The 144179-nt window shown below is 43.3% G+C and overlaps 3 protein-coding genes across 10 annotated transcripts; 1 reads left to right on the forward strand and 2 right to left on the reverse strand.

The window, feature by feature from the left end:
* Positions 1-3476: 3476 nt before the first annotated feature.
* MAP6D1 (MAP6 domain containing 1) lies at positions 3477-8853 on the forward strand (the record flags this gene model as incomplete). The annotated part of the gene is made up of 3 exons (XM_080918719.1): positions 3477-3856; positions 8028-8145; positions 8735-8853. The coding sequence occupies 3 exons, from the start codon at positions 3477-3479 to the stop codon at positions 8810-8812; spliced, it is 576 nt and encodes a 191-aa protein (XP_080774845.1). The 3' UTR covers positions 8813-8853.
* Positions 8854-12386: 3533 nt separating this feature from the next.
* Positions 12387-93247, reverse strand: YEATS2 (YEATS domain containing 2). 3 transcript variants are annotated; one of them, XM_080919020.1, is made up of 31 exons: positions 93120-93247; positions 82949-83067; positions 80560-80657; positions 79389-79481; positions 76570-76815; positions 74776-74891; positions 70292-70453; positions 63628-63739; positions 61024-61072; positions 56846-57016; positions 53505-53744; positions 51354-51509; positions 50340-50443; positions 47810-47917; positions 47324-47506; positions 37770-38031; positions 35528-35689; positions 34307-34482; positions 33495-33653; positions 30280-30456; positions 27523-27703; positions 26437-26565; positions 25451-25549; positions 22547-22649; positions 21195-21268; positions 19246-19325; positions 18045-18246; positions 16528-16754; positions 15726-15800; positions 14943-15016; positions 12387-13775 (listed from the first exon to the last, which is right to left on the reverse strand). In XM_080919020.1, the coding sequence occupies exons 2-31, from the start codon at positions 83046-83048 to the stop codon at positions 13667-13669; spliced, it is 4227 nt and encodes a 1408-aa protein (XP_080775146.1). In that variant the 5' UTR covers positions 83049-83067; positions 93120-93247; the 3' UTR covers positions 12387-13666. The 3 variants fall into 3 exon arrangements, with proteins under 3 accessions (XP_080775146.1, XP_080775145.1, XP_080775144.1); XM_080919019.1 differs by lacking the exons at positions 82949-83067; positions 93120-93247 and having other exon boundaries at positions 47810-47914; positions 80560-80650; XM_080919018.1 differs by lacking the exons at positions 82949-83067; positions 93120-93247 and having other exon boundaries at positions 80560-80650.
* Positions 93248-100964: 7717 nt separating this feature from the next.
* Positions 100965-135222, reverse strand: KLHL24 (kelch like family member 24). 6 transcript variants are annotated; one of them, XM_080919297.1, is made up of 9 exons: positions 135132-135222; positions 130242-130304; positions 126043-126190; positions 124884-125864; positions 113675-113859; positions 112525-112643; positions 110761-110949; positions 109477-109665; positions 100965-107035 (listed from the first exon to the last, which is right to left on the reverse strand). In XM_080919297.1, exons 4-9 carry the CDS (start codon positions 125801-125803, stop codon positions 106835-106837), a joined length of 1803 nt encoding a protein of 600 aa, XP_080775423.1. In that variant the 5' UTR covers positions 125804-125864; positions 126043-126190; positions 130242-130304; positions 135132-135222; the 3' UTR covers positions 100965-106834. The 6 variants fall into 6 exon arrangements, with proteins under 6 accessions (XP_080775423.1, XP_080775422.1, XP_080775421.1 ...); XM_080919296.1 differs by having other exon boundaries at positions 126017-126190; XM_080919295.1 differs by lacking the exon at positions 126043-126190.
* Between the last annotated feature and the right edge of the window lie 8957 nt (positions 135223-144179).

Genomic DNA, 144179 nt, shown 5'->3' on the forward strand with positions numbered 1-144179 from the left:
CTCCCACCCAGATTTCCAGTATAAAACAACACACACACATGCACACACATACACACATACACACACACACAAACACACACACACATACATACATACATACATACATACATACACACATACACACACATACACACGTATACACACATACATACATATGTACACACACATACATACACACACATACACACACACAGACAGCAGTCAATCTTAAAATGCCTTTGCTAAGTCAATGACTATGCCCTTCTGAAACCTCCCCTGCCACCCCAGGCATAATCGGATAGAGTGGCCAAAATCTCAAGTGGCTGGTTGACTTAATCTTCTGCTGCTCCTGCCTCCCTCTTCTTCCCCCATTCCCTGATTCTCCCTGCATCCTCCCACACATCTCTAAATGCCCCATGCCATCCTCAGTCATTGGTCACTGGTTTCTTTATTGATTGAGCAAGAACCAATTGTGGAACAGGACCTTAGCATCACAAACCACCCTCTACACAAATGGGGGTCAGGAGAGAATTTGGTTCTCTCCTTTCACCACGTGGGCCTGGGGCTTGAACTCTGGCTATCAGGCTTGGTTGCAAGTGTCTAACTCTGTAGCATCTTTCCATCCTGGGTTTCCCTGCCTTGCTTCTCAATCCTAGAGCCCAGCCCTTCCTCTCCACCCTTTGTGCTAATGCCCTAGTGCAGTCCCTCATCTCTCTAGTCTTGGACTGGCAGTAGAATGTCATTTTAATCCATATGACTGATAGAGTGTCAGAATACAAGCTATTCTGTCACCTAGGAAGAATTTAACTCCTTGTGTGTCCATGGAAGTGAAGTACCGCTCTGCCCCTCACTGTGTTGGCTGACCCTGCAATCCTTTCCTGACTCCTCGGCAGGCCTAGCCCCCCTCCCTTGGATGAGTGGGCCCAGCCTTATTTTCCCTATTTCTGGCCTAACATTTCATGGATCCAGAACACTAACTCTTGAGGGAACCCAGTATCAGCTCTAGTATGAAGTAAGTTTGATGAATGAACAAGTAAAGGTGTGTGGAGCTGAGCCAGGGATGTACAAAGTCTTGGGTTCAATCTCCGACACTACAAAACATGAGGTAACAGATTTGCTTTTTTTTTTTTTCTGTTCGCTGTTTTTTTGTGGGCTTTTAACTTCCTTCTGATCCCCAGTCTTCCCCGGCTGGGGTTACCGACATTCACCACTAACTCCCAGTGTTTTCTGTAGGCTTAGATGTTTCAAAACCCACTTCAACCTCCCTTACAGCCCAGTGACCAAAGGTAGGGGAGGGAGGTGGCTAACAGGACAAGGGGAAAGTGGGCCTGTTCAGAAGTAGTTCCAGTTTTTATTGTCAGCAGTCCAGTCCGCTAGCAAAATACCAAACATAAATCAGCAGCAGTGGCTGAATCCAGATGATACCTCGAGGCTCCACCTATCAGCATGAGTCTACAGAAAGAGCAGCAGGGACACCACCAGAAGTTCTTTGGTGCAGTTCTAAGCACTCACAACCAGTGAAGATCAGAGGAGAAAGCAAGGCAAACCAATGCCGGAGCATCGTCCACTGTCTCTGGGTTATACTCACACTTTCCCCAACATCGAGTGTCCTCTCACCAGGCTGCTTCCAGGAATATACTGCATGTCTGTTCTCAGCAAAACATCCTCTCCTAAGACAGCTTCCAGAAAAAACAAAAAACAAAACAAAAAAACCAAAAAACAAACAAACAAACAAACAAAAAAAAAACCCAGAAAAAATCACAGCACACAACTGAGTCTCCAACGAAACCAGAAATTCCCACTTCAGTTATCTTTGCTGTGAAAGTATTTATTTAGAATTTTCAATCTAAAATATTTGTACAGGGCTTGAAGGATGGCCCTTTGGTTAAGAGCACTGCCGCCCTGGCAGAGGACCCTGATTTAGTCCCAACCATCACACCGTCTATAGGTCCAGTCTGGGGGAATCTGGCTTCCTCTCTGGCCTCTGCATATATAATGGACTCATACACATAAAACAAGCACATCTTTAAAATATTTCACTGTACTTTGTCCTGTGTATGTAAGTGCATGTGTCACCCTGCGCTCAGAGGCGACAGGACAATGTCCTTCCACCATTTGGTTCCCTGGGATTGAACTTAGGATGCCAGGCTTGGTGACAAGTGCCTTCACCCACTGTGTCATCTCGCTGGCCATGAAAAAGAATTTTGACTAAAATTGCCTAAAAGTTAGGTTACCCTGACACTACACTCTTCCTTCTGGACTCTTAGTTTGTAAACAATATTTTGTTTTCTGAAAAAGAAAAGGAGAAGAGGAGGAGGAGGGGAAAAAGAAAAAGAAAAAAAATTCTCTTTCCCTAGTGGGAAAGTATTTTGGATGTATACAAAAGGTTCGTCCAGAAAAACAACCTTGTATGATTAAAAGGTTGCTCCTTTCCTTCTGTAAAACAATCGCCCCCTCCACCCCAGAGAAAAACCTGCTCACCTTGCATCTTGTATGTGATTTCTGCCCTTTGACTCAAAGCCCCAACCCTGCAGTGCTTCCATTCCAAGAGCCCATCTGTTGCACTGGTCCCCTCTCCATCACCAGCTAGTCAAAGGACTTGCTAGACCCTTAATTGTCATAGAAAGAGTGGTGATCTGTGACTTTCTGCCCTGAATTATTTCATAACCACTGACCTTCATCTACTGAGTTGACTAACCCAAAGCCCCATTCCAGTACAACTTCCAGCTAATGTAGTTGAAGGAGAAGAGCTGACCAACTGGCCCAGACTGGGGGGTCCTCTGAGGCACAGACTGGAAACTTCCCAGGTTCAGCCTGGTAGTTCAGTGTAACTACCACCACTTCTCTGGGTGCAGGTCTGAACGCATGCAGGATATACTTGGGAAGCCTTTGGCCGGCAGCTGGATGCTGTCTCTGTGTTTAACTGACCTTCCCTTGCCATGAAACAAACACACGTGCGCATCAGGGCAAGGGAAGCAGGGAAAGGATCGGGAGCTTGACAGTTGTTAAGGAAAACTGGATTGTTTGTCACCCATTTAAAACAGCACAGTAAATGGCAAATGGAGACTCACTGACTTAAACATGTTTTTCGAGAAACATGGCCCTAAGTCCTCACTTGCATCTCTCCCTTTGTTGACCCACTTTTACTCTGGGTGACTGCAGAGTCCGCTCGGCACAGCTTAACTCTATTATGCAGCCACCCGTGTCCCAAGCCCCAACAGAGTCCTCTGGCCATGCCATCGGAGCCTTCTTGATGGATTGTTCCTTTAAAAAAAAAATGCAGGCAGAGTGACGGCGAGGAAAAGCCTCCCTCCGACCTCGCCCTCTGTGAAGCCCAGGTCTGATTTCTGAGCAAACATTCGGGGAATTCTGGGTTCAACCAGAGAAGGCCCCAGCAAGTTTAGGGCTGCCGGCAGCCCGTCCTTGCGGGGCGCAGGGCTGCGCGGGGGCAACGGGGTAGCGCGCGCGCTCGCGGCGCAGGCGCGCGGCCGAGCGGCATGGCGTGGCCCTGCATCAGCCGGCTGTGCTGCCTGGCCCGGCGCTGGAACCAGCTGGACCGCTCGGACGTCGCGGTGCCGCTGACTCTGCACGGTTACCCGGACCCGGGGAGCGAGGAGCCGGGCACGGACTGCAGCGTCTCGCGCGGGAGCCCGTCGGTCGTAGGCGCGCGGGAGCCCAGCCGCGCCGTGCCGCTCACCCAGTACCAGCGCGATTTCGGTGTGCGAACCGCGCGCGCGGGGTCCCGGGATGCGGCTCAAGAGCGCGCACCGGGGCCGGGCGGCCGCAGGGGCCAGTCCTCGGCGCCCCCCACCCGGACGGTCTACGTGTTGCCGGTCGGGGACGCGGACGCAGCTGTCGTAGCGACCACGTCTTATAGGTGGGTAGCTGGCTACGATTCGAATGTCGACCTGCGGTGGGAGGAAACTGAGTCCCTAAGCGGGGTGGGGGCGGGGAGAGCACGAAGCCTGAATACCACAGGATCTGTAGAATGGCAGGGGAGCCTCAGGGTCTTTGGTCTCCAGACACTGCAGGCATCCCTTTACGTTCCCGACTGCTCCCTACCCTGGGATCCAGGATGAGCGCACCTCACAAGGGAGCACCCCAACCTTGGTTCCTCCTCCTTCGCTCTCAGATTGTTCTCTTTTAACTTCTGTGGGGTGAGCACAGAGGGCGGTGCACAGCCCCCATCCCACGGCCCACGCCGTGCCCAGGGCCAGTGCCTGCTCTGTTCAAGATCCCATCGAATGAAGATCCTTTGTTCCCTTAGCAGCTCAGCTTTGGGCAACTGAGGACTTCCTACCTCCTCTTTCTACGTAGAAGAGATGAATGCTCATGATGGGGGGGATTAGAAATACAAATAACAAATATTTCCTTGACACCCTCACGTTCACCCCCCCCCCCCCCCGCCAAACAGATGGGGCTTCCTAAATCTTAGTATACAATGGATGCGTACACATTCGGTTTCCTCCATGATCCTATTCTTGCTGTCGTGATGTTTTAAAGTATTTAATGTATATTGGTGTGGAGGGGGTGAGGAGCTGAGCAGGTCGGAGGACCACGTTAGAAAGCCACTCCTCTTCCCCTTCTGCCTTGGGTTCTAGGGATACAACTTAGGGTGTCAGGCTTGTGCCAGGGGGTGGTCGTCCTCGGAGCCGTCTGTGGCACACATTATAACTACATTACGTTTCTCTTTTTTTTAACCTAATGTAATCTTTGACCATAGATAGATGTTCTGAATGTTAATAACTGTACTGTGTGTTAGCTCTAAGGCATAAGCCACGTACGTCTCATTTGTGATCCCCAGTTTGGGACTATTTAAAACACTACCACACATTTGTTACAGGTGTTTAAATACTTTGGGAATTTTGCCGTTTAGATTCCTTGAAGGTGGGATGGAAGGTCAGGACTAAAAGGTACAGGGGGCTGGAGCGGTGGCTCAGTGGTTAGCAGAGTACGCTGCTCTTGCACGGGATGGGAGTTCGGTTCCAGCACTCGGATCAGGCATCTCACACTTGACTGCAACTCCAGCTTCAGGATGTGACATCTGGCCTTTGGGGCATCCATTGCTCACCACACATACCTACACTCAGAGGGATCCACACATACCAATAATTAAAATGAAACTTAAAACATAATAAAATGGCACATGGGGACATTTGTCACAGACCTGCTGTCCTGATATTGGGGATGCACTAGTTATGGGTCTGTCATAGGATGGGGGACTGTGAAGCCCTGCAGGTAAACATGGTGAATCTCAAACATACACGTCAGAGAAGCAAGCAGTCAAACAATCAGTTGGACTTTCAAGGAAGAAAGGAAGCCGCCTTTCATAACCAATTATGAGCTTGGAGATGTTGGTGCAAACCCCTCTTCATGGAGGAGATTCCAGAGCATCATGGCCGGTTATGAGAAGCTGTTTTACCCACATGGAGCATGTGGTCTGCTGAATGTCCTGTAGGGACCTCCAAGCCCTATGATGGTAAGGTGCTAGCTATTGCTCTTCACTTAACACGATGTCTCCACTTTCCATGGCCTGTTATTTCTGTGCCTCTACAAATGAGGAATTGAGCCGGTAGTTCAAAACATGGCTCTGAACAGCACAGAAGGGAGTGGGACTCAGGCACCCATTTTGTAGTCCTCACAGGCTCTCCTTCCCTACCATGGGTTATACAGCTGGTCTTTGGCCACCTCCTTGGAGACAGTTTCTCAAACTGAGTCTCGAAGCCAGCAGTGGAAAAGCACTGACAGATGGGGCTTGCCTTTCCAAGTGCAAATCTGCCTTTGGAGCATTTTCCTTCCCTGGAGAATTGGAACAGTAAGAGCCTGACTGGCCAGTCCTCGCTCACCCCAGTGCCAGTTCAGGAGCACTACTGCCCTTCCTTGGCACAAAACTCTCTGGCCTCTGGACCCCAGAGGCTGGCGTAATCCCATCCTGCCTTCCTCCCATATTGTAAGATGTACTTCACCCAAGTGAACTGCTGTAACATTCAGCAAAGTTTAGAGACCCTAAAGTAACAAACAAGGTTTGTGGTCACTCCTGACCACAGTCTTTAAGTGCCATGGGTCCCCTAGGCCTCCGTCTCTCCCTGCTAACAGGTCTTGCTTCACTGGTTCCGGTCGTCATGGAAGGAGTGAACTGCATTATTGTCTGGCCAGATAGGCATAGCAGCCTTAAACAGCTGCCTTCCTAATTTCTTTGAGGCTGGTCAGGTCCATGAAGGATGTGGGGGAGAAAAGTACCTGGGTATGGTGGTCCACATCTTTAATCCCAGCACTGAGAGGCAGAGGCAGGTGGATCTCTAGGAATATAAGGCCAGGTCTGGTTTGCATATCAAGTTCCAGGCAGCCTACATATTGAACCCTTGATGCTTTTAAAGGAGCACAGTGAGGCACAGTTTTTCATTTATCTTGGCATAAGCTGTAGTCCGCCTTACTCACGGTCCTCCATGAGTAGCCAGGGTTCTGGTAATTCCACCTCTGATGTAGCTTCTCTATTCCATCACAAGTCCTCTTGGCTGGTATACCTCCTGCAACACCCCAGGGGCTGCTGTAGGTTCTTCCTGCTTTGAGTCCCCTGCTGTCTCCTCAGAACAGCTGGCTTAAGCTGCCTGGAGTACAGCTTAGAGATAGTTGGGGACAGAAGGGCATACCAAGGGGAGTCCCTGCCTTCCCAGGAGAAAGAGAACAGCAAATGGTGTAGACAGCTGGTCTTTAGAACATTGAAGCTTCAGAAGCAAAAATTATGACAGGCCCTGGCTCAGCTTTTCCTTACTCCTCAAAACTCCCGAGTTGACCACAGCAGACAACAGCTCCCTTGCCCATGCCATCTGCCTGCCCAGTGAGGGTCAGCTCCGATGCTGCCAAGAAAAGGCTCCCTTGTTGTTTTCAGGGCATAATGTGGGTCAGTGTGAGGGAAGGGCTTAGCACAGGCAGGCACTGGCCCTGGTTAGCTGAGCCCTGCCCCTGTGGTCGTGGGGGGATGGGTAAGGATGGCACAACTCAACGGCTTTCCTGAGTTTACCATTTAGTAGGGACAGTGACAAGACTAAGGGGTCTCCAGGAGTAGAAAAATTGAGCCTTTTCAGTGAGAGACTGTCTGCTAGCCTGTCCTTTCTCTCCAGAGAAGTGGCTCATGGGAGCTTGGACGGCAGACCAGCTTGGAGGTTTTTGTTTTGAGATGGCTACTGTAACTCTTTTCAAAAAAGCATTTTAAAAGAGATCTTGTTTTACTTTTAACAGTCATGTGTGTTTGTGCATGTGAGGGCAGGTTCCTGACAGGCCAGAAGAGAGCATCAGGTCCCCTGAAGCTGGAGTTCCGAGAGCCAGTGAAGATTGAGATGTGGGTGCTGGGCACTCAACCACAGCCCTTTGCAAGAATAGTACACACATAGCTAAGTCATCAATCAAGTCCCGTGCTTCACTGGAGTTCTTGTCTTACATTTGTTGTGCCTGTGTTTGTACATGCATGTCATGTGCACATATCACAACACATATGTGGAGGTCAGAAGACCCTTGGGACTTGGTTCTTTCCTTCCAGCATGTGAGTCCACTGGGTATGGGTAAGCCTTCTTCTTCTTCTTCTAAGCTGTAAGCAGAAGCACCGCTGCTGTGCTGAGCGTTGTCTGTAGACGTTTCTCTTGTACCTAGGTGGGGGTGAAGGTGAAAGCCTTCACTGGTGTGGGACTCCCTCCTGAGTGGCCTGCAATCCAGAAGGGCAGTGTCAGGTCTCAGGAGGGCTGTAAGCACTGGGGTTCGTCTGTCTCTAAGTCAGGTGTGTGCCAGGTGGTGCCTGATGTTCACCTGCACGAGGGTTTTCTGCCAGTTTTCCTAAGCTTGAGTGGCTGAGGCTTCTTGGCGGAGCATTCAGACCGTAAGAGCATCTCTTCCTAAGGTGGCCCAACTGGTGCATCTGGTCCTGGCTTATGTAGGAGGAGGAAGAATCGTTAGGAACTGAAGCAGACCAGCAGTGAACAGCGCTTCTAAAGAAGCTAGGGTGCAGGAAGTGAATGGCTGACCCTGTGCAAGGTTGCTATTACATTCTGTTGCAGACAGGAATTCCAAGCTTGGACTGGAGTGAAGCCCTCAAGATCCACAAAGGCAAGAACACCTAGAGTCATCACAACTCACAGCTCCGGATGGGACCCCAGCCCTGGGGCCAGCTTCCAGGTCAGCCTGAGGGTGGGAAGACAGATACCGGTTCTCCAGAGTAGGGGTTATGGGTCAGATTTTGATGTCATAATGGTTAAGAACAGGAATATCCAACAAAATGTACCTAAGAACAGGAAAACTCCTCTGCCCTTGGCTAGGTGGCATCTGTGGGCTCCCTAGTGAGCAGTGTCTGTCCTAAGCTCAGGCTGTGCCCTGACTACTAGGGCTAGAGACCTTCAAGGGTGGGAGTGTAGCTCAGTGGTAGACTGCACACACAGGCTCTCACTTCTATCCTCAGTAGAGCCCCGGTTCCTGTGAAAATACTAACACCAAACCGACTCAAGCATTGCTCTGACTCAAGCAAGGGCATGTCATGTGTGAGGCTCTGGGTTCCTTCCCAGCACTGCAGGACTACTTAGCATCTTCATCCCAACTAAGAGCAGGGGAGCAGAACAGGTTCATGTCCCCCGTGACCCACCACAGTAGTGACATAGCTCACTCCCCTAACTTCCACTGTGAACTGTGCAAGGGACAAGGATTCCCTTTTTAGAGCCAGAGATTGGGTTGAGGAAAAAGCCCACTGACATTGCCACACTTCCTTTTTCAGGTTCCAGAGGTGAGGAAATTCACACCCAATCCCTCAGCCATCTTTCAGACGTCAGCTCCTCAGACTCTCAATGTGTGACCAGTGGAAACCATGGTTGGGAAAGCTGAGCACAGCCAGAGTACCAGGTAGAGTCCTGGCCTGGTCCTCTGCTTATAGGAGCAGCCTGGCTGCTGGCTCTGGGCATGGTGTGGTGTGGAGGCAGAAGAACAGGACACCACCAGCTGCACTCAGCCTCCCTAACTGTCCTCCAGCAGTGGCAGGGAAGGGACACATTCTTATCTTCTAAGTGGCCATTTGACATCCTTAAGTTTTTAAATCTGATGATCAATTCAGCTGTGACCTGAACTGCTCCAGACTAAGAAATGTGCACACTATCAAGTCCTTGGTAGGCCAGTTTCACACTTTGGATGGTTTTCCCCCAAGATGCATTTTACACACACACACACACACACACACACACACACACACACACACACACACACACACACATTTTGATGACTTATGGTAGTCCCAGATAGTATCCTCATCTTTTTGCAGTGGTCCACATGCTTACAATTAAGAAATTTAGCCCAGCAGTGGTGGCACACGCCTTTAATCCCGTTGAAGGGAGACAAAGGCTGATTTCTGAGTCTGAGGCCAGCTTGGTCTACAGAGCAAGTGACAGGACAGCCAGAGTTTCACAGAGAAACCCTGCTGGAAAACCAATGAGGGGGGAAGTCAATCTTAGGTGGCCAGAAGTAACACCTTTAACCCCAGCACTCTAGAGGCAGACAGAAGGCTCTCTGAACCCAATGCCTTCCTGGTCTACATAACACGTCCCAGGATAACCAGGGATACACACCCTGTTTCAAAACAACAATCTGTAAGAGTCTGTGTGCATGTGTGTGTGTGTTTTAATAGATAATCACTTGCACACAACTCTCATGGTAGTGATATGTATCCAGGGAGATCATCCATGTCTTCAATCTCAAACATGTAATTTCTTTATAGCCAAGATGATCATGTTTCAAGGACAATTCCTGGGATAAGTGGAATGTTGAAAGCATGAATGGCATCACCCCATGTTTCTAGAGGCTGCACCCCGTTTTACTAATTTGCCTCCTCTCAACACAGGACTAGGAGTACCCTGCCCACTCATGAGGAGCTTGCATGTCTGGAGAACATCTCCTTTAGAACTTTAGGCTCCCCAACTCTGGTTAGCTACTCACTACCCTGCTGAGGGGACAACTTATCCTGTATTTGGAAAACCCAGCATGTCTGTGTGAAACAAGCCCGTTCGTTCCCCTTTACACAACCCTCCAAACATTGGTAAAACTCTAAGGATTTCCTTGTGGTTCCCTTTTCTTCCTAGACTCTCCCTATGGGAGAATCAAGTTCTGGTGGTGGAGCTCCTATCTCAAAGCCATGGCTGAGAAAGTCGCTCAGACCTCCCACACAGCATCCCCTCAGAGGTGCTAGCAGGCCCAGCCTTCCTCTTACCAGCCCAGGAAATGATGCTGACTGTTTCTAAAGGGAAAATTGAAACCATATGTATACACCAAGGATCCTGTTACTCTAGATTTGTCAGCTTATGCTCTGTGTTCCTAAGAGGGAAAAGATTGTCTACTGGACAGATTAACAGTTTACTGGAATGCAAAAATGTGCTGCAGCAGCTTGTTATAAGCACAGGCATATTCTTTCCCAAACCCGTGGCCTCTCGATAATGTCATAATGTAGTATCAAAATAATGACCATAACATGGCTAATACCTTGAAGCAAACCCTTCTTGCTCAGGGCTGCAGATGCCTCCAGCATTGTGGGTGTCACCTTCTTTCCACATCAGCTCTCCTGCATCCTTAAGGTGGTTAGAGGGGCATCTGTGCCACTGCTTCCTCATTAGCAGGGAGAGCGGGTACGTCCACTTCTGCACTTGAAAGTGAGGCTGCTACACCTACACCCTGCTGGCTTGCTAGGAACATCCACAGTAGCCAGTCAAGCATGGCTCCTCAGTTGTCCTTTCCTGCTTAACTCTTCTAGGTATCTATTGGTCCTACTGTGGCCACTGGCAAGCCCCAGCTAAAAGCCTCCGGCTGTACTCTGCCAGTGACCACACCACAGGCCCAGCAACCCCCAGCCCCTGCATTCACTCTTGGGATGCATGACCCTGCTGCAACTGGACAGCAAAAAGCACGCCAGTCAGTCCCTTCCTGGGCTGACCTCTGCTAGGTCACAGGTTGTCTAGGATCTCTGCAGTGGCCACATAGTTCTTACCAGTCCTCATTAAAAATGAAAACCTGCTCATAGAAAGACCCTCCTCATTACAGATCTGAGTATGGCCACATTGTTCCTTGAGCAGACCAAGAAGCAACCAAGACCAATGTCAGCCTTGTACTTAGTCCTGAGTCCACTTTACACACAATGTGCACAATGACCAGAATACACTGGAGGAGGGGCAGAGCTCATCTCTGAGAAGGGAGTGTGTGTGTAGGAACATATGTGTGTATTCCTGTATGTATGAGGATGTGTATTCATGTGTAGAGGGCAGATGACAGCTCAAAACTATTCTTCAAGTACCCTTCACTTTTCTCATTGGCCCAGAGCTCGCCAAGTAGGTTAGGCTGGCTGTACAGCAAGCCTCAAGTGATCTGCCCATCTCTGCCTCTCCAGTGCTCAGATTTTAAGTGTGCACCACCAGGCCTGCCTTTTTTATGTGGGTTCTGGTGACTGAACTCAGGTACTGCATGTACTTCAACTGAGCCATCTCCAGCCCAAATTTTTAAAAATACTTTATCCTACCTGCTAAGATTCCTATAAAATTTAATAACTTTTATATTCTGTACGTTTTGAAAAATAAAGAGTTTAATCTGTCAATTTGAGAAGAGTATTCAATATTATTCCATAAGCACAGTGACTAGTGTGGGAGCTTCCTCAATCAGGTGTGTGTACACTATGAAGCCAACTAATCAGAAAGTCCATTTCCATCTGGAGGAAGGTCTAACTTCCTCATGCTTCGAGGGACAGAACTCAGGACTATTGGCCTCTACTGCATAGGGTATGTCACCCGAGGCCCATGGAGCTGTTGGGACCCACACTGACCTATGCCCCCTGCTAGCCTTCCTCTCCAGGGCTCTACTTTTTTGCTGGCTGGTCAAGTTGCTTCCCGGGCAGCTACCTCCATGGACTGTATCCCAAAGCCTCTTCACAGATCTCAGAGCCTGCTGGAGTGTCTGCACTATTATGCATTTTCTTTTTAAATAAGGATTGCATCCCAGTGATTCAGACCTAAGCACAGACCAACTTTATCTCACCAGATAAACTAGCTTGTTAGACAGTCTGCTTTTTTGAGAAACGGAACCCATTTATGCATTTTCCTTTACCCCAGATTGCTTGTATGAAATAATGATGCCCATGGTCACCAAGTAAAGTGTCTTCTATTTTTGTAAGCTACCTGAATGTAACTATGATTCTTTCATATTGCAAGGAAGGGAAGACATCAATTTAAACTTACCAAGACCTATACCATGGCCACATTTCAATGAGCTCATCTAAGTATGGTGCTTCCAGCTCACAAAAACCACCGCAAATACTAAACATTTTATTGTAGACAAAATGATACACAATTATTACACATTATGATTTAAAAAACACTTGAAACTTTGACATACACAGAAACTGTTAAACCAATTTTTTAAGCAAAAAAGTAATTCCTTTAGGTTTTCTTCCCAACATATGAATCTGCTCTCATCGGGACAGTCTGCTATGTAGGTCTCTGTCCATTTCTGGGCCAATCTGTGTGCCACACTATTAATCTGCTATATGGTCTTAAGCCTTATACTCCCAACTACGCCAGTGAGCTGTGCTCGCCCAGTCCCCGCACGGTAGACTCCCTGCAGCTGTACCTGCAGCTCCCAGTGCAGAATTAAAGGGGATTTTACTCTTCCTGACTCACACATCTACGTACAGGGCCTGAGAGAACAGGCTTTATGTTGCTTAGGAAGTTTGACTTTTACTCAGATATTTCAAGTTTCCTTTGACAGAGAAAGAGCAGGGTTACAATGAGACTAAGGTCTTTCCTGTGCCCCCTCCAGTGTCTGCACCTCTCACTGAGGGGCTCTGCTCCTGAGCATTGATTGACACACTGGGTTAGAGCAGTTCTCTTTCATGGTAAGGCACTCACAGGTGTTTTAACCCTTTTCATCTGGTAAAACTCTTTGGCAGAGAAGGACAGGACTCCAGTCCACCAAGAGGACAATCCTAGTAAGGTTTGCACTGGGGCTGCCTCCCTCCCCTTGACATGAGGCAGTAGCAGGAGCTTCTGAAGGACCTGAACAGAAGGACCACACACGGCTCAAGTGCCTCTTTGAGGTTGATACCTACATTAACACTTGTAGTTCCTGGGTTACATGGGCACAAACCTGATGCCTTCTGAACTCTTCTGGGACACAGGCCGTCACAACACTAGTGTCATGGTTCTGTGAAAGAGTCTCAGTGCAGCCTCCTTGGCCTCGGTTTCCCACATGGTATATTACCCTCTCTGTAGCTGACTCATGCCGGCCAAGAGTGCAGCCAGCCCTTCTATGCTGAGGAAAGGTGGGAGAAGGTACTTGCTTGCTCTGTTCTTCTTTAGAGTTCCCCAGGCTTATTTTTGCCTTCTGTAAAAACAGGCCTCAGGTGAGCCCAAGCTCACTCCTGTGTATGGGCCTTGTCTCACACCAAGACCCTGCAGAGCCCTGCTGGAGTAAAGAAACGCAAACCGACATAGCTGTGTCTGTTCAGCTTCCCTCCAGCTGGGAAACAACTCTGTCGTAAAAGGGGTGCCCTTGTGTAACACGCAGTTAGATGGCAGCCAGGGCATTCTGGCACACAGAATCCCAGCTTTACATTACACAAGGGTCACAGTTTGCACACTGCAGACCAGCTTTCATCTGGCTTTTCGGGATCTCTTCACTGTATTCACTGATCCTCATTCAGTCTCCCCATGTGTTTGTTTGTGAGAAAATCCAGGAAAGGAATGTTGCAAATGGCCTGATGAATATTACTCACTGTAATTTCTTTGGGAATCCTAAAACAAAGAACAAAAAAACAAAACCCAAAAGTATAATTAGGTCTAATTTGTCAAATGCATTCAGGAATAATTCAGTCGGTTAATACACTGAAGGAACCATTCTCCTATAGAAGGACACGATGGCTTGAGGCCAGTCTCTCTCACACTTTGCATGAATTCTCCACCTATACATAGTCCTACCCAGGACTCAAATCTTACTTTCTGGTCACGGGAATGAGGCTGTCATGCTGGCCAAGTGATTAGCTGACAGAAAAAAAGAGAAAGAAAGAGGATGTGGACAGAAGAGAAAGGTGTGTATCTAAGTCTTGGCAGACTGGTTTGTTTCAAAGCACCATAAAAATATAGACCTGTCCTTATCTCAGAGGGTGGGAGACAGAGTCCTGGCCAGCCAAGTGTGACGTTACACACTCTTATTCAAACCAGTATGCCATATCTCCAGTCAGAAACACAGAGAACATGACTCCTCCTGCTTTTCAAGCAGGGTGAAAATATTTATCCCAACGTTTTCAACTGCTGCTGCTGCTGCCACCTCTTCCCCTCCCTGTCCTCTTCCCGCTTACTCAAGACCTCTACGTTATCTATGCAAGTCTGGCCTAATATCCTTATTCAGGCCCCATGACCTGAGGCACTGCACTGCAGTGTCAGGGTGGCCTTCCACACAACAGGAAGAATAATACTGTTTTGAGGAGGGATAAAGGATGTGAACCACAACATTTAAGGCCGGGCACTGTGCATGCCACTCAGCTGAACACTTAGGAGCTGGGAAAGGAGTCTGACTATGGGGCCTGCGGTCTGGGGCCGTGGACACAACTCCCTGTCAGAGCTGAGGTTCCCAGCTTCTTAGAGGAAGAGTGTGTCAGCAGTAGCACATGCTTAGGCTTAGGTAGTATTTATCAATCTCGACCGTAGACTCTGCCACATGAACAGTTACTGTCTTTAATGTGGGAGCCTGCTGCCTGCTCTCCCGTGATACAACAGACCTGCATGTCTATGAAGTAATGGGCTTCCAAGCCCAGACACTCTGTCAGAACTACAGAACAGATCCTCAAGGTCTGCCAGGGTCTAAAGGCCCACGCACTCTTTCTCTTACTGTGCTGAACTGTGGGTAAAACAAACATCTTCAGTAGCAACTGACCCGCTCAGCCTCACTATGAGCACCAGTACCTGTTGGGAGATGCTGTCTGGTATCCAACTGCCAGTGCCTGTCTCAGGATGTCACTCACCAGCTGCTCCGTGGCCTAGAAGAGAAGAGCCGCCTGCTCACTAGGGGGAGAGCTGCAGCTGACCTCACTCTTTACCCAAACTTTTGAAATAACTGCCAACTGAACACTACAAAGTTCTCAAGGAAAACTGAACTTTGTTTAGAGGTCATGATGTAGGGAAATTAGAAATTGGACTAAGTGGTTTTATTAACTGGACAGTTTCCTAAGGACAACAGGACGTTGTGTGAGGCTGCTGCTGAAGCCTCCCTTCTGGAGGGCTGCAGACAGGAAAAGGACTGCTGAGGTAAGGGCCAGGTCAGGCATGGAGACTGCATCTTTCCTAATGCTGCCCAGGGCCAGGATAGCTGTGGCTGTCTCTCTGCTGTGAGAGGCAAGGAAACCCAAGGCTCTGTTCTACCATAAGAGCACAGATATTTCTTAATAAACATAAGAATCAGCACTAAGAAGATGTTGATAGCTGTGGGAGCCAGGGGATCCACGGCAGACCATCTGCATGACATGTATAAAACCCTGGGATCTATCCTCAACACAACAAACCCTCAATTCTTAGACAGAGCACAACCTCGCTTACTTTAACCAGAAGGAAAGCAGAAGAGAAAGGAAACAAACCCTAAGTAAGACGAGGGATTTCAAAGTCATCCTCTCTCTTCACCTTCTGTCCCTTACTCACAGCTCCTAGACTCCAAACTGGCCAGCCTTGGTCACAGTGCTATCCGGTACCTACCTTTAAGATCATGTCCTCTACTACTGAGGCATACATGTTCCTATGCAATGCCACAGGCTGCAAGGTGATCCCGATCTGGAAGAACAGAAGGCCATTTGTTCCAGAAACCATAGAAACAACCTTTTCCCCAAGCAACTGAACTTCCCTGGTACACACAGGCCCCTGGCTGGCAAAAGGGCTCTCTAAACACTCTGGACAACATGTAATCATGACTTTACCCCCAAATATCTTATCATGAAACAACAGAATCTCCAAAGAATTCATAACAGTGCAAGCAATACTTTGGAAGGTCTAAAATCAAGACTCCAGAGCCATTTTTACAGGAAGCAAAGAAAAGCCCTTGGGAACCTTGCCATTCCGCTCCCCAGTGTGTACGCTGTGGTGTGGGTGGGTCCGGAGTAGCTGGCAGAGGCAGGTGCTAAAGTAGATATTATCGGGTTTGATAGCTCTCTCCCGAGTAACAAGGTAACACAGGCCTTGGGGTGTAGGAGGAGGGGACTGACAGGAGGGACGGACGGGGACTGCACATACAAGTATGACCTGGAAACGTTATAATATGCCTCATGATGGAGAAGTACTTCTGAAGTAGATGAGAAAAACACCCAGGAGCAAAGCTTCTGTGACCACCCTCCTCTGCACTGTAGCCATGTTCAACACACAACCTTTTTACACGGGAGAGTAACAACACGCCTAAGTTATGGGCAAAAGCCAATCACATGTCAACTGGGAAGACTGGTGTCTAAGCTCTTGGGGTAGAATGTCTGGTCTGTGATCAGACAGTACCACAGCCTTAGCCTCCCACCTTCTGTGTAATGTCACCAACAAATCCCGAGCCTGGGGTTGGCGGCAGGTAGAATCTCATCTCTTCCTGCTTTTCTTCCTGTTCCTTTTTAATGTCTGCCTTCAGAGGCTCTGACAGGCTGAGGATGTCCACTTCTTCCTCATTCTCAGGTTCCCTTTTCTGAAACCGCTGCAGGTCCTCCAGCTTCCGGCAGAGGTCATCGGCAGTGGAGAAGGATGACAGGCACTCTAGACAAGAGGGACAGTCTGTGACAGCCCAGTCTGAGGAAGGCAGAGCGGGCAGGGAGCTAACCTTTCATTATATGGCTCTCTCATGAGAGCCAGCGCCTCTGAACGCAGAGAAGCAGACAGGTGTCCTATTCCAAATGTACCTATCTGCCATTAAGACCAAAGACACAGCGTATAAGCCACTCCAGCCCCGGGAATCTATGGCACTGGCCCACTTTCTGAATCATTACATTAATTCTTTTTTAAGAGATGAAAAACTTAAGAATGTACAGTGAAGAATGAAGCGACTCCTACCCAAGCTTCCAGGAGTGAGAGTTTGCCAAGCATGGAGAGGCCCTGGGACCAGGAAGCCTTGGGCTTGGTTACCAGCACTACATCAACTAGGTGTGGCACTCAGGGAGGCTGAGGCAGGAGGATCAGATGTACAAGTTCATGTGCAACTACACAGTGAGCTTTGGGGAAGCCTGGGCTACCTGACACTTCTTACTTCAAACAAACAAACAAACAAACAAAAACACCCAAAAAACCGTTCCTGCCTCACTGTTGCCATGGTAATGCACACAGCCTTCAATGGGTCAGGACAATAAAGCCATGTCCATACGCTTTTACAAAGGACATGAAACCCAGGCCAGGTAAGGTAGGCTCCTATGAGCAACAGGACGGTGGTGGCTCAGCAGCTCCTGGCTGCTCCTCTGCCTGTGTTTCAGAGCTGTGACCTGCTCTGTGCAGAGCACCAGTGAAACCTGGAGGTCACCTCTGCCCACCAAGGACATAGATGCAGAAGCCAACATCCTGCTCAGCAAAGGGAAAAAAGACCACTGAGCACCAGGCTCCCAGAAAGCTTTCTGCAGAAAACAAGACTTACCTAGATGGGGTGGGAGATTCTGACTTCTAAGTGAATGTGGCTGAACCCTTATTACTCTTTAAGGCACAGCCAGATGCTGCCATGCCCCTAATTTTATTCTTTTTTTAAAAAAAGATTTATTTATTTTATGTATATGAGTACACTGTAGCTATCTTCAGACACACCAGAAGAGGGCATCCGATCTCATTACAGATGACTGTGAGCCACCATGTGGTTGCTGAGAGTTGAACTCGGACCTCTGGAAGAGCAGCCAGTGCTCTAACCACTGAGACATCTCTCCAGCCCCCTAATTTTATTCTTTAGGGTCTTGTCATCTAACAGCGCTCTCTCTCCCTAACTGAAGGGAGGAACATTAAAGCTAAGTGTGCTGAAGGAGTTGAAGGAGGCAAACATGCTCAACCCCGGGGCAAGCTACGAAGGCTCACCTGGTTCACTGTCAATCTGAGTCAGCACATCCTCAATGGAGTCTCCATCATGTCTCAGGCTCTCAGGGTCTGGTGGGGTGTAACCGTGGCAACGGCACCAGTGGGCAATGTGCTTGGTTTTGAGGGGTGTCAGGTGGTGGAGTCTTGGGTTCTTCTCCAGGATCTCTTGTAACACTTTTCGTACGGTCATTGCTCTCTGCCACTTAAAGAGGATTTGATCCAAAATTAAACCCTCGAACTTAAAATCAATAGTTCTGTGCACTGAAATAAACCAAGCAACTAAAAAATCAGATTCTATTATTCTCTAGCAACAAGGGAGGAAATACGAAAGAGCTTCTTCCGGCACCAGAAGTGGCTCAGAGGGTGAGATGCTGGCCACTGAGCCAAATGAGCTGATTCGCAGGAATCTCACGGCAGGAAAGAACTGATTCCTCATGTCCTTCAGCCTTCACAAGTGTGCAGTGAGATGCATGTGAGAATGCACATATATCCACATGCATACATACACAATAAGAATTTTCCATGTAATAAAAAGAGTTATTATTGGTCTGAATGTTAACAAAATAAAACAGAAACTTCTAGGTTTGCATCTAAAGCTTTTCACCAGGCCATGAACCAACTTTTTATTTTCCCCAAACTAAATTCAATGATCCGACTTCCACTATGGCCTAGCTGCACTGACACACTGTCTTCTCTGATGATTCAACTGCATCTGGCAACGCTGTTGCAAGTACTCTGTAAACATCTGGATTCAGTATTACTTTGAAAATTACAAATTTTAAAAAGTTAATATTGTCTATGTGTGTAAAGCACTTGTATGCCTCAGTGTCAGAAGTGGCCAGAAGAGGGCAGTGGGTCACTGGAATTTCAGACTGTTGTGAACTGTTGTTCAGGTGCTGGGAAATGACCCTGAGTCCTCTGCGATAGCAGCCATCTTGCTGCTGAGCCAACTCCTCAACCCCAAAATATAAACTTATCAAAGAAAATGTAAGGTGCTTTTACTGGTACAGGAGATCAAGCCTTTCAAAAGACATTTGAGATCCAGAAAATGAAGCTTCTGACTGAGAAATGGTCTACCACTTAAATAAATACACTGCAAGTCTGCCTCCTTTTCTCCATACAAGAAGAACACACAAATGTCTGCCTCCGCTGTGCTGTCTGACTTTCAGTAGTGGGCTGCAGATCCAGCCAGCAGCTTTACCTCAGCAGCTCTCCTTTTCCCAATGTTCCAACCATAATACTGCTCCAAGGACTTTGCAGAGAAACAGCTGGCATCGTCCCCTAGAACAGAGAACTGCAAACTCTGAATAAAAGTTATTGTTTAGACCAAATGGTGTTCATTGTTACAATTTCCAAGTTCCTTGTTTCCTTTTATAAAATAATAAATTATTACTCTACATGTGTGATATGTGTGCAAGTGAGGGTCCCTGCATGCCATATGGAAGTAAGACAACAATTCCTGAGGGTTGGTTCTCTTTGTCCACTTACTGAGACTCAGAGTTAATGCCCATTTCTGCTAAGTTGTGGGATCTAGGCTGGCTGACCACAAGTTTCTGGCCAATTCTCTTGTGGCTGCCTCTCATCTCATGGTAAAGATGAACCAGCATCAGAGATGCATGTGCTACTGTAATCTGAGTTCTTTCTAGTTATAGCCTGGTTAGTTTTTATATTTTGGGATTTTTTGAGACAGGATTCATTAGTAGTCAAGATCCGCCTGCCTATGCTTCCTGAATGCTGGTATTAAAGGGATGCACCAACGTGCTTGGCTCTGCAATCTGGCTTTTTAAGGTTTCCTGTAGATCAAGAGCTTTTACCCACTGAGACATCTCACTGGCCCATTTTCTTTGTTTGATATATTTCTCACTGAATAGCACATCTCCACAATGGATAAAGGCAACAGATTAAAAACGGCAATGGAGGTGAACTAGGGGCTTGGCTTTGCACCTGCTCACGAGGTAGCCCTGGGTTACCATAGCGACACTCTGGGCTTCAGTGCTCTTTCCTGGAAACTGTAACAGATGGCACTGAATTGCCCAGTTTTAGCTTTAATATTCTGAATTTTTATGTAAGTGGACAGAGATGGAGGGACACACACACACACACACACACACACACACACACAGAGTAAGTAGGGCAGGTGTTGAGACACATCTTTTCCACTAAGATGAGAAACCATCAATGCAAGAATATTTTTAACTACCTCAACATGATTCCAAAAATGAGAAAAGGAGATAGTATTTTATTTTAGGAGTCGATGTTAGAGATCTACCCAGGACCCTCCATGTGCTAGATAAGTGTTCTGCTCTTGAGTTTTATCCCAAACCCTCTTTTTTATATTTTTAAAAACTTGAGACACACTAAATTGCCTGGGCAGACCTTGAACTCAAGAAAGTTTCTCCATGATCCTCCCAAAGAGCTGGGATTACAAGCTTGTACCATCAGGCTCAGCAATTTCCCTGCTGCTCTAGGTGGAAAAAATCAGCATGGTGGTCAGTCTCTCATTTTATGCCCACATGACGCACATGGCAGACTGCTACACCACCACCCCTGTGCCTCTCATGGTAATCCTGCCCATGAGCAAATCTCCCTTAGTAAGGCTGTCCGTTCATCCTTTACTGTCAGAACAACTCAGATAAGGCATCAGCTGTTTTATCCCACCATCAGGAGCACAGCACAGCAGATGCTGTTTGAGGGGCTTGGAAACTGCATCTTTCCGAACAGTATGTCATCTTAGAAAAATGGTGTTACAGGGTTGGATGGCTGCCTTGTCACCCAGTGCTGTGTGAATTAGTTACCCTGGGGTCACTGCCATGCCTTCTGTGAGACACTACCACATACACCAGACCATGTAAGTAAAGCACCTACAGCAGACAATGGGGGAGGGGCTCACTGTGTCAAGAGCTGGACATTTACATAAAAACACAAAGTGATTAAGACTAAGGGAGGGGTGGGGCTAATGGAAGCATCTTCTTAGCATACAAAGGGTTCTTGGCTTTGTTGCCAGCACTGCCATACCCTAAGTCTAATTGGATGTCAACCAAAATACAGTGAATCCAAGACCCCTGCAAAAGTCTGGCTACAAGTCACAATCACGGTAACACCCCAAGTGATTTATGGCTTAACACAATACACATGAGGGCACTGTCTTACCTTTTGCAGTAATTAATGGGATCTTCTTCACTACTGCTGTCAAGAGCTGCTGGATAGTCTCCAAATGGTCTACACTGGGAAGAGTAAACAGACAATTTTGCAAGTTTGTCACATGATCTCTCTCTCTCTCTTCCTCTCTCTCTCTCTCTCTCTCTCTCTCTGTCTCCCACCTCTCTCAGACATCACCCCTGATCACAACCACACACACACCATTAGCTCAAGGGCACGAGTGAACACACACACACACACACACACACACACACACACACACACACACACACACACACTTTCTCCCTCTCCACTAACAATTTCCACTTTCTTTCTTCCTTCTGTTTTTTTAAAGACAGGGTCTCATGTAACCCCAGCTGGCCTCAGATTTGCAGATGATCTTGAATTCCTATTCCTCCTACCTCTACTCACTCAGGCTGGGACTATGGGCACACACCACATTTGTGGTTATAGATCCCCTTTGGGAAAGCATTTTATGCTTTAAAAACAAAAAATCAAGAACAAAGATATTTTGGGTAATTATACAACTATCCCAGACATTTTATCTACTTTTGAAAATTAGTAGCAGGATGTATTTGTAAGGTGATTGCTATTATACAAATGCCTGTCTAGGCTGACTGACTGACGCCTCTATGTGTCATTTAAGGGACACCATGTTTCCACTGTCTCTAGAAGCTCCCAGCAATTCAAAGTGCAAGATCAGGAGGTTCCGAGTTTGAAAAGGAGAAAATGTTAGAGAAAGCAAGAGAAGTGCACAGCTATGCAGAGACAGCTGCAGAGACACCTGTGCAGAGACAGTCACAGAGATAGCTGTAGAGATAGCTGTAGAGACAGCTGCAGAGGCACCTGCGCAGCAGCCAGGGTGTGTTAATTCCCAGACTCAAGAACTGCAAACAGCAGGGTGACCGCACCGAGGGTGCCATCTCTACTCCACGGCCGACTGCACATCAGAGGCTCAGGGAAGTTTGGAGGCCTCCATGGCTGCGGTTAAGCTGTGTCACTGGCTGACCTCTCCAGGAAGGATGGCTCAGTGTTTAATTAAGAGCACCAGCACTGGCTCTTCCAAAGACCCAAGCTCAATTCCCAGCACTGAAATGGTGCTTCACAACCATCTGAAACTCTAGTCCCAGGACATCTGCCACCTTCTTCTGGCCTCATTGGACATCAGCGCACAAGTGGTGTACAGACATACATGCTGACAAAATACACACACACATAAATAAACTCTTCAGCTCTGCAGGACCACACCCCACCATGCTAACCTCACTGCCCGCACACACTGAGCTATACAATGATTGTTAAAAGCATCACAAAGACACCAAAGAAGACACTAGAATACTCACTTAATTACATAGTTGCTTAGCTCAGAGCTCTCTTCTGTCTTCACTGCTATCTGGTTCTCCTGTGCAACGCAGTTTGGCCCAGGAGTTTCGGGTTCAGTCTTCACTGCAAAGGAAGATCCACCAAGAGAACTGTCAAGGGCCAGTGGTGGAGACCCCGAGCTCTCTGAACAGCTGAACCTACCTGAGGGCTCTGCTGCCTAAGGCGAAGAGGCAAAGTAGGAGGCTCAAATGGCTCTAGGGGGACTGCCCACCACACCACACTGCTCTGCATCTCACAGCCCACCCAGGACAGATATTAGCACACAACAGCAACCGTTCTAGCTCTGAATGTGTCCATCTGGAATCATCTTTCCAGATGAGCTTACTAAGCTGTAGTGTATTATTCTAGTATTCTGAGACACAACACAGAAAGCAAGAAGCAGATTTGTTACACTTGGCAATTATATCTGGCTTTCAGTACCACAGGCCACAACTCAAAGATGTTTGAATACCGGCATGCTACTTCACAGCTGAAACCATTCAGGTATATGAAACTATTAGTACTATGTTATTTTTGGTATTTTGAGACAAGGTCTCATTAGCCCAGGATGGCCTAGAATTTCCTCTGTGGTCCAGTTGGCCTGGAATTCATGAAAATCTTCTTGCTTCAGCATCTGAAGTACTGTAATTTAGGTATGAACCACTACAAGCAGCTGCATTGCATACAAAATTAATTTTAAATAATATATAAAATTATCTTCAGGTACATGAAGGATAAACACATCTCTTGTTTACATTTGAGTTCATCCCCCCTTTTAAAATTAGATATTCTCTGTATTTACAATTCAGATGTTATCCCTTCTCCAAGAATATCCCACCTCCCCCTCCCACTGCCTCCATGAAGGTGCTCCCTCTCCCAACCAGAGTTCATTCCCAAGATATTACATGTGTGTATGTGTGAAAATACTGTAAAATTTCAAAAACACTTCTTTCTGTCCTTGACAGGAAATAGTCAAGCCGCATGAACTCTGCTGATGTATACAGTAATTTCTCTGAGGAGATTCCTTTAGAAAAACTATGCTGACATAGTTATTGTTTCTGCACAGTTCCCCTGCCACTACTCTCCAAGTCTTTACTGACCTGTGCATGTCTGTGTGTGGTATGTATGCCCCATAGTGGCTAACCCAGGCCCTGGTCTGCCTCTGTATTGGATAAACTTGAAGTCTTGGTGATCCTGTTTCACTGCTAGGGTTTTAATTTACATTTCTTTTTATAACCAATAAAGTTGAGTAATTCTCTAGGCTTTGAGCTATTTGGATGTCCTCTTCTGAGAAGTGTTCGTTAGTGTTTTTCACGCTGATCTTGAGTGGTATCTATACATTCAAGATGTGATTCTTTTGTTCTAAATATTCTGGAGGATGTCTTAGAGTCTGTAGCTTGACTTTTTGCTGTTAATGTTCTCTGATAAAGCAAGGTTCTCATAATTAAATCCACTTTTCCAATATCCTATGTCTCATATTTTCTTCCAGAAAAATTTTTTAGATCTTTCATATTCAAGTTTATATTCTAACTTCCCCCTGCTTGTCCAAAAACCACCTCTCTCCAACTGACTATATCATGGGCATTGTTTTCTGTTTCATGAGTCTTTGTAACCTTTGACTACTTCAAAGGCTGAGTCTCCTTAGCATCTGTCTGCTGTCCTGTCTGATTCCTGTTCAAGGTTGTACTGCTATAAAGAAACTAGTCACTGGTGAGGTGGCTCAGTGACCAAAGGAATCCTGACGCCCTGATTTAGGTCCTGGTAATTCACATGATGGAAACAGAGAACCAATTCCTGAAAACTGCCCTTAAACTTCTAGCTGTGTGGCATGGTATGTGTGAGCCAACATGCACACACATAGTGAATGTAATAAAAAAAAACCCAAAACCAAAGATGCTCTGTCCTGGTTCAAGAGTAAGTGCATCGGTCTGGTGCAGAGTGGAATTAATGCCCTCACAGCAAATTCTGCTCAAGGGCAAACAAATGCTCCCTATCCAGAAACACCGGACACTCTGTGGGTCATAGGGTCTCTGCAGGAACCAAACTCTGGGGAGTGTGGAAAGTAATATGAAGAGGAATGGGAGTAGCTGTATGCCAAGAAAGCTTTACTAACAAATCCTGGTCCTGGACCCATTAGCCATACTCAGCTTTAAATGAGCATTTATCAAATTACAAATCCACCTCCCAAAGATGATGTAATCCCAGAATGCCTGAACAGCAGCCTAGCACAAGTTTCAGTGGCACCGCTTCCTGTACGTGGGAGGTGTGACAGCTGACTGAGGACTGAACTAAGAATTACTGGCCGAGTTGTATACACAGAGCAGCAGGTACTGGGGACTGATACACTAGAGGAGCCTGCCATTGCTCGGTCGGTGTCACAGATGATCCACTGCACCCACTTCTATTAATCCTTTACAGCCAGGGATGATGCTACCTAGGCTCATGCTGCTCCCACTGAAACTCCCTCTTCACAACTATGCTGCCTAAGTGCATCCCTAACGGCTCAAGTCCCACAGTAAGCCCTTCAAGTTTTGTCTTTATTGTTCCCTTAAACCAGCATACCCACTGACCTCCCTACAGCTGGAGGGCTCTCTAATCTTTACAATTCTGGTTTATACAAGTCCTGTCCCTGAGAACCCTGGACATCAATCCTGGCCTGCACTATGTCAGTAATCACTCTCCGGACTACCACAGTTTGCTGCTTAGGCAACTTTCTTGAACCAAGTTATAAACTGAAGGGCAAACATGATGCCGATGCCCTAAAATGTCTACTTCTCTTAGACCGTGGCACAGTGCTTAGCATGTATTTGTCAGGGGTTAACTGACAGATGCTGAAATTCAAAGCAAGAAACTTTGGAACAAAGGTACGGCGAGGTTCTCCATACCTTTTGCAATTGTTACTGGAGCGGAGCTGGGGGCAGCTGGGCTTGGAACACTCACGGGCACAATGGTGGGCAATTTGCTGGCAGAAAACGACTGAACCACTAAGTCACAGGCAGAAGAGGGTATAAGAGTGTGAGAAATGTAACCTTCAGCCACTTTCTATACGCATACATTCACTCGTTCACACGGTCCCCACCAGCTCCCCTGTCTCCCAGAAGCTGCTCCCACTGCCTTTTTGTTCTGAGACTGAATTTTAACCAGCACTGCACACATGGGCCTTGGTGTGGAGCTGTGAATTCATCAGGGGCTAAACCACTGACAACGACACCTCCCCCTCTCTCAGTAACCATCAGCTGCCAACAGTGCCCCGTGGGGGGCTGGGCTTGTAAGGCCCTCTCCCATCCACAACAGAGCTGACAGGCCCAGCCCTGTGCAAGCCCTGGGTAGGTGACCACAGTGGCTACTGCATTCCAGAGTGCAATGGCCATGCTATGTCCAGAAATCAAATGGCCCTATCCCCATCCTACGGCATTTACATTCTTTCCTGTTTTCCTCGAGAGACAGAAATTACTTTTATCACAAATGACCTAACTCCCATGTGAGAACCCGTTTTAATTGTACACCCTAATCTTAAACTGTACTGCTGGCTAGTGGCAGGATAACTGAGTTACAACCTTCACTGTGAACATGGGGGCACGTTAGCAAACTAAAAAATAAAAATAAAATAAACCCAACTCTCACAAGTGCTCAGTGTTCCTTTTGGACATCTTTAGAAATGGGCATCTAGAGGCAGCCACATTGCTCAGGGGACAAAGGTGCTAACCACCAGGCATCATAACTGCCTGAGTTGAATCCCTGGGACCCACACTGTGGAAGGAGAATTAACTCTCAGGTTGTCCTCTAACCTCATACACTTGCATGCACCCACTCATGCACGTAAAACATAAAAGTCAAATGACACCTCCGTCAGGGCAAGGGTGAGACGCACCTTTATTTACAGGCATCAGGACAGTCTGCACGCCACCAGAGGTGTTGATGCTTAGAGGCTTGAGTTGACTGGGAATTGTCAGGACGGCCTGCTGAGGACTGGACTGACTGGAATGAATCTTTAATAATCCTGAATCGGGAAGACAGTGCCAGGTAAAGGTCAGACGTTCCCCTCAAGCTCATGCGCTCATGCCCCCGGCACTGTTTCTCCCACAAGGAAGTTCCCAGGACAATCACCCTTTACTAAATAAACAATTGGATGCAGGAGGCAAAGGACGGTGGAAAGTTCACAATAAAACTTTGGTATGATAATTTATTTTTCAAGCGTCCTTGTCCTAAACAAATGTAACAACAACAACAAAACACAAAACAAAACAAAACAAAAACAACAACAAAAGGCAGGGCAGGAATGTCTGCAAATACAGCATAACAGAAAGATACACAGGGAGGCAAAGCAGCAACCGCTGTGGGCGCATCTTTTGGAGTAAGACAACGATCAGCGTTTTGTTCTTTTCAAGTTGCCTATTTTTAATGAAGATAAGTGGTTGAAAAGCAGTAAAAGGACAAAGGTTCTGACTATACACTAACCTGGGTGTCACCCGAAGTCCTGCCAATGCTTGCAAACCTCTTTATTTCCCTCAAAGATTTTTTTGTTTCTCATCACTTCAGAGTTTTTGTAAGAGAATGCACACACTGCACGCCCGGCCCTTAATGGTACCCACGCTATAGAAAAAAACTTGTTTTTCTTTTTTTCCTTTTTGAGTCAGGATATGGGAGGAAGAGAAAAAGAATGTAGCTTAAAAGGCTTGTCTCAATGATGGTGATATGGTGCACACTTTTAATCCCAGCACTCATGAGGCAGAGGCAGGAGCTTGGGCCAACCCGTACATATAGAGTTCCAGGACTACAAAGAGTCAGGGCACTTGCTGTCAAGCTTGGTGCCCAAGAACCAACTCTACAGCTGTAGTACTCCACACTAAATTCGGTTTAAAACACTTCTGGATTATTTAATGATGTACAAAATATAAACACCTTCCAAACATATCCTGGTCTAATGAGAGTCAGCGAGGAATGCCCTGGTACTTACCCGACACTGTGGCTTTCCCAGAGATGGAGCCTGGTGCAGACACCAGGGATGTGGCAGTGACGGCGGCAGGAGCTGCCCCCTTGCAGGTTGCCATGGTGGCCTGGCTTACACACACTTGTGGCTGCCCAGGAGTTTTGATTATAGACCCGACAGAGGATGACACAGGGGCTGATCCTTCAGGCTGTTCAACCAGAGCAAAAAAGGGAAGTTAGGAACATACACGGGGACTTCCGCAACACAACAGTGCACAGCACACCAGCAGATGGGAGGTCTTGGTCACTACTACCCATGAAATGTCACGGTTACATATGCAAGCATGTGAAGACAACGTGTAAGGGGTCAGCTCTTTTTTCCTGCCATGTGGGTACTGAGAATTAAACTCAGGTTGCCAGGCTAGGTGGTAGACACCTACGTAAGCTAAGCCATCACCTAGTCCATGACATGCAATTTCAAAAAATTAGTCCCTTTAAAATTAAAAAAAAAGATTTATACACACACACACACACATTTATTTATTTGTGTGTGTGTGTGTGTGTGTGTGTGTGTGTGTGTGTGTACACATGTGTGTCATGTAAGGGCAGCAGATCCTGAGCTAGACCTACAGGAGGCTGTGAGCAGCCTTCCTTGGGTACTGGGAACTGAACTCAAGTCATCTAGAAGAGCGACAGTATTCTTAACGACTGAACCGTCTTTTCAGGCCCTAAAAGGATGGTTTCTTGGGGTTAAGAGTGTAGTTCAGTTGGTGGGACACTAACTGTGCACAAAGCCCTCGTTCTGACTACCAACATGGCATAAACTGTTTGGTACACACTTACAACCTCACATTCGCACACAAATAGGATGGTTTCTCTAATTTAGTAGTCCTGTATTTTTATATTTCATAGGCCAGAAAAATTAGCTTTGCAGTTACTTATTAAATGGAAAAAGGTTTACTGGATATACTTTTCTTTTAATGTTCTACAGGCTTGCCAACAGCCCAATCTTTTTTTTTTAAAAGACTTATTTATTTATTTATTTATTTATTTAATGTATGAATACACTGTCACTGTCTCCAGACACACCAGAAGAGGGCATCAGATCCCATTACAAATAGTTGTGAGCCATCATGTGGGTGCTGGGAATTGAACTCAGGACCTCTGGAAGAGCAGTCAGTGCTCTAACCGCTGAGCCATCTCTCCGCTCCATGGATATACCTTTTTTAATGATAATGTGTTATTAGTGCTCAGGTGTGTGAGCGTGTGTGAGCTGTTTCTTTCCTTTACCTGGGGATCCAACTCAGGCTTCCAGCCTTGCTCACCCACACCTTTGCCCGTGAGCCATCCGCCAGCATTCTATCACTTTATGAAAGGATAATCAATACCAAAATGCAGGGCGAGTTTTCAGGTTATATAAGTAGAATGACACAAGCTTTATTAAAGCAAGTGTGAGAAAAGGGACAGTACCACAGAAAGCTCTGCCAGAACAACTGCCGGGCCCTTCAGGAGCCGCAGCAGGCAAAGGACTTGGCATCTGAGACACAGTGGCTTTGATGACTGTGGCACACAAGGGCTCCAAGGTTCAGCAGCACAACCATCAGACAGAAACCATCAGACAGACACAAGACAGGCTGCTGCCACAGACTTGACAAAGAGACAGTTTAAAGGGAAAACAACACTTTCCAACAAATGATGTTGGATCAGCTAGGTATTTACACAGAGTGAAGCCTGGTTCTGAATGAAACCTGATACCATAAACTAGAGTCTACTCAAGACAGAGTAAATTGGGCTGGAGAGATGGCTCAGCGGTTAAGAGCACTGACTGCTCTTCCAGAGGTCCTGAGTTCAGTTCCCAGCAACCACATGGTGGCTCACAACCATCTGTAATGAGACTTGATGCCCTCTTCTGTGAGTCTGAAGATAGCTACAGGGTACTCACATATACAAAATAAATAAATCTTAAAAAGACGGAGTAAATTAAAAGAGAAGAACTGTGGAAGAGCAACAGATTCTTAGATATGGTATCAAAGGAACAATGAAAACAAAACAGAGCCAGTCATGGTGGCACAGGCCTTACTTGGGAGGCAGAAGCAGATGGATCTGTGAGTTCGAGGTCAGCCTGGTCTACAAAGTGATTTCTAGGACAGCCAGGGCTTCACAGAGAGAACCTGTCTCAAAACTCCAAAAACAAAAAACAAACCCCCAAAAGTCAAATAAATATAAAAATAAATTTAAAAAAAGAAAAGAAAGAGAAAATAAAACAGGTAAATAGCAAACTTTATCAAAATAAATACTATTTATTGTTCACAGGATGCTACCAAAGCAATGTAGAATCCTGAGATAATCTGGTGGATAAAGGCGCTGATGATCTGAGTTCAATTCCAAGCAGAGCACCCACAGTCAAGATGGCTCCTGAGTGACAATCAGAGTTTAATGCCATGAGCAGAGGGAAAGAAAGAACTCCTGCAAGGAGCCTCTGACCTCCACACCCACACCTACCTAGACAGAAACAGAGGAGGGTGAATGGTCTGCATAGGACAGAGCTGGAAGAAGGGGCTGCTGATTGTATGGAATCGCCATGAGAATGAGCTAGCCAACACTATAACTAGACTAAAACCCACCAGCTACATATTACAAATAGTCCATTTCATGTTATGTGAATTCTAGTCTTCAGTTTTACAAAGGCCTCACATCCCAAAGGTTTTCAAAAGTCCCACTTGTGCCTGCAGGTGTCCTGCTCAGCCAGGCTCGTGTTCATAGTGCCCTTCTGCTTTTCTCTCACCTGGTGTACAGCACCATTTGCTGAGAAGGCCACAGCAGGGGAGGGGGCAGCTGTGATCACCCCCCCTGCCACTCGCAGCATTGTGGTCCCAGGCTTGGCGAGCTGTGGCGCTGCTGGCACAGACTTCAGGGTGTTGTCAGGTAACTTCAGCAGCGATGCCGGCCCAGCAGCGGCTGCCTGCAGCAATCAGAAGGTCGAATAACAACATTGCACAACTTCCTCATTCAATCACATTTAACAAAGTCTTGCCAATGAGGACTGTGTGGCGAATGCATGAACCTCCCCAACACGTTGAATTCTACAACCTCTGAGGTTCCCTTACACTAAAAGGGAGCAAACGAATGAGTGTGTTACTACTTGTAATTAGTATCTTCGAAGATGCCAGGCTCTTTGTCAAAATAGCAGAGTCAGTTTTTTTAAATTTCACGGAGTATTTTTGTGTGTGATGTAATGTATGTGCATGTATGTGACTGTACATATATGGAGACCAAAGGAGGACCTGAAGTGTTTTGCTTTACTAGTCGCTGCCTTTTTTCCTGGAGACAGGGTCTCTCACTGAACGTGGAGCTAGACTAGTGGCCAGTTCCCAGTGATCCTCTAGTGTCTCCCCAACAGCACTAGGGTTATGTGTGCATGGACACACTAAATGTAAAACAGAACTTTTTAATTACTGCTATTTTGGGTGGGGGCAGCTGTGCACATGCTATGATCTGTGGAGTTGGTTCTTCTCACCTGAACTGCAGGGAATGAACAGGTTGCTATACTAAATACCTCTCTCTACCTTTTTACATGGGTGCTGGGAACTTGAATTTAGGTCCTTGCTTAGGTGTTTCTAAGAAAGGCTTTAAAGATATCAAAGTGATCTATCCATCCATCCATCCATCCATCCATCCATCCATCCATCCATCCATCCATCCATCCATCTATCTATCTATCAATCAATCAACAGGGATTTCTTCTCTGTATATAACCTTGGTTGGCTTCAAATTCACAAAGACCTGCCTGCCTGCGTCTCCTTGTCTGGCCCCCTAACTCCTTACTTGAAAGTGGGACTGAAAATATGGCATGCCATTGCAACAACACTTCCTTTTCAGAGAAAAGATCTCTATGTATCCAGGTTAGTCTTGAGCTCACAATCCTCTTGCTTAACCTCCAAAGTGCTAGCATTGCAGGCATTCAACAGCACACCTAGCTCAGTTACTCAGTAAGTACTACTACTATCAATACTGTTACTGTTACTATTTGGTTTGATGCTGAGAACTAAACTCAGGACCTCAGACATGCTGGAAAGAACTCTACCCCAGTATCATACATAACCTCAATCCCTCAAACTCTGTATAATATTTATCCAACAGATCAGCTGAGTTCTCAGACATCTTTAAAGTTTCTCCCAAACTAGGCTTGATAGCACATGCCTTTAACCCCAGGTACCAGGAAGCAGAGGCAGGAGGATCTCTGTAAGTTTGAGTTCAGCCTGTTTGCACTCTATAATTCTAAGTTCCCTTTATTAAAGATGTTTTTATTGTTTATGTCTGAGCACTGCCCGCATGTGTTTCTGTACCACATGTGTATAGTGCCACAGAAGAGGGCAGCTGATCCCCTGAATGGGGTTAGAGATCTATCAGTTGTGGGGAACAAAACCCAGGTCCACTGGAAGAACAGCCAGAGCTCTTAACTGCTGAGCCCGCTCTCCAGACCCTTTAATTCCCTTATATGGCATTACTGGTCTTTATATGGAACTACTAGTCATTGTGCATTATATATTTTTGCCATTATACAGTTTGATGAATGTTCATGCCATTCAATATTCATTGTGGATCTTTGATTTATAAGAAGTTTGTTTCATAACGTGGTCAGTCTTGATTGTCAACATGATGGGATTTAGTTAACATAAATTTGTGATAACATCTCATGGTCTGGGAACCAGGCTGCACAAAAGGAAGGAAGTGGTGTGAATACCAACATTACTCATCTTTCTCTTTCTTGACTTGAGATGTAGCAAGACCAGCTGCCTCCTGTTCTGGCTGCCATAATGTCCTACCAACATGGACTGTACTCTAGAACTGTGAGCTAAAATAAACCCTCTCCCTCAAGCTGTGAAAAAGTACACAGTTGAGAATAATGAACTAAACACTGACTACCATTTTCTCCCTAGTATAAAATAATAATAATAATAAATAATAATAATAATAATGATAATAATAGAAAAACAGTCAACTGACTGTGTTCAAAAGCTAGTTGATGATCCCAACAGTGGATAAGTAATTATAAAAAAAAAAAAAAAAAAAAAAGAGCAAAATGAACCCCAAAACATCAAGAAGCAACCAGAATGGACACTTTTATCTAGTAATTAAACTCGTAGTTAAGCAAACTAGACAGATAATAACCACTGTTCAATGTCTCCTGAAAAATGCCAAACAAACTAAACTAAGCCTCACAAATACACAAGAAAACCAAGTGTGGTTTGCTCCAAAAATTACACAAATGGACCATTAATAAAGAACAATATGACAAATCTAAAAAGCTAAAAGCCTTATGATTAGCACAAAAGACAGAAAGTGTGTCTGACAAAACAAGAACCCAAGGAGGCTCCAGTGCCCAGGTTCGGGGACAGGCGTCTCCATACGTTCTCCTGTCACTGATGATCTTCCCAGGGAAGACACTGGAGTCCTGCAGTCAGACCCTGACACTGTTTCCTTGGTTTATATTAAAGAATTCTGTAGAAATGTGCCACTGTGTCTCCACAGAAGTGAATGGCCATCCTCTTCCAGTGTGGCCTCTGTAGCTAAGCTCCCCTATGGCCGCTCCCCCAAAAATCACACTCTGAGCTATTTTGTTTAGTTTCTTATGTAACCTTAGCTTCATTTGGATTCTCTAAAGTTTACATAAAGAAAAACAGAATAAATGGCATAATTCCCATGTGCTAACTGGAACGGAGGCTTACCCTGACTCTGTTGCCTCTGTGGATCCTGTCCCCCTAACAGAACTGTCTTGGCTAGCCTCCAGAGAGAAAGAATTTACCTAGGCCTGCAGAGATTTGAGGGGTCAGGGTGGGCCGGTACCCAGGAGGAATTTCAACCTCTTAGAGATGAAGTGGAGGGTGGGGTCAGGAGAAAGGCCATCTGAGGGAGACTAGGAAGAGTGGGGGCTTAGTGACTAAACTACTTATGGAAAAAATTCCCATGTGTTAGGCATGCAGATGGGTATGCATTTACCTGTGTAAACAAAGTGGTTTTCTGTCCAGAGATGACTTTCAATGTCTGTTGTCCCTGTGCAGACGATGAGCTGACTCCCAGTGTTCCTTGAACAACTGATGCAGTAGTGAGTTGTTTTCCAGGTGTTTGGGGTGATGGTTGGCCAACTAAAAATGTACCCTAATGTTGGAGGAAAAGAATTCACTGAAGTACATTAACCTCTGATCGCCAAACTACAGGCTGTAATGCCTCAGCTGCATTCTACAACTCAAGGAACCTGGAGTTCAACTAAGTGTCACCAGGAAGCCAACCCTACTCCACTGTATCACAGTTGCAGAACAGGTTTAAAATCAGCAACTGGGTTTCTACCCTCTCAATGAGAACATCTGGACCAAGTCTGAATACAGCCTTGAGGAGGATAAAGACTTCAGCAACAAGGAAAAAGGATGAAGCTTTTCCTTACTGAATCCAACCAGAATACCACAACCTTATGTTGCCTCTAGTTTTCCCTTGGTAAGAGCAAAGTCTCAATTGTACATCAATACTGCTTGTACCTAGTGGATGGGGTAGGAAGCAATTAGCATAGCATGTTTCTTCTTTGGGGCAGAAAGATGCAGGGCTCAAATACAAACTCTACCACTAGCTTAGCAGGAATGTCTTACATCAATTATTTAAATCTTTCTGAATCTATCTTTTTAACCTCTCAAAACAAAACAAGCTCAAAAATAATACAAATTTATAACCCTGCTAAGATGGTAAAGGGAAATCAACATAATTAAAGGCACTTATCACTAGTTAAATAGTTTACAAGACCAGGTATACTCTTCCCAGACCTGGGGGGTTTGCTTGAGGATGTAGGATGTGTAAGTCAGGTGCTGGGGCCCCCCTCCTGGGCCAGAGGTGCTTGTGGTTCCTCCTGTTCCGCTGCCACCGCTACCTCCACTGCCTCCCCCTGCACCACCACTGCTGCCGCCACTGCCACCAGCAGCAGCCGAGCCAGACTGGAGGTCTGTAAGCAAAATGTGTGACAGGAACATCACAGGAAGTAGCTCAAAGAAAAGACAGACAAACATAGATGCTTTGCCCACACGACCATTCCTCTATACCCTGCTTGTCTGTGAGTGAGGAAGACTCCCCCAGAGATTAAAGACCGAGACTAGATCTGCTTACACCTTCACCATGGGTAGTCTGGAATTCAAAAAACTTTGGATACTGATGTAACACTCAAAGTTCTAGATTTTTGATTTTTGGGACTATACTTGATAAAGTCTCTATAAATATTCCAAACTCTTAAAAAAACTGCAATCAGAGTCTGGCCCCAAGCATTCTAGATAAGAGGACACTTGTACTTTTAAGAGACCGGCAGCTGACTACCCCTCCACTGGGAGTACATTAGAGAATTTATTTCTGAAAGTATTTTGACTTAAGATGAAAATCAGATGTTAATATTATCTAAACAACATTTTAAAATCAAATTAGCCATCTCTGGCTCCAGGTTTCCAATTCTTTTTCAGATTTCACTTCAAAGTCTTTTTCCCCCTTTTCCTTCCATGTTGGTAAGCTACCTACAAACTTCCCCACCTTGATTACAAGGACCATCCTTCAACGGTCTCTGGCTGAGGAAAGTGGAGACCACAGGTGCTGTCTGCTTTCACACCGAGTGTGGAGGCCGGCCCTTCCTTACTAATCTTTTTGACACTGTACTGTTCAGGTGCGAGGAAAATACAGCAGCGTAAGTGGCAACAACCCAGTGTAGACATGGCAAGTGGCTTAACAATGCACTGGGCAAGAGCCCGTCATCTTTCCATCTAAGCACTGCTCACTTCAACCCCACATCTAGTAATACAACCAAACACTGCACGCACACCGACCCTTCCCAGAAAACCCCACTTTCTAGTTAAAATCTGCATAAAATCCACTTGGGCAAATTCCTCCATTACACAATCAAGCAGAATTACAGAAACACTTGCTGGCTCAGGAAAGGACAGCCTGCCGCTGGACAAGACGGACCCAGGCAGAGACCCAGGGACTGAACAACGGAACGGTGCACTAACTGGCATTGTTGGTAGCTCGAAGGATGGCTCCTTGAGGAATCAGCAGCAGCTTCCCTTTTCCTGAGGGGTTCTTGCTGTTCGTGGTAAGGTACAGTTTAGTGCCTGGAGGCAAGTTTGCCAAGTTGGCCAAATTAGTGGCTGGTAGCTGCAAGGTTGCCATTACTAAAATGACAAGAGGGGTAGAAAACAAGAAGATAACCAACTATGGATAACATTTTAAAAGTTAAATCACAGAGCAATAACATACCTATTTAATGAAGACTAAAAACCTAGTTCTTTTCCTAGACGTATGAAACTAAATAATTTATATCCTAATGCTGTACATAAACAAGCTGAGCCCATATCTTAAATTTTTCATGGCGATGAGCCCATCTTCCCAGCCCAAACTATTTCTTTTTCTTTTCTCTGTGTAGCTCTGGAACTCACTCTTACGGAGGTTGGCCTCTAACTCAGATTTACCTGCCCCTGCCTCCCGAGTGCTGGGATTAAAGGTGTGTCCTTCCCTGCCTGGCATTTCTTCTCTTTGCCTCCTCCCCTGCTTTTAAAAGCTGGAGAGATGGCTCAGAAGCTAAGAGCACTGAGAGCTCTTCCAGAGGTCCTGGCTCATAACCATCTAGAATGACATCTGCTGCCCTCTTCTCGCCTGCAGGCATATGCGGTACATGTAAGTAATATATCTTTTTAAATGGGGGGTCATTGTCTCATTACAGAGATCAATCTGGATTAAAACTCAAGACTCCCCCACATACTGGAGTTATGAGCATGAACCACCAAGCCAGGTCCTTATGCACCTATTTTTTTCAAGTCTTATTTTAGGGCCTGGAGAAATGCATAGGTAGTCAAAGAAGACTGACTGCTTTTCATGATTGCCTGGGTTCTATTCCCAGTACCCAAACTGTGGCTCACAACTATCTCTAACTCCTGGTCCTATAAATTTGACTCCCTCTTCTGGCCTCTATGGAGTCTTCATGCACATGGTATAGATACTTACATAGGCAAAATACCCATACACATAAAATAAAAATAAACAACCCCCAATTGTCTTTTAACAGAAAGCAACAGGTTTATTGGAGAGATTTTTATTAAGAGTAGACAAAACCCTTTTCTCTGTCACTATGGTACTGTGAATGGCTCCTCTCTGAGCAGTGAAAGGAACCAGCAGAAAGCAACTAACCAGCTGATCCAGCAGAGACAGGCAGAAGACTCCTTTGGAGGCGTTACGTAACAAATACTTACTGAAGCTAACTTTCACTAGGTGCTGTGGCAATGTAAGAAAAATAAGGTTTCCTTATTGACTGTTCAAAGCATTTGAACAGCAATGGTTTTTCCTAAAGATTTATTATTTAATTGTGCATATGCAGGTGTATATGTTTGGACACATGCACATATATAGGCACCTAAACAGGCTAGGAGAGAGTTGTGGACTCCACGGGGTAAAAGTAACAGGAGCTGAGTCATCCAGATTAGGTGCTAGAGCTGAGCTCTTGGAAGAGCAGCAAGCACCTTTAATGGCTGAGTCACCTCTCTAGCCCCTTTTATGATTATTTTAAACACTACAACACCAACTCCCTAGTTTGGATATTCCTAACCACCTCTCTTCTCAATTCCAATTCATTAGCATCATCAAGATTTCCAAAAAGGACTGGCAAGATGGCTTAGCAAGTAAGAGCACTTGCTGCTCTTGCAGAGGACCTAGGTTTTATTCCCAGCACTCTGCCTGTAACTCTAATTATAGGCAATCTAATATCTCCATTTGGCCTCCATGGCCACCAGGTACACATACCATGAACATTTTATATATATGTTTTGCATTCAAGCAAAACATCCTCACACATAAAATATAAATAAATAAATCTCAAAAACAAAAGACCTCTAAAGTAAACATGTAATATCTTCAGCCTTTTGCTTTTATGCTCTCAGAAGCATCAAGGGCTAAAGCTTCTTCAAGATGTTCAAACATCTGCTTGGTAGAGTTCACTAGTTACACATTTCCATGTTGCTGACAGCCACGCCTGAAGCACACCTCAGGCGGGGCAGGAACAGGTGAGAATGACTTCATACCTTTGATCTTGGTTTTTGTTTGTTCAGATATCTATAGTACATCTAAGAAATAAAGCTACCCCATGAGAATGAACTGGCAGCATCACTGACGTCATTTTCCTCATCAGAAGCCAATAGCAAATCAAATAATTGCAATTCTGCACAGTGGTGCAGCTGAAAGGCCCTTAAGTGAGACAGTTACCTGAGCCCTGGGAGCCACTCTTCGGAGGCCCAGCAGCTGTGACCTGAGTCTTGGTTAAGGTCTGTACTGGCTGGGCAACAATGGTTGCTCCTCCACCTCCGCTCACGATTGCTTTGGCAACTCCTTGGGTCACAACTTGTTTTGGACCAACAGCTTTGGTGACAGAAGAGCTGGCCTTGGCGACAAGGATTTGGCCACTGCTGATTGCCACAGCCTGCTTCACTGTGGAAGGTAAGGCAGAGCCAATGGGCACACCAACAACCTGTTCAAGACAGAAAACAGTCAATAGTGTTACTTCGCACGGGGCTGGTGAGTTCTCCACTCCAGCAAGAACAATGCAAAGGTTGGAGGACAGAAGTGTCACACAAAGTTTAACTGTCCCAAACAAGGTGCCTCAGCATGTGAGAAAAACTTGTCTTACAGTATTGCCACAAAATAAAAGCTTAGTTGAGTGACAGCTGCTTTTCAAAGCTTCCATAACAGGATGGCTTTATACCTACATAGACCTAAACAAAATCCAACTCTCACACAGAAATAAAATATTTCTAATGTACTTACTTCCAATTCCTTTTAATGCCTACTTTAATCAAAACACCCTCAGGTAACAGGCTTTCCCCAGGACTGTATTTATAAACCGTTTTCAGTGAGCAGTATTTCTGCTGCTGGCTAGGCAGGCGCTTTCAAACGTCACGTTAGGAAATGCAGTGTGCTTCCTCGTGAATTCAAACTGCAGCTTCCCATCTGAGATTACTCTCCTGTCTGCAGTCTGCCCAGATGATGGGATTCTTCCCTCACCATGTGAGAGCAGCCTACCTTTCCCTCCTTGAAGACAAACATTTAGTAAAAAAGGAAACGTTTAAACAGAGATATTTAACGGAAAGTAATTTATTTTAGACAGGGTTCCACGTATGCCAGGTTGGCCTCGGACTTCAGTGTGACCTGGACATTCTGATCCTCTTGTTCTACTTCCTGTATGCTGGGACTGAGGGACGGTGGGCCACCATGTCACATTTATCTAGTGCTGGGCATTGGACCATGGTCTTGTCAAACCCTCTGTCACATAAACTACATCTCCAACCTTATTAATAAAAAACTCCAGCACTACGTAAATTGTTATAACTCGTTTCTAAAAGTAAAGTCATGTTCGCTGCAAATTAAGCAGTTTGTTCTAACAGAATAAGCAGAAGAATGTTAAATTAAGAGATGACTCAGGGGGTAAGGCACTTGCCTCATAACCCTAAGAACCTGAGTTTGCTTCCTGGAGCCCATACAGTAGGAAGCAGGGGACTAACTCTAGAGTTGTTCTACACAACTAATGTGCTATGTGTGTGTGCTCATATTCTCCCTCTCTCACACACAAATAATAATTAAAAGAAACAATAATAAATGAGTATTTTTACAAAGTCGCAATATGTGAAGCCACCTGGATTCATTTCTTAATTTTCTGTTTATGTGTAATTTGGTGTCTGTGCATGTGTCTGGACATATGGAGGTCACAGGACAGGAAGACAACTTGTGGGACCTAAGTTCAGTTCTCTCTCCATCATGTGTGTGATAGTTTCTATATGCTTGGCCCAGGGAAGTGGCACTATCTGGAGACATGGCCTTGATGGAGTAGGTGTGTCACAGTGGGTGTGTGTGAGCTTTAAGAACCTAGTCCTAGCTGCCTGGAAGTCAGTGTTCAACTAGCAGCCTTCAGATGAAGATGTAGAACTTTCAGCTCTGCCTGTACCATGCCTGCCTGGATGCTGCCATATTACTGTCTTGATGAATCTGGACTGAACCTCTGAACCCATAAGCCAGCCCCAACTGTTGTCCTTATAAGATTTGTCTTAGTTATGGTGTCTGTTCACAGCAGTAAAACCCTAACTGAGACGATGTGGGTGGTGTCCTAGTTACCCACGGATAACAATGGCCTCTGCTTCCTAAGGCAAAAACAGAATAGCAGCTCTTTCCACCCAGCAGAGGTTTACAAGCAGGGTTATAGGTTGCCAACACATTTGGTCATCTAGAATTCTAACACTTGGGATGTGAAAACAGAATTGGAAGTTGGAGGTCAGCCTGAGCTACATGAGAACCTATCTTAAAAATCAGAGAAAGGACAGATGACCCAGAGGTTGGGAGTGTCTGCTGCTCTTCTAGAGGACCTAAGTTCAGTTCTCAGCACCCACTTTGGGGCAGCTCACAATCACTTCTAACTTTAAGAGATGCGACTCCTTCTTCTGGTCAACAGGTATCTGGCATATACTTACTCAGACACAGTCTCTCTGCCTTTCCATCTCCCTGTCTCTGTCTTTCTGTCCGTCTGTCTGTCCCTCCCCCCCCCTTCAAGAAAATAGGAATGGTAATGGTGAGCACTGTCAAGAGTGGCTGAGCAGTCTAAAGCACCAGAATAATTATCCAGGGAATGGAGCTAGAACACATGCATAAATGGTTAGAGAATGGACCAGGAAGAGTTAAACTGGGATGGGAGCTGTAAGCGTGGGGCAGAGAAAGAACTATGGGGAGGGCAGCAAACACTAAAGGCCTTCTTAAAATGCTCATGGACACGCTACTGTAGAAGCTTCATAAAGAGGCTTAAGGGACTTACCATACAATAGGGGCACAATATCCCAATGAGAGACCTCTTACTAGCTAATCAATCACCCAGTAGAGGTATTGGTTAGCATTTTTGAATTGCTAGCCAATGGGTTCCCACTCCCAAGGCTAGGTGGGCAACACAAACTGGACTTGGTGGTGGCGAGGACAACACCCCACTCTGAAATGGGTGGTGTGGAGGCTTGAAAGAGAAGAGCAGTCACAGACTCACAGATTTGACTACACGGTTCTCACTCAGATTTTACTACCTGTTCTCAGTTGTTAAACTCTTTGGGAGGTGTGGCCTGTGTGTCACTGGGTGTGGGCTTTCTGTCTCAAAAGCCAACTCTATTCCCAGTTAGCTTTCTCTGCCTTACGCTCTCAGCTACCGCTCCAGAGTGCTCCCCACCATGGAGTAACAAACTAAGACGAGGAGTGTGATCATAAAAGGGGTTGACAAGTCTAATGAAATTCTTAAGAACGTAAAGGTTTTGTTTCACGTGCAGACATTTAGCCTCCATCTGTGCGCACACGGCGTGCATGCCTGGTTCCCGAGGAGCCCAGAAGACGGCACTGAATCCGCTGGCACTAGCTGCTTTATGAATGCCTGGAATTAAATGTGGGTCCTCTAGAAGAACAGCAAGTACTCTGACCTGCTGAGTCACCTCTCAGGTCCCCACCCCCACCACACACAAGCGTTTAAAGAGCAGTGGCACCAGCTACAATCTCGGTGCAGATATAGTAGAACCTTGTCCCCAGAAGGGGGACAACAGTCACTCGAATAAAATGAGCAACAGACAAATAAGCTTTGTTTTTTTTTTTTTTTTAAATTTCATTAAAATCTACTAACCCACTTGTTTCTTTTCAAAGACTGTGATATAAAAATACATTTATCATGAGCTTGGGCGTTATGGGTAATGTGAAGACTACAGTCCTCTGAGGTTAAGTACAGAGCAACCAGACAGACTTGTTTTCCTAGTTTAGTTCCAAGTAGGCAGCTGGATAAATTACTTAACTTCCTTGGACTTTAAAATTAGCTTATGCATTGGCAATATTTACGTCACAGAATCATAACATGAGAATAAATTTATAAAATGCCTGGCTAGCATGAACTGATTTCTATCAAGTGAAGAATGGCAATCATGAGGTGCTGTGGAAACAAGAGGAGAGCCAAAGAGCAAACCCTTCTTCTGTTTTGTTCTGCTGCGGTTGTTTAGACAGGGCCTCAATGTGCAGCCCTGGCTGGTCCGGACTTCACTATGTACACCAGGCTGGCCTCTCAGAAGCTCACCTGCCTTTGTTTCTCCAGTGTTGGGACTAGGTGTGTACTACCACGCTGCTCTTAAACCAAAACTTCGGGCCAACAGGATTCTGGGACCATTCTCTCCCCTAACCTGAAACAATAAACCACACCAATATGCAGAGCCAGACAGATGGTCAGCTGAGTTGAGGGGGTGGCCAAAAAGTAGCCCAGGCTAGAAGCCAAGTGAAAACGAAACTCACAAACAAACGATAAGTCTGAGCCGTCTCCGCAAATCATTGCTGGTTGTGTACTTTTTTTATAATATCGAGAAGATAATGGGATAGTGAATCATGGGAGGCTGCCTCTGTCTTAGGTGCCAGTCTACACTCTATAGACTGGGCTGGTTTTATTTCCTACAACATAAAGCACACTGAATGGCAATCTGAAGTCTTAGTCATCTGTTCACTATGTCTTGAGTATTTTAATAATACTTCTAGTATCTTTATCTTAGTTGATTATTAGTTTCCCTTTGGAAACTAAAATCCAGTCACTCCTTGGATTGACGTGGTGATTCACACCCTTAATCCCAGCATGGAGGAGGCAGAGGAAGGAGGATTGCTGGGAGTGTGTGGCCAGTCCAGTCTACACAGTAAGTTCCAGGCTCTTGGTCAGTGCTCTGTCCAAACGGTGTACCCCCTGTAACACTCCAGTTTTCTAGCAATCTAGATAATGTGCGGTGAAAGACTGAAGGCCAGAGTACCCCGTGCGTGGTATTCAAGAGTGAATCGGTAGGAGCCGAGGTTTCATGACACTGGTACTGACAGCCTTGTAAGGAGAGTTGGCTGCCAGGTTTGAAAGTAAACATTACTAAAATAACTATTTATAAAGAAATACTACAAAGAGGCTCCTAAGACTTTGAGCACCGTTAAGAACTATGCAAGGCCAGACATGCAGGTGCAGGCTTTTACTCTCAGTTCTTGACAGTCAGAGGCTGGCTCATCTCTGAACTGGAGGCCCTGGGCGACAACACAGCTCTAGAGCAGCCAAGACTACATAGTAAGACCCTATCTCAAAAACCCAACCAACAGAACAAAAACCAACCAACCAACCAAAAAAAGGATTCTGCACAAACTGAAAATCCACGTACTGGACCTCAATCAATAAAATATCAATTATAAAATTAAGAAAAAAAGAGAAATTCAGGACTAATGAGATTGCTCAGTGGCTAGAGGTGCTTGCCACCAAGCCTGAGAACTTGAGTTCATTCCTTGTGACCTCCAAGGGACATACACAAACACATAAAATAAATGTAATTTTAAAAAGACCCATCTGAATTCAATTACTTAAGCAGAAAGGAATTTGCAGGGAAATTACGTTAACTGGAATTCCCTTTAAACCGTTCTCAGAGGGATGTGAGTGTGTGGTTGTGAGCATGAACCTGTGTGTGGCCATCTGTCAAGCACCTTTTCCTAATGGGTTATCTATCGTACTGGCCCCAGTCAAAAACTTCCATAAAACAAATTCTAATTCATAAAAATCTGGAGAAGGGGATACAGTCAGAGTTTTTGAGTCTTAATATTTAATAGCCACTGCCCTTTTGTGAGACAGGCCTTACTATGTCTCTACTGGTCTGAAATTTGTTATGTAACACAGACGTTTAGAGGATGGGCTCAATGGGTGGCTGGGGAAAGCAAGTTCCGCCCTAATTGGCCTCTAGGCTGCATTCTGTGAATGAACTGCTGTATTTCAACTGGAATTAGTTCCTTGCTAATGTAATTAATGAAATCTTAACTAGAGCAGTCAGAAAAAGGGGAAAATAATGAAAGGGATACAGTAAAAAAGAGACCAAACATCCCATTTATATAAACACCACATTATAAAGACCCTCAAAACACCATATGAGAACTCTTAGATCTGTAAAATACTCTACTCAAAGTAGCAGCTTTTCTGCATAACAAAGCAACCTGCTGAATTTTAGCAAAACAACAAAAACTCCCAAAAGAGGGCTGGAAGCTCATTTACAATAACTTAAAAAAAAAAAAAAATGGAAGCAGGAAGCCTCTACAATGAAAGCTTCAAGACAGAGGAGCTGACTAGCGATGGCTTTAATGCCTAGAGTACATGCTGTTGTTGCAGGAGGCCAAGCTAGGCTCTCAGCAACCAAATATATATATGCGATTCCACCTTTGGGGAACCCAACAAACACTGTATTATTAAGTCATGATACTGCACAAGACCGGGTTCCTCAGTGTCCTACTGAGTCACAAAGGTCCACTCCTCACTGAGGATCGACAGGTAGCAAGAGAGATTTTCTTCCATGGTACAGCCACTGGTGAGATACCCACACTCCTATAGATAATACCTCACCCTAATAAACTTTCTCCTGTACACAATCCTAATGAAACTTAATCAATCACATGAATATACACAGGCATCAACAGGTGCAGAACAAACAAAAAATAGGCAGGTAATGTAATCAAAACATGCATGCATGAAAATATAGTAACAATCCCATTATGTATACTTAATAATATGGTAATAAAAAATTGGGGCTGGATAGATGGCACTGGCTGCTCTTCCAGAGGACCCTTGTTCAATTCCCAGCACCTACATGGTAGTTCAGAACATCTAAAACTCCAGACCCAGAGGACCTGACACCTCCTTCTGACCTAGGTACCAGGTTCACATGTGGCACACAGACATTAAGAAAACTCATACACATTAAAAAAATTAAACAGCCATGTATGTTAGTATACACCTTTGATTCCAGCACTCATGAGACAGAAGTATAGAGATCTCCATAAGCTCGAGGTTAGCCTGGTCTACACAGTGAAACCCTATCTAAGAAAAAAAAGGTTGGCATTAAGTGGGAGTGCCCATCCTTTTGACAGCCAGTGCTGTCAGGGTGCTAACTACCACGCACACAACAAAACCCTCATAGTGTTTGCTGGTCTCTCGTTGATTTTTATTCCGTCCTGAAAGGCAGCCATGTTCCTTCTATGAGACCAACAAGAAGCTCCTAGGATACCAGGTAACCTGGCTGGGTTATAGAAGTAATGAGCACTTAAACTTGAGATTTCTAACAAATGAATGTCCGTGCGCACACCTGCTGGTCACCTTTCTGCCGCTGTACTACACGACCACCTAGTCCTCAGCTCTTGTTCAGTTAAGGGTACCTCTTCACACTTTCACTAGAAACGAAAACCATCAGATTTTTCTGTTGTTCTGAAGTTGTATACAGGGAAAACTCCTGCCCCCAATACCTCCTGATGGGGTAATAAGTGGGAAGGCACTTCAGCAATCCCATGTCACACAGCTCCTCTTCTTGAAGCTGATGCATGTACGCACTACTCAGAAAGACAGTGGTGTCTTTGCTCATGTTGTCCCGCCTCTTCACAGGTCTTCCCTTATCCATGACATCCTTACACAAAACCACCTACTTTCTCTTTAGTTACCAGTAGAGAGAGAATGACCGCTCAGCACTGCTGGGCAAGTGGATTGGCAGGATGTCAAAGGGGTTAAAACTGGAGACTGGCCTATATCAGGTCTGGGTACCAATGGCCCTGAATACGTTAAAAGCTTACACTGGGTCCAGCTAGGCTCAGTCTGTAAAGACAACTGGCACTAAACCCAGTGACCTGAGTTTGATCCCTGGATCCACATGGCAGGAGAGAAATGAGCCCTACATGCCATCCTGTGATTTCTGCCAGCATGTTGTGGCATTCTCCTACCCTAAGTAAATAAAATCGTTTTTTTTTTTTTTTTTTTTTTTTAAGTTGGTAAAGCAATATTTTCTCGTGCCAATGAGATGGCTCAGTGGGTAAAGGTACTTGCTGCCCAGCCTGATCATCTGAGTTTGACCTACATAATAAAGAAAACTTACTCCAGAAACTTGTCCTCTGATTTTCTATCACATGTGTTGTGATACATCTTATTCTTATGCACATAAATAAATGTATAACAAACACAAAGAAAACTGTATCACTATATGAAGTCTGATATACTTTAAATATAGTGTAAGGAGCTAGAGAGATGGCTCAGCAGCTAAGAGCACCCACGTGACAGCTTACAGCGGTTTGTAACTCTAGTCCAAAGGGAATTTGATCCCTTCTGCTGGTCTCTGAGGGTGTACAGACACACACTTAGGTAAAGGACCTACATACATAAAAAAAATTAAGTAAAAGGTTAAAAAAGAGAATGTGTAAGACAAGGCTGAAAAGAAAGTTAAGCACGTGATGTCAGGGGCGACTCAGGGCCACCAACTCTGTTAGGGCAGAGGACTTGCTGGTTAGTCTAGGTTACAATTAACAGTAAAGAGAAAGCTCAGCTGAGCTGCAGAATACTTCTCTAACACGTGAGGCCCGGGCTCACCCTCTGCTGTGACAACAGTACAGTAGTTTCTACAAACAGCAACTGACTCTGGCAGGAGTGACAGGAACACTCACCCGGAGGCCACAGCAGCGTGCGGGACAGTCTAACTGGCCAGGGATTCTGACTCAGTGAGTGGCTTAGGAAAAAGCAGATTCCCAGGCCCTTGAGAAAATACTGGCACAGAAAGTGCGGGACAGATTAGGAATTTCTATGTTTACATTCAGAAGATCAACTGTCTGATTAGATCAGTTTGGAAACCTTACAGATTTAAAAGCAACCTGTAACCCTAAATTTTCACCTCTATGCTTAGAGAGATCTATTTATTTAAACTAACCCAAATTATGTAATACTGTCTTCCATTTTAAAGTATTACTCACTCCTAGACAGGCTGGGCTTTGAAGCTGAAATATAAACATCTACAAAACATTCTCAATAGCTTTAGAACACACCAGCTAAAACACTGAAATAATTTAAGTACATGTTCCAAAGCATGTTTAGATTAGAGACAACAGCAGATAAATCTCACCAGCTCTGGAATGGTTCGTTTGGAGCTGAAAGACAAGTTTCAAGCCTTTTGCCTTTTACGACCTGTCTTGCCATATGCTAGTGTGCCATATGCTCATGTACTTTCCAAGAAGGTTCCTAGCTCCTCAAACTCAGGGCTGCCACATTTATAAGAAGGGGGTGAAAAGCACCTGCCTTTCAGGTAAGTTTGAGAACTACAGTATACACAGGAGCCTGGAGTACGAGCATTTGATAAACTCTATGCAACTGATGCAGAAAACAAATTATACGCTGCTTCACAGAACTCCTTATGTTTATTCTCTGGTAACTCTAAACTATAAATGAAATGAATGAAAGAATCAAATGCCTTGAGTCTAAGATCCTCCTATCTCAAAACAAATGGCACCGCACAGCCTGGACACTGGCGGTGTTCGGTGCAGCACTCTCACCAGAACAGGCCAAACAGTGCTCCCATTCAGATGCAAGTCACAGAAAGCCCAGGAAGCCTGTTACTCTTACTGCTGGAGAGAGGCTGCTTTGTCCTTACACCCCTTACACTGCTCCTGGGTCTTCTGTGTAAACACTCTTGGCTCCTGTCGGGGGTAGACAGTAAGGAACACACGTGCCTAATATCAACTGACTGGGTCTTTTTCAAATGGGCTAACATATACAGGTTAGTATGGGAGCGGCCACTGTAGGGCTAACATATACAGGTTAGTATGGGAGCGGCCACTGTAGGGCTAACATATACAGGTTAGTACGGGAGCGGCCACTGTAAGTCATTTTGGCACCTGACAGCTATGTAGACAAATAACCTTTACATCTTGAACACAATCTCCCATCCCAAACGCATACAAACCTTGGAGGGTGGGATCTTTGGTGACTGAGTCGTCCCTTCTCCAGTACTGATGACCTGTTTTTGAGGGGACACAGCTATCATGTGACCCCCTTTCACAGTCACATACTGAGGGAATGCTGACTGGTTGGCAGCACCTGTTGTGGACACATGAGGAGCTTCTCCAGGTTCCTGTTTGATGATCACCTTGCAACAAACAATGACACCAAATAAGTATGGGGGGGGCAGGAAGGACCTACTATGAATATTTGAATCTAGTTTCTGCGTTGAATATTTGAATCTAGTCTCAGAATGGCTCCATGAAAAATTAAACCACAGCTTTAATAGAGTAGCTCCTTAAGAGCTAGTAAAGGAGCCAACAGTGTATCACTCCATCTCTACTTGTCACTGGTCTCATTAAAGAGTCCTAGGACGTGGACAGCTTAAATAAATGGGAGCCCATCTCAGAACTAAGTGGGAAGACATGGCAAGGCTGTGGCACACACTCACCTTTGTGAACGCTCCAAGTCCTCCAGTGACAGCTTTTGGGCTTTGTACTTTAGGGTGACTACCAATTGGGCAAAGAGGCGGCATAGAAGCAAACAGAGAATCCTCCTGCTGGGTAAGGACAATTATTATACAACAGGCCAGAACAATGACTTCAGATATTCTAGTCAGAGTGCACTTAATACAATAATATTCATATCAGCCACTTAATACAAACCTGACACACACACACACACACACACACACACACACACACACACACACACACACACACAAAACCAAAGACAAAAAAAACACATAATGCTATGGGTCCTCCAAGCTTCTGCACATTCACTGTAACTTCCTTTTTGAAAGGAAATAAAGAATGAGATATGCAATGCCATGTAAGCACCAGTGATAACTCACTGTACAGGAGGCTGACAGAGGAAGACTTAGTTTAAGTCTAGCCTGAAAAACCAGGAAATCAGCTCAGCAAAAGGTTCCCCATCTACCCTGATCAGTGTTACAGTCTGTAAGACAGGGTGTCAGGTAGGCCAGGCTGGTCTCACTGGATTACACACTTACAACCTTACACTTGTTTTATGTGGCAGTAAACCCAAGGCTTTGTGCGCAGTGGGCAATCGCTCTACCAGTGTCGTGGAGCAGTTTGCGGGAGACAGAGATGCTCCCTCTCCCGGGGAAGCTCCGTAAGATACAAGGTAAACAACTCAAAATCGCTGAGCAGATCCACTAGGACAGAAAAGAGTAAGCGACAGACAGTTCAGAGTCCCTCTCAGACAAGGCAGGTTGCATGCCCAGCGGTCACTAGGTAAGGACACTCTACCCTGAGCTGCCTGCAGGCCGAGCAGTGCGTTCCTGGTTTCCTAGCTTCTGTGAATTAACACCCATCCCGATGTAAAGCACCTCAGTGAGACTCACTGCTTTACCATGTGGACTCTGGCCTGGCACTGGCTCCCTATCTGGGGTAAGTAGATAAGAGCATTGCATCTCCCCAGAAAGTCTTGTCACAGAACACCAACCGATCTATTGGTCCATTCCTAACATTTGGTTCTTTACTGGTTCATATGTCTAATCTGATGGTAAAGGATAGAGATTGTATTTAGCTTTATATTCTAAAGCACAGGCACTAAATAAATCATTCTAACCAATAACAGTGGTGTTTTAGTGTTTCCTTCTTATCTACTCTCAGCTTGCCTTGAAAAATTCACTCAATATCTGGAATACAAATATATGTAAAATGAGTTTTACATTTAAAAAATAAATTATTCAAAGAAAGAATAAGGAGAAGAAAACAATGTTACAAGCAAAGGTAATCCTAGGTCTTAGGAGGTTGAAGCAGGAAGGGTCTGAGTTCAAGTGTAGACTATACAGTGAAAGGTTTCCACAAAACAAACAAACAAACACGAAGAAACTGAGGTGGAAATAGGAAATGGAAAGCAACAAGTAGTGAGATAAATCCACTACAAAAGACAAAAGCCAGGTCTAGAGATAACGTGCTGTCAATAAACTTTAAGGGAAAGAATTAAAGTTACGACTACTTGTCTATGCAACAAAATGTCAGCAACAAATATTAAGAAATAGGGGCTGGAGAGATGACTCAGTGGTTAAGAGCACTGACTGCTCTTCCAGAGGTCCTGAGTTCAAATCCCAGCAACCACATGGTGGCTCACAACCATCTGTAATGGGATCTGATGCCCTCTTCTGGTGTGTCTGAAGGGAGGGGCAGTATACTCACACAAAATAAAAAATAAATAAATAAATCTTAAAAAAAAAAAAAAGATAGAAGTAATTTTGATCTGAAAACTGTCCGTGATCGCTGTCAACTAAGTAAGAGAAATTGAATGCTGGGTTGGACACACACTAAAGAGATCTACATTCTCAGAGCCACTCAGACAGGAATCTGCATCAGAAAGCTTCCACTTAAAACAGCCATCTTGAGTGAACAGGAGCCAATCAGGGAAGTTTTTGCCAAATACCGAGCAGCTTTTCATCAGTATGTGAAGTCAGATAGGTCATCGTATGAAAAGGTCATATCTCGAACTACTCTCTGCTTTGAAGAGGTTAAGAATTACTTTTGAATTAACAAGGCTTATGTGTGCAAAGAGGACAAGGTTGCTCCTGTACCAGCAGAAAACATGCTGCCAGACAAAATTTTTCTATAGAGAATGTGTGTGTGTGTCTGTGCGTCTGCACATGTGTGTGCAGTGCCTACAAAGGTTGGAAGTGGCATCGGGTATTTTGAAGCTGAAGTTGCAGGTGGCTGTGAGCAGCAAGCACTCTGAACAGCTGAGCCATTTCTCCAGCTTCTAAAGGAGTATTTTTAATAAAGCTGGACCCTCTACAAAGTAAGTAGAACTGCCTCTTCCCCATACTGAGCTTTCAAATTAATCCTGTAATCACTTGATAGATGTGCTGAGAACTGTCTTCTACAGCAGGAAGAAAGTGAGTAAGGAAATGATCTTCAACATGGAACGCTGCTGTTGGCAGCACCCCTGCTGGGCTTATGCAGTGTAATAAAGCAGGGAGAGCTTACCTTCACCGTAGATGTTAGGAAACTACTTCCATGAATTTTAGGAATAGGGGACCCTGTTCCTTGGGAAGCCTGAGAGGCCACTGGGAGCTTGCTTGTAGGACTTCCTGATAGGCAAGACAGATATAAAACTTATGTATCAACAAAATAAAGGTACAAGATGTAATTTTAAATCATTTCCCCCCATTCTTTGTTTCCAGTTATTTACCGTTCATTTCTAAAGGTTGAAAGTTCAAAGCCCTAAAATGCTAAGCACACACAGACACACACATTCTACTGAATACCAACTTCTACTGCACCTGTTTCCAAGCTGCCCATGTTATCCCACAGCCATATGATGGCTTTCAAGGGCTGATAAAAATAACTTAACACACCTACCAAACTTGCCTCTTCAGAGTTATGTGTGTGGCTGATTCCAAAAACTAATATATAGCCACAAAGACAGCTCAGCATACCTAAATATGCTGGAAGCAGTTCAAATGATTTCTACATGTAAACCACTCTAAAACTGCTAAGCTACCAAAAAAGAAAAAACAAACAAACAGAAACACCTATATGGAAAAAGAGTTTTTTTTTCTCCGTGTGGGGTGGGAAGCCCACTATCTACAACAATGTGCAGAGGGAACAACCTCATTATTTTAAGATCCTTCATTTCGTTTGATCTCTCTTTTCACTGTTCCCTTAACAAGGAAGATTACACCAAGGAGCATCTGTATAATAATGAGTTAATGAAGGAAATGGATACCATGTTAGTAAAAGCATATTAAAAACCAAGACCGAAACTAGAAACCCTGAAAGGCACTGTGCAGCTGTGCTGAAGTAACGGGCCGGCACAGAGAGTGCAGACAGGATTCTAATACCTGAACACTGAACTTTCACCCACAGAGAGTCTTCCTTAGACAAGCAGAATGGGGCTCCATTTATACACTTACGTACTATAGACGGAGAGCTCACGCTAGGATTTTATCATTGATAACGATCCAACGCTCCGACGGCATAAGCAGTGCGTATACATACCTGTACTTGGAGTGGAGGCTCCGCCAACCTGCCCAGGCTTATCCACAGCATGAGGGTTGCCGATGGCAGAGCTGGCCGTGCCTTGCTTCAAATGAACTGGAGTGGAAGTTGGTGTGCGAGGCAGAGGTGATGGACTTGGGGTTGATATTGGAGAACCTTTGTTAATTAAAGGAGAGAAACACAATAAACACAGACTGTGAGTAGGAAGATGCCAAAGACAAAGGTAATTAACCAGAAGAGGGAACAGGCCAGGTAGTTCAGTTTACACTGTGTGCTTGGATAACCAGGATCATTTCATGACCAGGATCAGCAATTAAGCAACGAACTAGAAACAGATTCTGGGGCTGGAGACATGGCTCCGTACTTAAGAATTCGTGACTTGTTGCTCACCCTGAGGACTTGGGTGTTCAATTCCCAGCACCCACATGGCAACCCACACTTGTCTGCAGTTTCAGTTCCAGGGGATCTAAAGCCTTCTCCTGGTCTCCATGGGCACTGCTAATATGGTTCCTAGACATACGTATAGGCAAAACACTCCTACACATAAAAATTTTAAAGGAAAAAGTTAAAAATAAGAAACAATTCTGAGACCAGTGGCAAAGGCAGGCAGATCTATTTGAGCTTAAAGCTAGCTTGCTCTACATGCCAAGTTCCAGGACAGTTAGAGATACATAACGAGACTGTCTCAAAAAAATGTATGTTCTCTGGGCCCGCCCTTAGCCCCTACTGAAAGTAAGCCTGCACTTGAACAAGACCCCTGGCGTGCACAGTAGGTGTGACGTAGGCCAGTGTGGCGTGTGCTTTTAGTCCCAGTGCTCAGCACTCGGGTTTTTGAGTTGGAGGAAAGAAATCTTTGCATTCTCTTTTGGTGTCACTGACCAAAAAACCAGCCCAGACTGGAATTCTTTTCTTTTAGTCTTCCACGGTCTCTGTATGTTGTATGACTCTGGATCTGTCCCTGTGTGTCTGCCCCTAACGAAGGCTCCTTTCTCTCTTTGAATAGCACAGAATGCATCGCGTGGGAAAGAAATGAGGATGCTTATATAAATCTGTAAGTCACCAACTGAGATACCAACAAGCAAGGTTCAGATCTTCTGCTCAGCATTCATGGTGCACATCCATTTTACGGGATTGCTTTTAGCCAGTATCTTGTTTTGGGCAAATGGTCATAACAACATTCACACAAACACACATATAACCACACATAAACTGGGTGAGAGGCATGAAGAACACATGATTTAAGATTATTACAGTTACATGCCAGGCAGTGGTGGCACACATCTTTAAAACCAGCACTCAGGAGGCAGAGGCAGACCAGATCTCTGTGAATTTGAGGCCAGCCTGGTCTACAGAGCAAGTTCCAGGACAGCCAGGGCCACACAGAGAAACCCTGTCTTGAAAAAAGAAATTACCGAACTAAATAAATGATTGCAGTTACACATTAGCTTACACTATGAAATCTCAACAATATGGCTAAAATTTATACAGAGGGGTTGGAGACAAGGCTCAGCAATTAAGAACACTGGGGGCTCTTACAGAGGACACAGATTCAATTCCCAGCACCCATGTGGTGGTTCACAATGACCTGCAACTTCAATCCCAAGGAATAAGATTCTTCTCCTGACCTCCACACACGACACACAAACATGCAGGCAGCTAAAACATCGATACATATGAAATAAAATTATAAAGAACTGTTTCCCCGCTTAGACGCTTTCCACTGTCCCTTCCTGCCTTCCCTGAAGCACAGCCTACATAAGTATGTTCCCATTAGTCCTTCGGTTAGCATAAATGTGAAACTGTCACAGGATAAAGGCCCTCAGCAAAAAGGACTATTCATAAGATCAACAATTTTCTAGCAACGGTTAGAGAAAAATAAAAGACAATTCAATTCCACACCAACTCAACCCTTAGAAAGACCTGTTTCTCTCCAAACTCAACTCTAATCTTAAAATACAGCAGAACTTCACATTTACCAGGAAACAACTAGAATGAATACCTTGGGCCTCATTTCTTCACCCTATTCAGAAATGCTTTTTATATAAATGACTTGCACTGTTTTGAGTTCCTGGCCAGCCTGTGCTACACAGTCATTTCCAGGCCAATTTGATAGTCTGGTATTTTCCCAACGAGTCGGCACGCTCTGCATACCTGAGACAATCTTACAGCTCATGGTGATGGGCTGAAAGGACTTGCCAGGGGACTCGGGAGTAGGCACCTGACTTTGGGGCACAATTTTGCAGCTCGATGCGATGGGCTGGAAGGCGGAATTGCCATGTGAGCTGAAGGTGACCTTCTGTGCTGTTGTCACCTTAGTGGGAGTTCTTTCCAATGAAGATGGTAAAGAATAAAATGTACCATGTCTCTCAGCTTCAGCGCTGTCTGGGAACCCTGTTTGAAATGGAATGACAGATGATAAAGTCAATTACTCTGAAACACCTTCCAGCTATGGGAAATAAAACTTTTACCACATTATTCAATATTAGCTCAAAATCCACTTAAAACAATCGTTGGCATAAAATAAATATCAATTAGCTCTTAGATATTTTTGGTAGAAAATAAAACTGTGCTTAGACTCCTAACTTAGGTAAAGCAATCAGGGATATGATAGTTGAGCTTATTCGTCAACCTGACTAAGGTCACTAAGACACACCGGTGTATTTGTGGGAATTTCCAGAAGCTTAACAGAGAAGCGGGGTCCCACTCTGAATGTGAGTGGTAGCATTTCCCTGGTCCGTGACAAGTTCCAGGAACACGAACTTGAACATGTGGGTATAGGCCTTTGGGGCTAGCGTTTAGGAAGAATGAGAAAGAGTTTGGATCTGTGGCTAGGATGCTGTCTGTGACCAGAGTCTAACATAAAGGCTGTTCTGGTGGGACTACAGAGGATCAGAGTGCTGACAGGCATAAAGACTGTGTTCACGGTGGCTGTAGAGGGGACTAAGGGTTCTGCTGAGAACTGACTAGACGCTGCTTTGTGCTATACTCTGGTAAGCTAACACACACCAAAACTGAAACAAACCACTACCAACACGTGAGGCTAAATTTAAACTCTAGACTAAGTCCACTGGCAGAGGAAAACGTGAGGTAGTGCAACAGTCAGGCTGTCCCGAGTGTTACTCAGTGTGTGTGCACAATGAGAAATCAAAGTCACAAAGTGTAAGCTTGGTGATTTAAAGGGCACAAACTCAGTAAACAGAACAGGTGCTTTCAAAGCAGCAGCCACTGTAAAGGAGGCTAACACCATAGAATAACCTCATACTTGCATCTGGATGACAGGAATATAGCTTAGAATATGGGACTCCGCAAGTGGAGGGCTAAAGAAGCAAACTCATTGCAAAACCTGAAAAGACAAAGCCTGCAGAAGTCCTGTTCAAGGCCACACAGGCTGTGGAGCCATGGGACAAAGGTGTCAGGTTGCATCTCAAACTGGCAGCAAAGCCAGGCAGATGGTGCTGATTTTACAAGCAAGCAAACTCCAAAAGGTACAGGTGCTAGAAACAGGACATAGGACATGGATGGGACTCAGGGCTGTTGGAGCTCAGGTGACAGGGATGGAACTACAGGATTTGGTACTTACTCTGGTTCAGTATTTCTTTGCTAAGTCTTCATTCTTTCAGTTTGGAATGAGAGTTCACTCTATACCACTGTATACTTGAAGTACATGGAACTTCTCCTTTGATTTTACAGGGTACAGTTAAGAGACCGCTTTGAGTCTTAGAAGAGACTTTGAATTTGAGCTTCTGAGCAATGTTAAAACTGTTAATTTTGCTCATTTATTAGGCTAGAGAGATGTCTCAATGGTCAAGAGCACTTGCCTCTCTTGCAGAGGACCAAAGTTTGAGTCAATACCCACACTGGGCAGCTCACAACTGCTGTTAACTCTAGCTTCAAGAAGTCTGACACTCTTTTGGCCTTAGTGGGCTCCTGTACACCTACAGCACACACAGAGTGATATACATACATCAAAATAAATCTAAAAACTCACAGCACTCGGAAGGCAGAGGCAGGCAGATCTCTGTGAGTTCGAGGCCAGCCTGGTTGACTGAGGAAGTTCCAGGACAGTTAGGGCTGCACAAAGAAACCTTGTTTCAAAAACCCAAAATGAATTACTACAAAAGAAAAAAATATATATATACTTTGGAGGCTCGTGAGGACCCCTGCATTTTTATTCTGAGATGAATATAAGCCTTTCAGGGATATATGGTAAGGGTTCAACAATAATGTTGGAGCTGGAGAGACGGTTTATCAGGTAAGAGCACTTTTCTCTTGACAACCCCGAGTCAGTACCCAGCACTCACATCATGGATCACAAACATCTACAACTTCAGTTCCAGGGGGTCTGATCTCCATGAGAACCAAACATACACATGATGCACATACATAAACCAAATACTCACACATATCAAAAAAAAAATCTAAGATCAATGCATTTGCAAGTCAAGGTGACAGACAGTGGACTTCTGATTCTTGATTCTCATTGTCAACTAGATTTGGAGTCACTAGGACAAATACCTCTGAGGGAGTCTTTGAAGGAGTTTTCAGACAGGGTGTGTGTGTGTGTGTGTGTGTGTGTGTGTGTGTGTGTGTGTGTATGTGTATTGATGCAGGTGCCTTCTTCAGTTGCCCACCAATTTGTCTACACTGGCTGGCCAGTGAGCTCCAAGAGCCTCCTGTCTCAGGACCCCCAAAGAAGGGTTACAGATGTATACTGCTTCATGTAGCTTTTATAGTGACTGAGCATCTGAATCCAGGTCCTCATGCTTGCATGTAAAGCCCCTTACAGCTGAGCAAGTGTTTCTGCCCTCCTCAGGTTTACCTAAGCAGGTTACTAGTCCCAGGCTTACCTGGAAATTAACTGATAAAAAAACTTAAAACATTAACACATTTATATTATTGAATGATAAAATATCATAAATACAATAAAATGTTGATGTTGAATGGAATGTTACTTTTCCCCCCAAAAGACTAAATACAGAACCAGAACCAGAAAGTTGTCAGTGATGTAGGGGCTGGAGATGGCTCTGCTTTAAGAGCACTGGCTGAGTGCCCCTAGGGGGTCTCCCAGAAGCTGAGACACTCAGAGTACCTGAGACTGACTCTCAGCAGCCACAAGGTGGCCCACAACCATCTGGAATTCCAGCTCTAGGGGATCTGACGCCCTCTTCTGGTTGCTGTGAGCACTGGGTGTGTACGTGGGGAATAGACATACATACATACAACCAAACCACAGGCACATTAAACAAAAACAAAATGTTTAAAATGATAAAAATTCAATGATTATTATGACCATTCATCCTTCTAAAATGTAGAAATTTGTAAAAAACTTATTACCAAGAAGAGCATAAGTTTAGCTATTTTCATAGTAGAACTGAATGCCCGTTTATGAAAACAAGTTTTCATTTATTTCGAGCTGCTAAAAGCAGAAGTCAGATATTCACACATGAGAAAAATGCCCAGAGTGATCCTCTCAACAAAGAGGACAGCATTACCTTCTCCCCCAGGGGCAGCGGATGCTGGCTCGGGGGACCGCGCCACCGGTGAGGCCTTCACTGGGGCTGGGATCGTCAAGGTTGGAGGAGGGGCATCAGAGATGTCTGATTCCGAGGACTGAGGGTAAACATAGTCTTCACCGAGCGAGTGCCGATGAAGCTCAACATCCACTACCTACGGTTGTGGAACAAATGGGGCCGTGAGTCCTTCAGTGTGACGCTCAGGTTCTCATGTTCTGACAAATGGGGCCGTGAGTCCTTCAGTGTGACGCTCAGGTTCTCATGTTCTGCCCACATTTCTACAGACTTACCACACAGACACCTCAGTGCCCGTCTTTCCATTTATTGCTTCTATTGCTTAGAACATCCTTCCTGCCCCATGGCCACCTTCCTACCAGGACATCTGAAGCGTCACCCTCTCGGAAAGACTTTCCCTGTCCACCGTGACTTAATGTAAGCTCCCCGTTCACCGGCCAGTCTTCCTCACTGCACTTATTTGTAGCTGAAACTGAAATTGTCTGATTCGCTTTTGTGTTTAGTGTTGTCTGTGCTGGCTACTTTTTGCTAACTTAATATAAGCTGGGGTCACCTGGGAAGAGGAACCTCAACTGGGAAAGTCTGTGGAACATCTTCTGGATCCTTAACTGACGTCAAAGGGCTCAGCCCACTATAGGAGGTGCTGCCCCTGGGCTGGAAGTTCTAAGTAGTCCCAGGAAATAGGCTGAGCACCAGGAAGGACACAGTTGGAAACACTATGCCTCCCTGGTTCCTCCTTAAGTTCCCGATTCCCAGTTTTGCTTGCGCTCCTGCTCTAACTTTCTTCAGCAATGAGCTGTGACAGTGGTCCTTAACCTGTGGCTGCAACCGTACGGTGAGTCAAGTGACCCTTTCACAGGGGTTGCAAAGCCATCTTAATAGCAGATGTTTACATTATGATTCACAACAGTAGCAAAAATAGTCATGCAGTATCGATGAAAATAATTTTATGGTTGGAAGCACCACAACGTGAGGAGCTACATTAGAGGGTTGCAGCAGGAAGGTTGAGAACCACTGAACTATGACGTGGGAACTGTTAGATAAAGTAAGTCCTTCCTCTCCAAGTTGCTCTGTCATGGCCTTTAACATAGCAAGAGACTGAGTCACTATCCTTATGCTCAACAACATCTAGAGTAACTCTTCAAGAGTAAAAATTATCTTAGTCATCTCTTTAATCCTATTATCTGACCAGTGAAAGCATACTGAAGGTACTTAATATCTTCTGATATCATAAACTGGACATTTAGCTAGCTGATGATTATAATGCTGACTACAGATATACCATAAATACAAAGCACAAGGGTAGAGAATACAACTGGAGGCCTTACATTTTCTGAGTTCCAAAACTTATTACAAAGCATTAGTCATTAAACAGTATTTGAAACAATAAAACAGACACCTGGATCAACAGAATAAATTACAGGCATACCAAGTTATCTTTAACAGAAGTGTCAATCACTCTGAAATAAAAAGGCTGGTCCTTTCAGTCAGTGGAGCAAGGAGACTGGGCAACCACTTACCAATGAAACTGGAACTTGCAGTGTGACAAAGTTAACTAAAGACCTACACATCAGAGCTCAAAATGGGCCAAGAGAATGGCTCAGTGGGTAAAGGTCTTGCCACCAAAACTAATGAGCTGAGTTCCATTCTCAGAACCCAGAGTGGAAGGAGAGGACCAAGTCCTAGAAGTGGTCCCCTGGCTGCCACACACAAGCCCTGTGCTAAAGCAGGAAGCTCTCAGAGGAAAACCCAGGGACCTCGACCCTGACTCAGCATTTAGCTCAGTAAAAGCACAGGTAAAAATCCCACAACCTGGGGGGAATGAGAGCAGGATGGGGGAAGGGAGGGGATGACATTTCAAATGTAAATACAGAGAGTATCTAATTAAAAGAAAGAAAGAAAGAAAGAAAGAAAGAAAGAAAGAAAGAAAGAAAGAAAGAAAGAAAGAAAAATTCTACAACCAAGGATGAATAAGACTCTGATTTTTGAGGCTGGAGAGATGGTTCAGCAGTTTAAGAGCACTGATTACTCTTCCAGAAGATCTGGGTTTAATTCCTACCATCCACATAGCAGCTCACAACCATCTGTAACTAACTCGAATCGTAAGGCAAAAAAAAGTATTTTCTGACCTCCTCAGGCACTGGGTAGGAATGTGATATGTACGGATATGTGCAGGTAAAATACTCATACATATAAAATAATAAATCCCTTTTAAAAATTAAGACAGTAGGGTTTTTTTCCTTTTATTTTCTTTTCTAATTTATTCAGTTGTGTGCATGTGGAAGGCAGAGAGCAACCTGCAAATGTTAGTCCTCCCCTAGCTCCATGTGTTCTAGTCTAGGGGCAGCATTTCTAACCTCCTAAGCCATCTGAGAGACTCAGAATGGGACATTTTCCTGCACACATGAACACAGATGCTCATGCACATACACAGCTGCTCTGGTCATGGCCTTTAGCACAGCAGTGGAACAGAGACTAAGTCATTATCCTGGGCAAAGGATTTGAACAGACATTTCTTGCAAAAAAAAAAAAAAATACTAACAAGCCCATAAAAATAATGCTTGATACTGCTAATAATTTTAAAATGCCAACTACTTTACAACTATAATAGTAACTACCTATTAATTAAAAGCAGAAAAATAGCAAGTATTAATAAGGATGTGGACAATCTAGACCCCATACTTGTGGAGGCAATATAAAATTCCATAGTAAGATGCTATAGGAAATACTATAGCGCTCACTCAAAATACTGAAAACAGCATTATCATAAGACACTCTCACTTCTGGGAAACCAGATAGTATATGTAAGCCCCTATTCACATCGCCATTATTACAGCAACCAAAAGCAGATTCCACCAAGTGTTCACAAACACATGAAAAACAAGCAAAATGTGCACATACAAACAGTAAAATTTAGTCTGAAAGGGAGGGCAGGAGATGACCCACTGGCTAGGAGTGCTTACTGCTCTTGCAGATCACTGGATCTCTCTCAAACGTTAGTTAACAATTTTGAGTTGTTCCAAGGGATCTGATGCCTTCTTCATACATGTGGTGCACATACATGAAGGCAAAACATTCACATATATAAATACAAATTTAAAAGGCTTAAGGAGCTGGAAAGATGGCTCAGTGGTTAACACAGGTATTACTCTTCCAGAGTTAACTCCCAGGACCCACGTCAGGTGGCTCACAACCACCTATAACTCCAGCTTCAGAGGACTGAATCTTCTGGCCTCTGTGGGAACCCATACACACACGGCACATATTCAGATACAAACATATACAAGATTAAAAGGAAAGTAAATCTTAAAATAAAAAGCTTCTGTTGCTCTTGCATAGGACCTTTCTTCAGGTCCCAGCACCCACATGGTGGCTCAAAGTATCTTTAATTTTAGTTCTAGGGGATCCAACACCCTCAACCTGGCCCCAAGGCTAACTAGGCACACATGTCATTGATATATGCATGCAGATAGAATGCTCATACAAATAAAAAATATAAATCTTAAAAGGGGGGGATAAATTCTAATGCCTTTATACAACATGGCCAAAGCCTGAAGATACTGCATGCCCCACAAGAAGGTAGTTAAAGGAAGCCAAACGCTCCATGAATCCGATCACGTAAAGAGGGCAAGCTCACAGGACAGAAAGGTAAGTGGCAGTGGTAACTTCGTAGGTATAAAGTTATAAGATGAGAAAAGCTCAGGATGGCTGAGCTGACATCACTGTGAACATATTTCACAACACTGACTTACATGTTGGAAATGGTTCAAATCCTAAAATTTTTGTCACATTTTAAACAACAATTAGAAAAAAAAAGAAGGAAGAGAGAGAAAGAGAAAAATACACTGGGAGGGGTGGCTGAAAAAAAATCAACTCCAAAAAAAAAAAAAAAAATAAAGTCAGCTTGGGTGGTTACAAGTCCTAGCACTCAAAAGGCTGGGGTAGAAAGTTTAGATTTGAGGTGAGCCTAGGCTATGGGGTGTGACCCTGTATTATACATGTGAACTGGGCACAGCGTACACATATGCTCCTCCACACACATACACACGCATGCATGTACACACACACACGCGCCCCCCCCCCACGCACACTCACTCAAAATAGCACAACACCTTCCCCCAGACAGGGCTGAGCAATGGTACCTACCGTCTCTGCACCCAGGGTCTGTAAGCCAGTGTAGGTTCTATCCAGCTATTCAAAGATAAAGGGGAAATATTAGACTTCACTCTGAACATGAGCATCTAACACCAGTTCACTGCAAGGCGATCCCCAGTACTACAGGGAAAATCTGAGTAAATCCAAAATTTAATCAAAAACCTACTCTAAGGACAATCTGAAAATGAGGCTTCACACAGGTTTTCCACAGCCTTAAATATAACCACAAACCAAAAGAGAATGCTTCACTAAATCACATCAGACCAATTTGCACAGTATTAGGTAGCACTGAGAGGAGTTAATAGTTGTATGAAAATATTTCAAATGGCAGGCTACAGAAATACACATGCAATGCTAGGATGCAATTACATATAATGTGTAGTTACAAAGCAAGACTGGAAAGTTATGAATGAGAATTTAAGAGGAACGGCTAACATTAAATACCCGAATACATTAGTACCACAAATTTATTTTTAAGGCAATGAAAACTGAGGGAATGAAACTAACAAGAGTTTACAATTACATTAAAATTCTTACTACTATAGCATCTCAACTTATATCCCATGATAAAAATAGTAATTTTGATAGCTTATCAGTACAAACACTGTACAGTAAGACTAAAAAGAAAAACAGTAAATTGGGCAGAGAAACAAAAATACACAAGACTACGTGAATCTGGGTAGAACAGTACGCATGGGCTTTAAGGGCCTAAGACTGCGAAGCAGGGAAGCTGTGCAGTAGCTCACACAGGCCAGACCCCTCAGCCCACCATACTCTGGTGCTCTGAAGTTTAATAGTAGCACAGATTTCAGATGTGGCTTCAGCGAGACACAGGGAAACAAGCTTATTAGAAGAGTCACCAATGCCCTGGACAAAGACAGTGGCATGGGAGGTTGTTCTGGCAGTTCAAGGCCACACGCTGACAGCATGGTTGGGGCACTAGAAGGAGGAAATCAGGACCTATATGGTAGAAGTGACAGTCTCTTCTGTATCCTCCTGAGGATGGGGGAAGTCTGTCCCCTAAAGATGGAAGTAAGTGTCTCTATAAAAAACCTAACAGGTGAGAACTATGTAAACAGGCGCCTTACTTGATGAACTAGGGCAGGTGCACTGCCATATAAGATGGCATATGCAGTGAGCAAAGAAAGCAGAACCAGGGCTGGAGAACTGGCTCAACGGTTAAGATTACTGAACTCTTGTAGAGACTTGGGTTCTGTTCCCCACACCACATGGCAGCTTGCAACTCTGTTACTCCAGTTTCAGGAGATCTCATGCCTTTTCTGATCTCTGTGGACACTAGGCAAACATGTCATGCACATACATACATGTAGGTAAAACACTCATATGTAAAAAATAAACGTACATTGGTTTTTAAAACCCAAAAACCATTCAAGACCTTCCTGCAAGAAACAGTGTCTGCCCTTCTGGTCAAAGCCCCCCCCACCAAGCTCTTTAAAGATTCTTCCCGTCCCCTCTAATCTCAGGGAGACATCAACAGGGGAACAAACAGTGTTTGCTGTCCATCATCCACAGGAGGATCTTGGGACTGAAACAGGTACATTTGTACAACAGAGAAACGAGGGCGAACACAAATGATAATCAAATTATCAAATGATAATCACAAAAGAAGGGTGATTTGGGGAAAGCACACTGTTAGAATTAAATTGTAACTGCATATAATATTACTACAAAGAATCAAGAATAACTTTGAGAATGATGGTCTTCCAATGATAATATTTACATGTATTTATTATGTTTGTAAAAGTAAATTTAAAAACAAACACAAAGCACAAAGCAAACAAAAAGGAGCAGAAAAACTGGCCATAATATTATTATTACAATTAATTCATCGTTTTGAAATTATTTGTTTTAACCTTTAAAAATTCACGGATCATTTTTCTATATGTGGTACTGAGAATTTCTTGCACATACTAGTCAAGTGCTCGACCATTCCTATGCTACATCAGGACTCTAGGAACTTTTATTTTTTCTTAGTCTGGGGATGGAGCCTGGCATCGTTCTCACTGAACAGACCTGTCCATGCTCAGATTCTCCTGCACTCAGTGCCAATACTGTGCCTTCACGCACTACAGCAGTAGTCACGTTTCTACATATATAGTTGTAAAGAACGTATTAATAGATATGAATTATAACGGCTCCAAACCAACTACATGGGTAGTATAGGACCAATGAAGGGTCTCCATTTAAACTATTACACATAAAGCATTATTGCCAACATGTCCACTCACCTTAGTCTTTATGTATGTATTTTGTGTGATGCTTGTACATGCAGTGTTAGGGACTGAACAACACAAAGTACCTGACTTCCATACTAAAAAATTAAATAAAAGAGAAAGGCTGGAGTAACAGGGTCTCAAGCCACATATTAATGATGTGTTTGATAGAATGGACTCTTCTTTACCTGAAGTTAGTTCAACCTTTAAAGAGCATACAGTGTCAAGCAGCTGCAGCCGTGAGCATCACGTGCTCAAAGGATTGCCCTGCCTCCACCGTCTGAAGCCACGGTCCTGGGGTCAGAACAGGTAATGCAAACAGACACTGTTGTTGGGAGCCAGGCTCGGCTGCAGTACCTTCAGATTGTGTATGATGTCTATCCGCTTGTTCTGGCTGTCCTTAAAGTGAACTTGCACTCTGACAGGAAACTCACCCCAGCCTCTTCTAGTCAGATGAAAGGGGGGCTCTCTAGGGAAAAGCAGAATTTTACACATTCACCTGTGTTTATACTCTCATTCTAAAAAAGTTTTCCTAAGAGACAAAAGAGAAATTCACGTCTTTCCAAAAAACCAATTAGGCTTCTACATGAGATGCTAAATCAATCAACATGTTTAGTTACACACACACACACACACACACACACACACACACATACTGCTAATAAAACTGTAACTCAAGTCTATGTAAAACTTTTTATTAGTGAATGGTTATGAATAGAGGTCAATCTGTACAATCCAAAGTTATTCCTTAAATGGAATTAGTGTGTAACTGTGACACTCCAGTGTCAGACTATCATCTGACAGGTACAGGATGCGAGACGTACACCTGAAACTCAAATAAATCATAATCATGTTCAATCTAAAAGTGGTGACTGAGCTGGTGTTATCTGCTAAAAGGACTTCATTTAAAAAAAAAAAAAGCAAGCTGTTCAGTGTGATTTTCCCCACATAGGGGCTGAATCTTAGAGAAATGTATATTTGAATGCTAACAGACTAAAGACTATTCAGTCACGACATAACTTATGAAGAAAGAAGGGGAACGAATGGCAGACAAAGTGTCGCTAACTGATCTGGCACACGGAGGTTCATTATAGTCTTTGCTTTTGTGTACATGCAAAATGTTCCATAATAAAAAAATTTAGAAATTTAATTGAGATCTTGATGTATTCAGACTATACTGTTACACGTTTGCAAACTAAAAACACCTATGAATCTTTGAATCAGAATCACTGTAATTAGATGCGGAGACTGGGAGGAATGCACTCTCTGTGGGATAAGCTTTTGGAAAACTAAGACGAACTCAGTTAGGTCTGAGTCTTGGAGCACAGCAGAACCTGAGCGGAGCCTAAGAGATGAGAACCAACAAGCAGATCCAGAAACAAGGATCTGAGACAGAAGTCCTGAATTCAAGGGCAGCCTGGGAAGGAGAGAAAACACCCACCCTAATGACAGCGAGATCAGTCCTCTACACCTGAGTCAGTGACTCCACCTTGTAGGAAACTAGTAAGTAACCGACGGCAGACGGTGACAGGGACCTGCCCGCCGTATAGCCCGAGGAAGCTCTTTGTAAAAAAACAACTGTTCCCACTTCTCCTAACCTTAGCCCTGGACAACGGCTGTGTAGGTCTCATTTGTGCTCATACCTGCTTTTCAGTTGGCCTTGGTGTGCATAATTATTCTATTATATCTGATTTTCTTATTTCTTTCTCCAGCTCTGGTGGACTCTGTGAAACTAGATGTTCCTTGATGTAGTGATTCTTATACAACTGGAAATTGAGGCACAGGGCACAGCCCAGCACAGTCCTAATGGCCCAGATGGAAGCTGTATGTTCTCATCTTGGAAACAATATAATAACTGCACAACAGTAGTTCCAGATTAATGCTGAACTTGGACAAAAAGTTTGAAGAAATTATTAGAAAATGAATTAGAGCCAACATTGGGACCCCAAGAAAGGAAAAAGTTATTGAAGTTATGAAGTAAGTTTTGCACATCATTGAAGAGTGGCTCCTGGATAAGAACAGATGCATAAAATTATACACCACTAAAACTACGTCAAAATAGTGGGGTTCTTAGGAGAGTCACTGTGTGCAACGTACAGGAACAGAGCTGGCGGAGCTGCTGAGTTAAGGGTGAACTTGACTCTCTCTGGCCACTGCCTGGCAGATCTGCCCACATCATTTATCATTAGAGCTTCACAGGGAAGTGCAAGTAGCTGACATCGGAGCTCTGAGCTCTGAAGTGTAGTAAGTTAAAAGTTAAAGTTTAAATAATGATGTTTGCAATTATTATTATTATTTTGGCCATAGGCCTGGGAATAATGAAAACTTTAAACTTTAGGGAACAATTTTTATTAATTCTTTGTCGGATGTGGTTATTCTTTTGAATTTGATTTGGCAATGATTATACAATATCATTTTTTCTAACTGCTTTTGGAGTATCAATAAGAGACTGGGGCAAGAGAAAGGCAAGAGCGTGAGTGTGTGTGTGTGTGTGAGAGAGAGAGAGCATGAGAAGAGCATGTGAAGAGTGAGTGAAGGGAGAATGTGAGGTGTGTGTGGAGAGTGTGTGTCTGAGTTAAAGGAGAGGGCATGTGGTGTGTGTGTGAGGTGTGTATGAAGAGTGTGTGAGAGAGTGAAAGGGGAAAAAACAGGAGTACAGGATCGTGGGGAGTTCAAGAAAAGAAAAGCACATAGGAGAAAAGCAGTGTACAAGAGAATGCAGTGTGCAGCCTCAAGCTGGGGGGTGGGAGAGGGGAGGATGTTAAGCCTTGAAAATTTGCCTGTCAGTTTGTACCCTGTACTGGCTGGTTTTGTGTCAGCTTGACACAAGCTGGAGTTATCACAGAGAAAGGAGCCTCAGTTGAGGAAATGCATCCATGAGGTCCAGCTGTAAGACATTTTCTCAACCAGTGATCAAGGGGGGGACAGCCCACTGTAGGTGGTGCCATCCCTGGGCTGTTAGACCTGGGTTCTATAAGAAAGCAGGCTGAGCAAAGCCAGGGGAAGCAAGGCAGAAAGTGACATCCCTCCATGGCCTCTACATCAGCTCTTGCTTCCTGACCTGTTTGAGTTCCAGTCCTGACTTCCTTTGGTGATGAACAGCAATGTGGAAGTGTGAGCTGAATAAACCCTTTCCTCCCCAACTTGCCTCTTGGTCATGATGTTTTGTTCAGGAATAGAAACCTTGACTAAGACATACCCAAAAAGTAGTCTGTGTTTACTTATTATGTATCTTCCAAATATCCCTGCTTCCAGCTGAGAACTTCGATCCTGTGTCGAGGCTGGACCCCAACACCAGACTACAACAAAACTAGAGATCCTCTAGGCTCCATATGTTTGCCAGAAGAACAGAATCTCTAAGGGCAAAGATGTCATACACGCAGACAAGTTTCTGGGTCTGGTTTTGTGTCGGCCTTACATCTGTGTTCTCCTCCTCCATGGCTTTAACACTAGGCACACTACAGGTTTATATCCATTCTGTTGAACCTTATCAGTGGCCAACCAGTCTTTCAGTTCTTACAGTGATCAGGAAGCACAACTTATTGACGGTTTCAGCTGAACATGGCTCATGTAAATAAATGAAGCAGTAGAGAGGCCATGGCAGAGGCAGAGGAGGTTTATCTGCTGCATGAAAGCTGTAGATGTGCAATCACAAAGAATAAATAAATCACTCCTCTATAGGGAAGAGTTTCAAAGAACGAATGCTTCCAAGTTCTTCCTAGGATGAGCACTTATGATTTCCACAGTGCCAGTGGCAAACAGTCAGAGTATTTCCTCAACACAAATACTGCTCTGAACCTTTAGGATCTACTAACCTGGCCAATGTTCAACTTCATGAAGCACCATCCTGAGGCACAGTTTAACTAAGCTGCAAGGCCACACAGTAAGCAAGCGGTAAACCACGATTCAAACGCAAGCCCAGCCTGAACATGCTTTTACCACAGGCTAGCTCCGGTGCCCATGGTGGCAGGCCTCCTCACTACCCAGTCCTCCTCTGGGTGCACAACAGCATGGTAAGCTGTTGTCAGACTGGTATCACACTTTAGTCTCATATGCACTGAGGCTAGGGACACTCGATTAAACTCCCCAAATGAAGGGACCAGGCATTCGTTTCTGTAGTCTCCACAGAAAGCCTGGAGTCCAACACACTCAGCTTAAGAAAGTTCATTCACACAGCTCTTAGGAAGTTGGACAGAGGTAGTCATGACAAGTAAGAAACCCATGGCTCCTACAGAAGAAGAGACCCGTACTCCTCATCAAGTGATGTGATAAGATATGTTCATTATGAGAAACACATTTGGGCCCTGACTAACAAAAAAATAAAATAAAATAAAAAATTAACTGGAGTTCCTCAGCAGCTGTATCAAATTACATCAAATTAATTCACATCCAATTAATTCTGACACCAGGTACAAGCAACTGCTGGAATCCTGTAGAAACGATTCTAAGTCATAGCTAAAGCCAAGACACAGGCTAATTTTATTAGCCTACTTTCCACACTCCCGAGCCTGGAATGTTAAGTCTCCTAACATTTAAGAGGAATACAGCCAGGCCGGAGCACATCTGTGACGATGACTTGACAATAGGGAGCACAACACACACACACACACACACACACACACACACACACACACACACACACACACACACACACACATATGACATCTGAAAAAAGACAACAGAGAGACTCACGAACCTCTCAAATATTTGAAATCTACTAGAAAAGAAGCATTATGATTATATCTGGTGCCAAGGCACAGATGGGTTTTCTTTTCAGCAGTTAGAAGTGTACACCTATAATTCCAGCATGTGGGAGGCTGAGACAAGAGGACCACCCCACATTTGGCATATGTAGTTACAGCGTTACATAGCAAGGCCCTGTCTGAACCCCTATCCCCTGAAAAAAAGAACTCACAGAAAGGCCTCTGATCAGTATAATTTAAAGCTTCCCGGCAAGCAGAACCATGTTAGATCTTGGGGATACTGCTATTAATAAGAGATCACAAACATCAAAAAGTGCAAAGCCAAGACTGGGTGTGGCTTCTTTAATCTGAGGCAGAGGGACAGAGGAACAAAGGCAGCAGCAGAGTTCTAGGCCAGTTATAACTATGCAGTGAGTCTATATCTCAAAAAAGAAAGACTTAGATGGGGAGAGTGCTTTTTTAGCATACATGAAACTCTGGTCTTGATGACACCCCTGCCCCAGCACACACACTACCCGACACATCACCTGTTGGGAGAGAGAAGCAAGAGGACCATAAGACCCTATGTTAAACACTAGAAGAGAAAGGGAGCTCAGAGTCTAACACGGGAGACACTTATAAATTATTAAAACTTGCCTAAAAACAGAGCGAGTGATCTCTCCCTATTTCAGTTTTGAGACAAGAGTCTCACTGTACTTCTAGCTGTTCTAGAATTCACTGTTTACACCAGGCTGGCCTTGAACACAACCTGCCTTTGCATCTGAGTGCTGGAATTAAAGATGTGCACCACCACACCTGGCAGTGTCCTCGAATGTAAGCGGCAGAAGCATACAGTCAGGAAAACTAATCCAAGCTTGACAATCAGGTTCACTCATCAGGACCCACATGGAATGTCAAGTCTACATTTATCTGTGCATGTGTGCACACGTGGGTATCAGATGTCAACCTCTGCTGTTTCCCTAGAAGCCATTCAATATTCTTAAACGCTTTTTAAAAAGCTTGTATTTTGTGCATGTGTGTAAAGTAAAATTTCAAATGTAAAGAAGGGCATGCCTATAAAGACACAAGAAGCTCACAGAACACTAAATAGATTAGACCAGAAAAGAAAGTCCCCTTGTCGTGTAATAGTGAAGACACTAAATATACAGAACAGAGAATATTAAAGGGAAAGGAGTAAGTAACACAGAGGTGGAGCTATCAGAATGAACCCAACTTCCCAACAGACTCTAAAAGCCAGAAGGGTTTTGACAAATGTCCTGCAGACTCTAAAGACCACAGGTACCAGCCCAGACTAGTATATCCAGTAACACTCCTCCAATGCTGATGGGAGTGCAATCTGGCACAATTGCTTTGGAATTCAATTTTGGTGGTTTCTCAGAAAGTTGGGAATATTTCCATTCTGAGCATATACCCAAAGACGAGATAGTTCTAGTGGAGAAGAGCAACAGCAGTAACAAGGTTCTACAGCTGGTTTTCAAAGACACATTGAAGAGGAGGCAGGCAGGAAGGACTGCAACAGGACTGAAGTTTTGTTTTTGGAGACAGGGTTTCTTGTGGCTTTGCCTCTCCTGGAACTAGCTCTGTGGACCAAGCTGGCCTCAAACTTAAAGAGTTCCTCCTGCCTCTCAAGTGCTGTGATTAAAGGCATTCTTCACCACCACTCTGCTGGACTGAGGTATTTTTAAGGAAAGAGGAAAGATGGTCCAGAAACCACAGATACAAAAGGAAAACACTCCTTCCTAGACCAATACCATGAGGGTGGGGGAGGGGACAGAGACAGAGAGTCAGAGCGAAACCTAAATAGTTCAGCATGGGCCATGAATAGAATGCTCTGTGCCATACAGGGATATGGGAAATTTCACTGACACTAACAATAAAGCACTAGATAGTAAGGGTGTTTAGGAACTGCTAAGATCACATAGAAATGTTAAGAATGCACCTAAAAACATATACATACAACCATCAGCCTGTACAAACAACCATCCCCTCTCCCCAAAATGACTGCACTAGGTAAGTCTGTGTGAGAGGAAACACCACGAGGACTACATCTCAAACAGTGACATTATGGGGCAGTACAAACATTCTGTAATGGGAAAATGCTGTGCATGAACTAGTCCTTCAAAGGCTACCAGCACAGCACAGGAACAATGGACAGGAGGTGACAGGGTCAGTTAAAAAAACTCTGCAGAGGGAAACCACAGCAAAAGCTATCTAATGACAGAGAATGGGTTCTGAGCAACTAATTAACAGTACAAACATCCCTAAAGTTACGAAGTTATTCACTTTTCTTAAACTCAGTAAATCTTAGGTGTGCTCACCTAACTTCCACAAGATCGTTTGGTTTATAGCTAGGATGAAGGAAGAACCAAACTTTCTTGACAAAGTGATTAATGCTGGGCTCTCTACGCGACCCTCGGACATACACCATCCACTTATGGGTTGACTGGTCATTTTCTTCCCGCTTATCTGGAGGTATATACCTGTAAAAGAAAGAGAGAGAGATGAGTTTCTTCCTTCAAAAATCTAATCATTTGTGCTGGTGAGATGGCTCAGTGGGGGGAAGTGCTTGCGACAAAATTCTGACGATCTGAATTTGATTCCAGAATCCTACTTAAAATGAAGCCCTGATCTCCACACTCGTGTCATGACATAAAGTCCATACATACAAAAATGACGAACATACACACAATGATAATAAACTAAGACCCTCAAAGCTAATAACTGAGGAGAGTAATGTCTCAGCACTTAAGAGCACCGGCTGCTCTTCCAGAGGATCTGTGAGCTCCAGTACCCACAGGACGGCTCCCAACTGTCTCTAATCCAATTCTAAGGCATTCGATTCCCTCTTCTGACCTGTGTGCGCACACACGTGTTCATACATACATGAAGACAAAACACATATACACATTAAAAATCTTAACAACTACTAATGAGGCCCTGCTTAAGATAAGATTAAAATCCCAGCAGTAATTAACAGCAGTCACACTTGACCAGTATTGAATCCTTACTTTTTCTAACGCCTCCACGCCTACTTAATTCCCTTCAAACTTGTTTTCTAATTATCAAGCCCAAACTAAAAGAGAATAATCAAACTTGGTTTCTTATCAAGTGGGTATCTGAAATAATCTGGGTATGACCATGGCCCATGAAGCCACTTTATCCTTGGTGGGCTTTGTCTTTCGCTAGTGAACTGACACCCTTCTTAGGGTCTGGTGAAGAATATGGCCATGGCCTCTGATGTGCTCATTAGGTCTCTGATCATCCTTAGTCTCAAAAAGTACAAGCTGTGCCACGCCCTGTCCACACAAGAGCTGTCAGTCTCGGCACTTTATCTGCAAGTCAGTTTTAATTTAGGGAGAACTGGCATTTACAACTATACTGAGCCTCTTTGACTGTTACTCTGAATTATTGTTCTGTTCCTTTTAATAAAGTATAAAAATTCTTCTTGAAGGGCTATCCTGTCTTTTGTTTGATTTATTGAGCATGTTTTGATTGCTAATACAAATATATTTTTTAAATGTTTTTGTACTGACTGGTATTGTGTCAACTTGACACAAGCTGGAGTTATTACAGAGAAAGTAGCTTCAGTTGAGGAAAATCTTCCATGAGATCCAGCTGTTAGACATTTTCTCAACCAGTGATCAAGTGGGAAGGGCCCAGCCCATTGTGGGTGATGCCATCCCAGGGCTGGTAGACCTGGGTTCTATAAGAAAGCAGGCTGAGCAATCCAGGGGAAGCAAGCCAGTAAGTGACATCCCTCCATGGCCTCTGCATCAGCTCCTGCTTCCTGACCTGCTTGAGTTCCAGTCCTGACTTCCTTTGGTGATGAACAGCGATGTGGAAGTGTAAGCTGAATAAACCCTTTCCTCCCCAACTTGCTTCTTGGTCATGATGTTTTGTGCAGGAATAGAAACCCTGACTAAGACAGTTATCTAATATGTGGCTTTCAAATAAGAACTGACTTTTGGTTTCAATAATCTTACTAAACTTTCATTAATCCTAAAAATAATTAACAAGTTGGTTTTAAGGGCTAGAAGATGGTTTGGAGGGTAAAGCGCTTACTATGTAAGCTTCATGACAAGAGTTCAATCCCAGGAGGCCATGTAAAGGTAGAAGAATGATTCCACAAGTTGTCCTCTGATGAACCACATCATACACATAAATACACACAAACATGCACATCACATGTACACACACACAGAGTTCTAAAATGTTTCCCAAACACACACTTGACAGAAAAAGATTTGTGCAATAGAGCATATATCAGAAATGTTTACTCTGAATCAAAGACTGGCAGACACATTAAGATAAGGTCTCAATTCTTATGGCTGGCTGTTTTGGCCAACGGATGCTTCCTACAGAGGTTTGGAGAGGACAGCTGAGCCATCTCCATTCACACCCTCACCCAGACACAATGTGAGCGAAGGCTTCCATTCAGGTTACTTATCAGCTCCTGGACAAACCTCAAACATCACTACTGGTTCCCAGGCAGACTCTCAGATTTCCTTCGTCTGCATAAGGAGGTTTATGTTTTATGGCTGGGCTGGGAGACTGGAGAAACAATCAACATGAATAAAAATACACCTTCAAATGCTCATCTCCAGTAAAACAGCTCCAGCAATAGGGCCCAGCATAGAAAACGGAAACATCAGGTCGTTTTCACAAATAGGTCAAAGAAGGCACTGAAATCCAGAACACTACAATGACAGATGGGTGGTGCTTCTGTCCCTGTGTCACTGTGGTGATCTGAGTTGGCTACATGTGAGGATCTTGTGAGATGTGATGACAGTGTTCTGTAAAAATGTCTTCTCTGTGCTACAAGACTAGACAAGCCACAGCTGGTGACACTGGAGAAGGACTGTCAGGTGTAGACTTCTCCAAGATCAGAGCCAGGCAGTCTCTGAAACACTCCATCCAGTATGAATCCAAGAAACACATCCAGGAATATTTTACAACTTTCTACTTGCATTTTATCATCAGCATGACTCACTCTTTACTCACACGTGCAGGGAGTGTGCATGGAGGTCAGAGCATGACCTCTGTATAGTAGTTCTCTCTGTCCATGTCTGTGAGTGCTCCAGGGTAGAGCCCAGATCACCCGACCCATGTGCTAAGTGAACCACTTTATCAGCCCCCAAGTATGCCCTTCTTCCTTTTTTAAAAGCTATGCATGGTAGTTTGTGTTTTTAATTTTAGCACAGGGGAGGCTGACGTGGGTGTTCTCTTTAAGTTTCAGGTCAGCCAGGACTATATAAGACCCTGACTCAAAACAAACCAAATAAACAAACAAAAAAACAAAACCCCAAACTACACACACAGTAAAATTTTCATTGTGCCACTATAAATAAAAAGTACTTAGTGTCAAAATATTCACCATGAAACCGGAAAATGAGACCTTTTATGTGATGGTAAACACCAGTGACTTTATGATTTATGACAGAAATTTCTTTATCTTCTGGACTCACTAAAAATCTTAATACTGATTTTTTTTTTTTTTGTTGTTGTTCATTCGACTGTTTTCTATTTGTTAAATCTGAGATGGGGGTCTCACTATGTAGCCCAAGCTGGCCTTGATGTCATCCAGAGGAAGAGGAAGAGGGGGAGGAGGAAGAGAAGGAGAAAAAGGAAGAGGAAGAAGGAGAAAGATGATGAAGGACGGAGGGAAACACATCATTAAATTGTGTGTGTGGGTATTTGCCTGCATGGGTGTCTCATGCACTGTGTGTGCAGTACTTGCAGAGGACAGACTATTGTACCCCCTGGAACTACTTACTAACAGTTGTAAGCAGCCACATGGGGACTGGGCATTGAACCTGGGTCCTCCAGAACATCCAGTGCTCTTAGTCATTGAGCCACCTCTTCAGCCCCCTAAGTCATTCCATTTCACAAAAGAAATAAAGGAGTTTTCAGAAAAAGACATTGGTTTCTACTTTGATAGTGATGACAGCTAAATATAAAATTCGGAGATTATAAAAGTAGAGAAAAACATGTCTTTGAAAGCCAAAGTAAAAGGCACTGGCTCTCAAACAACTGAATACCCAGGCACATTGGTGCATGCCTGTCCTCCCAGCATTCTGGAGCAAGATGCAAGCACTTCTCTAGAGTTACAGACTAGTGAGACCCTGCTCAAAAACAAAACAAAGCAATAATAATAATAATACAAATAATAATAACCAGAATGGTGGTGTGAGTCTGAACATGAGCTATGCAGACAGCCGAGGCAGGAAGACTGTGAGCTTAAGGCCAACTTGGCAAAAACTGGCTCAAAAATAAATGAGCAGGGGCTGAGAGATGACTTATGTGTCAAAACCATGGGCTGCCTTTCCAGAGAATTCAGCTCTGTTTTCAGAACCCACATGGAGGCTCCCAACTCTGTGACTCCAGTCTTGGGGACTGATGCCTTTTTCTGACCTCAGCAGGCAACCATGCATTCATGTGGAACACATAAACACAGGCACTCACACACATAAGATAAAAATAAGTAACTTGAAGTGTAAAAAGTATGCTACCCTGTTTCTTTTATAGTGTCATTCAGGGGTAAACACCTCATTTATCATCAGGAACAGTAACAGATATGGTCCAAGGCAGAATATCACAGAAACAGGGAAGCTATAGATGAAATATTCTCAGTTCTACTAAGGTACAAGATTACAGATATTTCTACATCATTTACTTTTCAAACGAGCTAGGAAGAAAGAATTCCAGACCTTCCACCTACTGTACCACCACGGTAAAGAAGCAGTGGTGGCCAAGTGCTCGCTCTAAGAGAGTGGCTGATGGGAAACATCTCACGGGTACTCACTTGGACACATTGCCGACTACTATTGTTTTCTTTACGAACAGTCGGGAAGTCTCATCTCCTGTAAGGTCGGTATTCCGTAGTTCTCGCTTGTGGGAGCCACTAATACTAGACGTCTCCTGAAAGAAATGACCAACATTTGTGCTCATTTAAAGAATCTTCAATAGGGTGCTGACAGAGTGAAAGTGTAAGGAACTCAGAATGGTTTATCTTTCCGAGAACAGGGTCTTCAACCCAGCAGGCCTGGGACTTGCCACGTAGTTCTCATCTGCTCTCCCAAGTGCTGAGACTGTGTGCATGGGCCACCACACCCAGCAGTATGGCTGCTGACTGCTTTGCTTGCACGTGTGCCCAGGGCACATTGAGTCCACGGAAGACTGCTGATCCCCAGGAAGATTAGGAACTGAAGTTACAGCTGTGAGCTGCCATGTGGGTGCTGGGAACCACACCCAGGCCTCTGGAAGGACAACCAGTACTCTGAACCACTGAGCCACCCCTCCAGTTTATTTTCCTTTTTGAAAGAGCTGGGCATGGTTGTGCACACCTTTAATTCTAGCACCTGAGAGGCAGAGGCAGGTGGATCTAAGTTCTGAGGACTGCTTAGTCTACAAAAAAAGTTTCCAGGGCTATCAAGAAACACCACCACCAACAACAAATGAGTGAGTCTAGGGCTTTAACAGTTGGTAGAGCACTTCTCTGGCCTGCACCAAGCCTTGGCTTCCGGCTCCAGCCCCATACATTCCAGGTATGAGGCACATGCCTGTAATCCCAGCTTAAAAGGTGGCAGCAAGAGGAAGAGTACCGACCAAACACAACTAAATCTAAATACTCAGAGTTCTGATTTTATGAGGTATCAAAGTATGGGTTAATTTGCCTTTCTGTTTTATTTTTTTTCAACAACAAATGAATTTGTAATTAAAAAAAAAAGATTTGTTTTTAAGAAAATTAAATCAAACATTAATGTCTAAATGTATGGAACAACTTGGATGTTCCCTTTATGACTGAGGTTGTGGCTATGACATCACTGGTCTAACTTGACTCTGACTCTATCCAGGTACAGTGCAGCTTCAGTCTAGGCACTGACTCTACCATAGCTGAGCACGGTGGGATTCCAACACTCGGGAGGCACAGGAAGGGCGATCACTACAGGTTCCAGACCAGCCTGGTCTACACAATCAGTGCCTGGCCAGCCAGGGCCTCATAGCAAAACCGTGGCAAGAAAAGAACTGTGTGTTCTGGCTTCTGTTTGTCAAATTACAAGTTACTACTTAGACCTTCAGCAAGATCATGGAACTCCAATCCTTAAGGGTTCTTTCCCAATTTCGAGAATGACATCCAAGTGCACTCTGGAGTGCTTTGCTCTAAAGTGAGAATGTGAAAATACACACACACACACACACACCAGAATGGCAGAGGTTTAACTGCTAGTCGTGATATCTGCTAATACTCAGTGTTGCTGGGTATGATGGTTCGCACCTGTAACCTAGCACTCAGGAGGGCAAGGAAGGAGGACTCTGCTAATTTGAGACCAGCCTGGCTATAGTGCAAGATGTACCCCCACCCCTCAAGACAACAGCTTCAGCTTCTTAGGCCTATACAATGGTTCAATCCTTAACATCCCCACTTGGGAACCGAGGCAAGAGATACCTCAAGTTTTAGGTTAGTCTGGTCAGCCCCAGGTCTTCTGAGACCCTATTTCGAAGAACCAAAGGTCCTTTTCTCTGCTGTAAAAATCAAACTACTTATGTCCTGCCCACATTTAATAAACAACAGGTCCATCCCCCCTGGAGCCTATACCCGTCCCGTATTCCGGCTTGATCTCTGCTCCCCAGTGCTTGAGAGTCTTTCCTCCACATCCACATTGCTGTTGTTGTCTTTGTCAGACAGGAAGTCATTGTGCTGAGATAAAGAGTCACTTTCAGAGTGATTGGCAGACGGTGTTTCTGATCTCTGATTGGTAGGAGATGATGACCTAGAAGGTGATTCCAAAAATTTCTTGATAGCAGGGTGGTTAAAAGCCATTGGATCAAATGTCTTTAATCCCTAGAAAAATGAAAGAAAGCAAACTTAATCAAACCCACTAACACTGGTAAAAGCCTAACTCCTAAAAACTCCTCCCTATGTCAAGATCATGTTAACAATCTTTCAAAAGTCTCTCCACATCCTGGATGGAGAAATGGCTCAGCTAGTAAAGGCTGGGCTCACAACTAAAATTTAATAAAAAGAAAAAAACAAAATCTTTCTACATCCGTAAATTCTTATACCTAGCCTGTATCAACGAAACTGATACTAGAGTAACAAGTAATTGTGCAGAAGCTCAAACTCTCAATGTAAAAAATGAGCCAGGTGTGGTAGGGGCACATGCCTGTCAATCCACCGCTCAGGAAACTGAGGCAGGAGAATCTGAAGTTCTGGGCCACTCTGGGCTACATTTGAAAAAGTAAAATAAGGGCTTTTTGCGGCTTAGCTGACTGTCTAGCATGCATGAAGTCAGTACCACACTGCAGCTTGGCAGAGCATGACTGTAATCCTGGCATCCAGGAGGTAGAAGCAGGAAGGCCAGGAGCTCGAGGCAAGTGCCACAAACTATTCCCAGCAGATTTGATTTTAAAACGACACAGAACCTGGCACTGTGGCTCATACCTATAATCCCAAGATCTTTGGAATCCAAGTAATTAAATAAGTAAATTAGTCTTCAGTTCCAGGTGTCAGCCTGGATTATATAGTCCCAAAACAAATAATGAAAGTACACAGTATAAAAAAACGAAACCCACACTGGAGTTAAAAAACAACAGAAGTAGAAGCTTTAAACTCAGCAATGTAGAACATTCCTTCAGGCTAGTCCAGGGGCCTAAGTTCAGTTGTTCAGCTGGGTGCTTCTCTAGCATTTGTATCACATGCTCACAAGTTCAACTCTAGCTCCAAGGGAATGGATCACAAGGACACCTCTGGCCCCACTGGTACCTGCACTCATGTGTACATACACAGACACAAACACACATGATTTAAAAAATAAAATAATAAACACACAGAACCAAAACAAATAAACAAAAACCACCTGTATCACTGGCTGGGCAGGAAATGGTGGTACACACACACACACACACACACACACACACACACACACACACGGGTGGGCGGGGATGGAGAAAGTTAGTTACATAGCTATTAATCAAAGGAAAAGCCATAGTCAGGGTGAAGAGACTAATGTTTTTAATAAGATACAGAGCTAACTGAATTAACTACTTTTCAGTACCGTGTGTTCTCCAAACTAAAATAACTAAATGGTTTTATATATATATATATATATATATATATATATATATATATATATATATATATATATATATATATATATATATATATATATATAAAGCCTAGCTAAAGATTTCTTGAATAATTTTTAATTGCATGCTTCCGCGTGCAACGTGTGAATACCTGATACCTGCAGAAGACAGAAGAGGGTGTTGGATCCCCTGAAAGTAAAGTTACTGATAGTTGCAAGCCACCATATAGACGCTGGGACTGAGCCATATATCCAGCCCTTAGTAAATCTTAATAGAACATCAGGAGCTAAAATTGGTATATTTCTAGACAACCAAACACCACAGACCCCAATGGTAATCAACAAAACACTAACCAGTTTTTCAAGGCATCTGCTGACAGTTCCTTTACCTCAGCAAACGCAGCTCATGATGTCCACTGTGCTGAGCCAATATTGAGCTATTTAATTGATGCAAGAACTGTGGAAAGTACAACTTCCACAAATTCACGTTCACTCAGAATCTGTAGCTTTACTCAGAACTAGCCTAAGGGGCTGTTGGTGTTACTGAATTGTTCATCATTACCTATCATGTGAAATTCTGGGGCCAATTACAGGCACAAGCAAACACATAAAAAACAGGAGGGAGGAAAAGAGGGGTCTTTGTAGATGGAATCAATTTAAAACGAAGTCAAACTGGACTGAGGTCAACCCTCACTCAGGACTAACATCCTTAAAGAAACCTAGATGCAGAGAAACCCTAAGACAACAAGCTCGGGATAAGGCTTTTCTTGTTTTTTTGTTTGCTTTGTTTTATCTTACCGATCATTTGCTTGTATCTTACAGTCTCTGATTTTGTGTTTTACACATATTGTGTATGTGTGTCTTTCACTGGCACTCTGGGGTTAATACACAGCTGCCAGGAAAAAGAAAATGTAGTAAAAAGTTTTATAGTGAGTGCTAAAATGTTATGTCTAAGAATTTAATTAAATGCTTTAGAGAAAAGAAAACAATAGAATTTTAAACTGATGAATCTATATGGTATGCAAACACGTTTGTCTTCTTATACTGAAAACTATCATTAAGAAGCAGCATTTGAAAGGGCAAGACATGCTGGGTGAGGGAAAGCAAAAGAGGGAGAATTAGGAGGAGTTTCAGTGATGTCTCCCTGCTAATACTACATTTGCAATCAGTACAGAAATGACAGGACAGTGTTAAACGCATTGCCTGATGATCTATGTTCCTCACAAAGGGACCCAGCTCATTCAATGTCTCAATGGTAGGGAATCCACACTGTCCTGACTTCCCCCAGACAAGGTAGCTGAGAACAGACTGGAATAATAGGAACACTTACCTCCGAAACCTTCAGGAGACCAGCCGAAGCGTAATAGTTTGCTACAATACAGGCTCGGAGCTTATCCATCATCCTTCTGGCTTCAATCAGTCGCTAAAAACAAGTTATTTAGTTTAAATGTTTAAATCAGCAAATAACAATGATGTAAAATCCACAGAATGAACACAAACAACAAAAGCAAAAACTTGGTTTCTTAACTGTTTCAACAAATAAATACTTCTCACCTAACTAAGCTGGCAAAGATACAGGCTGGAGATGTACTTCATTTGTACAAGCAAAGCTCTGTAGTCTATGCTTCTACCCCAGAGTAGACTGGGGATGGGGGCAGTGTATGTGCTTCCCTGATCAGTAAAGTCTTAAAAATTCCAAATTTGCCAGGCCTGGCGGCGCAAGCCTCTGACCACAGCACTTGGGGAGAAAGAGGCAGGCAGATCTCTTTGAGACCAGCCTTGTCTACAGACTGAGTTTCAAGACAGCGAGGACTACACAGAGAAACCTTGTCTCAAAAAAAAAAAAAAAAAAAAAAAGGCTCAATGGTTAAGAGCACTGGCTGCTCTTCCAGAGGTCCCGAGTTCAATTCCCAGCATCTGTAATGCGATCTGTTGCCCTCTTCTGGCCTATATACAGGGAGAACACTATACATAATAAATATTAAAAAAACCTAATAAAACAAAGAAACAAATGCAAAATATAGTATGTGAACATATTTATTAGTTAAGAACTATCTACAATATACTGAGAACAATACCAAAACTGATTATCTTTGGGGATGGGAGTTCAAGTAGAGCTTTTCCCAACTAATTTATTTTGGGTTTTTTGAGATGAAGACAAAGTCCCAGGCTGGCTTCAAATACAGTAAGAAGCTGAGGATGACCTTAAATGTCTGGTTCTCCTGTCCCTGCCTCCCAAGCAGTGGATGATAGGTGTGTGCCTGTCACTCAGTAGGATGTTTTTATTTTTGTTTTGAGACAGTCTCATTCTGTAGTCTTGGCTGCCTGAAACTCATTATAAAGACCAAGATGTCTTAGAACTTACAGAGCTCCATCTGGAATGCTGAGATTAAAGATGTGTGCCACCTTGCCCAACATTGGAAAAAGTTTTAAATAAATCTTATCCAATAATTTACTTTTCCCTCCATAAATGTAGTGTTTTAAATTTGTCACTGTTATACCTGGTCAATGACATCAATCTCATGTTCCTTATTCTTCATTTCAAGAGCAAACTGCTCCTTAATAATAGTCTCAATTTTCTGCACAGCTGCATCTCGAGCTATAGAAAAAACACAAAACATACCGAATTAATCAGTACCTATTGATTTAAATCAGCAGCCAAAGAAACCACTGCCCCACCCAAATGCTTTGGGGCTCATGACACAATAGCCTAACAAGTACACAGAAATATAAAACTATATAATCTGTCCTTAAATGGTTCAGAAAGAAATTTTTTTTTTCATCTGCATGAAACTGTCAGATGGGAAGAAAAAAGCAAACTAATAAAATACTGTGTGATAGACAGATGTATAGGTCATCAATATAGTTAATAAAAATATCTAAAAAGTCTTTTATTTGCTGTGCACGCACGAGTGTGTGCTCATGCATGTATCTGTGACGTGAATATTCAGGTATTTTGGAGGCCAGAAGAAGGTGTCAGATAGCCTGGAGCTGGACTTATTAGAGGCTATGATTGCCCAGTAAGTGCTGAGGACAGAACAGCAAAGGCTCGTAACTGCTGACCCTGAGCTATCTATCTAGCCTCAAATATGTCCTTTTATGTCAGTGTAAAAAAAGAAAAAGATAAACCATGAGTCAAAATGTTAATGTAATCAATGACCTACTTTTCAACAGATTATATAATGGTGAAATACCAATGAACCTTAAATCTCTACTAGCTGCTACAAGCAGGGTTAGTAGTACTAGATGAGTGTTTTTTAAATTTCCATTATTCACAGATGAGATCTGGCATATCCCCAAACGTTCATGTGCTAAAAACTTGGCTTCAGCTGACAGTGCTATTGGGAGGTCTTCGTCAGATCTAGGTGTGTGACTTAGTACCTAGCTGGAGGAAGCCCCTGCTTTTGAAAGGTGTATAACCCCAACACACACACCTGTTTGTCAATACAAAGATTTTCTGTGCAGCCCCAGCTGTTCTGGAACTTGCTCTGTAGATCAGGATGGCCTTGAACTCAAGAGATTCACTGCGTCTGGAATTAAAGGTACTCAAACCACCACCCAGCTGAAGGGCGCATCATATCCTAAGCCCCCACTCTTTCTCCTTAAGCTTCTGGACTCTTGTACTGTGAACAGTACCACTACTAAAAGAGTGATTTCCTGATATCCTCTCTCACCTCAGACCTTGGAGCAATGGAACCAGCCAACCTCTGAAAACATGAGTCAAGAGAAACCTCTCCTCCTTTGACATTTGCTAACAGCCAAGTGAAACATTTCATGAGCACAATTACTACTTTAAAATAATGTTATCCTATTTAAGCAACAGTATCCATGAAATAACCTGATACAAAGCTATATTAAAAACCTTTATCACATACAATCACCTCACACAGTTATTCCACATTCTAGGGACATCAGAAACTTTGATTTTATATTATTATTTTTAAAGATTTATTTCAGTTTTAATTATATGTTGATATGTGTGGGTGCAGAAGCCCATGAGGCCAAAGAAGTCATCTCCTTTCCTGGAGCTGGAGTTTCAGGTTGTTGTGACCTACCTGACATGGGTTCTGGGAACCAAACTTGGATCCTCTGCAAGAGCACTGAGCTTAGGAACAGGAGTGAGGGCTCAGCTGTCAGGGACACTGACTACTCTTGCAGAGGAAACAGGTTCCTCTCATACTGAAACGTTGCAACTCCAGTTTCAGGGGCTCCAACACCCTCTTTTGGTCTATGCAAGAAATGCATGTGCGGTGCATAAACATATATTCAGTCAAAACACTTAAAAAGAGCTAGGTGGTAACATCGTATCATATGCCTTAATCCCAGCTCAAGGCCAGCCTGGTCTACAGAGTGAGTTCCAGGACAGCCAATGCTACACAGAGAACCCTATCTCAAAAAAAAAAAAAAAAAAAAAAAAAAAAAAAAAAAGTCTGGTGTTGGTAAACTGAACATAATGGCAGGAGGCAGAGGCTGGTGGGACCTCTGTGAGTTCAGGCCAGCCTGGTCTTCAGAGTTAGTTGCAGGGCAGCCAGAGCTACATAACAGAGACTGTCTCTCAAAAGACCAAAAGGGGGGGGGGGTAATCTTTAAGAAATAAAAAGACAGGAATCACTCTTGACCACCGAGTCAACTCTCCAGTTGCCAACCTTCTGATTTTAATTTTAGCAACAGTAGCTAAGACTTACAGCTTGCTTTACTTCCAGACTACTTACCTAATAATGTCCCTGCTAGATACCCTCCCCTACATGGAACACATGGTGAACGGCACAGAATACTAGGCTAACCCTTCAAATACCCTTCAGCTTATGATAGATATTCATGTAGATTCTAGAAATCCTGTGTGCAGGCAAATGTCAGCAAAGTTAAGTCTCAGAGCAACTTGATGGCTACCTGAGCTCTCAATCGCTTTATGCCGTTTATTTGGAAGGGCCACAGACACATCCTCATAATCAGGGTCAGTTTCTTTGATTGTTCGCTTGATTCCAGACATGGTGAAGTTCAATTCTTCACTGTGAAGCAATAACAAACACATTAATAGTACTATGAAATACTAGCATGTATAAATGTTTATGTATAGACACAAAGGTAATAAACAAACACTACATAATACTGGTACTTAATTTGTATAAGTCTATGCATATGTAAGCTGAATATGACTGATCTGAAAAGTTGGAATCCAGAAATCTTTCAACTTTGGAGATTCAGATTTTCTGGTTAGGGATGCTCACTTCTCAATGTTTGTGTGCACTTAGCCAACAGCAGCAGGAAGTCTAGCTTTAAAAGTTGCCAAAAATATTATCAGCATGGCTATCTTTTTCTTTTTCTTTTTCCTTTTTCTTTTTCTTTTTCTTTTTTTCTTTTTTCTTTTCTTTTTTTTTGTGAGACAGGGTTAATTTATATACCCCTGGCTGCTCTGAAGCTCAACAAAGGCCAGACTGACCTGGAACCCCGGGATCTTTTAAATGCATGTATGACCATGTCTGGCCCTGCTCATACTTTTCAAAAGAAGTCTAGCTTTCACAAAAGAATATGAGAATAAACCAGACTTTGATGAAAACAATGTTAACCTTACAGCTCTGTGTGAGTCACCAAGATTTGAAGTACATCCTACAGTATGACTAGTATAGTCAGGACTCATTCCCACATGAAACCCAACGCCATTACATTACTTCTACAGTGCCTGCTATAGTGGGCACTCACTTATAACAAATACAACTGTGTACACAATGGCTAACTAATGACCAGCCAGGCTTAAGGTTTAAATAAAAAAATCCCATAAAACCTCTAATTTCACACATTAGCCACTAACCACATGTGGCTACTTAAACTTAAAACTAAATTGATTAAAATTAAATGAACTGGGGCTGTAGAGCAGCTAAGAGCACTGGCTGCTCTTCCAGGAGACCTGAGTTGGATTCCCAGCCCCCACATGATGACATGAAACCATCTGTAAGTTGAGTTCCATGGGCTCTGACTTCCTCTTCTGACCTCCATAGGCACCAGGTTTGCATGTGGTTCACCAACACATGCAAACTACCCAGACACACACACTAAAATTAAATACATAAATAAATAAATAGATTAAGTATAAAATTGAGTCCCTTTTTCTTTTTGTCACAGTGAACTGGACAGTGAGTTCCCAGGGCTCAGTAGGCAGCAGCAAAGTTACTCACTGCCTGAGAATGAGGCAGCCATGAACCACAATGCATCCCGTCAAAGGTGTAAGACGGGCAGGAGACGGGCTCAGTGGTTAACTGGCTGCTCTTCCAGAGACCCACACGGTAGCTAAGTCTGCAAGTCCAGTTTCAAGGAATTCAATGTCCTCTTCTGGCCTCCACAGGCACTGTACAAAAATTTATGCAAGCAAAACACTGAACACACAAAACAAAAATAAACCTTAGAAAACGTCTAAGTGTCTTCACTCCATTACCATGTGGCTGAGACCCTGCCTTGTTCTCTCTCAGAAACTGCGGCCTGAACTCCTCTCTTGGAGCCACACCCCCACACCCTTCTGTCTGTCTATGGCGATATTACTTTCAAATAAACTCCTTATTCCCCACTGATCCCTTTCAGTGCCCCCTTAACTGTCCACCCCAATCTAAGGCCTTACAAAAATAAGTCATTAACTCAAAACTACTTATTTTGTATGGAAATGCCTTAAAACACAAGGCAGTAAAATTTACTCAGTTCACCTTTTCCCCCTTCAAAGAATATTTTTAAATGTGTTTGTTTAAAGGTGTGAGAAAAACACCAACTTACAAGCACCTCTGCTCTGCTTAGTCCTTACACTAAAAGAGCAAAACAAATACAGAAAGCCTGACATGGTACCTCTAATCACAACACTTGGGAGTAGAGGGATGATTTCATGACAGCCTCAGCTCCATATCAAGTTGGAGGTCAACCTAAGTTGTAGGAGACTTTGTCTTAAATACCAAAAGGGACTGAAGAGGTGGCTCAGTTAAGAGTACGTACGGCCCGTTCTTTCAGAGGACCCGAGTCTGATTCCCAGCACCTACTTCAGTATTGTTTTTGCTAGGCAGAAACAGACCTGCATTATTCTAAAACTCTCAGGATAATCAGCAACTCTTCCTTAGTATGTTGAGCTAAAACTTTAATATCCTTTAAAATGACAGAAGAAGCTTCATTGCAAGTTCGTAATGTAAATAAATGATGACCTCGAGATAAAGTAACGTGTTGACGGGTCTCTTCCTTCCCTGTCCCTACTCAGACTGTACACTTCTCCTTGTCCTCAGTCTTGCTGTTCTTTGATGGGAATAAGATAACACTAGTTGGTTTTCCATGAACGTTCCTTCCCTCTTAATGCATCTTTCTGGGCAGGATTATTCTTGAGATTATTTGGAAGGACAGGGCACTGCATGTGAATCCCATAGCTAGGTGAAGGAACGACAGCAGAGGTTAGGCACACTCTAGAGGCATTCCCTTACACTGGAGCAGACAATGTAACTAAGCATCATTATCTTAGAGTTTGGATTTATGGAAAGGAAACTACGGTTTTATTTTATTTTTATTTTTTTGCTCTGGCTTGTTTTTGTGGAAGGTCTCACTATGTAGCCTTGGGTGGCTAGAACTCTGAAATCTGCCTGCCTAGGCCTTCTGGGTGCTGGGATTAAAGGCACAAGAATCTCAGTTCTTAGACAGGAGTCAGCTCCACTTTGAAACAAAATGTTTACTAATCCTAAACTTTAAATTAGATGGTGGTATAAAACTTTTATCCTCAGCTTTGTCTCCGAGAATGGATTTATTGAGACAAAAATCAAATATAGAAAGAAAAAGAAAGAAAGAAACGCTAGGTCTAAACTAAAATCCTCAGTCATCCATACCTCCAACTTAATTTCTTCCTGCCACGCCTCCTGAGTGAAACCTAGGGCTCATGCGGCAGGCCAAGTGTGTCACCACACACCTCTTGTCTCCAACTTACAATTTTTATCTCACCAAAACAGTATGGGTTATAGAGAGTAAATGTTGCCAATTTAAACATAATAATAAATAAAAAAGAATTCTTTTTATAAACAATACAAGGAAACCTATCGTGCCTGTTCAAATACAGAAACAAGTGAGTTTTGACAGTGGTAACAGTCATTTAGTGGTCTAAACTTTTAAAATATAAAAACTGCAAGGTATGGTGGTGCCTCCATGTAATTCTAGATGCAGGAGCAGAGGGAGGAGTGCTGGAAGGTCACAGACAACCCCATCTAGACACACAGCAAGAGCCTGTCAAAACCCAGAGCTAAGCGAATAAATATGAATTGCACAGTATTGCCACCGGATTACTCACTTCTTGTCAAGGTAGGACTCGCTATGTAGCCTGGCCTGGCCTGCTTCCCAAGGGCTCAGATGTGCCAGCACACCAAGTCTATCACTGTAAACTACAGGGTTTTGCTTTATAGCCCTGGGTGTTTTGGAATTCACTTTGTAGACAGTTCTCATTTCAGGAAAGCTCTAGAAGCCTAGGACACGTACAAGAACCCTGCCATCTAACAGAAGATGCAACCAATTTTGAGGACAAGGGGTAAAACCGGATACGTTAAGGCTCAATTTTATATTCCTTAGGCAAGTGAATCCTGGAACTAAAGAGATCTGCATTCTCCACCAGCTTGGCGGTGGGGGTGGGGCAGGACGGGGGACAATCAGGGCCACTTAAGCTCCAGGCAGTGACCCACTGCTCTTACTGTTCAGGTCAAACTCTCCTCCCCGTGAACACGGCAGCTAGTGCTCCTGTGCTAAGGTCAAAACAAGAAAGCAGTCTACACAGAATGGAGACCTGGTACACTTAATCAATACCAACCCAAGCAATGAGGCTGAATCTCAGCCTTAAGGCAAGAGAGGAAGCAGAACAGGGTACAAAGGGACGGATTCCATTTCCTGAATCCCTCAACTGAAATGTACACACCGGAAAACAACTCCTCCTCTTCCTGGTTTGGTTTTTTTGTTTTTGTTTTGAGACAAGGTTTCTCAGTGTATGCCTGGCTGTCCTGGAACTCACTCAGCAGACCAGGCTGGCCAGTGAAACTGTAGCTGATGGTTCTGGTGGTGGTGACCAATTTGATACATATTAGTAAGAGTGTAAGGTACATGAGAACCTAGCCATTTGTACAGGCGAAAGCCCTTGTCTTGCTGTATGCAAATTATAGAAAAGCATTATGAAGCCTGGAGAGACGACTCAGAGGTTAAGAGCACTGCCTGCTCTTCCAGAGGTCCTGAGTTCAAATCCCAGCAACCCCATGGTGGCTCATAACCATCTGTAATAGGATCTGATGCCCTCTTCTGGAGTGTCTGAAGACAGCTACAGTGTACTCATATATATATATACACAATAAAATCTTTCAAAAAGAAAGAAAGAAAGAGAAAGAAAGAAAACCATTATGAGGGTTGGTGTCCCTAGCCTTTAATCACATCACTTGGAAGGCAGAGGCAGGCAGATCTCTGCGTTCCAGACCTGCCTGATCTACAAAGAAAGTTCCAGGCCAGCAAAGGCTGTTACACAGAGAAACTCTGTCTCAAAACGACAACAGTAAGAACAACAGTAAGAGAGAGAAAGACAGACAGAGAGAAAGAGAGAGAGAGAGAGAGAGAGAGAGAGAGAGAGAGAGAGAGAGAGAGAGGCATTACAAAATTCCTTTCTAACCAATGTCACACTATGTACCTTCCTCGTGATAAAGGCTTCCTAAAACACTTCAGGTTAGATTCACAGGCTGTGGTATGAGCTTCAGACTTCCACACCCAGGCCCCTTTCTATCCTGGATCTCAGGTATGATGCCGCTCTATCTGCCCCTCAAATATTGAGTGTTCTTGACTTGTGTGTTTCTGGTTCCTTCTGTCTTGATGTTCATTCCCAGGCTAGCGTCACCAGAACCACACTCCTTATCTGAAAAGGTTTTCCTTAACCATCCCAGCCAGTACATCTCTACCCATATCCTTCCTCTAAAGTGTCTGAAAACACTCAATAAGTGACTATACACTACTAGCCAGAGTAGAAAATTCCCAAGGAAACATTTACTAGCATTCATAGTTCCCTTTATAATACGACCACACCTTGCAATGCAGGAGAGCATGGAGGAACAAGCCTTTAATCCTAGTACTTCTGAGACAGAGGCAGGCAGAGTTCTATGAGCTCAGGGCTAGCCTGGTCTACACAGTGACTCAGGATATACAGTGGAGCCCTTTAAAAAAATGTGGAGACCAACTTCCTCATTACCACCATGAGAAGTCCTTGCACCCCTGCATCCTCTGCCTCCCAAGTGCTGAGATTATAGGTGTGACCCACCTCACCCAGCTACCTTGGCATACTCTTACCACATGTAGCTAACAGTTCCCTTTCTACTGGCTCTTCTGATCAGGATGCACAGCTCCTGCCCAGTGAGAACCAGTTCTATCTCTGTGTAAGCAGAGCACACATGTCTGAAGGCCAGTCACCTTCCAGTGGATTTCTGTTTACTTGACCCTTTCCATCTACCACAGCATTCTTCATCCTCCAGGAATCACAGGAAAGTCCAACTTACCCTCACAGCCAACCTTCAGCTTCAGTCCTGTTGTCTTAACTTCCTAGATGGCTACTATTACAGGTGTGCACTGCCTAGTCACAACCGGGTGATTACCTACATAATCCAGGACAAGAGAATCAAGTGCTTAAGGCCAAGTGTGCTAGCAGAGTATGCTGGGAGATAGGGCAGGCTGACTGTAAGGATCCTGAGTTCAAAGCCAGGCTTAGAAGCATACTAACTAGACCCTGTCTCTACCCTCCCTCCGAGAGGCAGGCATGGCAGCTCCCAACTGTAACTTCAACACCTGGGGAGCTGGAGAGAAGAAGGGTTGCCAAGAGTCCGTGGCCTGTTTATTATACACAGAGAACTCAAGGCTAGCCAGAGATACAAAGTATGAGCCTACTTCGCCCCCAAGCCCTGAAAACATTTACGTACAATTTAAAAGCCTACACAAACTCACCACCAACACAAATATATATTTTTCTCTTGTAATTCTGCAAATGGAACCCAAGCCTTGTCCAGCATCCTGCCATGAAGCTCCACCTCCAGCCACACGGACCAGAGGCTATGAAGGCAACCACTGCACACTCTTGTTTGCCCACAAAGGAAAGCTCACTCCCCCCCAACCCCATCCTCCAACAGGCAGTAGTGTACAGACTGACAAAAAAACGCAGCGGCCAAGTTAAAGAAGAGACAACAAAGATCCAATAAATATATAAAATAAAACAGCTGAGGCCTGCAGAGCTGGCCCAGCAGGTAAGAGCACTGGTTCCGGCAGAAGTCCTAGGCTTGAGTCCCAAAACTCCACCCGGTGGCTCACACCATCCAGAATTCCAGCACCAGGGAATCCAATCCAATGCTTTCCTCTGACCTCCATAGGCACCAGACACTCATGTGGTACACAGATACACATACAAACAAAATGCTCATACACATAAAAAAATAAATCTTACAGAAAAAAATCAAGGGGGAAAAAAACCCATGGTGGAGGTCTGGAGGGATAGATCAGTGGTTAGGAGCACTTCTGCATAACCATTGGGACTGAAGTCAGATTTGGATCCCAGCACCCATGTAACAAACTTGGTATTCCACAAATGCTTGTACCTCTTGCACTGAGGGGATGCCCTCTTCTGGCCTACAGGTGTACAAAGCCCCGTACCCTCATGCACACACACACACACACACACACACACACACACACACACACACACAATAGTTTTTCAAAATGTATGGCTGAATGAGAATACTCAATCTAAGTATTCCTAAGAATATACCCAGAGGGAATGAAATATTCCCAGATGAGGGTAGCATGCATCCTGGACAGGCTGTGCTCACAGGTCTACAATGTAAGTCTTAGTTCTTTACACCACATGTACACAACAGGCAACAGAGCTTCGTATAAGGTATGCAACTATGTACCAGATATATCCCCATCTCTCTCTGCACATCCTGAACATCTCACTATATTTTGAGATATGGTTTTGCTCAGTTGTTCAGGGTTACCTTAAACTTACTCTGAAGCTTTGAGCTAGTGATTTTCTGCTAAAAAACAAACAAACAAAAAAAGTTTATCTAACTAGTAATGCTTTTAAGTTGTTTTCTTTTTTAAATCCATATTTTACTTGCATATAAGTAAAGTATACTGCATGTGTCTTTCCTTGTATGCACAGAGGCCAAGAGGACACAGAATCCCCTGAACCTTGAGTTAATGGTTGGTTGTAAGCCACCATGTGGGTGCTGAGAACTGAACCCAGATCCCCTGCAAGAACATCAAGTGTTCTAAGCCACTTCTCCTGACTTATGCATGTGTACACATGTATGTTGTGTGTATGTGCACATTTATATAGGTGCCAATGGAGGTCAGAAAAGCATAGGAGCTCTTGGAGCTGGAGTTACAGACAGTTGTGAGCACCCTGACATGGGACCTCAGCCATTTAAGAGTATCTTTCCAGCTCTGAGATCCTCTGCTTTAAGCCTGTAAGTAGCTGGGGATACAGATCTACCACTAGGTCTGGCTCTTCTTATAGTCTACAATAAAAAAGTTTTTAGCTGGGCACTGTGACTTATTTTTACCCTTACCCTTGACCATGTGAACTTGAAGCTCCTGTTCCAAATAACTAATATAACTAACTAACCAACCAACCAATAAAAACAGTACATACTAAACTACAGAATGCCAAATGATACACAGTAGACAGCACTTACAGTGGTAGGAAATTTTACAGAGAAAGTCTTTAATGCTGTTCTCACATTACTCATAACAGCTACAGCACATTTAGCAGTAAGTCTGAAACTGGAGAAGTAGTTCGCTGTTGAACTGCCTAGCACACAAAAGGCTCTGGGTTCCATCTCCAAGCACTGAAAAAAAGTTTCCCAATAGAACCAGAAAGGTGCAGAGAGACAGGTGACCTAGTGGTTAAAGCATCAGCTGCTCTTTCACGGGACCTATGCATGTCCGATTCCCCACGCTTGTGACGGTCACAAGGCTCTGGAGCTCCAGTTCCAGCTATTGTACCTTCTGGCCTCAGTAGGTGCCATATGCAATTGGTGAACAAAATATACATACACACCACACACACACACACACACACACACACACTTGAAATCAATGTTTTTAAACATATGTCAGTAACCAACAAAATGACAGGTAGGGATGCACTTGGGGGTTTAATAAATGACTTCTGACATTCCTAGGTAAAGAGAACGCAAAGGAAGTCAGAAAACAACTTATGGTCATTTCTTTCTGCCGTGCGGATCCTGGGAATGGAACTAAGGTCATCTCACCAGTGCAAAAAGGAGCAACTCCTACTCCAGTAATGTATAAGCCCTCTTGGTTTCCAGAGAGAAAATACATATTCTGTGTCTTCTCTGTCCTTCGCTTTATCTTTTAATCCTGGCGTTTATACTGCCAGATGTGTCTTCTCAACATACTGACCTTATAACAAAGATGCACCTCAGATTTAATTCATTTAAAAAGAGACTGAGGCTGGATGGTGGCGGTGCATACTTTCTAATCCCAGCACTCCGGAAGCTGAGGCAGATGGATCTCTTGTGAGTTTGAGCCCAGCCTGGTCTACAAATTGAGTTCCAGGCCAGCCAGGACTGTTACACAGAGAAACACTATCTCAAAACAACAACAACAAAATAGAGATAGAAATTCCCCATCTCAATAAATGGTACAGTTATTTATCTATGTGGCTGCTCAAAACAAGAGTTTAAGAGGGAATGCAGGGCTTGTGGACAAAAACCTATAATCTCAGCACACCAGAGGTAGGGGCAGAAGAATCCAGAGTTCAAAGCCATCTTTGGCTATATATGGAGTTTGAAGTCACTCTGAGCAGCATAAAACCTTGTTTCAAAACAAAAACTAAATACCCAAAACACACACACACAAATCAAAAAGCAACCCTCAGCAACGTGATGCCAGCAAGGAGAAGGTGCAAGAGTTCAAGGCCAACCTGGGTTCTCACCCTTTCTGCTTCCACAGCCATGGACTCAATCCAGGCTACTGCTGAAAGCTGCATCCTGATTTCTCAGCCCACCCCCTACTCACCCCCACCTTTGACTTCTCTGATATAGTGGTGGGATTGTGCCAAAACCTTAACAGACATGGTGGAACACACTGTTAATCCCCTCGCTGGTAAAGTACAGGCCGGTAGATCTGAGTTCGAGGCCAGCCTGGACTGCAGACAGGACTGAGGTTCTGAGACAGGACTATGTATGTATATGTAAAGAGACCCCATCTCAAACGAACAACAAAAAGTCAAACAGGTAAGGCACCCACCCCTCACCTGTTGTTTTGGTCCTGTCCTACCTTTAAGACAGACTACACAAATATACACACCCATAGTAATTACTTCTGGACGTTAAAACAACTTCTTTGTATTTGTCTGCATTTAAAATTGTTTCTAGGATGAATACTTGCTATTTATTAAGGGCAACGATACTGCTTAATAAATGTCTAATATGTTCTAGTTTTTGTTAATTAGAAAATGGAATTTTAAAAGTAGGTTGTTTCTGCAATTAGGAATGTGCCTAGACAAAATTACTAGCAATATCAAAACTAGTAAGAGTGAGCTGCAGAGTTACAGGACTCGGTATTTTCTGTTTAACATAAATACTTGCATAATGGAGATGAGCTCTAAGCCCTATTGTCTTCTGCATTCCGGCGACAGCCCACCGAGCCGTCTTTCTGGTCCAGTCCTTCCTTTCCAAAGCTTCCATCCGACACAGTACCGCCCTACGCCCTCGTGCAGACTCCTCGCAACCTTCCTAAGCCGCCGCAGATTTCTTTGGGCAAATCCAAACTTGCCGAGGCGACCTCTTCTCGGGACCACCCGCAGGTCACCGCGCAAGCTCAGCCGCCGCGGCTGCAAAGAGCCCCGTCTGCGGCTGCGCGGAGGGAAGGACCCTCCCCACGCCGGACCGGGCTCGCCGCGGACCCGGGCGCCCACCCGTCCGCGCCGCTGAGCTGTCCGCGCGGCCGCGGTGGGGGAGGGGTGCACGTGCCCGCGCCAGACAATGCCCCGCACAGGACGCGCGCCCGCGCCGACACTCACCCTTCCTGCGAGTCCGGCCGCAGCGCCGCCCCGCCGGGACCCGGAACCTACACGCGGAGAGAAGGAGCGAAAGGTCTCCCGCCGTGGAACCGCCGCGCCAGGCCCGGGACGCGCCCGCGCGGAAGCTCACGACACAGCAGCCCGCCCGCCGCGAGGCTCCGCCCCTCACGTCACCTCGGGGGCGGGGCGGCGCGGGCGCGCGCGCGGTGGGGGCGGGGCTGGGGCTGCGGGGCCGCGGGTCTGAAGCTGTCTCTGAACTCTGACCCCAGCTGAGTAGCACTTTCAGGTTGAGGGTGTCAGCTGGTCAACCGTTGTCTTGTCTTCATGCTGAAAGTTTGAGAGAATGCTGGTTCTCTTGTAGTCATGGCAATAGTAACTATGGTGACTCTACTGCTGAGCGTTCCATCTTGCATCTCTGGGCTTAGTGGTAGGGGTGTATATAGCAGCAGTAACCTAATAACCTAGTATCCTGGGGTAGTACTTGTAGTCTGGAGACTGAAGCAGGGCATCAAAAGTACAAAGTTTAGCTACATAGTGAATTTAAGGCCCTGTCTCAAAGTAAAAGTTGATGGTAGAATGCTTGGCTCAATGCTGTGACTCCAACTTCCACCACCATAAATATATATTTTTAAAACAAAAACAAAGAGAGAGAGAAAGAGAAAAAGGAAAGACAGGAGGAAGGAACTAATCATTATGAACCCATTTTACTAGATGCAGAAACTGAGTGGGGTATAGTGGCCGGGCTCCTCACTGGTCCCAGATACTTTGTAGACTGAAATCAACAAGGAAATGAGCTAGGAGGGAAGGTTTGGAAATGTTGAAAAATTTTGTGTGGTTGGTTTTTGAGACAGTGTTTCCCTGTGTAGATAAGTTTGTCCTGAAACTAGCTTGGTAAAACAGGCTAGCCTCAAACCCAGAGAGATTCGCCTACCTCTGCCTCCTGAGTGCTAGGGTCAAAGGCAAGTGCCACCACAGCCTGGCAGTATATTGAAAACCTAATGTAGATCACAGCTAATGAGTGACAATCTAGTAAGCCTTCCTGTTACTGCCTCAGGGCTGTAGCTGCCCGGCTGTCCTGGGAGCTGCCTCAGCCTTCTTCAGCTCCTGCTTGTTGGAATGTGCGTAGTTACCACACAAGCGGAGTAGTAAGTTTTATTATGTTTTGTGTACATATTATCAATCTTTTTATGCATTTTGTTTAATATGAAATATTTTAAGAGTTACATTCCTATATCCCCTATAACAAGCCCGGGAGTGGTGATTCATATTGTTGATCCCAGCATTTAGGAAGCAAAGGTGAGTGGATCTCTTTGAATTCAAGGCTAGCCTGGTCTATATAGGAAATTCCAAGCCAACCAGAACTAAATAATGGGAACTGTCTTAAAACAAGCCTAGTCATGACACATGGTATAGATTCAAAACTGTCACATAGTATAGACCCAAACATTGTAAGCAATGACACAAGATGAAACAGTTCTTCCTGGCCTCTGACTTTAATATTTATCGGGAGTGAAGTTAGATGAACTGCTTTCTCAACAATGTTTATTGCTTCTCTGTCTCTGGGACTCTCTCCTTAATACAGTAGTTGGAAAACTGAAGACACAGAAATATGCAAAGCACAGTTAGTCCTGATACATTTCCAACCTCATAATTACTATCTTTTGAGACAGGATCCTGGTTTGTGTAATCCTACCAAGTGCCAGGATTACAGGCACATGCAGCAACCTCCACAGAATTGCCATTTGACAAGGAAGCTGGATTAATCTAAATTTAGGCCAAGAGACTCTTTTATGAGCCTGAAATGATAATTCAGGAGTTTGGAAGATAAAAGTTCCTGGGGGTGGGTGTATGCAGCACAATGTGTGAGGCCCTGGGTTCAATTCCTAGCACCTATGAAATCAACTAATTGCATGAAATTGAATGACAGTAACCCCCATTGGCTCATATATTTAAATGTTTGGTCCTTAGTTGGAGGAACTGTTTTGGGAAGGATTAGGAGGTGTGGCCTTGTTAAAGATGTGTCACTGGGGGTGGGCTTTGAGGTTTCTAAATTTCATGCCAGGCCCAGTCTTTCTCTCTGCCTCCACCCTTTGGATAGACCCTGCTTTTTGTCTTACTCCTCGATGTGATAGTCATGGACTTACCCTCTGACACTGTAAGCAAACCAACAATATATTTTTTAAGCTGAGGACCAAACCCTGGGCTCTGTCACTGAGTTAAATCCCCAACCCTGTAAACCCACAATTAAATGTTTCCTTTATAACTTGCCTTGGTCACGATGTGTGTTCACAGCAATAGAACAGTAACTAAAACATCAAAAAAGGAGGTTAAGGTGAGGTCAGGCTGAGCATATTGGAGTTAATTCATACGTTGGTCCGACTCCAAGGTAAGCACACAGAATAACTATGTGCCTGGGAAGCTAGAAGCCCACTTTTTTGGTCTGGCTGGAAAGCTGCCTAGTGTAGAAGTCACAACAGTAACGTTGGAAGAGGGGGCAGTCGGTGATGGAGCTGCTGTTTCTCCCTATTGCTGTCAGATGGCAGGCGGGAAACCCAGATTTTAGGTGAAATGTGATAGTGCATGCCTCTAACCCCAGTTCTTGGAAGGTATCTGTAGTAGGATCAGGATTCAAGATAGCCTCATATACATGAGGGTTTGAGGACCCAAACGATAGACATCTTCTATTTTTTCTGAAAGTAGAATTGCACAACCCTTCTCCCTATCTTCTGCCTCGTCCATTCTTCTGGGATGCGTCCTGCATGTTAGAGGGGGTAGCATAACTTTAGACTGAGTGCTCACACAATCTTGACTCTTAACACTGTGAACAGCCAGGATTCTGCATTTGCCACTGTTCACTGCAAAGAAACGTTTCTCTGATTAAGCCTGTGAATGTGAGAAAAACATGAATATTTAGAAGGCAGTTTGTTGCCACGTCAGTTCAGCTACACAACAGTAAGTCCCACACTTGGCGCTTATAACCTCTGCAGCCGTGGGTTTTGGTGGGGTTTACAGTACAGGCATGTTTTCTCCTGCCAATCTGAGAACAATTAGCTACCCACTGTGATGGCAGAATCAACTAAAACCCAAACAAACAAACGCACTAGCTGAGGGATGCTCTTAATTGGATTATTAGAAGTGGGAAAACCTATCCTAAATCTGAGCTGCACCTAGTGGCAGCCATATTAAAGGGCATGGGAGAAGGAAGCCTTTGGTTTTTGCTGCCTGCCTCATGGTCACTGGCAAGTTCACCTATCCTGTTGCTGAGGCATTTCTTTGCTGGTATTAGAACTTACTTTTCTGAGATTCTATTGGAGTCTGAAGGCCTGCAGCTCTTTAAGAATCTCTGGAACAGGTTGGAGAGATGGCTCAATGGTTAAGAGCACTGACTGCTCTTCCAGAGGTCCTGAGTTCGATTCTCATCTCTAAAAGTACCTGCTTTGACAAGGGATCTCTAATTAGCACAGTCTGCCTTGGAACTCACTGTGTTGACCTTCCTGACTCTTGATCCAGAGATCCTCCTGCTGTCTCAAGAGTGCTGGGATTAAAGATATCAAGACACAGGCTTGGGTGCCCATCTTGAGTTGTGCCCTGATTCTCTCAGTGATAGACTATGATGTGATATGAGCTAAAATAAAGTCTTTTTCTTCCCAGCTTCCTTTTGGTCATTGCATGTATAACAGCAACAAAACCCTCAGGTACATGACCATTTTCATAATATTAATTTTTGATTCATGAACATAGTAGGACTTTTCATCTTCCAGTGTCTTCCTTTCTTTAGTATCTTAAAATTTTTATTTGAAAAATCTTTCACTTCCTGGGTTAAGTGAGATTTTTGCTGTTGTTTGTTTAGTTGCTGAGCTATTTTTTTGAGTGGGATTCCCTTGATTTGTTTCTCCCTATGTCTGTCTTAGATATATAGGGAATATATATTCACATATACCTGTTTATGTGGTGAACATCACAAACAAAAGCAAGTTGGGATGGGGAGGATTTATTTGGCTTATACTTACTTCTACATTACTGATCACCATTGAAGGAAGTTAGGTCAGGAACTCAAAACTGGCAGAATCCTAGAGGCTCTGATACAAAGGTCATGGAAGGGTTCTGTTTACTAGTTTGATTCAGATGGCTTGCTCAGCCTGCTGTCTTATGAACCCAGGACCACCAGCCCAGGGGTGTTCCCATTCACAGTGAGCTGGGCCCTCCCACTGATCACGGATTGTGAGGGCTGAAGTTAGCATGTAAGCCCCACTTGCACAAGGACAGGTAACTTCTAGAATGATGGAAACTGATGTTCATGTAAGACAGAAAACAAGCCACGTGTTTTTACGTCAGTAAACAAGGCTGGTTGCCCCAGCTTCTCAGGATGTGCTTGTCACATGTATGTGGAAGGTATCGAAGGTATCGGCAGGACGTACTGTAGGCAGGAAGTACGCTTACTGTAGACTGGACAGAGGTGGTAAATACATAGCCTTGTGGGTCATAAAAGCACCTGACTAACCTAATTCAGGGTCATTCTCTAGGGATCCTGGTTACTGACTTGGCCAGTGTTGAGTAACGCTTGCTTTAATTAGACAATCATGGATTTGATCTTTCTAACAACTTTCAGATGTAACGTAAGAAAATGTCCTACAGGCTTGTCTGCTTACAGCTCCAATTTTTGGGGGACATTTTTCTCAATTGAGGTTCGTTCCTCTCAGATGACTATAGCTGCGTTCAAATAAAGCTGGTAAACAAAGAAGTGTACTGATTTCTTTGTCTGGGACAAGCTCTTGGTCCTTATCTCTGGAACTCTCTATGTAGATCGGGCTTCTCTTGAATTCACAGAGATTGGCCTGCCTCTGCAGCTGGGCAGTAAGATTTTAGGGTGTGCCTCACCAGGCCTGTTCCTATTGATTTTTCTGTATGCTTACTTCCCTGCAAATATTTTTCACTTGCAGTTATTTTTGGTCGTATTTTCAATGCACAGAATCTTATTTTTATCTGTATTCTTCTCATTTCCTTCTTTTGTTGCTCAAGCTAAGACTTCAAGTACCCTAGTGAGAAGGAGTGGTGAGACTGTCTCTTGTTCCCTGGTTTTAGTAGGAATGCTGGAGTCCTCTCACTCACCTATAACCTTGAAGGTTGCCTGGATTGTTTCATGCATCCTTAGTCTCTTGAGGATTTTTTTTTTTTTTAAATCATGAAGTGACGTTTATTCTATCACAAGCCTTTTCTGCATCAATCGAGATGACCTGTCCTTGCTCTCAAGTTTTGACCGTAGAGACTTTAAGTGTCTTTCCGCATGTGTCCTGGTTCCTTTGCCTCTCCTTTTATCCTAAGGTCATGTCTTTGGTGTGAAATGTGGTTTTTGGATGCAGAAAAAAGGAGAGACCTCTGTTTTATGATCCAACGTGCTAATCTTATGTCTTTTTCCCAATTCAAGACAAGGTAACCTTGGCTGATCTGGAACTCACTCTGTAGACCAGACTGGCCTTGAGCTCAGAGATCTGCCTGCCTCTGCTTCCCAAGGGCTGGGATCAAAGGCCAAACCACCACTGCCAGGCATCTTATTTCTATATTGACTGGAGAACTGAGACCTTAGATAATCGGAAGCATTACTGAATTATTGTCCTGTAGTTTTGCTGATTTTGTAGTGTTTGGTATTTTCCTAAGTCTTCCCAACAAAGCCCAGAAATATACAAATAAAATTGTAGCACGGATCAGACATGACAGCTAGACAACATTCCACCCAACACTTCACTCACAGAGATCCTCCTGCCTCTGCCTCCTGAGTGCTGGACTGAAGGTGTGCACCACCACTCCCTGCTACATGTTTTTTTCTTTTTAGGAAGACAGGGCTTCATCAGGTAACTCTGGCTGGTCTGGAACTGACTATGTACACCAGGCTGGTCTTGAAGTCAGAAATCTGCCTGGCTCTGCTTCTGGGTGCTGGGATTAAAGTTGTGTGCCTCCACACTCAGCTCTTGTTGGAAACAAGACTTAATTACTTAGACTTAATAGTCTGGGTAGTTTATACAGAATAAATTGCAAGTCTTACTGCGCTGATAGCTTTACGGAGGTTGAAGACATGCACTAGTGATCCATCGGCCCTGTGGGGGAGGGGATCTGCCTTGATTGTAGCATAGATGGCCTCGTGGTGGGGAATGCACAAGGGAAAGATCACAAAATGCCAGGTGAATCGTCGAAAGCTAAGTGTCAACCTGTTCTTGTAAGAACTCACCTATTCAATCCCCTATAGGGATAGCGATATATAATTATCGGCCTTTCTCTAGATTTTATTTTTTAAAAAGGACTCAAAACTTAATTTTTAAAAATTGCTGGTCTGGAGAGATGGCTCAGTGGTTAAGAGCACTGACTGCTCTTCCAGAGGTCCCAAGTTCAAATCCCAGCAACCACATGGTGGCTCACAACCATCTTAATGGAATCCAACACCTTCTTCTGGCGTATCTGAAGACAGCAATGGTGTACTCATATACATAAAACATATCAATCTTTTAAAAAAATCACCTTTGTTACAACTTGGAAATTTTAAGAAAGCTTCTTTTACTATATCCAAAAAGTTAATATGTAAGTACAGAAGAGAAAACAAACTTGAAAAACATTAAAAAAGTAAAAACCATCTTTCCACAAGGCTGCTAAGAGGAGGCATATCCTGGGAAAGCAGTGTCATGTTATTAAGGTGCTTGAATCATATGGATTCTGATCTAGCCTCCACTTAGGACCTGAAGAGGAGTTAACAGCCCATCCACGAACAAGTCTTCTCAACTCCCAATTCTGTACACTGTACACTGGAGATTTTTTTTTATTATCGTTAGTGGTCTTTGATTTCCCACATGGACTACCATTTTCTCCTTTGTCCCCATAAGAGTGAATCTAACCTTTCAAACAGAGCATGCTTTTGCGACAACCTCTGATAGTTGAAATCACTGGTTCATATTTCTTGTTTGTTCTTAAGATGGGGTTTCAGTGTGTAGCCATGGATGGCTGTAAGCTAGATATATAAAGTAGGTTAGCCTTGAATTTAGAGATTCACCTGCCTTTGCCTCCCCAGTGAGATTAAAGGCCTGTACAGTCATACTCCAGGACACTGGACTTTTCATGACAGTGCCTCAAGAATGGAAAATGTGCCCAGTTATCACAATAGATAAGAGGCCAAATGATCTCAAAGAAACCAGGCAGGATTCTATCCACAAAGCGGCTGGTCCATACATACAGTTCATAAAACTGGGATAGCAATTTACTTTTGAGAAGGAGCCAGCGAACAGAACCGTTTACAAATTTCCTTTAGTACGAACGTGTATGCCAAATAGATAGAACCTCCCCCATGAACAAGATCCTCATGGCTTCAGACAGTAAAGCAGAGAAAAACAGGAACAGACTAGAAGCCTTAATTTTTGAAATCTTGTACCTCTCTAGGGCTGAGGTCTATAGTTCCTGGCACATTCATGGCAGTTTACCGCTGTAACTTAAGCTCCAGAAGACCCAATACCTATTTCTGCCCTCCATGGGCACTAGGTGACTCTTAAAGAAACCTCACTCATACCCTTGGGTGTGTCTGTGTCCTGCCTCCTGAGTGCCTTTCTAAGTGGTATTAACTCGCCTTTATTAGCCCTTTGTTCAGTTCCATCTTAACAGCACTACCGCAGGGGCCATCTCCACACACCAGCGTTAGTATTCTTGTTGGCCACCTCTCCTTTCAAGTCAGTAGTTCAGTTTCTTGTTAATGTTCTGAGTCATTTTACAGTTATTCTAGTAAATCTAAACATCTGATTTTTCCCCCTTGTCCCCTTTTATACAATTATTTAGGAATATTAAAAAAAAAAAACTTAAAACTCATTTTTGGTAAACAAAATTTAATGTAACCATATAGTCAAGTATGTTTAAAAGACATTAGATACAAGATTTAAAACTATGGAAAAGTGCATCAGACAGAAACATAAGCATTGCTGCATTACAGCTGAAGAGAACAAGGATGTGGAAAACCTTCCACCGTGAAGACTCAAACTCTAGCAATGGGTGTACGGCAGACACAGGAAAGCAGATACACTGGCTTGGTTCTGAATGCCTTACCTCGGACAGCTCTGGAGACTTCCACACTGCCGGGGGGGGGGGGGGGGGGCGGGAAGGAAGACCAAAGCCCAGAGCAGAATTAACTACTGATACATGACAAACAGAAACGACCACACACTTTTTTCACTATTTCAAATGACCTTTATGAGAGCTTAATGGGTATTTGTCTGAGTATTTTACAAAGCACCTAGGTACCAAACGTTAAAAATGTAAAACTCCACGCAACCACCTCATTTAACATCTTTCTGCCAAGCAGCTAGCTGGTATTCACAAAAGCCTTCCAGGACAGCGGGGAGTGCTGGCTCCAGCCCACAACCCTAGTACTAATGGGCAGAGGCAGTAGGATTGCCACTAGCTCAAGGTCAACCTGGCCAGAAACGGAGTTGCAGGTTAGCCAGGGCTACATTCAGTCAACCAACTGAACAACCAACCAACCCACCCACCCACCCAGCCCACAGACAGAGAGACCCATGCAGCCAAGCATGGTGGCACGTGGTGTCATTCAAGCACTTGGGAAGACACAGAATGACTGGAGGAGTTCGAGATCATTTTCAGCAAAACAGAGTTCTAGGCCAGCCTGGGCTACATGTGACCCTGACTCATCTAGGCCAGCCTGGAGTATGTATGATCCTGACTCAAAAGGTAAAACAAAACCAGACCATTAAAAACCAATATTGAGGTTTATTAGACTGAAATGGCACTGGGGAGTTTAAGGCACAAACATTAAAACAAAACTTCTTTGGGACAATATATAAAGTTATGACTTCACTTTCTGTTATGATCACCTTTAGTACTATATAAGCTTAACATTTAAGGCAATCACACAAATATAAAAGGTGCATATACAATATTTTAATAATACTTATTTTTATGTGTATGTTTTGCCTGTACTACGACAGTTTGCATGTAACGTATGTGCACCATGTGGGCCTGTGGAAGCAAGAGGGGGTTAGAACCCCCGTAACTAGAGCACGTTAGCCACAGTGAAGGTGCTTGGAACCCAGCCCAGATCCGCTGCTAGAGCGGCTTGCTCCTAACTGCTGAACATCTCTCCAACCCGCTTACAAATAAAACACTTTAAAATACTTGGAGACATGTCTGGTATGATTAGTTACACTCCTGGAAGAGTTGTTTGATGCCTAGCACTGGATGTGGTAGTAAGCACACTTAGCTAGTCAAACCCACTGCATTTGGTCAGCCAAATTGCTTCGTTCTGGTTCCATGGACTGGTGTATTTTCATGGTTGTTATGTGGTTTGGGGAATTATTTACCTAACATAGTAATGGGTGAAGGGGCTGGAGAGATGGCTCTGTGGCGAGGAGCACCGACTGCTTTTCCAGAGGTCCTGAGTTCAATTCCCAGCAACCACATGGTGGCTCACGACCATCTGTAATGAGATCTGGTGCCCTCCTCTGGTGTGTCTGAGGACAGCGACAGTGTATTTATATATAAATGAATAAATAAGTCTTTTAAAAAATGGGTAAAATGATGTCATTCTAGCTTTCTACATAATATCAATTAACTCCATTATCGTTTTTCACATGGGATTTCACATAGCCAACTCTGACCTCAAACTGGCTCTGTTGCCATGGAGGTCCTGGAACTTTCCTGATCTTTTAGCCCTACCTCCCAGGGGCTGGAGTTATAGACATTGCCACCACACTCAGCTATGTACCACTAACTCTCACAAGACTAAATCCTTTTAACTAGTAATGTCTTGGGTTGACTATGAGGCAGTCCACAGGAAGCTTCTGGACATCATCTTATTCCTTGGCACCACATGAAGTCTGTAGGATGTATCCTTTTCCCATGCAAACCTGCAGACATTAAAGGCACACGCAAACAACTCAACTCCCTTTCTCTCTTCGTATATGGGCTCCGAGTGATTTTAAAGAAATCAGTCAGATCGGGAGAAAGCAGCACACCCCTGGTTTGGACACTGACAAAAGTAGAAAACCCACCTTTGTCTTTCCTGAGTTTCAAAATGGGAGTCTGACAGCAGACGCAGAAACAATTCATATTCACCAGGAGAATGTGTCTGTTCAGAAAGCAGTGACACCCTCCCGGCAGAATGGATGTTCAACCACTGGTGTGTGTCAAGTTTCTGAAACATTTTAGTCTAGAGCCATCAGCTGAATGGTATCTAAGTGAAAGCACTTTGCACATCCCGATGGGCTACACAGACAAGCTAATGCCTTCCCTGAGCATTTGCGTCTTTTTAAACCTGATTCAAATGGAGTAAACACCTGGATCCCCATCATCTAAGAAAAGCGGCTACCGAAAACCCAGTTCCTGTCTGTTAGTCAAGTCAGTGTGGGGACAGTACAATAGAAAGGGAGGAAGTCAGGCCACCTTGTGGAGCGTGTGGAGAAGACTTGGAGGAGGCTTAATATGGAACACGCACACAAAAACCAACTCTTCCACAAAACATACGTCCTTCCGTCCTTTCCAACTGAAGAGCCACAAATGATGTCTGCAAACTTCTCTCCAGGGCTGCTTTCTGACCTTGTAACGAGCTGTCTCACAGATGCACAGATTCTTATGACCAGATCTCTCTGCACTTTCAGATGAAATGATTATGGTGGAAAACTGGTGCCGGCCTCCACGTCTAACTGCAGCTCTCAGAAGGCAAAGAACTGCCAAGGGTGTGAGGCGAGCACAGGCTACAGAGATCCTGTCTCAACTATAGAGTACTCTAGAAATGTTCAAATTCAGTCTTCTACAACTGAATTGTATATGAGCAACTTACTTTATATATATTTCTGATAGTTAAGCTGCAAAAGTCACTGGGTGTTTGTGGTATATGTACACAACCATACTATCTACATATAAACACACACATACTAACTTAGAGGCTCATATAAACATCTGCCCATTATGGGATGACAGAAGGAAGATAGTCTGACTCCAGATGGTTGCTATATCCCTTTAATACACTAATTACACCCTAAGCTATCTTTCTTAAAATAGGGCTTACTACAATTATTTACCAAGAATTAGCAAAGATAAGAAATTAAAGGAAGTTAAAATCTCAACTGGGTAGTTTAAAAAGTTAAGTACTTTCAGGTACTTTCTGGTGACTTTGTAATGTAATTTACAACATAAAGAAAACATATTTTGTTTACAAAAATTATGATTTTCAGGATTCTTTTTCTAATTTACTACAATAAACATGAGGATATATGAAAGATAAACATTACAAGATACAAGTAGATAATATTTTTACAACAGACAAAAATACTAAAATGCAAATTTACTCTGACCAAGTCTTTTATATGGTATTTATGAATGGACAAGATCTTACAAATACACACGAAAATATCAATTATCATTTATAGAATCCTAAGCATTTATAAAACACCTTTCACACACTTTACTGTTAAGAATTTCTGAACTAAACAATTTCCATTTTCTAACAAAAGTATAATGAAGATACTTACTGTGAAACTGCAGTACAAACACCCTCGGTTGTACATTTCTGTTTCTCAGCTGACAGATGAATGTTTTCTGAAGGCCTTCTATAGCTACATTGTATCAATTGTATCACTTAAAATTTATGACTTGAAAACAATTTCCTAAGTGTATTTTTTTTTTTAGCATTTTTCTCAGAATTTGGATTCCAATTAAGAACGACTCTTAAAAAATGTTTGTATTATCCTAAGCTGAGGAAGAAGTTGTTTGCCAATGCTAGGCTTTCGATGATTGCCTAAACTGAACAGAAATCTACTGACACTGCTGTCATCGACAAGGAGTATGTTACAGTGAGACTAGGAAGTTACACAGCAAGCCACTGGCTGAATCCCAGGGGGTTGTAAATCATTATCTGACCACAGAAGTTAAGATAATTAGTTGTGCTAATTCCTGCTGTATTTACTTATATCTCTAAGAAAAATTTCACATTTCCCTTTAAAAACTGCTAAGCTTTATAAGATGGAGGTGAAAAACCTAGAGGGAAAACTTTAATAGAAAACTGAAAATGTTGATCAGTATTTTATACAAATAAAAGAGCTCTCCCAAATAAGAGGTTTCTCTTTGAAGACCAGAAGTGCTGCTGGTCAGAGTTAAAAACACATGGCCCCACTGAGAAGTGACCTCTGCTATAGGATATTAAGGAGCCATCAACATTCCTAGGCTGATAACTGCTTACAAGGAAGCAGACAGAACTAGCAAAGCATCACACTAGTAAGGTCAAACTCTGCCAGGCTGGGAAGGGAGCACGCCTGTTCTTGTTTTCCTTACAGCACTATTACAAAATGCATATTTGTCTGAAGATATATTTCTTTTGTATACACGTGTGCCTGTGTGAATTTATGTGCACCACATGTTTGTGATGCCCAGGGAGGCCAGAAGGTGTTAAGATTCCCTGGAACTAGAACTAGAGAAATTTGTGAGCTTCCTGATAAGGGTGAGAACCAAATCTGGGCTCTGTGTGAGAGCAGTAAGTGTTCTTAAACAGAACCATCTCTTCAGCCCATTTGGTTTCTTTTGATGCACCTTCCAGATCCTGGATACAGGTTCGCGGTACCATGCGTGGGTACACGCCTGGCTCTGTAAGAGGGGTTTTAACTCCTATGTTAGTTTAAAGGGAAGAACTTCTTTAGTGGACATCTTTTAGATGATTCATTAAATACCCTGAGAACCAAAGTGGATCACATTTTTTTTCTTCAATAGTATTTTAATATTTCCTTAGGGATTAATGCATAATTTAAATTTATTTACTTTTTTATCACCTACATAAGCTCACATAAAGTATTTATTATCAGAGAACAATATGGTGTTTTATAGTAGCTGAATTGTCATTACACTTTTACAATTAGAAAAAAACAAACAAAACCCCAAAAAGCCTTCAATAAAATGAACCAGTATGGATAAAGTCAGTGACAGATATTTAAAACTCATTTCCTGGGGCTGGAGAGATGGCTTGGTGGTTAAGAGCACTGTCTGTTCTTCCAAAGGACTGTGGTTCAATTTCCAGCACCCACACGGCAGTTCACAACTGTCTGTAACTCCAGTTTCAAGGATCTGATCCCCTTCCACCAATGCACGTAAAATTGTTAAAATGAACCAACAAACAAACTCATTTCTTCCCCTCACAATGAATTCTAAGCATTCCTAACACCAGGCAATTTAACCTGAACCAAGCTGCAGTCATGCAACAGTCTCTATATAATGGACAAAGAAAGAACACGGTCCCGAAGGATGGTTCACAGATCCCTAGGAAGCTCACACTGGGCGGGCGTTACCGCCTACCCCACATGGTTTTTCAAGAATGCAAAAGTATTATCCTAGGCCAAATTATTACTTTTTTTTTTTAATAGAAAGACAAAGTCTTATTATGTGGCCCTCGCTGGCCTAGAACATTTTATGTAGACCAGGCTGGGTTCAGAAGTATAGCAATCTGCCTTCTGGGTGCTGGGATAAAGGTGAACACTGGCTTCACTGTAATCAACCTTCCCACCCCCACTACAGTAAAGGATTGATATCTGACAGCTTGAAATATTGGCGTTTTGGGTCAGAAAGGCATCAGGATTATTTATTTCTTTTTACATATGGCACGAAGGAGTTGTGTTCTCACGTGGTAGTTTCACAAACTTTCATCTTGGGCTGGCGCTGGCTTCCTGTGTGAGGTATGCTGGGTTTAGTCAGAGCTTAAAGCACTTCTCACTGTATCTGTGAATAGTCACACAGCCGTGATAGGACACTGGTCTGGGCATTGCCGCCACTCCCGTGATGATACTGGTCGCAGGATCGTAACAGAGAATAGTATCTGTGGCTTCTCCATTTTCCCGTCTTCCACCCAGGATATAGATTTTACCATTACAAACAGACATACCACAGTTTTCCTGTTTGACCAAATATATAAAAAACAAAGAACCCCAATTAACCATTGAAGATGAAGGATTTGACAATTAACTGAAAAGACACGCACATGCTTTAACAGGGTACACAAAAGGGAGAGGTCTGCTGGTAAGGGAGGCCGAGCTGTGATGGGTACCACAGACTGACAAGGCTTTAATTCCAGTTTAGGAAATAGCCATTTAAAAACCAGGGCAGGAGCTGGAGAAGGCACTGTGCTTAAGAGCATCTGCTGTTTCTCCAGAAGCCCCAAGTTCAGTTCCCAGTAACCACACTGTGCACTTCAACTGCCGGTGGCTCCAGCTCCGGGCAGTCTGATGCCTTTTCTGGTCTCCAAAAACACCCGCATACACGTGGCATCCATTTACACAGACCCATAAATAAAAATAAAATCTAAAAGAAAACAAGCAAAAAAAAAAACCAATGCGGGGCATGGTAGGGCTTAGTGGGTAAGACTGCTTGCTGCTACTCCAGAGGCCCACACTCAGTTCCCAGGGGCCATTCTAGTGGATCCAACACTCTTCTGGTATCTGGGGGCACTTACATACATAGAATACATACACACACGTAACGTACACATGCTCGCCCACGCGTACGCGCGTGCGTGCGCGCGCGCACACACACACACACACACACACACACACACACACACACACACACACACACACACACAGAGGTAGGGAGACTGATGTCTGAGTCTGAGCCCAGCCTGGTTTACGGAGTGAGTTCCAGGACAGCCAGGGCTATTACACAGAGAGATCCTGTCATGGGGCGGAGGAAGGGAGAGGGAGAGAGAACAAAGCAGAGATGGGACATCAGAAGGTCTAGAAGGGAGCGGTGAGCTTCAGGAGGCTTCCCGTTAAGGGGACATAAGGACATTTGTGGGAAATAACCGGTAGCAGACTGATTTAGAGCTGTACCAGTTAGAGGACAGCTCTCTAAGGGCAGCTTCAGTGTGTGCACTTCTCTTTTCTAGAGACAGTGAAAAAAGCCTAGTTAGGGATTCTGGGACGTCAAGACAGAGACAGCATGAAAGAAGCAGGCAGCTTCCTCGGTAAGTCTGAAACCTTGGCACAGCAGGTGGCAAGGCCACACAGCAGGTGGAAATGGGCATCAATTGTGAGCAACAAATGAATTAACTCAGAAATAAACTAGAGCTAAGTCATACTTAGTCATACTAAGTCATTTAAAAACTTAGAGGAAGAAAGATAAGAAACTAAGACACAAATGAAGAAGTGACTACTAGTGACTTTTAAGGATTTGTCTTTGGAGACTGGGCATGCAGAACTGAGGAGGGTGAGGAAACAGACCTGTGAGTTCCGTGCCGGCCAGGACTAGAGTGAGACCCTGTGTGAAAAAGGAAGAGGAGGAGGAAGAAGAGAAGGAGAAAAAAGAAAAGAAGGAAGGCAAGCAAAAATCTAGCCAACTAATCAAACTAAGAAAGACAAAATACAGCCAATTAGTTAAAGAAAGAAAGAAAGGTAGAGAGAGAGACAGAGAGAAAGAGAGAAAGGGAGGTAAGAAGGAAGGGAGGGAGGAAGAAAGAACAAAGAGGAGAAAGTAGGGAAGGAAAGATGGACGGATGGATGGGTGGGTGGATAGATGGATGGGAGGAAGGAATACATCTTGGGAGAGCAGGCTCGAAAGACGGCTGGCTCACTGGTTAAGAACGCTTCCTTCACTCGCAGAGGACTGGAGTTTGGTTCCCAGCACCCCCATCAAGTGCCTGACAACCACCTATAACTGAAACTACAAGGCCCTGGGCCATCTTCGGGTCTCTGGGCACTCACATTCCTGTGCACACACTGACAAGTGCACTCAACTGCGCCCTCTCCCTCTACATCACCTTCACAGATATGAGGAGAGACAAAATTCCAGCATTTGGGTAATAAAAGGAGGGCGAGCAAAGCCAAGTTGGGAGTCTTTGAAACAGCAGATAGAGGGGGTGGAACAACAGGTACAATGTGTGGATGAATGAAGTCGGAACACGACCATTTCCTTTGTAACAAAACAACTAATAAGACTATAAACAGAGACATGTTCTCCTCTTCTGAGAATATGAAAGAGAAAGGACAGGAAGACTGCAATGAAATTCTAAAAAAAGGGAAGGTTGAATTTTTTTTAAATCAAAAGCCTAAATACAATGGATACTTCCTGTTGGGTTGAGAAGAAAGTTAGTTTGCTAAAGCAAGTCCTTAGGGGCAGAGCATGTAGTTCAGTGTAGAGCGCTTATCTAGTGTTCATGAGGCTCCAGACCCCCCAATGTCAGCACCACAAAAACATACAAAAAAAAAAAAAAAAAAAAAAAAAAAAAAAAGAATTTAAAGAAAAAAATAGAAACAACTCCTTGGGAGGAAATTTTTAAAATTCTAGTACATAACCGCATCACTGTCCCCCTGGTCCTTCTGCTGGCTCTCCGAGCTCTTACCTGCCGGCTGAATGTGTTTTGTACATGCATCCAGTAGTCTTCCACGGGATCGTAACAATATACCGCCTTGGTCAGTCCGCCAGCAACGTAGATGAGGTTGTTTAGAGAGACGGCCGTGATGCACCTCTTGGCAATGGGGATAGCTGCACGAAGTAGCCAAGAATTGGTTTCTGGGTCATAAGACTGGACCTAATAATACAGAAAAATATGGAGTAAAATGCCTAAATAAGTATGTAAATTTGCATTTTAAAATTTATCAATATACAGAAACATGGTTAAAAATTAAATCCCGTCAATTCACAGGTTATTCGCTAATTTATTACCATCAAATAGAAGATAGTAACGGAATACACACAGATTTTTTCCCAAAAGGAATGGCCTCCAGGTTGATTTATGTACGCGAAAATCAAGTCTTAAGTTTCTCTGAAATTGCTTTATGTAAATTAATCAAGTCTCAATCTGAATACAATTTCTTTATGCTTTGAGGGTCCTTGTCTCAAAGACAGAAGGCAAACTCCATTTAGTGCACTTTCAATCAGCCTAAGTTCTCAATGAACTCTAAACAGTAACCGTACGCGCTGCCACAGCGCTCATGCGAGCTACCACAGGACAACGCGCAGAGCTGCTGCTCTCCTATGATCAGGGGATCTGGGGACTTAGCCCAGATCAACCAGGCTTGGTGGTCAGCACCTTTACCTACTGCGCAACTCACTGGTGCCGTAACAGCTGATGATGATTAACATTTCAGTAGAAAAATAGATTGATCTGAAATCTCATTATCACCACTCAGCCAGTTAGCCGTCGGATGCTCGTCCCTACAACGGACAGGATGTCTGCTGCAGTGCCAGGATGGTACACGCTCTGTCCCGAGGTGGATGGACTGCAGCTACTTTGGGCCATCTTATATTCACACTATCGAGGTAACCCCCCCCCCCTTTTGTTCCTTTCAAAGGTTTAAAGAAAATGACCTGGTTAGAAACGGTAGAATTAACTAGTGCCTTAACCTTTGCTCATTAATTTTCTGTGATGCATGTAAATTTAAATCCTGTAGATGACAGCAGAGTTTAATCCTGAGATTAGCGCATTTCACAAAGGTTTAATCCTATTTGTTACACATAGAAAATTATTGGCTACATTATGGCATCACTGTGGAATTGAATGCTTTTCCCTCAAAAAACCAGAATACCAGACACTTTTAAAAGACCCCTCACACTTGGTGACCTGGCCACCTGTCTATGTAATGGAGAGTACCTGTGTCCCCTGCTGTGTAAGCACAGGGCTCACCTTATCAGAACAAGTGTTGTCGTCTGGCCCTCCACCAATGACAAACAATTTCCCTATGCAGCTTGTCACTGCCGGAGAGCTCACGGCTTCCTTAAGTGGAGCAACTTCTGTCCAGCGATTTGAAAAGGAATCGTAACACTCGACACTGCTCAGTCTGTTCTGCCCATCATAGCCGCCAACAACGTACACCTACATGTGAAATACAGGAAAGGATCTTCATTAGCAAGTCTAAATGTTTATCTGCAGTTAAAATAAATGAGAGGACCGCTCTCACCCAAGGTCTTGGCCGCTAGAATTGCAGTGTATTAGCTGTTTTCGGAGTCTGTTTAATTTCTTGGCACCCGACTACCACCATTACAGAGCCTTTTCTGTTGTTTCCTTCAGTGTCATTTTAGTCCCACAAGCATACTGTGTGTTTGTTTTCCCTACTGCGCATCTGTGCTATGTCTAAAATGACCTTTTCCCTTTCCATCCCCTTTAAAGAACAAGTCTTTACCATAACTATGGAAATAAGGTTTTTCATGTTTCACTCACTCGGCAATGAGCTCTTTGGTTAAAAAGTAACAGAGCTGTGTAGGTGTGACACCAGGTAAGGGTCAGCAGTGTGACCTACAGCAGCTAGAAATGTACGAGACCCAGTGAGCCCAGAGAGCTTTCTCAACACTCCCATGAACAACGGTCAGGCAATAACGTTACAGGACGGCTGAAACGCTAAGCATGACATGAGTAATGGCTTACATGTGGACCCGTCCCTTGTGTATCGTGGGGTGTATCAGAAAGTTTTACTAATCAAGATTTCATTTCATGAACAAGATAAATTAAATTCTTCTTGCCACATGTAATTAACTGTGAAGTCCAGTGGGTCTCCCAAAGGATTTCTCACTCCTGCCCTTCCTCGTTTTCTACCATTACCATCTATCCAAGGCTCTGCATCATTTCCTAGTTCCCCAAACCACATGCCAACCTTCCGAAAACATCACCGGTCTTTAACAGATCATCAAAAATGCTTAAGAGTGGGGCTTAACTTCACACTTCTGTGATTCAAGCCTGTCTACAGTTTACCTCTGTGTACCTGGGGGCACCCACAGTAGCCAGCGCCATTTCTATCACACACTGCACCTTTCATGTGCCAGGTCATCTTGTCTCAGAATAGAAAAGAAAGTGAGCTTGTGGCCCATCAGTCGGGAGCTCTTGCTGCTCTTACAACCGACCCAGGCTCCATTTCCAGCTGCCAGATCCAGGGGATCTGACACCATTTTCTGGCCTTCAAGGGCACACATACCTGAATATACACAACACAGAACACATGCCACCACAACTACCACCCCAACACACACAGAAAGTAAACAAAACATGGAGAGTTTATCTTAGCTTTATACCCTCTTTTGCACAATTAAAGAGGGCGAAATAATACCACTTGAGATAAACATTTTTTTTTTTTTTCTGCTTAGATTGCCAAAGCCAGTAAAAGGGAAAAAGTGGTGTGGCCTGGTTTTGTAATCTGATATAATGCCTTTCTAGTTCTTAAGCATTTGGATTCCAATGTGTGAGAAATGTGCTGTACTGCTACAAATGAGAAATTGGAGAACAGAATACCTATTCAAAAAACACAGTGTTACATTGTTTATGTCTTCAGTTTATCTTGGTTAGTAAAGGAAGGAAATACCATTTGAAGCCAAAATACCCAGAGGAAATGCAAGATGCAGCTGTGGCATTTCTTTTGGACATTTTCCAGCAGAAGTAATAAAAAGCCTTTTCTCTTACTTTACCAAGAAGGACAGCCATTTTGTGACGCCATCTGCCTTTATTTAGAGAAGCAACTCTGATCCAGATATTTAACTGTGAGTTATAAATCCAGACATCACGGCTGTTGATTCTTCCACCTTCAAATGCAAAACAACGCACACGTGGTAATGTCACTAAATACAAGAGGTCTACGCTGCTAACACAGGTAACGAAGCAGAATTTACCCATTCAATTCAACAAGCTCTGAATTTGCTCAATGAATAGAGGAAGAACCGTCTATAATAGAAAGTTACAACTCTTACCCTGAGAAATAATGACTATACCTCCAGAACAATAAGACACAGTGGATGAGTTTTACAACCCAGGCATTGGATAACTATAAATAGGATGACTCTAAAGATGCAGTAAAAACCACAGAAAATCAGGTCTATGTCGTACAATCATTCACTGGGTAGTAAAAGAATAATTTGCAATAATCTGTTGTCAATCAACAGGCTTCAAAGCACAAATACTAGCTATACTTTTTGAAAAATCTATCATTTTGTTTGACTTTTAGGATTTCGTCATGCTCAAGTCAGTAATTTTATAGATATATTCTAATTGATAAACAACTTGGGGAAAGAGTTTCAGAAAACAAGCAACTTAAACATGTTTAACTGTAGGAATACTTCTAATTTTACACTTTACAGTGATTCTTTTAAAAAAGAAAAAAGAGAAGTCATAACTCTAACTTTAAGCTAGCGAGGTGACTCAGCGATCAGACCAGCTGCTGCTCTTTCAGGTGGTCTGAATGGACCCCCCACCCAGCACCTCCACGGCAGCTTGTAACTGCTACAACTCCAACTCCAGGAGATCTAGAGATGTCTTTTGGCTTCTGCAGGCACTTCTATGTTCTCCTATGTACACACACACACACACACACACACACACACACACGCACAGTTAAAATGCATATACTCTAAGCATATACAAAATATCATGACCAAAACCATTTTTTGGTTGAACTTTTATAAGTAATTCTTGATTTCAAGGGCAAAAGGTCTTTTTAGTTTTGTTTTATAAACCTGTTGACCTGAAATAATTCATTTTACATTCAGTACGACATTACTTTAAAACAATCCATCTGGTTCCCAATTAAAAGTCATAGCTACTGTAGTACTGTATTTACCTGAAACAAGAATGTCATTCCTCAGTGCACAGACTGCATACTCTGACTTGGTAAATTCTGGAAGCTTGGCCAAGGACTTCCACTCTCCTGTTACTGGATCATAGCACTCAGTGTATGGAAGATTAAATCCTCCAACTCGTTCACAGCCTCCAACCACAACTATCACCTCTGAGTAGCCAGTAGACCTAAAATAATTATTGTTAAGAACACACAATTAATAGTTAAGTGATACATTAAAATATAACCAAGACTGTTCAAAGCCCTAGCACCATGACAGGCAATTATGTTTGTCCTTGCAGGTGTGCTGAACAGCACAGGCTGCCAGAGGTTTACTTTGAGATCATTCATTAGTGATAGCATTATGCCACAGAAAATATATACAAAGAATTTTCTTTTAAGTTGTTTTAGGTTTACATGTATGAGTATTATGCCTGCATGGATGTATGTGTACCATGCATGTGCTTGGTTCCCACACAGGTCAAAGAATGGCATTGGATACTGGATACCCTGGAACTAGAGTTAGGGGTGGCTATGAATCACATGTGAGTGCTGGGAACCCATCCCTGGTCCTTTGCAAGAGTATCAAGTGTTCTTGACCAGTTTCCAGCACAGCTTTATCATCATGATCCTCCTGTCTCAGCCTGAGAATGCAAGTGATTACAGACACCAAAGCTGGCTTTTCTGGTTTAGATACAGGGTCTCTTTATGAGCTCTGACTAGCTGGGAACTCACTATGTAGACCAGACTGTCCTGGAACACAGACCTGCTAGTCTCTGCCTCCTGAATGCTGAGATTAAAGACAAGGGATAACACCCTGGCATTTAAAAAAAACCTGTAAAACCTTTTTAAGTGTTCTGCTTTTTTCAGGATCTGAAACATGGTCACTGGGCTTTCAAGACAAGAACTCTATCACTTTTCATCATTGCTAGTTCTAAAAGTAAATTTAGTAAATCTATGTACTTTAGAGTATTTCTTCAGAAATAAATTATTTTATTTGCAAGGTCCTCATGTCGTCCAGCTAGGGATATATGAAATCAAAAAAATTCAAAAACATCTGTAGGTCCAACCATTACAACATGCACGCATCCATTAGAAATGGAGACTGAGACTTTAAACAGATGGAAGAGTTCTCAATTTGTAAAATGTGACCTTATCAATGCGTCGTACTGTCTAAGACAGGATGGGCCAACCCAAGAAGAAACGTAAAGGAACAAAGGAGCAGAAGAATGCATCATAATCACAGCACTGAATATTTGCTCTACCCACTCAACTTACTGTCTTGGCAATACTGACTTCAACATTTCAGATTCTTTGGCAGGAAAACTTTAATGTTGGGTGAATTTCTCAAGTTGCTATTTGCTCATAGGACCCATGGAGACTTGACTATAACAACATGCTGAGCAGGCAGCTTTAACACGTTTCATCTGCTAGCTGGTCCTCCTTTCTCTTTTCTTTTTGTGTTTTGAACCCAGGGCCCTGTGCATGCTAGCCAAGCTTTTGGACACCAACCTAAATCTTTTTTTTTTTTTTTTTTTTTTGGCAACAGGGTCTCACTACTGTTGCTTAGGCTAGCCTTGAGTGGTTGACATTGTAATCCTCTGGTCTCAGCCACCAGAGCAGAACAGACATCCACAGATTAGAAGAGAAGCAAGTTAACTGGTTGCTCATAGTCAACATTAGATCTGCCCCCACAGACCATCTGACCTTATTTTCTAAACTTGGCAAAAACACAGCCGTCTGTGGGCCAGGGCTTTCCACTGGGAACCACCCCAGGCAGGCGGCTTTTATAAGGAAAACGGATGTAGTGACCAAGACTCACAATGTTTACTTGTTTAAAGTAGCAATTATCTAAAAACTACTACTGAGAACTACCGGTAGGTATGCTTAACTACAGAGACACAATGATGTACCTGTGACAGCTTTGATCTGTACGAGCATGGTAATGATTACTAGATGTCATGACGTAGAAACACACTCACCACCGAAGGAAGATGATCGTGTAAATGGATAGTAAATTCATAGATAAATGATAAAAGTACGTGTGGTGTCACGTACTTCTAATCCCTGCGTTCGGGAGGCAGGGCTACAGTGAGGCTGTTTCAAAAAAGCAACAAAAGAACGGACACAAGGTCAGACTTCCTTCTACGCATCTGTGTTCATACCCAAAGTGCTGCTCCAAAGGAAGCCATGTTAAATGCAGTACGTGAAGGGTTAAAGTGCTGGGAACAAGTGACTGGTAAGTGCGTTTCCTGAGTGAGACAATCACCACCACACCCTCCCAAGGCTCAGAGAGCTCGGCTAAGAGCTGGAGAACGGGGAAGAGTGTAACACAGCTCTATTTTCTGGACACGCCATGGCTGTAGCAATAAAGAGTACACAGCAGCTCCTCTGGTTCTCTGTAAAAGCTTGGACCCTTCAATATTTCAGCGTGGATGGAGGAGGGGCCATAAGGCTCCATCCTTCCCTGAACTGTTCTTGACATTAATGATTGTCAGGGGAGAGAAAGTCCTTTTCTTCAGTCGTATGGCTTGGGTAAGTTGGCCAAGTGTCAGGTAATACTCTCCCACACATGCTTTGAACACACAAACAGGAAAGTAGAGGAACTAGGTGGATGGTTGAGAAGTGGGGGGGTGTCAGCAGAAATGGGAGAGGGTAAGAGCTGGAAATGGGGTACTGGAGATACATGTATCTCAAGCTGTCAAGACAATAATAAACTATGAAGACAACAGGACTAGGGAAATAACGTACTTGCAGAATAAGCCCTGGGTTCTATCTCTAATACCAAGAAACAAAAGAAAGCCCTCACATCTTACAGTGTCATGAGTTCTTGCTTACAGATGAACATTAGAGAAACCGGAACTGTCATATGCAGGCTTTTCTCTTACAGCGGAAGGGGTGTGGATACCTGCTGTCCACCCAGAACGCTGCAGTGAATATTGTGATAACCTGGTGATCTTCAACCTACAGAACCAGGCTTCATCAGAATCCTACAGACTCCCAAGCACCGTTCTTAATCAACAGAACCATGAAAGAGGTTCTATGTACTTACAAGAGTTTACAACTATGCTTAACATAAACTCTTCCTCCCTAGACTCTTGTTGTGAACAGACTCTCCGTGAACAGACCCATCTTTATAGAAGAGATCACATGTACTTTGCAAAGGAGTTTTGACGTAGTCACCTTATGCTTTGTTGTGATAATTGGTGCACGGGAACTTTTTTCCAAATTTGTACTGAGCTTAAATATATCAAAAATAAACTGACTGAGGTCACAGCTCCTTGAACTAGCCTGGCTGGCTAAGTCCTTCCTGCCTCCTGCAGCTGTTTCTCTGTGGCAGGAGAGCTGGCAGGGACCCTACAACAGCATACTACTAACAGTCCCTACTGCCTAGGTCAGCCTAACATAGGGTAAGGCTTTCAGTTAACACCCTTTTGCTTATCTGTTCTCTTCCCATGTTGCCATAAAGTTGTCCTAAAATTGTCTGGCTGAAGTAGGGACTCATTTTGAGTGACCGAACAGTAATACACAAATGCAAATGCATGAGTAGCCATGTTCACGAAAAGTCTACTCATAGTTGACAAAGGACAGAAACGATCAAAATTCCCACTGAATGACCAGCGGTAAAGACAATGGGGAAAAAAGTATGAGCTAGCAATGGTGGTACTCACCTCTACGAATGCCACCATTAGAGGCAGAGGCAGGTAGAACTCTGTGAGTTCGAGGTCAGCCTGGTTAACATCTCTAACTTCCAGGACAATCAGAGATACATAGTGAGATCCTTTCTCAACAAAAATAAAACAAAGCAACAAAACCTAATTATGTCCTATCCATAAACAGAGTGCTATTCTTGCAGAGCTCAGTTCTCAACACTCCTGTCAGGCTACTCGGGTGCCTGCAACTCCATCTCTAGAAAGCCATCTCCCTCTTCCGGCCTCTCTGTGGACACTATACTTGTGTGCACGTGCGCATACGCACACACACTCATACTCTCTCACACATATCTAGGAAGCTTCTCTAGTAACAGAAAATGGGAAGATCTATATTTGGTCATACAGAACAACTTCAAACACGGTTTTACAGCTCAGTCAAACCTCCAGTACTGGCAATAAAAAAGGAACCCAAGGAACCATCAAGTGGTAAAACCAAGATAAAGAACTGTAAATGTAGTTGTGTACCATCTGTACAGAAAGGTAGGAGACATGGCTACACACACATTTCTATAAAAATAATATTTCTAAAAGAAGTTAAAAACTGGCAACAGAGATAATCATCTGAGAAGGAGCACCAGGGTCAGGTGGAAGGAAGGCTGGTGACTTCCCAGAATGCAGGGAGTTGTAGTTCTTGGAAAGTAACAACACATTGTGGGAAAATAGAGTGGCCTATAGGCTTGTCCTCATAACCCCCTGCAACACACAGCTTGAGGACATTCTCAGCTGGGAAATTCCAGAGAAGGGTCCTGACCAAAGTTCACCCTTGGTCAGCATTTAATCTCTAGTAAAGCTTGCTTTAAATTTGGCTCAAAATAGTGGAGTTGGTTTTTCTGGAGAATCTCAGGATTAACAGGAAACCCTCAATGAATGCTTTGTGTAAAGTGGCTGATTTGAAAGCATTTATACATGTGATAATGGTGAATTGTACAGTCTATCCACATGGGAGAATATCTTAGTTAACGCACATTGGAACAGGTGTGTACATATACACTTAAACACACGGAGGCAAAACATTCATACACATAAAATAAAAAGAAATTAGAAATCGGGCTAGAGACATGGCTCAGCAGCTCAGAGAACTTGCTGCTCTTTCAGAAGACCTAGTCTTGATTCCCACAGGGTGACCTGGGTTTCAGCATCTACATGGCTACTCATACTGTCCATTATTCTAATTCCAAGGGGATCTGATGCCCTCATCAGGCCACTGAGGGAACTGCATCCACACGGTACACAGGCATCCACACAGGCAAACCACCCATATAGAAAGTCAATCAGCACACACAGTAGCTGTCATGTTCTCATGCTTCACTTGGTTGGACCCTCCAACCTCTACTCTTCTCCTCCCAACAACCCCTCCCACTTTCAGACACTCCACGACTCTCCCCACACTCTGACAGAAGCCCCGTGTTCTCTCAGTTCCCATCTGACATTCATCACCATACTGTACCTACTTCCACGAACATGAACGCATGGACTTGTTAGAAGTCAGGATTCACGTATATAATTAACTGCTGGACCTAACCTCAAGAGGATGAACTTATACACTCTCAGCTCTTCCTAGTATTCAAACCCACAGTCCCCAATGTGAACAATTTGCCACATATGGCCATTACATCAACAAAGACTTGTTTGGTTCATTCTATGTTACGCATGCTGTGACTTGGGAAACTCATTTTGTAAGCCACCTAGTGCTACCAAAGTAAAGATTCAGCATCTGCCAAGGGAAATTCCAGGTAGGGACAATATGAATGGAAGCAAGGCGCAGAAACTCAGACCCAAACTCCTGAACAACCAGTAAGTAAAGTTAGATCTAGACTAGGGCTGTAGTGGTCCAAGCAGTCAGCAGTTTCAGGCCAGCCTGCTGAGTTCCAGGACAGCCAGGGCTGTGTACAGACCCCAGGGGTGGGGGTTGGGGTAGGAAGCTGGTATTCAGGATTTCAGGGTGGAAAATACATAAATGAGGATTTGGGCTGGTGAGATGGTTCAGTGGATGAAGCACTTGCTATAGGTAGTCTGAAGACCTGAGTCTGAACTCTGGAACTTCCATAAATGTGGAAGGAGAATTCATTTCATATAGCTGTTCTTTGACTTCCAGATCTGTGCCAATATTCACCCACAAAATGTGTACGCATGTGCACACACACACACACACACACACACACACACACACACACACACACAAAACTTAAAAAAAAAAAACAAAGCCCAGCAGTTTTGGCATACGCCTTTAATCCCAGCACTCAGAAGCAGAGGTAGGTAGATCTCTGAGTTTGAGGTGAGCCTGGTCTACAGAAGTTCCAAGATAGCCAGGGATACACAAAAAACCCTGTCTCAAAAAAAAAAAAAAAAAAAAAAATCTAAAAAGAAATCATAAAGAAATGCAATGGAAGTCTAAATTAGATGGCAAAAAATGGCCAGGAATGTGCTACATCAAGATCACCAGATTTACCAACTGAGAAAGGTTTGGAAGAGGCCCATCTCCCTCTTTGTCTGTCTGTCTGTCTGTCTGTCTGTCTGTCTGTCTCTCTCTCTCTCTCTCTCTCTCTCTCTCTCTCACACACACACAGACACACACACACACATACACACACAAACACACTTTCCTTCAGATGAATGGCTTTAAAGCTTAACACTCGGCGTGCAAAGATGATGCTTATTTACTAGATAAAACTTGAACCATTCAAGATAATTCTTTCAAGTTCAAAGGTGCCCTCATATAGGGTACATACCTACAATCTTGTTACCTGGACAGCAGAAATGGGAGAGTTAAAGGCCAACTCTGGCATTTTATCAAGTATACACCCATATAGTCTACATAAGACTATGTTTCAAATAACAAACAAACAAACAAGCAAACAAGCTAGGGAAAACCATTTCAAGGGTTGTCAATTAGGCTCAGGGGTAAAGGTGCCTGCCACAAAGCTTCATGACCCGAGTTTGACCCTGGTTTATACACGGTGGAAGGAGAGAAACTGGCTGTTCTCTGATCTCCAAACATATGCCATGACTTGAATGGGCCTATGCATACAAAAGTTAGAAAAAAACAAAAACAAAAAAAGCAGAATCAACAACAAAAACATTAAAAGTAGTATCTCAAGCCCAAACTGTGCAGCTTTTTTTTTCTTTTCCCTTTTTGTCTCACACAGGTCTTGTTATGTAACCCTAGTTTGCCTGGTCCTCACTTATATAGGTCAGGCTGACTTCAAACTCAGAGCACTAGTCCTGCTCACCCATCAGAGGCCAGGATTACATGTAGGCGTCCTTAAACAAGTGTTAATGTTTCCCACACTAATATTAAACTTGCCTCCTGGAGGGGCAGAAGCAGCAGCTCAGAGCTCGAGTACCTACCTGCCTAGAATGCGCAGGCCCTAGATCAATGCTCAGAATGTAGTAAAGTTAAAATACAAACCACGCTTTCATCCTGGGAGCAAGTTTTGTATCTATATTGGATACTGAGGGAAGTCGGAAGGGAAGAAATGAAACTAGGAATGCTAAGGGCACTGAACAGAAACAACAGAGTCCATCTGACCCCAGTACTGAGTAACCCCAAGGAAGTTCAAGGTCATCCCTGGTCACGTCAGAGGGTTGGAGGCCAAACTGGAATATTGGAGACCTTGTCTCAAAGACAGTCAAAATAAGAATATTGAATGAAGTCCTATAAAGTAGTTTCATTTTTCTGAAATGTCTTTGAAATATTCATATTCAAAAGTTACTAAGGAGGTAGTATGTGAAGGAGAAGCTGAAACTAACTATAAACAAGTTATTTCTCTGAACTGGAGTCTGCTGGTCTGTAAAATGGGTTTAATAGTACGAACTCAAGGTTATTCTGAAATTTAAATAAATATGGTTGTAGTACATAGAATAGTTCTGGAACTGGGTTTCCTGTTATTATGAAGTGATAGCTGGAAAGATGCTCAGACAGACAAGGCCCGATTAACAAGCCATGCAATGTGCACATCACTTAGAATGAATTCCAGCCCCAAATATTTAACTAATGCCCACCAAGCACAAGTTTGTAGAGACAGCTTTTGCTTCTAAGAAATACATATAGCCAAATGTATATACGCACGGCCATAAGGAGCTCAAAGAACTGAGGTGAGCCATTATTTTAAGCAATTTTTATATCAAATCAGAAACATAAAAAACTTATTTGGAATAAAAGAGACTTCTTAGAAACAACTAAACATAACGAGAGATTCTGGATCCAGATATACGAACAGACAATTCAGCTGAAGACAGAAGCTTAGTTATGGAGATTGGAGTTAAGTGGTAGAGAATGCATAAGTTTGGAATTTCCCAGAAAGATAAACAACACAACAACCAGTTAAGTGCTAACTGGTGGATGGACAAGAGATTGACAGCTGACCTGTAAGTCAAGGATGCTCTCTAGAGTTTCAGGTAATGACCATGCAGGAGACGCACCTGTGACTGCATACACACCAGCCCCAATCTGACAGAATTCTTCTACTTTGGCTCTTCATGCTGGCTTCCTAATGGGATACGACTGCAACCTGAGGTACACTTTTCACGGTGAGAAAGGGATGTAGAACAGGGCTGGGATAAGGGCATGAGGACCCAAGTAAGGATCTGAGTTTTAGTCTCTAGCACCCATGTTTGACGTAAGGCACGGCTGCACTTGCCTGCCGCCTCAGTGGTGTGACGGAGGTGGGTGGGTCCCAGGAACCAGCTGGCCAGGCAGCCAGCTTAGGTGAAAAGAAGTCCTGCTCAGGGAAGATTCAACAGGATCAGGTACAAAGCAGAGGGCGACAGAGGACACCTGATGTCCTGCTCTGGCCTACCTAGAATAACAAGTGCCTGCACACTTAAACATGGATGTAAACATGTATTTCTGAAGCTGTGTGTGGAAGCATACACCTGCAACTTCAGAACACAGGAGACTGAAGTAGGAGTTTCTCAAGTCTGAGGCCTGCAGAGGCTACAGACCAAGTTCAGGATGAATTAGGACAATTATCTCTTCAAATGAGTGATGGGACACAGAAAGCTGTCACATGAAATTTAGTTCGCCATCTCTGCCAAGTAATAATAATAGTAACAGATTGTCCCTACTGTGATTATCCGGAATTTCCCTTGGCAGATGCTGAATCTTTATTTTGGTAGCACTAGGCATGTGCCACCACATATTTGGGGATGACTTTGAACTTGGTATATAAGGATTAGCTTCAACTCCAGATCCTTCTCCTGAGCGACAGTGTTCCAGATATGTTCTATCCCAGGTTTACATGGTGCAGGGGATCCGACCCAGGGCTTCAGGCAGACTAGGGAAACACTGAGCTACATACAGCCCCAGGCCCCTGTGTCCGTCTCATACACATCTTTTAAAATGGATGAAGCTTTGTGGTAGAGTACTTGCATAGCACACAGAGGCCTTGGATTTGATCCTTAGCACTACAAACAAAGCAACCCTGGAAAAGCCCTACAGTCACTTAACTAAATTCTTCTACCTTATAAAAAGGGAGTGAGGGGATCTGGAGAGATGGCTCAGTGGCTAAGAGCACTGTCTGCTCTTCCAGAGGTCCTGAGTTCAATTCCCAGTAACCACATGGTGGCTCACAACCATCTGTAATGGGATCTGATGCCTTCTTCTGGTGTCTGAAGACAGTGAGAATGTATTCACATACATAAAATAAATAAATAAATTTTTACAAAGAAAAATAGCGCTGTTACACTAATACAGACAAACGTTAGGCATGGTAGCACATGCCTTTAAACCCAGTAATATCAGTGCTAGCCCTCCAAAGCTACACAGTGAGATCCTGTCTTGAGACAGAAAGAAAGAAAGGCAGGTAGGTTAGTAAAAATTTTATGTAATAGACCATTTCTAAAAAAAAAAAAAAAAAAAAAAAAGAAGAAGAAAAGAAAAAAAAGAAAAACTGGAACTGTTTGTTTTTTATGAGGCTTAATGCAGATCAAACTTGAGCCTTGAGAGAGGTACACAGGCCATGGAGATGACACTGGACAAGAGGTGCTGCCAAGTCTGTTCTCCGTTTAACTCCTACAACTGTCACGATAGAACTGACTCTTACACAGTGTCCTCTGCTCTCATAGCCACAGACAAGCACAGGAAAAGTGTTGCACTTGATGGTTTCATTGGAAACTGAAGACAACGGCCATCTTTATCTCATATACAAAAAGATCAAATTTTGCTACAGTTAAGCTGGTATAGATGTAAAGAACAAACTAATTTACATGATGAATCTTAAGTATATTTAAAACAAAGACACTCAAAGTCAAAGGTAAGGGGATGATCTTTTGTGACCTACATTAAATTGACAGTAAAACTGGGGTAGTAGAGAAAAATAAATGCTGTTTCTGCAACAACCTGATCATATCTAACGATGCTAACTGTTCTGTTGAAATTGGGTGTGATGGTAAATTTAGTGTCATGTACTTTTACCATAATCAATAAAAAAATGAATCTGTCCTTCACACAACATGCAGGCAAAACATTCATATATATAAAGGATAAATAATGAGACTAAGGAGATGGCTCATTGGCTAGGAACACTGACTGCTCTTCCAGAGGACCTGGGTTCAATTCCCAGCAACCACACGGGACCAGCAACTGTCTTTAACTCTAGTTGTACAGGATTCGATGTCCCTTTCAGGTGTCGATGGGAACTGCGTGTATATGGTACACAGACTTACATGCAGGCAAACAAACAACCATACACATAACCTGCACCCCTTCCCCCCGAAAAAAATATCTCCTTGGAACAGTACATCTGGGGCTGACAAGATAGTTCAGTGGGGGCCACTGTGTCCCCAGAACTCATGTAAATGTGGGAGGAGAAAACTGGCTCCACAAAGCTGTCCTCAGACGTCCACACACATGCTGTGGAATGGATACCCATACAGACTCATCCTGCCAAATAAATCTATACCTTCCATGATTAAGGTATATATATTTACGTTTTATATAAAATATAAAACATATAAAATACCAACAATCACAGTTCTCCCCAAGCACAAGCTTAATTCTTCTTTAACATGGATGTGACTTTCAGATTCAGACACAGAAGCTGAGTGGAGCGTGGCTGCACATCAGTAATGCTAGCACAGGGAAGGAAGAAGCGGGAGAACCAAGGGTGCAATGTCAGCCTACACAGACTTTCAAGGCCAGTCTAGGCTAAGTAACATGGACACCCAAAAACCAAAACACTGAAAGAGTCATGAAAGTTGAGACTGACATTAAGCACAGATTGGAAACGTAAGATTTACACAGCAGCTGAAGACAACCTGTAACTCTCATCCACCTGTCTATGTGTACTATGATTACAGGTATGTGCCACAACACCCAGTTTGTGTAGGTAAGTCCTCTACAAACTAAGCTGCATCCCGAAACCACCCAATAAACCTTCCACTGCTTTGTCTCATATTAGCTATACATTCAAATGAGTACACTGAGATTGAGTTCAGAGGGTTAAGATAATAGTTAAAACAACAACTGTTAGTAGCCGTATTTGTAAAGCACCTCTCACCTGCGTGGCCTAGTCCTTGGGGACATCATTTCATTGCCAAGTATGTGGTACCGTCTTGCTTCATGCAGCAACTGGTAACACTCAGGGGAATTCTGGATCAACTGGTCCACCTCAACTGTCTGAACAAAGTAGTTGGGGTGTAAGAGAGGAAGCCTGACGTGTGTCAGGAGCTCATGTAACAGTGGTCTTCGCAGGTCAACTGCTCGGTAGACCCAGCGCATGACGGCCTCAAAAACCATCTCTTCTTTACCAATAACAAGTTCATCGCTACAGATATAATCAATAAGCTCATCTTTGTCAAGCTCGAGGAATTCTTCATGCTGGGACACATCCTCAAAAGTCTGTAATGCAAAGGTCTTGCACTTTGTGAAGAGAGTTTTGAGTGAGTGGGTGTCGGCGAAGCGCTGGATTCCTAAGCAATTGCAAGGATCAAGCTGTTCCTCTAAGAACTTGGCACAGGCATCCCGGAGAACACTAATCTGAAAGAGGCTGGAGGTTTCGAAGAGATACTGGACATTCTCTGTTGTGATCTTCACCTTCCCAGTATACACATACTGCAAAAAACACTCCATGGCTTCCGCTAAAATGCCGTTGATCTCAACCAGCATCTCTCGGCTCTCCCTGTGGTCATTACAGAACATGGCTCTGAAGTAGCTGCTACAGGCTGAGAGGACAGCTCGGTGGCACGGGAACTCTCTTCCTTCCACGCAGATAATGACATCTGTGAATAAGCGGCTGTCTCGGAACTCATTAAATATCTGGAGGATGTTTTCAGCATGGGATGATCCTGAAGAGAAGTCAAAATACTCATGACCTGTCAGCGATTTGGGGTCCATTTCAAACACTTTACGCTTAGTTGCTGGGGAGTCACGCACCCCGAGATCCTCTCTATTTAATCTGCGTCCCAGTATTAGTACCATTGTTACATCAGTTGACTATATAATTGTTGAGAAATGGCTCCTAGGAATCTTCTTTATGTAGCTAAAAAACAAAAAATAAAAATATTTAGATAATTTTAGTTTTTTGTAAATAGAAGTCACATGATTAACATGTTCTACATACAATATTCACTAGCTCATTTTAATAAAAACTGATAAAAATTTCCATTTGTAGGATTAGAACATGAGAGTTACTTTGCAACATCCTAGTGTATCCATACGTGGTCTTGGTTGGCCTGCTGGACTTCTCTATGTAGATCAGACTAGTCTTGAACTCACTACATGGCGAAGCATGACCTTGAACTCTTGAATGGTCCTCATCTCAGAGGGTTATACATTCTCTTCCTAATGCTCAGTTTCCACTCTGTCCTACATGGCAAAGAGAAAAGAAAACATGCAGAACTGGACTAACAACCTTTTAGCTATTGTTTTGGTCTTTCATATATAGCGCCGGATGGTCTGGAACTTCTCCTGCCTTAGCCTCCTGGGAGTTTTGAGTTACAGGGACACCCCATAGGCATTGGCTTACAGCCAGAATCTTTACATAAACAATTATTATCTCAATAGAGTACGGCTAGAATCTACCTATCATTATACTTTTAAAATATGTAAACTGTGTGACCAGCCTTATTTTCTACCATTTTCTCAAAGAAATCATCAGAAGTTTGTGGAACAATTTATTTACACTGATGCTCAGTGTTGTATTAACAGAAAATACTTAAAACAAGCCAGGCCCTTAACTAAACCTCAGGCTATCTTTAGATAGTTTAGAATAGTTTATTGCAGATATTAAAAAGTATATGGACTTGAGTAGGGACACAGCTCAGTTGGGAAAGTGTTTGCCTAGTGTGCATGAAGCCTTTGGAACTGGCATCACATAAAACAGGTACATGCACACATCTGTAACCTTACTACTTGGAGGTGGAGTTGGAAACTCAAGAATTCAAAGTTATGCTTGGCTATATATAGTAGTGAGTTCAAGACTAACCTGGTCTACATATAGAGTTCCAGCAGGCCAGCCAATGCTACGTAAGTGAGACTCTGTGTTACACGCACAAAAAGAACTGTCTTTAGTCTAGTGACTAAATCCTTTCATTACTCTTTAAGGGATTAGGACATGTTTCTTAGTCATAAACATAAGGTGTTACAACAGTTTAGTGGATTAGGGTCCTTGTCCACATGCCTGATAACCTGAACTAGATCCCAGAGCCCATGTAGAAGGAGAGAACTGGCTCCTGCAACTCATTTTCTGACATCCAGATACATCCTATGACACATATGTGCCTTCCAAGCATAATAAACAAACAAACAAACAAACAAACATGACAATAAGGAGCAGGGCCTAAGTAACACACATATTCAACACTGTAGCGCAATTCTACCTCTTTATAATGCATGTTTGGAGAAAACTGTATTGGTTAGAGTTACTATCACTATAATAAACACCACGACCAAAAGCAGGTTGAGGAGAAAAAAGGTTTATTTCTGCTTGAAACTCTCAGGGTTACACTCTGACACTGGGGAAGTCAGGGCAGGAACTTGAGGCAAGCACTGGAGCAGAGGGCACTGTTTCCTGGCTTGTAGCCCATGTCATACCCAGCTGCTTCCTTATGCAGTCCAGGGATGGTGCTGCCCCCATGTGATCTGGGCCCACCTATGTCAATCATCAAAAAATTATCCTACAGATTTAACTATAAGCAACTCAATGGGGGCATTTTCTCAACTGAAGTTCCTCTTCCCCAAATAACTTTTGCTGTGTGAAGTTGAAAAACAACCAACCACAACAACAAAACTCCCCCAAAGAACTAACCAGCACAAAAACAGACGTAATAAATAAATACCTTCTCCTATTTTCTGTCCTTAGGTGTGTTAATACTGTAATCTGCTTATGGGGGAGGGGAGGGGAGAGACAGGCTATCTTGCTAATGCACCCAGTCTTTAGAAGAGGTCAACAGAGCAAAAACTATGAACTGACAATATGCAGTAGCATAGACAAGATGCCAAATTAGATCCCTCTCTAACCTAAATTCTTAGCACTTAAGATTCCTAAAATAACCGAAGAACATAATATTCTTTGATGTTCTCTGAGAATGAAGACAGGGAGGTTCAGGATCAACCAAGCATGATGGTGCGTGCCTGTAAGCACAGCACTCCTGTGGTATGGTCACGGAAGGGATAGCATGACATGGTTTTCTGACCCTGGAACAGAGCTAGCTAGACATGGGTCTCTATGAGCGCTGACAATTGCTGTGGGAATTAGGCTTGCTTGTATAATAATGTACGGATGTTTATGTTCCTTCTTCAGGGAATGTTCTCCCTGTAAGGGCTAATGACTCCTTTTAATTGGAAACAACATGAGTCTGGGAGGTGAGAATGTTCCTCAGCAAAATGGCAAAGGCTGTAAACTTCAGGATAGCCAGTAAGGCTGTGGGAAAGAACTCTAAAAACATGAGTTCAAGAATGTATAACTTCTCAACTAGGCAAAATATAAGGATGCATTATAAATTGTATGAGGGCTCCATGGACTCTCATCAAAAAAAAAAAAAAAAAAAAAAAAAAAGAAAGACAGAGGCAGCTGCACTATGAACCAGCTTTTCAGAAAGACACAAAATCAAGCAGATTCCTGAGTTCAAGATCGGTTTGGGACAGATCAAATTTAGATCCAGGGGTGGTGGGAATTGTAATCTCAGAGCTGGATCCTACCTGGCTAGTTTATTGTCTGTGCTTAAAAGGGCAGGTAGATCTCTGAATACATTTGCCAGGTTAAAAAAATGTATTTTCTAAGAATCAAGGGGCTATAGTCATAAAATGCTGATTTAAGGGATAATCAAAAGGGACCCTGGGTAAATAATTGAATTGATATGTAAATAATAAAGACTGGGCTTTGGTATGCAAGAGGTGGGCTGTCTAGAGTGCCAGATCAAACAGAACACAGAGCCATCAGGTTGTACCCATGATTAACTTCAAGTTGTTCTTCTGCTGTTCCTAAACACTCCTTTCTCTGGATTCCCCAACCAAGCTGAGGCTGGTCCTTGCAGGCATGAGCAACACACGCTCAAGGCCATCCTCAGCTAGAGAATGAGTTCTAGGCTAGCTTGGGTTCTAGCCTGTCTCAAAACAAACATACACACAGAAATGGTTATGACGGAAAGGAATTCTTGTTTTAACTTTTACTAGACTAGATTCCAATTATGGTTAAATTAGTTAAAAGCCAGTTTCCCAAATCAAGTACCCAGAAAATGAAGGATGTAGTCTTTGTATCAGTTTACTAGTTTAATATCACCACCACCAACATTTCTGTATTTCAGGCTCAAAAACTTCACATAAACAATCATCATCATCATCATCACCATTTCTGTATTTCAGGCTCAAAAAATTCACATAAACAATTAGGACCTTGATTAGTGATATTAACTACTGTTCTGACAGTAAAAACCTCTTTAAGTCAGGCATGGCAATGCATGCCTACAATCTTAGCCCCAAAGAGGCAGCAGCAGGAAGATGGCTGCAGGTCTGAGGCCAGCCTGACTTACAGAGATATAGTGTCTCAACTCAAAACAAATCAATCAAACCAACCAACCAGCCAACAAAGACAACAAAGCCACCTTAAGAAAAAACAACCCCTCACCTACCAGACCTGTGGGTTCCCCATACATCTGCATTTCCTTGACACCTGTAGGAAAACATATGCCTGCTTTCTGTAGCTAGGGCAATGGACAGAGTATTAGGTAGATTTGGGGACATAGAGGTTAATTAAAACTTGCTTTCTTAATAGGCAGTGGTGACAATCACCTTTAATCCCAGCATGTGGAAGGCAGAGACAGGTGGATCTCTGAATTTGAGGCCAGCCTGGTCTACAGAGCTAGTTCCAAGACAACCATGCCTACATGAAAATTAGTCTCAAAAACAAAACAACAACAACAATGACAACAAAACAGAAGAACCCCTTGCTATCTGAGCTTTGTAAGAACACTCCATTAACCAGCCTTCCACAACAAAACCAAATACAAATTCTTACTACAATCACAGGGTAAGTGATTTGCAGAGTCATCTTACTGTATGATATGCTTTCAAAGTTTAACTTTTAGTCTTCCATATATAATCAGTCATTATTTTCCCATTTTTACAAATAAAGTTTTACTTACCTATATATATATATATATATATATATATATATATATATATATATATATATTTTTTTTTTTTTTTTTACAAATGAACTATCATTCATTACAAATATAATCATATTTCCCGAGTGTTGGGATTAAAAGTGTGCCTCACCTCACTCAGTCTGATTCTGTCTTAAGATAAAACTGGGCACTGTTAGTCACTATTATTCCAACCAAATGACCCCAGGTTAAAGAAATGAAATGGCTTAAACCAGTAACAATGTTTAAATAGCCAATAAATATAAATATACCTTCTCAGCATTTGTTTGACCAAAGCCCCAGGCAAAATACTTGTGTTATTTTAATTTTCACACCTAAAATAGAGAACAGTGACACGTAAATCAGATGCTATCAGTTCAAGTACATTAGTAATATGCTGAAAACAGGTCTTAGAGAATTACAATTTCTTACTGAAAGTTCACTTTCATATAGATCATTAAAAGTAACTTTCTTAAAGCAAATTAATAATTTTATACTCAATTATATTCAGGTTTCTTTTCCTACTCGTGGAAACAGTAAACAAGATTTGACGGTGAGATGAACAGTCTATCCTGTTATAATTTCACTTGAACCATTTGACTAAGAATGCCTACAAACTTACATGTCATTCAAATTTGATAGGATTAAGTTGATATCAAAACCAAATATGACAAAAGTAAACAGTTTATCACCTTTGTACTACATGTACTAGAATCAATTAGAGAAAAGTCTCAAGAGTCAAAAAAAAGGCAAAAAAACTCACCTACTTTTAAGTCTTTATTATATACATCTTTATATAGAACCTCCAAGCTTATCAAATGAATAATTGTAATATATAATTCTTCTGCTTTACTGAACCTTATGTCTACACAACAACTAATTCAGCACAATCTCTCTGTGTGAGCTATTATGCATATCTCTGTGTGTGTACATGTGCTATGCGTACATGTGTGTGCATGTATGCATGTACATGTGTGTTTTTGTGTTTGATGGAGAAGAATGTTTAAATGCACATACCAGGATTTGGAGTACATAGAATAGCAGTGAGAGTTAACTGCAAGTGGTTGGTTCTGGTTTCTGATCCAGTCATCCATAAAGAGAACTTGTATATTCTTAAATTTAGGCAGATTCAAAGTCAATGTTAAAACCAAACAAAGTAACCAACTTAAAATAAAACAAAACAAAACCAAAACACCCACATTCACACCTTCATACCCAGAGTAAGCTAAGATTAGGACATGAATACTATCTTGTATATTTCCTTACTTTCATCAGACAGCAATTTGTGTCTTGGTAAGTCAGGTGATGGTTGGTCCTACTCAAGTAAGTATTCTTTACCAGCAGTTAGTAAGACCCAAAGCCAATGAAAGAGAGTCCCACTACTGTCTGACACCAGGGTAGTAAATGTTAGATCTGAATTCAATTTTAGACATTGTAGGGTTGGCTAAGACTAGAATCAAACAAGAACTCTAAGATTAACACTGAAATGGATCCAAATTCTCAGCATTTCCCCTGCAGAAATCTCAAGTTGGAACAGAGCTTCTTATAAATGCTTTGGTGCAGAACTGTACCACAGGAAGTAGAAAACAACTCATCCAGCAGTTCTCTCGGGACTTTTAAGCAATACGAGTGCTTTAAGTTGATATTTGCTTTCTGTATGAGACAGGTTTTCTCTAAGTAGCCCTAGCTAACCTGGAACCAGGATAACCTGGTGTAAACCAGGCTGGTCTGTACCATACAGAGATCTGCCTGCCTTTGAGATTAAAGCCACCAGAATGACCAGTTAGATAATCCTGAAGAGCAAGGGACAGAGGTGTCAAGGTACAAAGTCTGGAAGTGCTACACATGGTGTGATTTACAGTGCGGTAACACAACAAGCTTTGTTTTCCTTTAAAAGAACCCTCTGCTAACAGGCACCAAGTAGGGCCTTCCACAAATGAGAAACAAGAAACAATGACATTCTGCTATCATGGTGCCCAACAAGGTGCCCACCAACCACGCCACCATGTTCCATATCACGTTTGATTACACTGAACCACGGATAAAGCACAAACAAGAAAGGGTAAGAGATGTACCTTTAAAGATCTAATGATAATGTAAAAGAATGCTAGCAAATGCTTCCAATGGACTAAATCTTTTACAAAAATACTATGTGAAACCAAGGTTATATAAAATATGAAACTTATATAAGATAGATATATATATAAATTTCAGGCATTTTTACTGCCTGAAAAGGCTTTGCCTGACGTAAGCTCTTCACTAGACCTGACATGGAACAATGTAATTTTCTAGGTCCCCCTCCCCCCATATACTTACTGCATTTTTATTTAAAAATAAAAGGCTTAGCAAAACAAGAGTGAACACTTTGCAACCCCAGCACTCCAGAGCTGAGACTGGAGGATCACTGTGAGTTAGAGGCTATTCTAATTTACATAGCAAGTACCAAGTCAGCCAGGACTACAAAACAAGTTCCTGCTGAGAATGAGGAAGAAACAGAATTTCAGCAGTTACTTCTGCTACCACAACTAGCTTTGGCTTACTACAACAAAACCAGCTATGGTACCAATAAAATGCTCTGTGGCCCAGGATTCTAAATGGCCTTTTAATGTACAAAACACTTGGAAGTCAATGATTTGTATTTAACACTGTATTGCACCAATTATTCAGAAAAAATTTTTTAGAAACTCCAACAAAACATAATCATTTTGGTTTGAGACAGGGCCTTCTGTATATTTCAGACTTGGTGATTTTTATTTTCTATTTGGTTTAGAATGTTTTAGATCATCAGCCTACTAAAGAGAACTCAGTGGCTAGCATGTGAGAAGGTCCTTGGATTAGTACTCAGTCTCCTGGGGGGGAGGGGAGGGCGGAGAAGAGAGGGGGGAGAGAGAGATTGGGGGTGGGGTGGGGGGAGAGAGAGCATGTGCAGGAGGGAGCACACGCTGGAAGAATTACAGCTCCTAACCATAATTAGCTATTCTGTTGTTGCCCCAACTCCCAAGTCTATGTTGCCCAGGCTGGTCTTGAACTCCTGGGTCTACTGAGTATTGTTCTTGATTTAGTCTCCCAAATAACTGGAACTACCCACAGGGGATTCACCTTGTTGAGCTTACAGTATTTATAGTACTATGAAGAACAGAACTGTTAAAGACATCAAGCTGTCTAGTATCACTGCTGAAGTCATAACAGAAATGAAGTATTTTTTTAAATAAATGCTTGTGAGGACATTTTATTGACATTTTTCCATTACAGAGTCCACACCTACATATTTGATAAGAAAGCTGTCCTCAAGTTTCCAGGTAAGAGTGAAGGACATAAAAGAATGAAAGCTGCAACATGTTTGCTAAGTATTTATTTTCCAAAGGCTTGACCTCTGACTTCATGAAATGGCAGGAAACAAGGAAGTTAAAAAAGCACACTGAAAAAGCATTAAGGTTTTAGCAATCTGGACGAAAGCCAGGAAAGTTTAAGATAAAACTGATAGCTCTTAGAATATTGTTTTCTTCTTCCTGTTTAGAGACGAAGTCACAGGCTTTGTTTAAAGAAACTCAGCTTATCAAATGTTAGTTTTTATTAAAGTATACTGGATTACATTTGTATATATTAAGATCTACTTAATAGCCTTAGTATACTAGTGACTGTGTTCTGATCAGACAGCTTCTTATTCTAATGTGAATTTTTAATATTTAGAGGGGCTGGAGTGATGGACCCACGTTTAATTCCCAGCACCCATAAGGCAGCCACGTAGAACCCCAGTTCCAGATCTGATGCCCTCTTCTGGACCTGTTTGGCAGCAAATGCAGGTGAAGAAACATGCAGGTGGACCGTCCACACAGAATACATCTTTTAAAAGCTCATTAAGGCTGTGCACCAGTAATACCTGCTTCATGGAAGCAGCTCAACCCATCTGTGATAAAATGACAAAACCTAACTGCGCCATAAATTGAAGAGCTTCGGAAAACCACTTTTAATATTCTCTGACTGGAAATGACTGTGCTTTTGGTGATCTTAATTAATGTACAGTTTTCCAAACACACCTTCAACTCACTTCTCAGAAACTTCTGAATTACCTGGAAGATTAATACACGAAAGTGTGTGCGCTGAAAATCCCCAATCAGGGAAAACTAAGAAGGCTCATTCAAAACTCCAAAACCAAAAAACTTTTAGGTGAATAACCTCAAATTATCTTTTTTTTTTTAAAGGTAAAATTGTTTAAGTCTTAAGTGGAAGGGCGAAATACTAAATCCTAATTTAAAAAACACCAAACCTGGTGGTTGTGCCAGGTGTCAGCCGAGAACACTAACAGGAAAAATCTGACATATTAAAATCCGCTAGAGTTGACGTTGAAGCTTCCCAAATGTGGCCTTCTGGTTCACCCTTTACTTCCTCAGGGCAAGTTCGCAGCAGCTCACTTCCCCGCAGCTCACTTCCCCCGCACTGTCCCGCTGTCCGGTCGCTGCACGCCCAACGCCAGCAGCTCCGGGTCAGCCCCCTGCCTCCGCGGGGCACGCCCCCTCTCTACGCCACCCCCTCCCCGCCCGCCCGCTTCTCCCCTCCGACAGCACCCGCGTCCTCCAGGTCACCTTCAGGCGAGGGCGGGACTGCCCAGTACGGGCCACCCACCTACCACCCCCTGCCAATAAAAACTCGGAACTCGCCGTCCCGTCCCGCCTGCAGCCCAATCCCGGCCGCCGGAATGATCTTCGCCTTGGGTGTCCAGGTCTTGGGGGCGGGAACACTGGGAACTAAAATAAGGAGCAGAGGCCGACCGAGAAGGAAGCGGGCAGCCGGGTGGGGGCTCCCCCGGGACGGCCAGAGGCCGCACTCCCGGTAAACAAAGGCTCAGCGGGGGCGGGTAACGGTCAGGTGACCACGCCCCGCATGTTTCGCAATCCTGCAGGCTGCGGTGGCCTCAGCACCCCGATCCTTATCCGTGATCGGAGACAACACCCACGGTCACCCCACGGAAACGCCAGGTCCGAGGCCGTAGCACTCCAGGCGCTTCCACCCGAAGCACATCGCTGCCGCGGGGCTCGTTCCTGCCTAGTCCCCACGCCCGAGGCCGCACCAGGGTTCTGGCAGCCGGGGACCTCGCCTCCCTCCCGCCGGTGCCGGGGATCAGCGCCGCGGTCGCAGGTCGCTTAAAGCGGCCACCCTGGTACCTCTCGGTGCAGGCTGGAAGCGGCACGAGCGGCGATCCCCGCGGCCCCTGCTGCGCTGGCGTCTCCTCGAGCCACCACCAGTCTCTGCCACTGCTCACAACAAAGGAAACATGTGACCGTCGGGCCAAAACACTTAGCGTCACCCACCCTTGGCCAATGAGGGGGAGGCATCCCCCCTTCCCGGAGCACCCTGGGAGATGTAGTTCTCACTGCCAATGCGCCGTCAGGCAACCCCGGTTCCGCTAGAGGGCGGAACCCAACCCAAGGCTGCTAATTCCAAACATTTATTCAAGGTAGAATCAGTTTAAAGGAATGTATCTTGATCAAGGCCCGAGTGGTATGTTGATTGTCTTCAAAGAGCCCTTTACATCCCAAAGCCAAATCACAAGACCAGGACTTAGCCGATCTTAGACTTTGGAATAAGGCTTGTTTGTTTTAATTAACACTTTGTAACACACTTGGGAAAGCAGAGAGCCTGAGAAGTAGAATGTACTAGAAGCCTGGTTATAAGTGCAAAGTACACTTTCTTTGTAAATCTGTCAAGGTCGCTGTCAGCACCTACATTACCTTTTTGTTTTGTTTTTGTTTTTGTTTTTGTTTTGTTTTGTTTTAATCTGATGCAGGAGTAGAACAAAATCTGTAACAAACCTTTATTTTCCGAGGCACATCGAGTTTTCTTCAAGACTTTGTTTTGTTTCTAGGAGATTCCTTTTCAAGGATGGCTATCCTCTGCTCTTGAAAATGTTTGGCTAGTTCTGGCTTCATAAGTTAATATGTTACCATTGGTTAATAAAAGTTACCATGTATTTCTTCTTCCTTCTGCACCTCATTCAGACAGCGGTACCTCCGTGAAAAAAAGAGATGTTGCCACAAGGTAGAGAGATGAGGGGAGTTGACCGGCAGGCCTCTCTTTCATGTCCTATTAACCTTAAAACTTGCCTTATTGAGTACTTCCTGTAGGAGGGAAAACCTTTCTTTGACTTTTCTAAGGCTCATGGCTAGGCCTGCAATAAAACTGCTCGCTGCTCTGGCTTGACCACTTAGTGCTATCAGCTTTGAGAATCCTTACCTTTGGTTGTCCTTGTCAAGGCAAGGAGATTTATTTTCATATTCTCTCCTCTCTTCCTCCCCCTCTCTCCCCTCCTCCCCTTCTTTCTATTTCCTTCCTCTCCCTTCTCCTCCCCAAATTGATTTAAAGATACTTAGCTAGAAGGAAAACGATCTAGGATTCTTTCTTTAAATTATGTTTTATTCTTTGTATGTGTGTGTCTGTATTGGCTATCTGAGTGTGGATGCTTATAAAGGTCAGAGTCATTGGATGCCCTGGAGCTGCAGTTGGGAGCCAGCTACCTGATGTAGGTGCTGGGAGACAAACCCCAGATAGAGCAGTAAGTGCTCTTAGCCATTACATCATATCTTCAGCTCTATTTAAAGTTTTTTTTTTTTTTTTATTTAAATGTGTTTTTGCCTGTATCTGAGTCTGTGTACCATGTGCCTGCATGCAGTGTCCATGGAGGCCAGAAGAGGGCACCAGATTCCTCAGAACTGGAGTTAGTTACAGAGGGTGTCAGCCGCTGTATACCGATGTTGGGATTCTAGACTTCATCCTCTCTTACAGCATCCTAGCACTCAGTGTTTTGTTTGTTTGTTTGTTTGTCTTAACAATGGGGCCATCCCTGCAGGTCCTTTATTTAGGTTTCAAAACAGCGTCTTAATGTTTCTGAGGCTGGCCTCCAACTCACTATTGATAGGGTTTTGGTGGTTTTTTTTTTTTTTTTTTGAGGTGGGGAGTTGAGAAGAAAGATGCTGAACTCATTCATTTTTCAGGCAAGCATTTTATTAATGCTGCAGCATGCATTACAGTAGGGCCTAAAGTTAGAAGCTTAGTTTCACTCAAAGTAAGAAGCAAGGTGTCTACTCTTAAAGATTTCTGAAAAAAGGAGCATCTTACATTGTAAGAAAGGTGGCTTAGTTGACATGTGGCCTATGCTATATGAGCAAGACAGAAGAATAAGGCTTAGGTGACTTGGACTATATAAGGTCACAAGGTCACTCTTTCTATGGGCAGGGAGGTATGGATTGGTTAATATGTGACCCATGATATATGCCAGCAGTCAAATAACCTTTAACTTGTAGATAATAGTGCGGTTGGATGTGCTCGGCCCTGATTGCAGCTTGGGGTCTGGTACTTAGAAGGCAAGGATTCTAACTTTTTCAGTTTGATTATGTGGTGGATTATTTTGATGGATTTTCGTATATTGGACCATCACTGCAACCCTGGAATGAAGCCTATTTGATTGTGATGGATGACTGTTTTGATGTGTTCTTGGATTTGGTTTGCAAGGATTTTATTAAGTATTATTGCATTATTATTTATAAGAGAAATTGGTCTGAAGTTCTCTTTTTTTGTTGGTCCTTGTGTGGCTTTGGTATCAGCATATCTGTGGCTTCAAGAAACAAATTGGGTAGTGTTGCTTCTGTTTCTATTTTGTGGAATAGTTTGAAGCGTATTAGTATCGGTCTTCTATGAAGGTCTGATAGAATTCTGCACTAAACCCATCTGGTCCTTTTCTTTTTCTTTTTCTTTTTCTTTCTTTTTTTTTTCTTTTTTTTTTTTCTTTTGGGTTGGAAGACTTTTGATGACTGCTTTTATTTCTTTAGATTTTATTGGAACATTTAGATGGTTTATCTGATCCTGATTTCATTTTGGTGCCTGGTATCTGTCTAGAAAATTGTCCATTTCATCCCAACTTTCCAGTTTTGTTGAGTATAGGCTTTTGTAGTAGAATCTGATAATTTCTTGAATTTTCTCAGTTTCTGTTGTTATGTCTCCCTCTTTATTTTGATTTTGTTAATTTGAATACTCTCTCTGTACTCTCTGGTTAGTCTGCCTAAGGGTTTATCTATCTTGTTGATTTTCTCAAAGAACCAGTTCCTAGTTTTGTTGATTCTTTGTATAGTTCTTTTTGTTTCTACTTGACTGATTTCAGCCATGAGTTTGATAATCTCCTGTGGTCTACTTCGTTTCAGTGTATTTGCTTTTTTATTGTTCTAGAGTTTTCAGCTGTGCTATAAGTTGTTAGTGTATGCTCTCTCCAGTTGTTTTGCTTTTTTGTTTCTGTTTTTTTTTTTTTTTTTTTTTTTTTTTTTTTTTTGAGGCACTCAGAACTGTGAGTTTTCCTCTTAACATTGCTTTCCTTGTGTTCCATTAGTTTGGGTATGTTGTGTATTCATTTCCATTAAATAAAAAGTCTTTAATTTCTTTCATTTCTTCCTTGACCAAGTTATCATTGAGTAGAATGTTGTTCAGCTTCCATGTGTATGTGGGCTTTCTGTTGTTTTTGTTGTTATTGAAGAGCAGCCTTAGTTTATGGTGATCTGATAGGATGCATGGGATTATTTCGATCTTCTTGTATCTGTTGAGGACTGTTTTGTGACCAATTATATGGTCAGTTTTGGAGAAGGTACCATGAGGTGCTGAGAAGAAGGTATATTCTTTTGTTTTAAGATGAATTATAAACATATGTCAAATCCATTTGGTTCATAACTTCTGTTAGTTTCACTGTGTCTCTGTTCAGTTTTTGTTTCCATGATGAGAGTTAGGTGTTGAAGTCTTCTGCTATTATTGTGTTTGGTGCCATGTGTGCTTTGAGCTTTAGTAAGGTTATTTTATGATTGTGAGTTCCCTTGCATTTGCTCAGAATTGAGAGTTCATATTGGTAGATTTTTCCTTTGAGGAATATGAAGTGTCCTTCCTTATCTTTTTTGATAACTTTTGGTTGAAAGTCAATTTTATTCAGTATTAGAATGGCTACTCCAGCTTGTTTCTTAGAACCATTTTCTTGGAAAATTTTGTTTCAGCTTTTACTCTGAAGTAATGTCTGTCTTTGTCACTGAGGTGCATTTTCTGTAGGCAGCAAAGTGCTGGGTTGTGTTTATGTGTCCAGTCTGTTAGTCTATGTCTTTTTACTGGGGAATTGAGTTTGTTGATGTTGAGAGATATTAGGGAACAATGATTGCTGTTTTCTGTTATTTCTTGTTGCTAGAATTATGTTACTGTGGCTATCTTCTTTTGGGTTAGTTGAAAGAAGATTGTTTCTTGCTTTTTCAAGGGTATAGTTCCCCTCTTTGTGTTGGAGTTTTTCTTTTATTATCCTTTGTAGGGCTGAATTTGTGGAAAGATAATGTGTAAATTTGTTTTTTTTTTTAAATGGAATATCTTTGTTTCTCTATCTATGGTAATTGAGAGTTTTGATGAGTATAGTAGCCTGGTCTAGCATTTGTGTTCTCTTAGGGTCTCTCTGACATCTGCCCAGGGTCTTCTAGCTTTCATCGTCTCTGTTGAGAAGTCTGGTGTAATTCTGATAGGTCTGCCTTTATATGCTACTTGACCTTTTACCCTTACTGCTTTTAATATTCTTTCTTTATTTTGTGCATTTGGTGTTTTGACTATTATTTGATGAGAAGACTTTCTTTTCTGGTCCAATCTATTTGGAGTTCTTTAGGCTTCTTATATGTTCATAGGCATGTCTTTCTTTAGGTTAGGGGAGTTTTCTTCTAGTTTTGTTGAAAATATTTACTGGCCCTTTAAGTTGGGACTCCTTTCTCTTCTATACCTACTATTCTTAGGTTTGGTCTTTTCATTGTGTCTTGGATTTCCTGAATGTTTTGGGTTAGGAGCTTTTTGCATTTTTCATTTTCTTTGACTATTGTGTCAATGTTTTCTATGGTACCTTCTGCACTTAAGATTCTCTTTTCCATCTCTTGTATTCTGTTGGTGGTGCTTGCATCTATGACTCCTGAACTCTTTCCTAGGTTTTCTATCTCCAAGGTTGTTTCCGTTTGTGATTTCTTTATTGTTTTATTTTCATTTTTTAGATTCTGGATGGTTTTGTTCAATTTCATCACCTGTTTGGTTGTGTTTTCCTGTAATTCTTTAAGGGATTTCTGTGTTTTTTTCTTTAAGGGCTTCTACCTGTTTACCTGTTTTCTCCTTTATTTTTTTAAGTGAGTTATTTATGTTCTTCTGAAAGTCCTCTATAATCATCATGAGATGTTATTTTAAATTTGAATCTTGCTTTTCTTGTGTGTTGGGGCATACAGGACTTGTTGTGGTGGGAGAACTGGCTTCTGATGATACCAAGTAGTCTTGGTTTCTGTTTTTTATGTCTTGCACTTGCCTCTCACCATCTGGTTATCTTTGGTGTTAGCTGGTCTTTCTGTCTCTGACTGTTGCTTGTACCTCCTATAAGCCTGTGTTTCAGCACTCCTGGGAGACCAACTCTCCCTGGGCAGAATTTGGGTATGAAGATTTGTGGCACAGGGTCAGTTTCAGGGCTCAGACAGAAACTGGAAGGATCCAGTCTCCAGCTGTTTCTTGGTTCCATTGTCTTGAGGGCTTCATGCAGGTCCTTCTTGTGCGAGTCATTTGAGCAAAAGTCGTGGTCCTACCTGTGTTCTCAGGTGTGTCAGTACTCCTCGAAGACCAGCTCTCTCCTGACAGGATTTGGGTATGGAGAGCTTGGCACAGGGTCAGCTCTGGGGCGTGGATGGAAACTGGCAGTCATCATTCATTATTTCTCTTGATAATTTTCTATGTACACAGTTATGTGCCCAAGGATATGTATGTGTACTACATTAGTGCTGTTGCTCACAGAGGCCAGGATGATGGCAGGATCCTCTGGTTCCAAGGCAAGTGCCTACCTTGGTAGAACTTACCCTGGTCCTCTTCAAGGATACTATATGATCTTAACTTCTAAGCTGTCTTTCCAGCTCCTCTTATATCGTTTCTTCCTTCTATGCTTTGTCCTGTACTTTAAGAACAGGCGTTATAAAAAAGGAAATAAAGGAACAGTTAAAAGAGATATACTATTTGTCATAATGACTTGGAAAAGAAAGTTTTAATTAAGAAAACTCAGAAATCAAAGCTAAACGAATCCACAGGAATAAGCGTCTGTTAACTACAGGTGCAATTCAAGGTAAATGCAAAAGTCACATGGCTAGAGGACAATGGTTTTATGAAACTTGCCTCTCTGGATTCTATCTTGTTTGGTTTTGACACTGAGATGGGGTTGTTCTCTGTAGCCCAGGCTGACTTTGAACTCACTATGAAGCCTAGGCTGGCATTGATCTTAAGGCAATTCTCCTATCTCAGCTTCTCCAGTACTGGAGTTCTAGACATAAGCCACCTTGCCTGGCTTTTAAAATATTCCTCATTTATTTTATTGTTTCTTGTTATGTCAGACCGATCTCAAAACTCATAGCAATCCTCCTCCCTCAGTCTCCCATGTGCATAGCAATCCTCCCCCTTCAGTCTCCCATGTGCTGTAGGCATGTACCCCCTTAATGTACTCAGGCTTTAGAAGATCCTCTTTAGCTTGTTATCCTATATTATACATTCTTTCTTCTACAAAGGCTATTATGGAGAAGAACTTTACTCTTTCTGATGGGGAAATATAATTTATCGTAAAACCACACTGTATTTAGAAATATTGAGAAAGACTATAAATAGCTGGAAGAAAGGTAATTTGCTATCTAGTATCATGGAAACTGGCTTTACAGTGACCCTTTTGAAAACTTAAAATGTTTTGGGAAACTACAAAGAAACAATGAATGACTGATCCGTAGACATTATTGTACTAAATCCAATTTAACCAAAACCAAAACAAACAAACACAAACTAGCCCTCTGGACACCCAGTGAGAGTCCTGTCCTCTAAAGGTTTATGAAAGTGTGTCTTGGCCCTTACAGTATCTTCGCACAAAGTTAATGTGACAGTATGAACCGTGGTTGACTCTGAGTTGTAGAACACAGGTCAAAGTGTCAAAGGTTGAAGAGACCCATGTTTCTTCTAGTAATAATTTGACATTAAAAAAAAGAGCCATTGTGGCCATAAAGTACGAAAATAATAGTTTTCTTTATTCATTATTTATAGTGCTGGAAGGTCAAATTTGGGGTAACACAAAGATTAGGCGGGTGTTCTGTCCCTGGGCTCACACCTCAAGCCCGTGAGTGTTTCTTTTAAATGCATGTTAAAAGCCATGTCTGTTTGCTTGCAGCTCTAGATGGCTCTGTAACTGGCCCAGAAGAGGCTGAGGTCTCCCAGGTCACCAGCACACAGGCACAGAACCTGCCCCCAGTGACTGCACTGCAAGCACATGCCTGGCATATTTCGGAGAGCCTGTCTTGTTCTATTACTAGTGCACGGACGTTTTGCTCCAGCGGCAAATCTCTAAATTTAGATGCTTTTTTAGGGTGAACTGTGAGTGACCTTTGTCCCAAAGATTAGTGAAGCCCCGGAAGGCACCTTGCTTTTTCTTCGTGAATTTGGATGGAAACGTTGGTTCTTGGAAAGCCAGGCTTATGGAGATTTTGGCATTGTTGGAGAATGAATTAGTGACTGTCTGAGTTTCTCCTTCACGTCTCTCGGTAGACATTTACCTTGCGCTTGTTTGTGAGATCAGTTCTCACTTGGTCAGGAAGAACCTCTTTTCCTGCTTCTGTGCCAGCTGGCTCACGAGCTCTGCGATGATTCCTGCCCTGCCTCCCATCTTGCTGTGTGAGGGCACTGCTTACAGATGCTTGCCTCTGCATCTAGCTTCTGACGTTTGTTTGGAGACTTAAGCGTGGGTTATTAAACTTGTGCTGTTAAGATGTTTCTCTATGGAACGTCTGGATGTAACTCATAAAAGCCCAGGGTATAGTTTTTTCTTTTTCTTTTTCATTAACCTCATGGAGCTATCTGAAATTAATATAACAGCTCTAATATAATATCTTTCAAAACTAAAAGTGGCAAACACTTATAATCCTAGTACTTGGGAAACTGAGGCAGAATGATCTCAGGTTCAAAGTCAACATGGCCCTATGACTGTTGAGAGCAGAATTAACTGACCCTGCAGGAAACTTATTCAATCCCCCGCCCTGTGTGTGTGTGTGTGTGTGTGTGTGTGTGTGTGTGTGTGTGTGCATGCATTTGTTTGTCTGTTTCTTCTTTGAGACATGGTGTCTTTCTGTAGCTCTGGCTGTTCTGGAACTATCTATGTAGACCAAACTGACCTCAAACTCAGAGATATGCCTGCCTCTGCCTCCCGAGTAGTGGGATTAAAGGTGGGTGCCACTATATTCTTTTTTTAAAATTCACTTTTTATTTCACACGTATGGATGTTTTGTCTGCATGTGTGTCTGTGCACTGCATGAATGCAGTGGTCCTAGAGGCTAAAAGAGGGCAGTGGATTCTTTGGAAATGTACTTAAAGATGTCTGTAAGAGGCCATGTGGGTGCTGGGAACTGACTGGGGGGTTCCTCTGGAAGAGCAGCAAGTATTAAGCAATCTTTCCCGTCCCCTGTTCAAACTCTTTAAGGAAAATTACACATTTTAGTTAGTTCATATAGTAGTAGGCTTCCGTGTTATCTTAGCCCGGTATGCTCTTGTTTCGGTGGATTCTCCCTCCCACTTCTACCTTCTTCCCTAATTCCATTGAAATCTTTTCATTTCTACTATTTCTGCTACCTCCGTTTTATTTTTAAGGTCTATTGTAGTTTTTAGTTATATGTGTGTGTGTGTGTGTGTGGGTTTTGTGTGGGTATGTGCATACGAATGCATGTGCCCACAAGACCTGGAGGGTGCTGGCTCACTGGAGCTGGAGGGTGCTGGCTCACTGGAGCTGGAGTTTCTTTTGGTTGTGAGCCACCTGATGTGGATGCTCTCAAAGAGCAGAAGTTCTCTTACCACCGAGATAACTCTGCAGGTGTCTCCAAATGTACAAGCCAGTATGCCTTGACATGTTCCTGGACACTCCTCCGGTTCTCTCCCAATTCAGACCTGCACCGGGAACATCTGGAGGCGATCTATTACCTTTTTCTTCCTAATTTGCATTTTTTCTGTTTTCCCAGATCCCTTAGGAATTTTGTTAGAGTAGGGGACCCTTCTCCCTTTCCCGTTCATATTTCCTTTTGGTTGTGGCTTATGGTGTTGCAGCCTGGAGACACACAGAATGCCTGAACTTTTCCTCTTGTTTCACGGGCAGTTATCTGGACTTAGGTGCAGAA

Source organism: Micromys minutus, assembly GCF_963924665.1.
Source record: "Micromys minutus genome assembly, chromosome: 7".
Taxonomy (NCBI): Eukaryota; Metazoa; Chordata; class Mammalia; order Rodentia; family Muridae; genus Micromys; species Micromys minutus.

Coding starts and splice junctions, on each gene's coding strand:
- YEATS2 (XM_080919020.1), bottom strand. CDS start 83,048: ATGTCTGGAATCAAGCGAACAATCAAAGAAACTGACCCTGATTATGAG. Junction 76,816..79,388: donor GTCTCCTGAAGGTTTCGGAG/GTAAGTGTTCCT, acceptor TCATTTTTCTAG/GGATTAAAGACATTTGATCC. Junction 33,654..34,306: donor TCCTCAAGCAAACCCCCCAG/GTCTGGGAAGAG, acceptor CTCCAACATTAG/GGTACATTTTTAGTTGGCCA.
- KLHL24 (XM_080919295.1), bottom strand. CDS start 125,803: ATGGTACTAATACTGGGACGCAGATTAAATAGAGAGGATCTCGGGGTG. Junction 113,860..124,883: donor CCAAGGACTAGGCCACGCAG/GTGAGAGGTGCT, acceptor TAATTATTTTAG/GTCTACTGGCTACTCAGAGG. Junction 107,036..109,476: donor AAAACACATTCAGCCGGCAG/GTAAGAGCTCGG, acceptor TTGGTCAAACAG/GAAAACTGTGGTATGTCTGT.